The following is a 144,179-nucleotide window of genomic DNA, read 5'->3' as shown; positions in this document are numbered from 1 at the left end:
TAAAAATCTGTTATAATTATATAAAGGTTATGTAATTACATATTTCAAAGAGTTATACAACTCTAATAAAGCTAATCCAAGCAGAGAGAAATCTAATAAGAAAAAAATAAAGAGAAATCAGAATATGTAGTATGCTCGAAGTATAATTTAACCATTCTGAGTACCATTACTTTAAAGATCAGTTATGTCCATTATGTATGGGCTGTAAATTGCATTTTGGAACTAAGCTATATTTTCAACATAAACACATATTTCGTAAAGGCTTTTTTGTTGTTGAAACTGACTTATTAATTAAATAATTCACAAATATTTGTGATTTTTCTAATTATTTTGAATTTTGAGAAAAATTCTTTGGCTCTTTGATTTTAAATCTTTAAATCTTTTTAATTTTAAATCACTAATAGCTTGCAAAAAGGTTGTGAAGAGTTTGCGAGTTTTTTTGTTTGGCTTTTTTTTTTAAAGAATTTTAGCAGTAGTGTGAAATTTTAGATGAGCCTTCTGTTTACATCATAAAAGTGATCAAAATGATCAGACCCAAAAGAGGAATAATTTCAGCATGCTTCATGCCTCTTTTTGTCAAATAATATCCCTCTTGTAAAAGTAAGGTGAATTTAATTCTAACATATATCATAAAAAGGAGGTTCTAGGGAGTCTCAATCAAACCACATCTTGTTTTAGCACTGTGTTCAAGGTGATTAAATTTCCCATTTTCTGTTCTTGATGGGAGTTGAAAAGGAGAGTTATTTTTATTCCTGGTTCCATCCCATACTCATAAAATTATAGATTGCAAATTTTCAAAGAAAGTAAATAGTCAACTCCCATATGCACTCACTTATTCTCAGGAAGGAAAAGAAAAATAAAAAAGTTATTAAAAATGTCATTGCTGTCTTCTTTCAATTGTGATTGTCCAGAGGAAAGAAAAGGAAGAGGGCTAAGATCAGCAGAAAATCTACTAGGAAAATTCTTATAATATGATCCAGTGCAAAATCTATTGGTATGCAACAAAATCCAATACAGTAAGTTGGTATGAAAAAAAGTAATATTTTGGCAGCTTCACAAGGCTCAAACTGGCAATTGAAGAAACTGGCAAATCTTTCATAGTGAGTATAAAGATATGTTTCAGAGCATAACACTGACATCTGTAAGAGGCTATAATAGTTAACAAGATTAGATAACACTCAGTATTTAGTTCCCATTATGGAAGTCTGGGGAAAAAAGAAACTTCTGGGCTTTTCTTGACAATGATATTGATATTAACCAGTCCAAACAAGCTAAACAATCTAGGTCTGACACTCAATGAGTTTGTATGTATAATGGAAGGAGGAGGAGAGGAATTGTCCTGACTTTATTTTTGAGTACTCTTGATACATGAAAATCTGAGCTAGCTTTTAAAATACTAAATATCTTTAAATGGCAAAGGTGCCATTTCTTGTCTCGTGCTTTGATATATACCCATGAATGCATGAGGCATTATGGAGTTCAACATGATGTTTCTTTTCTCTTCTGTACAGCAGAGTTCTGCATTTTTTTAATCTTATTTAAGTTGCTGAAATAAGTAACTATATCAATTCAGTAAAATTTAAGAACAAGAAAAGGCATAGCAGAAAAAACATTTACTTCTTTATTTCAGTTTTAGGAATGTAGTATCTAGAAAGTTGATCTACAGGAAGAAATCAATAGGTAGCCAGATAGATAAAGCATTTGTGTCAAACTTGAATGAAATTAATTATACAGAATTGTCTGAATGAGGTTTGGGATAAAACAGGGGCAAATATTTTATAATCAGTACTGAATGGTACTATTTGCTTATGCAAAATGTAGTATTTTAAAAGGACTGAAAAAAAAAGAAAATATACCTCTAGTAAACTTCATTTGAAATATTGTTTTTAGGGTGATTTGTATTTAGTTTTTTCCAAAAGAAAAAAACCCACCAAACAAACCATCAAAAAGACAACTCAGACAGATAAAAACATTTTGATTTCAGAAGCAATATTCAATGAAACATTTAACATAGTGGAATTCAACAAAAAAATGCTTGCTTTACTAGTTGTGCAATTCCAGTTTTGCTGGTAGTAGATGCACTTAAACACTCAAATTGTAACTTCAGACCCTTATTATGAGATTGGATGATAGCAGATTCAAGTGCAAAGCATGAATTTCTTTGTAATTTGTTTCTTTTTGCTTCTTGTCTCAAATTAGGAGCATTGAATAATTTCAAAGTTTTAAAATAACTGTATTCTGTTTCATTCTCCATGTCTTTGAGGTTCAATAAGGCCAAGTGCCAGGTTCTACACTTTGGCCACAACAACCCCAGGCAATACTACAGGCTTGGGGACGAGTGGCTGGAAAGCTGCCCTGCAGAAAAGGACCTGGGGGTGTTGATTGACAGCCGGCTGAAGATGAGCCAGCAGTGTGCCCAGGTGGCCAAGAAGGCCAACGGCATCCTGGCCTGTATCAGAAATAGTGTGGCCAGCAGGAGCAGGGAGGTGATCGTGCCCCTGTACTCGGCTCTGGTGAGGCCGCACCTCAAATCCTGTGTTCAGTTTTGGGCCCCTCACTACAAGAAGAACATTGAGGTGCTGGAGTGTGTCCAGAGAAGGGCGACGAAGCTGGTGAGGGGTCTGGAACACAAGTCTTATGAGGAGCGGCTGAGGGAGCTGGGGTTGTTTAGCCTGGAGAAGAGGAGGCTGAGGGGAGACCTTATCGCTCTCTACAACTACCTGAAAGGGGGTTGCAGAGAGGTGGATGTTGGCCTCTTCTCCAAAGTGACTAGTGACAGGACTAGAGGAAATGGCTTCAAGTTGTGCCAGGGGAGGTTCAGGTTGGATATTAGGAAAAAGTTCTTTACTGAGAGAGTAGTCAAACATTGGAACAGGCTGCCCAGGGAGGTGGTAGAGTCACCCTCTCTGGAGGTATTCAAGGAGCGTGTGGATGTGGCATTGTGTGATGTGGCTTGATGGGCATGGTGGTGTGTGGTGTGGGTGGGTTGTTTTTGGTGTGGGTTGTGGTGTATTTTGTGGTTTGTGGGTGGTTTTTTTTTTTTTTATGGTTGGACTTGAAGATCTTACAGGTCTTTTCCAACCTTAGTGATTCTGTGATTCTGAGATTCTGTGATTCTGTCTTTATATAGACCTAAATTTCCATTACTAAACTAAGCCAGCCAGCTTCTCCAGGAGAATACTGTGGGAGACAGTGTCGAAGGCTTTACTAAAGTCCAGGTAGACAACGTCAACAGCCTTTCCCTCATCCACTAGGCGGGTCACCTGGTCATAGAAGGAGATCAAGGTGGTCAGGCAGGACCTGCCTTTCATGAAGCTGTGCTGGCTGGGCCTGATCCCTTGGTTGTCCTGCATGTGCCCTGTGACTGCCCTCAAGATGAACCTCTACACCATTTTCCTTGGTCCCGAGGTCAGGCTGACAGGCCTGTAGTTCCCTGGACCCTCATTCTCGCCCTTCTTGTAGATGGACATCACGTTGGCAAGCCTCCCGTCATCCGGGACCTTGCCTGTTAACCAGGACTGTTAACAAATGATGGAGAGCGGCTTGGCAAGCTTCGCCACCAGCTCCCTCAGTACCCTTGGGTGGGTGCCATCAGGTCCCATGGACTTGTGCGTGTCCAGGTGGTATAGCAGGTTGTTAATTGTTTCCTGCTGGATCATTGGGTGTTTATTTTGCTCTCCATCCCTGTCATCCAGCTCAGGGAGCTGAATACCCTGAGGATACCTGGTGTGACTGTTAAAGACTGAGGCAAAGAAGGCATTAATTACCTCAGCCTTTTCCTCATCCTTGGTGACGATGTTCCCCCCCCGCATCCACTAAAGGATGGAGATTCTCCTTGGCTCTGTTTTTGTTGTTAATATATTTGTAAAAACATTTGTTGTTATCCCTTACAACCGTGGCCAGATTGAGCTGTAGCTGGGCTTTTGCCTTTCCAATTCCTTCTCTGCATGACCTAATGAGATCCTTGTACTCTTCTTCAGTTGCCTTCCCCTTCTTGCAAAGGTGATAAACTCTTCTTTTTTTCCTGAGTCCCAGCAAAAGCTCCTTTTTCAGCCAGGCTAGTCGTCTTCCCCGCCATCTCTTCTCATGGCACATGGGGACTGCCTGCTCCCGCGCCTTTAAGATTTCCTTCTTGAATAACGTCCAGCTTTCCTGGACCCCTTTGCCCTTCAGGACCTTCTCCCAAGGGACCCTCTCAACCAGTGTCCTGAACAGGTTGAAGTCTGCCCTCCAGAAGTCCATCGTACTGGTATTGCTGACCCCCTCCTTACTTTGCCAAGAATTGAGAATTCAATCATCTCATGGTCGCTAAGCCCAAGACGGCCTCCAACCATCACTTCTCCCACCAGACCCTCTCTGTTTGTAAACAGCAGGTCAAGCAGGGCACCTCCCCTGGTAGGCTCCCTTACCAGCTGTGTCAGGAAGTTACTAGCTGTGTCAGTAAAGTTTCATTGTCTACTTCTACATATGAGGAGAATTAGGCATTTCCATGTTCTGGCACAGTCCATGCTAAGATAAACCTCTAAGGCAGATGGGTTGAATTGCATTCTAAGGTACCTATCTCTGCACGAAAACCAGACAGAAAATAGCTGCTTCCAGTAAAAAACTTGTCATTAAAAGTCACTGTAACAGAATTCATGCTAGTTATATTTTCTATAACAAAATCAAAAGCTGCACAAATATTTTGCTAGTGTAAAAGATGTTCACATATTATGGAAAAAGAACACGAAAGATTCTAGGATATGCTTACACTGCTGTCTGGAGGGCAGGGCCTGAGCACTGATAAAATGGGTATAGCATTACTGAGTCTAAAACTTCCTTGCTGCTCTGGGTAAGCCACCAGAAGTCTGGCTTATATTGGACTCCTTGTTGCTAGCAGTTATCAGTGCTGCATGTTGTATTTTATCCGTTAGGAATTAACTTTTTTTAAACTATCTAAGAGAAAGGATCATTCTGCCTTGTGGATAGAAACATCATGTGTAATATGAATAAATCTGATAAAGAAGAGATTTATCCTGTTGCACATGAAAAGTATAAGATAAGTCTATTTGTGCATGTGCAGAGTAGTGATAGCACTGGGAAAGAAAGGCTAAAAAGTGTAACTTAATAGACTTCTGTGTCAATGGCAAGAATGATTTTATTACTTTATCCTCAAGTTTAGAAATAGCAGCGAACTAAGGCAGCTAATTAGCATACAGCCTCAGGTTCCCACCATTGATCAGTGGGCCACTTAGGTGTTTGGGTTTTTTTTTTTCCTTCTTTCTGATTTTCTCTCTCTCTTATTTTAAAATGAAATTGATTCTCTTCCTCAAGGCCAGAATCCTGTCTCTGGCCTGTAAAACATAAATTTAAAAGATGGTCTTCTTTCTTATTGAAGGGTTCATTATCTGTTTGATTCACACACATTAGTTCTGTTAATTACAGTAGATGTTGTGGGCAGGAGTATATGTTACATAATACTTAAAAATAAGAGTGCTGTCAAATTTAAGCTAAGCTTGACTTTCCTCATAATGAGGAAAGATGCTGTTTATCTCTCCACAGGATTCAGGAGAAATTATATGCATTTTATAGGGTAAGTGGGCACAGCCAAATTATTGTGGTATATATATTCTTATTTGATATGTGAATTTAATTCTGCATTCAAATAGATTAGGGTTGATTGATTTTGAGCAGTAAAGGACTCAGGTGATTGACTGCAGTCTTAGAAGTAATTGTAGAACAAAGCTGGATGACAAAGTTGCTTTTTAACAGTGAAATCACATATTAGAATCTTTCTAACAATGAAACTACATTTTAGGACCCACTAAAGACAAACTCAAGACACTTCTTCATACACTGAATTAGCTGTATCACAGATGAAGCAAAGGTGTTTTCATTTTATCTTGGGATGTTTCTTAGTTGCTTGCAATATGCTTATATATGGAGACTGGACTGCTACTTTGAAAAAAAATTTTAGAGAAAATGGAGTGAACTTGTAAAATTCTGTCACTAATGGAATCTATTTACTTAAACTAGTAAAAAGCCTCTATCCCAATACTTCGAATGAGGATAAAAATATTAGCGTAATGCTTAGCATTCCTCATTGTTGTAATTGTCATCTTTGTTGTTGTGGAAGCATCTAGATGCCAGTTGAGCTATGAACGAAAAGTGCTATATGTTGTGCACACATATAATCCCATCCCAGGACATTCAGCTGGGAATGGTTTCCTGAGTTTATAAGCTCTTTAGGTTACCACTGAATAAAATGAGACATGGTGCAAAGAAGCGGGAATCAGAACCAAAGCTACCCATTGACCCTCTTACAGCATTAAGTCCTTCTTCCTTCACAGTATCCATGATTCCTGAATGCTTTACTGTGCCGTGTCTTGGCTCCAACAGGTTCACAGGGCAATATTTATTCCTGAAACTTCATTCCATGTCTAACAGTGATATAAACTGTGAAGCCTACACCTTGCTATCTTATCCAAAATCCTAGATTCAGAAAGGAGGCTCCATGTGTAGTCCTGAGAAAGATGTTAAAATCCATGCAGGAAACAGAGCTCTGATCAGTACACGAGTTGTTACAGATCCTAAAGTTTGCCTCTAACTTTCTCTCTTTTCAGAAAATGCAGTGTGTGAACTTAGAAACCTAAGTCAGCCTTGGAAATTCCTCTTCCACCTAACTTCTGAGTTCTGCAGGCAACACAAATCAAACCACTCTTTGATGCTTTTAACATTTTCAGATTCATGAAAGGTAAAAAATATCTTAAGACTACAAACAAGTAGCTGATAAGCACTTTTCAACATACATTTAGGAGAAACCAAGGACTAGTATTCTCAAGCATGTTTGAATGGGCACAACAAGATTACCTCAGCAAACTACATAGATATAGATATATAGATATAGATAGACAGAAAACTTAGTTCTATATAATTAAATTTCAAGCAGCATTTTTTTTCCTAACAAATTTTACTTCAGTCAAAACAAAAAGGTATGTGACTCTGTATAAAATTTAAATAATGAGCCTGCTGTCTGTGAAAATGCTAGATTTTTTGCAACTGTTTCTGTACTCAGCAATAAGTGTAGTTTATTTATAGCTTGAACTATAAATAGTCACATGCAATCAGACTTTAGTGAGGGACCTGACGTTACTAACTACTTAAAAATATCAGCATATTATTACTACAATGGAAATTCAAGAATCAGCAGAGACATTGGTGTTATTCCAATGATTTTGTAAAGGAGAGGAAGATTAACTGATTTGGGTATAACACATCTGAAGTTCACTTCTTTAGCAAATTAAAACATTTTGGCATGAATCATCAAAGCAGTACAGTTTCTATGAAATTTAGTTGCAAGTTATATTTATAGTGGTCACTTTTTTATTTTTAGAATTAATATTTGATGATTAATGGCTTGACTAGCTATATCTGCAATACAACTGGTCCAATTTTTCTTTATCAGGATAAAGCTGAAGATTTATTATTTTTTTTTCCTCCTTCTTCTTATTTTTGTAACATTTACAGTACTTTTTATTAGCTTGTCTATTATTAACATTTATGCTATTATCTCTATTTTCATATGACTTCCATTTACAGAGATGAAATGTAGATTCTACCAATGTAAAATCTGAATTCCTTTCTCTGTTTTCACAAGCAAGTAAGCAATTGCAATTTATGAGAGACCCAGAACACTTAATTAAAGCATCTAACTTTTGTCTAATGTTAGGATTTTAGAGACTCAGTCTTCATAAAGCTAATTCACCAGACAGAGAAGGTGTCTTTGAATGCCTCCAGAAAAGGAAAAAAAGAAAGAAAAAAAACAAGAAAAAAAAAATCAAATCCACCTGCTTTAATGTAACATCTAAGCTAGATTCTTAAATTCAGCAAACTAGATCCTGGGGAGGGGGCGGAAATAAAAAGTTTGATAGTAAGGCTGATGATAGAAACTGTGATGACTTTAACTAGAAATCTAATACAGTATGACACCCAGGAAAATCTTGCTAACCTGTACAATTATAGGAAGGTAGGTAACATATTCAAATGAACTAGGCTTTCAACAAGATCATCCTAAAATAAAAGAGAGAGACTTAGCATAAATTTCATTGGGTTATGGATCAGACTGCTATTGTGTCTTATTTAGACCTAGCTAAACAAATCCATTCAAGTATTTATATTTTCACTAGCCAGAATTAAATGCATTCAAACCTGGAGTAAAGGTGAAAAAGACCCCCAAAAATCAAGCTACTTAAAGCCATTAGAAGTAATTAAAAATTAATAATGTATTTCAAACAAATCTATAGTGCTTTGGACCAGATTCTGACCTAGTATAATTGATCAGCTGCTATACAAAGAATAGGTGTATTTTTCTGTTGACTCATATCAATTGTTCTGCACTTCATTTTTGTTTAGTTACATTGATTGTGGCATTATGTTGTCAGGTTCCAAGATCCCACAGGTTGCAGTATGCAGTGTTTCTTAACTACATGCTGAAGGATAAATTCAATTTACTAGGATTGACAAAAAAACTGCCAAAGCCATAAATCCTCTGTGACTTAATACTTGGAATGGTTTTGGATTTGTTTTTTTAATCCCATGTATATAGACTATCTAAAATTTGTGAACTTTCCATTTTTTCCTCCAGCATTGATAATGTAATCCCAATGAGCTTTCATGTTATGAAATGAAATTATAAATTCATATAGTTTTCTTCATATGAATGACAGTTCTTTCTCTAACCAAATACATTCATAAAGTCCTGTACCAGCCTTGTGCCTGCCACAGTTTCCTAAAAAAATTGGTCCAAACTTACGAAGAACCTAGGATTTGCTGTACTGCATGCTATAACACCTGTCTTTTAAACACATTTCTGCTGACATACCTTTGTCCCTCTTTCTCCTTCATCTTTTTCCTAAGTTAGGAATCTTTACTTTACAAACATATGAAGTTTAAACAATAAAGAGATTAAACATGTCTGAAATGGACATGAGCCCTTGACAACAGGAAATACTGACAAGAAGATAGAAATATCTGAAGTTTAAGGGTCTTCTTCGTAACAAGAATATGTTTATCATTAGAGAATGATACACATGGATACTCAGGATTCACAGTCATTGTTCAAGAGAAAAACTCTTTCTTTCAAAAGACAAACATGATGAGAACTTAAATCTCCATGACAAATTTAGTTGTTCCACGAGAAACTTTAATGTAGGTAATTTCTCTTCAACTGCTTTTGACAAGGGAAAATCTTGATGACAGCCCCAAAGATGATCAAAGTGTCATCCTCATCTCTGATGTAGGTAGAGTTTTATCTAACAGAAAAAAATGTTGCACAGGGAAGGGTTGAAAGAGATGTGATCTTTGTTCCCAAGCAGACAGACAAGTGCAAACTTTTCCAAGCAATATAGAGTATGCATTTGATTCTTATTCATCAGTTCCTACCTCCATTTAGGGGCTGCATGTCTATCTAGTTCACTTTTTAAATCTTATGATGGCTGGAACTTTTTTCTAAACTGTTTGGAATTTGGTATTAGATAAGATTAGATAAGATTTCTGGCAGGTGTAGATAAACCCACCAGAAAGAATTTGGATTTATTACAAAGAATTCCATCAGGTGTGAGATGACTCTGTCACTCAAATTAAATACCTCTCAAACAGTTTTAGGTTTTAGGGGGCTGTCAATAAGTAGTACAAACTGTTATTTTGACAAGAAACTTTCAAGTCCTCCTTTTTTTTTTTTTTTTTGGCTTTTTCTTTTGGCTCTACTTCCCAAGTTTCTTCTTCTTTATGATTATAACTGGTAAAAAAGACACCACAGCGTAAGTACACTTTTAACAATATATTACAGAAAAAGACCCCCAGGTGGTAGGGTGATTTATAAAAACATTCTCTGTTTTCTAAGTTTCTGTGAATCTGTGAAATATTTTATTATGAAAGCAACAGGAAGAATTTGTAATTCAAATTCAAAATCATGCTAACTCTACCTTTTTTAATTTTTAAGCAACCCATATTACATTTAGCTAAAAGATATGCAGCAGCTAGTGTAGTTTCCTTGGAAACTAATGGATCTGGGAAAAAAAATATAAGAAAGTACGAAACATTATTTTATAGATCAAAGCCTCTGGTTTTTGTTTATTGGCTAATTCTGTAGGCCCCTGAAAATGATCTCAAGGACCTTTACCTTCAAGAAATACCTAGGATAAAAACTTTCTCAGACTTCAATCCTAGTACAAAGATTTGGAAGTGTTTATGGAACCTTTTTATTCTATTGCCATACCTGCTGATGTAAGTATAAAGGTTGCAAATCCCTTAACCCTAACCATGCAGGAGTGAAAAAGTATGTACTAGAACAAGCAAGCAAACAAACAAACAAAACATAGATGGTAGGAAGAAATTATTGATTAGTGTGGTAAAAATATTCAGAGAAAGACATGTATATGCAGATATTCTCAGCTACTGCAATTTCTATCTATTGAGATATTTTGCCAAGTATGTGGAAATTTTCTGATGCTAATTCTTCAGTTTGAAGTAGCTTTGGATAATTTGCTTGAATATTTTAAAAAGTATTTCAAAATTAAACAGTAAATGAATTTTTTCACTTAGACCCTCATATCAAAATCCATTTTAATTTTCTGCAGTCTTCAATGCAATTTGTCTGAAGTCTTCAGTGGCAGCTTCTCACACCACAGACACAGTGAGAATGGAACAGACATGAATATTGAGTAGGCAGACACTGTGTCTGCATGGGCAGGTGCAGCGTGGCATGAGCTTGCTCTGCCCACAAACCAATCTGGCACGGCATATGCTGGCCATAACCCAGGAGCCACGTGGTGGCATTAACGCAGCACTGTGCCTCCTGAGAGGAGGGGTTTATGAGACAAATGCTATGACAATAGTACTGTGAAGTTTCTGGATTGGCACTGGCATATATACAGCCAGTTAATATGACAGGCAAAGGAAACTTTGTTTGCCTACACTCATCTATATAAATGTGTCTTTCTTGCTCTGTGATATTTTATATCTCATCATATTTATGCATTGATTGGAGTTCTGCATTTTGGGACTTTTTGGGAAGCTTGCTATCTGAATGAAGTTAAATTTCAAAGCAAATACATTGAAAATCCAGTATGGAGGTGTTGTTAAGAGCTATTAGTGAGCTAGAGAGGTCATTACACAATTTATTTCTGAAAAAACTTTTCTATATACTTATATATACTCATCAGACTCACAGACAATACGAGCTTAAAAGTTTTAAAACTTTTTCAACAAAGAAAGAAGAAAAAAACCTCAAAGCAGCAAACTCACTGGTGTTTTTCATTCAGATTTTCTGGTTTTGCTGCTGCTGCATTTTTAACAGTGCATTTTCAATGCAACATATACATTTCTGTACTTTAATTACATGCAGAAAGATCCTTTTCTTATCATCTAATCAGGATGATCTCAATTTCTTTTGTAGCCTCAGAATGTATGTATGCATGTCATCCAGCTTCTGAGGAGCCCTAAGAAAAAGGCAGACTTTCAGTTTTTTACTAAGTGACTCAGAATTTCATTAGTAAAAGAAAGTTAGAAGATCCTAATAGCTAGTAGCAGTTCTAGACCTCAGGCTAATAATGACTTTTTCCCAGTTTCTATTGTAATGTGGAATCTGTAACCTGTATGCAAAGGAGAGTGAATATTTGGGACACAATCCTCAGAGCAGGTACATCTCCAGGTAATTCTTTGATTGAGCTACATGCACTCAGGTACCTATCCCACCAAAACATATGTAACCCTCATCTCATGACCTTCTTCTGGCTCATTGTATGGGATCTACAAAAATACTTGTTCTGAAAAGAAACTCTGTGTAATTTTAAGGCATTTTGTGAATATCTAGTAATTATTACCCCTGGGTTTTTAAGCTACATCTAGACCATTCAGCCTAAGTTACTCTTTCCTGTTCTTTCTTCATGTTTGCATGGGCTTAGAGTACTTGATTACCATTTATGGACTTTAGAGAAAAATAAAGAAATAAATAATAATTAAAAAAACCCTACAATTGTACAAGAAATGTACATTCTCTGTAAGAATGTGCTTTTATTGTAGTATTGCATTGGTTAGTTTTGTACGTTATATTTGCCAATTTTTGTATTACGATCACTTTATAAATTCCATTGCTAGTATGTTTTGTATGTATGTAGTATGTACATACTTTGTACATATGTAGTATGTTTTGTCTGTGGTGCTGGTGAGGGACTTCTCCAGCACACACAGGTTCAGATTCAAACTCAGTTTTATTCCTATTTTATTAAATACACATAAAGAATTACAAAGTTTGTTGAATGAGCCAAATATTTTTTGCAGTCTTATTTTCCATAGTGCAAGAATTTATTTGCGAGGACACATGCTAGTGTGTGCTAAAAACATTGTACAAGAAGAAGTATCCGTGTTTTTTTTTTTTTTTACCACATTCACAGGCACTGGACATTGAATATGCTTCCAAATAAGTCCTTTTTTCTTCTACTTTCAAAGCTTTTATTAACTGTTTCTTGACAAATTATTTAGTTCAGTGTAAACAAACTTGTCTACCTGCCCAACTGTTGATGATCCTCTTGTGTACATGCATAAGTCACCATGTGATTTTTTTAAAAATAAAGAATAGAAAGGCATGAATTTAAACATGAATTTAGTCTATCAATGATCATTGATAGACTAAATAAAACAATAAGAACTAATAACAATTACCATTGAAATAATTCTTTTAAATAATTTTTTTTTTTTGATGGATCTGTGCATGGGTGATGAAATTTATTTATAGAAATAAAATTATACTTTGGAAATGAAGCTGTCTATTAAATTTAACTTGCTTTTTGTCCAGCATACAATAAGCAATTTACTACTCAGGAATAGATACATTTATATAAATACTGCTAATCTAACAGTTCTAAACTAGACAGCACCCCCCCCCCCCCCAAGTCTCGTAAAGATGTCTCGTAAATAAGAAAATGCAGGTGGAAAACAGCAAAGACAAAGATCCATATTTAGTAAGCCTAAGTAGCAAAAAAGATGTATAAATAAGGAGGGGAAAACCCCCCCAACCTTGATTATGATACAACCAATTCTTCTGTTTAAATAAGAGGCCTTGTAAGTAGAAAGATGAGATGTATATGATAGTAAAAGAATTCTAAACACAAAAAGAAAAATTCTAACATTAAAAATTCTGGAGGATTATGATACTATCCAAACTGAATTTCTTGAGTCTTGGAAAAGGCACTATATTGTACTCAATGCACAGCATGTATACTTTGCCTAGATAGTTTCATGAAAATACACAAGTAAATGTTATACTATTAGGTAAAACCAAATGAAAGATTCCTGTCTGTTCATAAAGCTTCTTTGAAATTAGAGGAAAAATAGTTCATATTAGGCATCTGGCTAAAGAAGGGGGTTTTTGTTTGGGGGGAAGTGGGGGTGGGTTCATTGTTTTTCTTTGTTATTTGTTTTTTTAGTTTTGCTTTTTCCCCACAAAAGACAACCAAAATCTCCTTGGAATAGCAAACAGCCTAAAAATTACAACTTTCACTGAAGAGAAGCAGGTTCACTTCAAGAGATGTTTCTCTCTCACCATCCCAAAGTCCAAGTGCCTGACAAACTACTGATAAAAACTTTTACCCAGAACATAAAGCATACAGGAAAGAGCCTGGTTTGTTTACATCATTTTTTCTCAGTACAGTTTTTAAGAAATCAAAATACATATATTTTTAAGCTTCTCAAAGACTTTAAGCACTGAAGAACTTTTACATCAATAAACGTACCCCTGTACAGTTCATAGACACTTTATTATATTTCTTTTATTTAGCTATCCTTTATAGTTTACACTTCTAGAATTAAGTTTTCTTAGGTCTATACTTTTAATTCATTATAGGTAGATATTTAAATAATTACCATATTTTTACAGAGTGTAGTCTTGCAAATTATTGTAGTGATACTCCAGACTTCATGTCAAAGTGTCCTTAATTTTCTTTAACAATGTTTCCTGCTTATCTCGGTAATGCAAATACATCTCACAAAAGAGAACTTCCTGTAGACGTTTGAAACAATTAAATGATCATAACTATTCACCTGTCAGTTAAGAATGGCTTTTTAACCTTTTCTCTCATAATAATTCATTGGGTAAAATATTTTTATATGATTTTCTATAGAAGAAAATATTTCTTTCCCTTTCATTCCCTCAAGGCTGATTTTCTCAGTGTTACTATTTCAAATTAGGGATCAATGTCATATTAATACCACAGCTATATCACACACACCAGAGTAACGTTTGGATGAGAAAAAAAAAAGGAATTAAACTTATGAAACTGCTGGGCCATAGTTTGTAGGCTTCCTTATCTCTTTCATGGGCAACTTTATTTGAAATAAATCCTCATATTGGTACATACACTTACTGCCTCTTAATCATTCTTTGGTACCTTTCCTGCCTCCTTATTACCCTGCAGTTTTTGAGGAATAATATAAATTACTTAATGATGAGATGTGCAGCCCAAAGTAAAATTTGCTGGCCATTCCTTGTCTCCTACCCCAATGAGCAGTAGTGTTGCTAATGAGCGCTCCCCGAGTTTGAAACACTGGCACACACTCAGAGATGCTGAAAAGAAACCCATGGGAGGAACTATCATCTGTAGCTCAGTTGGGAAGGGAAGGGAAGGGAAAGGAAGGGAAGGGAAGGGAAGGGAAGGGAAGGGAAGGGAAGGGAAGGGAAGGGAAGGGAAGGGAAGGGAAGGGAAGGGAAGGGAAGGGAAGGGAAGGGAAGGGAAGGGAAGGGAAGGGAAGGGAAGGGAAGGGAAGGGAAGGGAAAAAATAATATAATTATATAGCAGCAGTTACCATTGTTCATTTACAGTAGTCACATTTGGCATTGGTATTTTCTTCATGTTAGAGGTGAAAGATATCTTGTTACAGGGCCAAGGGATGTTAGGAATACACAGGTTTTAAGACACATGAATTGTAAGGTGTGAAAACAAGTGTTTATTTACTTTAAATGGTTAAAACAATTTTAGATTATCTATGCATGCATATATTGTTTGACGTGCATGAAGCAAAGCAGGAAAAATATTCAAGCTCTCATGAATTTTAACTTCTCTTATTGTATGTATATAGGTATGTAAACAAGATATTAAATTAGAGTTGAAACTACGGCTTATATGGATTTACAAGAAAGAGAAGACAAACCTTCATTTATATGTGAAAAATAACCTCTCTTCTATCATATTTGCAAGGCTGTTGTGTTGGTTTTCTGGGATTGTTAGTACCTGTTTCATTAATACAGATATTTATAAAAAGAAGACAAGTACAATTACGGGGTTTTTTCCCGGAAAATTCACATTAGCAAAATGGAATTTTGAATTCTAAATTTATTTGTTAAACTCATGACTGTTTTGAGTCACAAAATAAAATGTCCAGCGTGAACACAGAAACTAAGTAGAATTGTGTGGAGAAAGTATCAACTAATTTAATTCAATTTGTTTTTCTTCTCAGTCATTGGTAGTATAGTATGAATTCTATTATTTTTTTTCCTCAGTCATCGGTAGCATAGTATTGATTCTATTTTTTTTAAATGATTTTTTTTTAATCTAAAGAACACATAAAAAGGTGTGTAATAAATTCAGTTTAATGAAACAGAGAAAAATATATGAATTAGGTAAAAAATAATTGTTAACTGTAAACATCAATCTCAAATCAGCTACAAAGTAAAGGACTCTATTATCTTGAAAAACTATAAGGAATCTTTCAAAAAGGAAAGAGTTGAAATACTTGTAAATCAGCTTTATTTATCCCCCATGAATGAGGACTCTCAGCACCAAAAACAACTGTCAAACACACTGTATTTTTGTGGTGCAGCTTTATTTATACATTTGTATATTCATCATAATCCTTCTACTATCTTTGTTCTTTTTTTGATTGTCATTGTTGTATTACAGCTGACATTCTGACCACCACATGTAAAACATACATTTTCCAAGCATGTAAGTGGAAATCAGATCCACCAAGTGCCAGTGATGATTGCCTTACCTGCAACTGTGACTTACAAGATCACAGTTCAAACCGAGTGGAAAAGATTTGTGGGTCCTCCAATACCGGCACAGGACCAAATAAATTCTTGAGCTACTTCACACTGTGTATTGGTACAAAAATGAAACACATAATTTTTCTCCTAACGTCACTCCTGACAATAGTCTAAACTTGAGTTCTAGAAAATTCTTCATTTATTTGTAATTCATGGAATATGCTGTTTTGCTTCTCAGACTTCTCTTTCTCTTACATGGACTTATGACTGAAAAATTATAGCTTGGTTAGAAATGATGTGTGGATGGAGCAGAAAGCAAAATATGAAGCATGAAATGGAAATGTCAGCTAGAAGCTACCAACCATCTCTTAGCATTGCTTGTGTTTAACTAGAACGAGATATTTAGCAATTCGCACGTCACAGCCTGTCATTTTATTTGTGGCTCCATAACTCTACTTTCTGTCTTCACAGTAGAAGTTGCTCATTCTCTTTTACTTTATATGCCATAGCAGTATGGATACATCACTGCCTAGAGCTCTGTTTACATTGGATGTAGTTTATTATTCTGTCAAAGTATTGGCATGCAAATTGGTGAGAATTGATGTGTGATCATTTCAAATGGATTATAAAACATATCACACTAATCTCACTTTAAAAAATGACAGAAATAAGAGTTCAAATCCATGCTAATCATTTTTATCCACATGGCTGTCAGTTTGTGAATATTAAAGGTTTCTGCAAAACACTGTGACTATATACAGAATCTTCCAGAAAACACTTGGTTTAAAAAAAAATCATATTTGCATTTTTTCAGTCACTTACAAAATAATAATGTTATGTTTTGCATCATTAAAATATAAATAAGATATGTAATGGTAGAGATAGCGTACTTTTCTGATGAGAGAAGAAGCAGCAAATCTTACCAGTTATTTTCACAGGTACAAGAGCAGTACGTGGATCTATACTTTATCTGATCCAAGAGACAAGAGGGAAGGAAAGAATGGAGAAAAATGGAAAAGGAAGGGAAGGGAAGGGAAGGGAAGGGAAGGGAAGGGAAGGGAAGGGAAGGGAAGGGAAGGGAAGGGAAGGGAAGGGAAGGGAAGGGAAGGGAAGGGAAGGGAAGGGAAGGGAAGGGAAGGGAAGGGAAGGGAAGGGAAGACTTCGAAAGTCCCATTTCTGAGCAGAAGATCTAATACAAATCCTGATGTAAAGTGTGCAGTCAGAACTATCACGTATTGCTCCAAGTGAAAACAGTAGTCATTTTTGTGCCAAACGTCAGGATAGGAAGTACTGTCATCCTATTCTTAGCATAATTCTTACTACTTTTAAGTTTTGCATATTTGAAGAGCAGTGGTTAATTAAACAGTCTGGGTTAGGGGAGTTTAGGATTCAGATTCTTTTCCAGTCAAACTTTTTCCATGACCCTGGGAATTTATTTCAGAGGGAGATACACAGAAAGACTTCAAAACTTAACTACAGCTCTAGGCATCTAGGACCAAAATGTAAAACCTCAGTTAGTAACCAATATTGAGGGTATCTGAATTTCAGTAGTAGCATATCTCCCTGAACTGAGTGTTGAGAGTCTAGAGGCAGGATTCCTCACAATGAAGTTTAGCCATCTAAAAGTTAATTCCCTCTGCAGTCAGCAGAGGCCTCCAGGTGAGAAGAATTCAAACTGTGCAGGTGCCTGTTTTGATATCTATTTTAGGGTGGCATTTTTATTAATTTTGGAGATGCATTATCTCTTTTTCTTATACTGAAAATAAAGAGAACTTAAATAACTCGTTGAAAGTAGGACAAATCCCACTTCTGTTGCTTAGATCCATGTAACAGTTACCAAATATACCCTGATATGTTAATATATATACACACAAACACACTATATATAACCCTGAAATGTATCAAGGATATATTGAAAACAAAATGCGTCTGGGAAAAAAAAAAGAAAAAGAAAAAAAAAAGATACTAAATTTTCACTAAATATCCGGTAGCTTGCTTAGCAAATTTAGGGAGAAATCTTTTCTCTCCTTGAATGGTTTTCAACCTATTTTTCCTCTCTGTTAGAACAGTGCAATAATCACTACCTTTCACTGTGATAGGGCTATCAGGCTGACCAATAAAGCCATTCAGCTCATATAACTAATTGAACATTTTTCATGTTTCTTACTAGATTTAGCCAACAGCCTAATTGTTATGTGTATTTGCATATTACGAGATTGTGGAAACCCTGTGTTTGTTTAGTGGAGTTACAGCAAGGTAGTCGGTCTTTCCTCATTCATTTGAAAATTCAGGTATCCAAAAATCTAACAAGAACTTACCACAAGAGAGATCTTTATAGCTCTATTGTACCAGAACAGGAAAAGAGCTCTTAATGCATTCTCTTTCTCCTTTTTCATGCATCCATATTGCCTTTTTTATCACCTGAAGATTTTGCTGTGAGTCTCCATAGGGTATCCTGAATGTCAGTGCTCTCAAATCTTAGATGTCCACTATCAAAATCCTCCTATACTGTCAAAGATTTCCTACATGACTTCTTTTTTTCATATGTGACTTTAAGAAAAGGTAAGAGACACAATGGAAACTTGCAGGCAGCACAGTGCTGTGCAATAGATCTATCCTAAACAAATATAGAAGCAAATTATTTTCCAAATTCATGAAGATTACCTAAACAGAAGTCTGATTATGGATGGGTGTATATCAGCAGAGGCGTAAGATAAACTTACAAACAAGCATAAGCACAGTTTTGATAAACATTACGGACTTATCTCACCCCAAAACTCCCTTCAGCTTTCAAGCATATGGACTGCCTTTGTTTTTCTTCAGTTATTTTTCATTTATTTTTGAAGGTGGTCATGCATTTTTATTATTTATTTTTTAATTTCTAATGGAATACCACAAGTATGAGTTTAAATACTTTACAGCCTTAAGTCAAATATTATTTTATATATATATATATATATCATCCACTGGTGTGTATACAGAAACACTGTTGCAAAGCTAAAATTAGAGTCTAGCTAATTGTTAGGGAAACTTGAGCTACACAAAAAAATTTTCATGTGTAGCCAGACAGCATTTGATAATGTTATGGTTTCCAAAAGTGCCAGATATTGAGCTCAGCTCAAGAGGTTCAATATGAACAATAGAAAGGATTCTGCTACTTCAAAATACAGGTCAGTAGTGAAACTCTAGACCTGACGGGTGTAACAATTATATAATAAAAAATATGTACATGTCAATATATCATTATTGCAAATAACACAGCATTGTAGCACAATAAAATCACTGTATCACTGAAGGAATCAGTCTGCAAAGCTGTATCAGACAGCAATGCTTGGAGGCAAGTGGTTATTACTGCACACAGTCTCTCTTGAATTCAGAATTTAGCCACTAACACTCATTACTTTTCATTTTGGATCGTATATACCACTTCAAATACCCAACAAGAAAACTGGTTAAATACAAGATTTAAAAAAAAAAAAAAAACACTTTAGCTAAATTTAGCGTAGATTTTTATTTCTTTTTTTTCCTAGGACATGACTAAATTATATCTCTGACAAACAAAACTGTCCTCCCTATGATTTAGAAAGCCAATGAAGATAACATAAATATGTATATGCCACAGCAAAGGAGGAAAAAAAAATCCACTATTTAACTGAACTGTAAATATTTATGCCTTTGCAAGCAATTTGTGCATATACCAGCAAGCAATATCTTCTAGTAACTGTGTCAAAGAAAATGAAAATATATGTCCTAGTTTTGCTGACATTTGATCAGATTAAATGAATTAGTTGTGTATCCACCTAACTGTATTTTGCACACATACATAGAAAAACTATTAAACCCAATGGAAAATGCTTTGCCCCCTTTTATTCTTTGGATTATTAACATCTAGCTAAACAAGAGGAAATGCTTGATTTTTGAACTTTATTTACATTTAAGGTGTATAAATTATTTTGGGCTTCCCATTGATGTAACGTTAGGATAAATATATATGACACAGTTAAACACTGTGATTTTTCAAGTTCTTTATTAGGAATTATTTTCTGAAGTGTGAAGAAGATTTCCTGTGAAACAGCAGAAATTATGGTAACTCTCTTGTAGGCCTGAGATATCACAGTGAATTAGTATCCTCCTTTGGTGCTAAATATGAACTTGAGAAGAGTAAACTATTACAGCCAGGTAGAAATATTCTTCTTAGCTTATGGCTTTGCTGCTGTTGACTTAATTCTTTGAAGGCATTTATGCTAGTGTTTCCTTTTCATTTCTTTGAGTTTTGTGCTCTTGGAAATGATAAGATCACCTAGTCAGGCTGGAGAGCATATGCTATTCACAAATTAATAATTCTGAATAAATTTATAAATGTATTATTTTTAGATTTTTCTATTTAAAGCCAGATTATTTTAAAATAAATGTTATTTCTTACAGCTGGAATCATGGAAGTTCATTTATATTCATTGTGTATTAAAACATAAGCCTCTCAAGAGTTATTTTAAATAAAAGGCAGTATCTTATCACAATACTACAGAAATAAAATCATCAGTACATAAAGTCTAGTGTAGCTATAATAGTGTTTAATTATAACAGCTTCATGCAAAAAGTATTAGTTATGAAAAAGAAATTGCTTAGTGTTCTTGGTCAACTACATTCTATTAATATTTCAAGTGGTGCACATGTACCACTTCTAGAGCCATTATACTTCATAAAATTATCATAAACTCCACACAAGGAGAAACCAAGTTTTTATTTTGCAAACAGAACAGAATACACTCCATCATCATAGATAAAGTATAGTTACTTGCTTCGGGAACTCCTGACATGGCTGTTCTTTTATTTTTTTTTTTATTAAAAAAGGTGGAAGAATGTACTTGTCAACTGTGATATGAAATCAATAATGTTATTGAAATAAATACTAGAAGAGAATCTGTCAGCAAATAGATAAAATAAGGAAAACATTGTAGGAATCTTCCCACCAGTTAATAACTTTCAGTGTAAATACATATGAAAGACAGCATTAGGTTTGTCAAATTTCGGATCCTGCTTGATTCTTCTGGATATAGATGTATATCAATAATCCAAAAGCAGAATTTGTATGGAGATATACCATGACATTTTGTATTGGCTTTGCATGGCAAGGTTTTTGTAGCGGGGGGGCCACAGGGGTGGCTTCTCTGAGAAGCTGCTAGAAGCTTCCCCGATGTCCAATAGAGCCAATGCCAGCTGGCTCCAAGAACGACCCACCACTGGTCAAGGCTGAGTCAATCAGTGACCATGGTAGCGCCTCTGGGATAACATAGTTAAGAAAGGTGAAAAACAACTGTGCAACAGCAGCCAGGGAAGAGAGGAGAGAGAATATGTGAGAGAAACAACTCTGCAGACACCAAGGTCAGTGAAGAAGGAGGGGGAGGAGGTACTCCAGGTGCTGGAGCAGAGATTCCCCTGCAGCCCGTGGTGAAGACCATGGTGAGGCAGGCTGTCCCCCTGCAGCCCATGGAGGTTAACAGTGGAGCAGATATCCATCTGCAGCCTGTGGAGGACCCCACACCAGAGCAGGTGGATACATCCGAAGGAGGCGGTGACCCTGTGGGAAGCCCATGCTGGAGCAGGCTCCTGGCAGGACCGTGGACCCATGGAGAGAGGAGCCCACGCTGGAGCAGGTTTGCTGACAGGATTTGTGACCCCACGGGGGACCCATGCTGGAGCAGTCTGCTCCTGAAGGACTGCACCCCGTGGTAAGGACCCATGCTGGAGCAGTTAGTGAAGAACTGCAGCCCGTGGGAAGGACCCATGTTGGAGAAGTCTGTGGAGAACTGTCTCCTGTGGGAGGGACCCCATGCTGGAGCAGGGGAAGAGTGTGAGGAGTCCTCCCCTTGAGGAGGAAGGAGCAGCAGAAACGACGTGTGATGAACTAACTGCAACCCCTATTCCCCATCCCCGTGTGCCACTCAGGGGAAGCAGGTAGAAAATTTGGGCTTAAAGTTAAGCCCAGGAAGAAGTGAGGGGTGTGGGGAAGATGTTTTTAAGATTTGGTTTTATTTCTCATTATCCTACTCTGTTTCGATTGGTAATAAATTAAACTGATTTCCCCAAGTCGAGTCTGTTTTGCCCATGATGGTAATGGTGAGTGTTCTCCCTGTCCTTATCTCAACCCATGAACCTTTCATTATATTTTCTCTCCCCTGTCCAGCTGAGGAAGGGGAGTGATAGAGTGGCTTTGGTGAGCACCTGGCATCCAGCCAGGGTCATCCCACCACACCTGTCCACAAACTGCTTTATATAATTTAGATTATACTTGTATAATCCAGCATCTGAAATACTTCACTATGACTAATTAGCAGATATTTGTTTGTTTGTATTAAAGTACGAAAAAAAGAGGAATTTGTGCTCTACTGTTTAGCTTAGAGAACTCGCCCATGATCTATGCAAAAAGACCTTTTCAGACTCATTTCTTCTAGCTCACAAGAAAACAGTCTAACCTCCAGAATCCAGGGAGGAGAGGAGGAAGAAGAAGCAGCACATTCCACCCATCTGCTATAAAGATGATCAAAGAATGGAGACTGAATAAAATTCATGGAGACTGAATAAAATTAAGGAAGACATTATCTTCTCTCTTAGTGGCTATCAACTTACAGGAAAGAATTTCAGACTTGTATGACTTTTTGTTCATTTTAATTTTGGTAGAAAACAAAACCCCTAATTTTTGCAGGTATGAATTTTAATTAATCTTAAATGTTATGTTATGAACTTATTCCTCCTCCCTCCAGCTGCAGCCTTAAGTAACATAAATGTTACTATAAAGTTCTGTATTCTTATATTAAACATCTGGGGACAAGACCAGTGTTGCAACAGAAGGTAGTATTTTGGAACACTGGATCAGGTACACAAACTTTAAAACTGAGTGTTAAATTGTTTGAAATCATGGTAATTTGGATTTGTGCAAGACATTACTTCAACTGACTTCATGTGTCATTCTAAACCTTGCAAAATCAATGGTTTTCCAGCTGAGTTCAAAGACATTAGGATTTCATCTTGGAACTTCATAGAGTTTGAAGTGTCATAGCCCCAAGCAAAGAAGTATTACTAAGAAATATTAATAGTGTGATTATATATATAAAATGCCATGTCATGTTAGCATACTTAAAACAGAGTGAATAAAGTACCGCTGTTACTTCAGCTGCATTGTAAGTTAACTAACATGGAACCAGAGCACTTTATCTGGATCAGGGAAGTCACCAGAAATCTGACCAGCTCAGTACAGCCTTCAAATTATTATCCACTCCTACTCTTTCACATGGGTATGAAGAATGTTGCAGCAAGAAGTCCAAGGTCAATCAAAAGAGATCTCAGGGCCCTGGGAAGAATACAAAAGTATTCAGGAGCACAGGTAGTGTATTCTTCATTCCTCCAAGTAATGGGGGGAGACTGTGGTAGAAACAGGCAGGCCCAGGACATCAACACCTGGCTCCAAGACTGGTGCCTCCACCAGAATTTAGGGTTTTATAATCATGGAAGAGTCTTCAAGACACAAGGTATGCTGGGACATGACAGGACCTACCTGTCCTGACAGGGGGAAATGCTTCCTTGCTTGTAAGCTGGTAGGACTGATAGAGAAGGCTTTAAACTAGGATCAGCGGGAGAATGGGATACCACCAGAAGAGCTGAAGGTAAGCCAAGGGTAGGCATAGCACCGCCTGAGGGTGGCAATACTAATGGGAGCATTTACGCTGCTCCAGGGAGCACATGGAGGTGGCCTGCAGTGAACAGGATGTGTGTGTGTGAAGGTGTTGAGTACCATGGTCTCATCTATTTAGCTTTCAAGTTAACTTCTGTATCACAGAATCACAGAATCACAGAATCAGTACGGTTGGAAAAGACCTGTAAGATCATCGAGTCCAACCTGGGGGCGGGGGGGGGGGGGGGGGGGGGGGAACCCACAACACACAACATCAAAAAACCCACAAAAAAAAAAAAAAAAAAAAAAAAAAAAAAACCACAACACAACCACAAAACCCACGCCACACAACAACAATAACAAGCCACAACCCACCCAACACCACACAGCACCATGTCCATCAAGCTACATCCCACAATGCCACATCCACACGCTCCTTGAATACCTCCAGGGAGGGTGACTCTACCACCTCCCTGGGCAGCCTATTCCAGTGTTTCACCACTCTCTCAGTGAAGAACTTTTTCCTAATATCTAGCCTGAACCTCCCCTGTCGCAACTTGAGGCCATTTCCTCTAGTCCTGTCACTATTCACTTGGGAGAAGAGACCAACACCCACCTCTCTGCAACCCCCTTTCAGGTAGTTGTAGAGAGCGATGAGGTCTCCCCTCAGCCTCCTCTTCTCCAGGCTAAACAACCCCAGCTCGCTCAGCCGCTCCTCATAAGACTTGTGTTCCAGACCCCTCACCAGCTTCGTCGCCCTTCTCTGGACACGCTCCAGCACCTCAATGTCCTTCTTGTAGTGAGGGGCCCAAAACTGAACACAGTATTCGAGGTGCGGTCTCACCAGAGCCGAGTACAGAGGCATGATCACCTCCCTGCTCCTGCTGGCCACACCATTTCTGATGCAAGCCAGGATGCCGTTGGCCTTCTTGGCCACCTGGGCACACTGCTGGCTCATATTCAGCCGAGTGTCGATCAACACCCCCAGGTCCTTTTCTGCAGGGGAACTTTCCAGCCACTCATCCCCAAGCCTGTAGCGTTGCCTGGGGTTGTTGTGGCCGAAGTGTAGAACCCGGCACTTGGCCTTATTGAACTTCATCCGGTTGGCCTCAGCCCATCGATCCAGCCTGTCCAGATCCCTCTGCAGAGCCTTCCTACCCTCAAGCAGATCAACACTCCCTCCCAACTTGGTGTCATCTGCAAACTTGCTGAGGGAGCACTCTATCCCCTCATCCAGATCATCAATGAAGATATTAAACAAGACCGGTCCCAAAACCGAGCCCTGGGGGACTCCGCTTGTGACCGGCCGCCAGCTGGATTTCACCCCATTCACCACAACCCTCTGGGCTCGGCCATCCAGCCAGTTTTTTACCCAGCGAAGAGTGTACCTGTCTAAACCACAGGCCGCCAGCTTCTCTAGGAGAATACTGTGGGGAACAGTGTCAAAGGCTTTGCTGAAGTCCAGGTAGACAACATCAACAGCCTTCCCCTCATCCACTAGGCGGGTCACCTGGTCATAGAAGGAGATCAGGTTGGTCAAGCAGGACCTGCCTTTCATGAACCCGTGCTGGCTTGGCCTGATCCCTTGGGTAACCTGCACGTGTCCCGTGAGCGCCCTCAAGATGAGCCTCTCCATAACCTTCCCCGGCACCGAGGTCAGGCTGACAGGCCTGTAGTTCCCCGGATCCTCCTTCCGACCCTTCTTGTAGATGGGCGTCACGTTGGCAAGCCTCCAGTCATCCGGGACCTCCCCCGTTGACCAGGACTGTTGATAAATGATGGAGAGCGGCTTGGCAAGCTCTTCCGCCAGTTCCCTCAGCACCCTTGGGTGGATGCCATCAGGCCCCATAGACTTATGAGTGTCCAGGTGGCATAGCAGGTCGTTAACTGCTTCCTCCTGGATCATGGGGAGCCTATTTTGCCCTCCATCCCTGTCATCCAGCTCAGGGGGACGGATACCCTGAGGATACCCGGTGTGGCTGTTAAAGACTGAGGCAAAGAAGGCATTAAGTACCTCAGCCTTTTCCTCATCCTTCGTGACAAGGTTCCCCGCCGCATCCAGTAGAGGATGGAGATCCTCCTTGGCCCTCTTTTTGCTGTTAATGTATTTATAGAAGCTTTTTTTGTTGTCCCTCACGACCGTGGCCAGGTTGAGCTCTAGCTGGGCTTTCGCCTTCCTAATTCCCTCCCTGCATGACCTAACGAGGTCCTTGTACTCTTCTTCACTTGCCTGCCCCTTTTTCCAGAGGTGGTAAGTTCTCTTTTTTTCCCCGAGCCTCAGCATAAGCTCCTTGTTCAGCCAGGCCGGCCGTCTTCCCCGCCGGCTCTTCTTACGGCACACGGGCACTGCCTGCTCCTGCGCCTTCAAGATTTCCTTCTTGAAGAACATCCATCCTTCCTGGGCCCCTTTGCCCTTCAGGACCGTCTCCCAAGGGACCCTCCCGACCAGTGTCCTGAACAGGGCAAAGTCTGCCCTCCGGAAGTCCATGGTAACGGTGTTGCTCACCCGCCTCCTTACTTGGCTAAATATTGAAAACTCTATCATATCATGGTCGCTAAGCCCAAGACGGCCTCCGACCTTCACTTCACCCACCAGACCCTCTCTGTTCGTAAACAGCAGGTCAAGCAGGGCACCTTCCCTTGTAGGCTCGCTTACCAGCTGCGTCAGGAAGTTATCTTCGACACACTCGAGGAACCTCCGGGACTGTTTCCTCTTAGCTGTGTTGTACTTCCAGCAGACATCCGGTAAGTTGAAGTCCCCCACAAGAACAAGGGCTTGCGACTGCGAGACTTCTGCCAGTCGCTTGAAGAACACTTCATCAGCTTCTACGCCCTGGTCGGGTGGTCTATAACAGACCCCCAGCAGGATATCCGGCTTGTTGGCCTTCCCCCTCATCCTTGCCCATAAGCATTCAACCCCGTCGTGACAATCATCCAGCTCTATACAATCAAAGCACTCCTTGACGTACAGAGCCACCCCACCGCCTCTCCTTCCTTGCCTGTCCCTCCTGAAGAGCTTATAGCCCTCCATTGCAGCACTCCAGCCATGCGAGTCGTCCCACCATGTTTCTGTGATGGCGACCACGTCATAGCTGCCCCGCCGCACGATGGCTTCCAGCTCCTCCTGTTTGCCGCCCATGCTGCGTGCATTGGAGTAGATGCACTTGAGCTGGGCTATCGGTCTTGCCCCCGGCAATGGCATGCCACCCCTAGGCTCACCTCTGGGTAGCCTGGCTTCATCCCCTTCCCCCTTCGAGTCTAGTTTAAAGCCCTCCTGATGAGGTTTGCCAACTTACGGGCAAGGATTCTTTTCCCCCTTGGGGACAGCTGGACACCACCTGCACTCAGCAGGCCCGGTGCCACGGAGACCACCCCATGGTCAAAGAATCCAAAATTCCTCTGGTGGCACCAGTCTCTGAGCCACGCGTTGACCATGTTTGCTTTCTTATTCCTTTCAGTGTTCCTCCCCGCCACTGAAGGGATTGCAGAAAACACCACCTGCGCACCCGATCCATCAATCAGTCTCCCCAGCGCCTTAAAGTCCTTCTTCATCCCTTTCACGCTTCTTTGCTCTATCTCCTCGCTGCCAACCTGCAAAACTACCAGCGGGTAGTAATCGGTGGGCCGTATCAGACTGGGGAGTTTCCTCATGACCTCCCTCACCCGGGCCCCAGGGAGGCAGCAGACCTCCCTGTGGGTCGGGTCAGGCCGGCATATTGGGCCCTCCGTTCCCCTCAGGAGGGAATCACCTACAACAACCACCCTCCTTTATTTCTGATCAAGCACATTTCATAAATACTAGTTCAAGGCTGCTCCTTGTAGAGAACTGACTAGTTTTCTCCCACAACAAAATGTTGCTGTGCTTCTGGGAACAGTTTACTTCAAGTATACAGTATAGGCAGGTCTGTATAAGGACTGGTTCCTTCCATTCTACATAGTCATCCACCACCGTTCTGGCTCTATCAAATACACGTGCTCTAACAGTACATGCAGAAACAAAAGCTATAGCCTTGCATAAAATAAGGATTTATTTTTTAGGATACCAGAGAACTCACTTTAATTTCTGTGTCATAAGGATATGATCATTCTATGGTTCGTATGAACTATAGTCTAAGCAGTGTGGAGATTAGCACCTCTGCACCACTTGGCCTGGGGAAAAGGGATCTCTCTCAGAAGCACAAATGTAGCCAGTGTTACTCAAACTTTGGATCATGCCTTTGTTGTGCCAGGGCAGAAGAGATGATAAATGTAAAGTATCTTTCAGAAGTAGGATGGAAATTTGGTCCTACTAACCAAACAACTTTGGATCTTTAGATGAAAATTTAGAATAGCCAGACCAAGGAGAAAAATTCTGCAAATATAAACATCATTTTACTATATTTACAGAATGACAGAGATTTTTTCATCACACCAGAAACAACACATTTTTATAAATCTCTCACCACCTCTACTTACTGTGCAACATGCAGTGCTCCAAGAGGCATTGTTGTTTCTATTCCCACTCAGGCTGGGTATTTAGAAGAGATTTAAAACTTCAAAGACTTGTTCTTTTAAAGTGCAAAAATATAACACTACAGGCAAAATTATGTTGGTGGGATTTGTTTGATCAAAAGTAGTGCTAATCAACCAGAATCCCCTAACAATCAATGAGGAGAAATAAGTGCTTGAGGGACAATATAGCTGCCAAAATAGAGGTTATTAGAGTCATTTAGAGACCCCAGCATTTCCCACCTGTCCTCAAACTTTACTTCTGAAGCACATGGGTCTCCCATATGTTCCATACACTATTTTAATAGGATGTAGCCCTATCTAGATGTCATTGATACCATAGGCTATCTCAAATGACACTAAACACATATGTTTGGGCAACGAGAAAGATCAAGGTGCCTATGAATGTCTATATTTAGACAACTGAATCATATGATTGCATACCAACTGATGTCAGCTCCACACTCAGTGACATGGCCAGCCAACTGAGGGAATATTTTCAGTTCACTCACTAGTCGGGCCTTTGAAGAGGCAGACAAGGGAACCCTTACAGAAACAGTGTCTTTATTATCAACAAGTACAGTGTACATCAGATCACCCCATCTTTACTAGGAAGAAGGAAAGCTATGGCTGAGTGACATTTGACCAGATCTGTGTGTTGCTGTAGGGGAGTCTCAGTACTGATCTTTGGTGAGGTCAAGCTGGAACTTTCTTTTATAATGTTTTCTTCTCTCCTTTCCCCTACCTCATCAGTCACTATAAAAACCCCTATGTGCTATGCAGACCTGATTTCACTTTCCATTACCCCTTGCTTCTTGTCGTCTTCAGAACCGCTTGTTTCCCTTACTACTAAACTAGGTTAGCTGTTTAAATAAATTAAATAGTTATTTAAATAGACTATATTCATTGTTCACATCTTTGTTGTGGAGGTTAGTTTAGCTGGGAGTAGGGACTGTTCAGGGATATCCAGGGTAAGAACAAAAAAAATTAAAGAAATCTTCTGTTTAGACATCTGTATCAGAGCCAGTCAATCACAGAGGATCCATTTGTACTTAGTAAAGTGAAATGGATACTGCTAGAGGAGGATTTATCTTATCCTAAAGTAGCCATCTAAAATAGGTCAGAAGAATCACATCCTAAAAGTGACTTTTTTGATGATTAGGAAATCCAGCTCAGATTCGTATGTCTATAGTGTAGACTTATAAAGTTAGTTGAAATATATGTTTAGAGCTAGAAGTATTAGTTACTATAAAGGGCAAGACTGCTCAGAATCATATCCTCTGTAGTTTGAAATGCAAAAAAGACCTATAACTCCTTTGTGTTTTTAAACTTCCGTGCATTTTTAAAATATCGAATGCCATCTTTGCTATCAAGAAATAGTTGAAGTAGTTGTTTTTCACTCCAGAAATGCTCAACTGTATGGGGGGGAATACCCAAAGCTGCCTGAGAGACTTTTTTGTCCCCAAACTGATGGCACTGCAGGGAAATTTATGACAATAAACTTTTCTTAAATGACCATCAGCTGCATTAAGCAGTAACCAGGAGTTTGTCAGGAGAAAAGAGGGAGTCAGCTTGAAAGGAAGTTTGAAAGAAGCATGACAATGTGTTGCAGGGACAGCGTTTGGAATGAGAAGAGGGTGCCTGAGCAGCAGTCAAACTTGGTTTGACACTGCCAGAAGTGACCCCATGGCACTTCAACCCCTGCCCAGGTTGGGCACAGCAGCCTCCCTGTAAGCTGCCATGAGCAGCTGCACTCCAACTAGTGGGGTGACACATGGGGACCCACACCTCAGGTGTACGTGTGTGACATCACGCACTGGTGAGTGCATTAGTGACGTGTAAGGATCATCAGGGATGCACAAAAAACTACAGCACCCACATCTACCCTGGGGAGGGGGAGGAGTTGTTGTGTGATTCTGGGGGAGGGATTAGGAATTCCTGCAATGAGTTGTAGAAAGTTTTTTAGGATATTGGTCCTGAATGTGTAGTTCATTGACTGCTAGTTAATTACATGTTGTTAATAAATCAATAAACCCCTTCTATCCTGATTTCTTTCAAGCTAAGTGAATTGAGCAGTTTTTTCCATGCAACATATGAGCTACATTATTAATGAGTATTTTAATTAATAATGCAGATCTCTGATATCCACAATAAAAGTAAAATCATTTCAGCCAAAAGAAGAGTCTGACAGACAGAACATGTCTCTGTTTGAAAACAGAAGCAAGCAGAAATTAAGAAATTAAAGACTGTATGAAATTTTATAAAATATATGTGAATCTATAAAATGGGACTGCTTTAAGTTACCTGTTCTATGCAGTTAAAAACAAAGTAAATTAAAAAGCTGTTTAATTATAAAAGCCTAACTACACAGATGTTTAGCTACTTGCAGGTGCTACATTTCACAACATTTTTCTCATGTCATTAACAACATTTTTCTCATGTCATTAACAACTTATTCACAATTATCTATTTTTATAACAATATCTGTACCAGGGATGGGAAGTATGCTAAACAGGCAACTCGCAGGCACATTTGGGAATTAGACCATCCCAAAAGTTGTTCTCAACAAGTAGTTTTCATACTGCTACTCTGTTTTGAAGACAAAAATAATTTACTGGCATAAGAATTGACAATGTTGTGCCAGCTAGCCTCACTTCCTGAGAACCTGCCCTGTAGGAACTTTGTTAGTATAGATCACAACCTCACAGCAGAAGATGTGAGGGAGCTTTCAGGATACCATATAAGTAGAATAGCATAGCATAGAATAGCATAGAATATTTCAGTTGGAAGGGACCTACAACCATCATCTTGTCCAACTGCCTGTTCACTTCATGGTTGAGCAAAAGCTAAAGCACGTTATTGAAGGCATTGTCCAAATGCCTCTTAAACACTGACAGGCTTGGGGCATCGACCACCTCTCTAGGAAGCCTGTTCCAGTGTTTGACCACCCTCTCAGTACATAAATGTTTCCTAACATCTAGTCTGAACCTCCCCTGATGCAGCTTTGAGCCGTTCCCACGTGTCCTGTCACTGGATACAAGGGAGAAGAGATCAGCACCTCTGTCTCCAATTGTCCTCAGGAAGCTGTACAGAGCAGTGAGGTCACCCCATAGTCTCCTTCTCTACAAACTAGACAAACCCAGAGTCCTTAGCCACTCCTCATAGGACATACCTTCCAGCCCTTTCACCAACTTTGTTGACCTCCTCCGGATGTGTTCAAGGACCTTCACATCATTCTTAAATGGTGGGGCCCAGAACCTCCAACGGCACTCAAGGTGAGGCCACACCAACTCTGAATACAGTGGGATAATCACCTCTTGACCAGCTGGTTATACTGTGTTTGATGCACCCCAGGATGTGGTTTGCCCTCTTGGCTGCCAGGGCACACTGCTGACTCATGTTGAGCTTGCTGTCGACCAGGACCCCCAGGCCCCTTTCTGCAGGGCTGCTCTCCAGCCACTCCTCTCCCAATTTAGACTTGTGCCTGGCATTACTCCATCCCAGGTGCAGAATCTGGCATTTGTTCTTGTTAAATTTTATGCCATTGATGATTGACCAATACTCCAATCTATCCAGGTCCCACTGCAAGGTCTCTCGTCCCTCGAGACAGTCAACAGCACCTCCTAGTTTGGTATCATCAGCAAACTTGTTAATGGTGCATTCAACTCCTGCATCCAGATCATTGATAAATATATTGAACAGAACCAGCCCTAGAATTGAGCCCTGAGGAACACTGTTGGTGACTGGTCTCCAGCCAGATGTAGCCCCATTCACTACAACCCTTTGAGCCATGCTGTTCCACCAGTCCTTCACCCTGCGCACCATGTACCTGCTCATCTCACAGTCGGACACCTTGTCCAGAAGGCTACTGTGAGGGACAGTATCAAAAGCCTTACTAAACTCCAGAACAACTACATCCCCTGCCTTCCCGTCATCCACTAGGCGGGTGATGTTATTGTAGAAGGATATTGAATTAGTTAGACAGGAGTTTCCCTTCGTGAACCCATGTTGACTGTGCCTGATGATTGCATTGTTCTTGAAATGCCTTTCAATAGCATCCACGATGATCTTCTCCATAACTTTTACAGAAACTGAGGTTAGACTAGGAGGGCCGTAATTTCCTGGATCTTCCGTCATGCCCTTCTGATAAACTGGAATGACGCTGGCTAGCTTCCAGTCAGCGAGGACCTCCCCAGACTCCTAAGACCTTTGGTAGTTGATTGAGAGGGATCCTGCTGTAACATCTGCTAACTCCTTCAGGATTCTGGGATGAATCCCATCAGGCGCCATGGACTTCACAGAATCACAGAATCACAAAATCACTTGTGAACATTCAGCTGATACAGCTGCTCCCTTACAATTTCAGTGTCCACAAATAGAAAGCCGTTGCTCCTGCATCTGACTCACGAGACCACGCAGCCCAAGGTCTATAATTAGGATTAAAGACTGAGGCAAAAAAAGCATTAAAGACCTCTGTCTCCTTCGTTCCAATTTGTCAGGTCAATACTTTCAATAGACGCCCTCATGTTATTAGCATACTTAAAAAAGTCTTTCTTGGTTGCCTGACACAACACTGTCCAGTTTCAAGTGTAGTTGAGCTTTGGCCTTTCGTGTTTTCTCCGTACGTATGTAAACCACCGCTCTGTAATCTTCCTGCGAAGCCTGACCTTGCTTCCAGAGATCGTATAATTTCTTTTTCCTCTTGAGCTCCATGAGGAGGTCCCTGTTCAGCCAAGCCGGTCTTCTCCCCTGCTGGCTTGACTTTTGGCACAATGGGATTCCCTGCTCTTGTGTTTTTAAAAGGTGGTTCTTAAAAACTGACCAGCACTCATGGACTCTTAAGCTCACAAAAGCAGATTCCCAGGGGACATTGCTAAGTAGCTCCCTGAATAGCTTAAAATTTGCTGTCTTGAAATCCAGGGTAGCAACTCTGCTGACCTTTTTTCTCACTACACTGAAAATTTTAAACTCCACCATTTCATGATCACTGTGGCCAAGACAGCCACCTACCATCGCATTTCCCATGAGTCCTTCTCTATTCAAAATCAACAAGTCTAGGAGGACACCTTTCCTAGTTGGCTCACTGAGTCCTTGTGACAAGAAATTATCTTCAATATACTTAGATATATACTTCAATATCCAAGACCTGCTTGTCACAGCAGTATGATAATCCCAGTTGATGTCTGGGAAGTTGAAATCTCCCATAAGGACAAGGACTACTGATCCAGAGATTTCTCTTAATTGCCTACAAAATAACTTAACAGTGCTTACATCCTGGCTGGGTGATCAATAGTAGAGACACACAATGACATCTGCTTTGTTTTCCATCCCCCTAATCCTCACCCAGAGGCTCTCAACCATGTAATCACTAACTGTAAGGGCTGTACAGTCAAACCTCTCCCTTACATACAGTGCAACTCCTCCACCTCACCTGCCCTGCCTATCCCTCCTGAACAGTCTGCAGCCCTCTATCCCAGCACTCATTCCACCAAGTCTCACTAATACCAATGATACTGTAGCTCTGGGAGCTGACCAATGCTTTCAGGTCATCCTGTTTGTTTCTCATACTCTGTGCATTGGTGTACAAGCATTTCAGATACACTTCTGAGCCCCAACAAACAAAAAGGTATCTTACAATTGTAAGATTTCTGTCACAGAAGGAAACCCAGGACCAATGGGCACATGGTATGATCACAGACAATTTTCTTCAGGGAAGCCTATATTTGAACAGAGTGGAGTGAAGCCAGCCCTAGGTTTTATGTCCATGCGCTTTTTTATTATTACTATTAAGCAGTATCAGCACAACCATTCTGATAAAGTATAATTCTGGAAAACAACCAGGAACACGCCAGGACCTTTGCTGGAGCTTAGCTGCCTTTATTGAAGGCCAGCTCATATCAGATATCTGTGCAGCCCTGGATCAGACACAAAAAGAGCTGTGTGAGAAGGAGCTGTGAGAAGGATCTGTGAGAATCTCATCATTGAACCCCCTTCTTTCAGAAGTTTTTTTAAGGTTAGGCACTCACTCTTGGTTCTTACTGGAGCTATATTGCAACCATGCCGGTGCTTGGCCTTGTAGCTGACTGACTTAGATCCTTACAGGGATCCTTACAAGTACCTTAGACCTGGTACAGATTGGCCTGACAACCTGTTGTCAGCTGTTGATTGACCCTGGTTACCAGCACCAGATCTGCTCTGCTCTTTTTGTTCAGATGCTGTGGATCTGTGTCCCTGTCACTGAGGACACTGCCCTGCCTGTCACCCTTGGCTCCTGGCTCTCCATCCCTTCTGGAGCAGCCCACTGTTGCTGCTCCCTGACAGCCTGCAACAAAAGGATTTGCAAGTTTGAAGGTTGCACAGTGAAGACACAGATCACAACCAGTGTTTATTAGAACATCTTTTATTAATTAAGTTGTTATTAAGTTTATCAAGCTGCTATTAATTATAGCAATAACTATTAACATAGTACATCCAACTACTCCTTCACACAACTCACACACTCACTCATAGTAATGTGTCTGGAGCATTAGTTGAGAGGCCAACCCCAGTAGTTTACTCAGGTGCCAAGGGTCACACCAGTGTGCCACTGTTTTCTTGATAAGTGGTTGGAAAGTCACTCTATGGATCCTATGTTTTATCAGGCATATATAGAGGAACTGTAGTCTCTGTCTACATAGAGCAGCCCCTTCCTCTTGGATGTGGTCAGAGCTACAGACATTTTGTTGTGGTGAGTGTATGCTGGTGGCTTTGGACACATTCAGCTGCTTATTGGCGTACTGACTTTGTCAGTTCTTGCAGTTTCAAAAGGACTGCCAGTTTCTGGAGCTAACTGGTTCCTGGGAGACTTTCACATGTGACCCTTCAGCACACATTTTTTCTCTCTTCAGCCTGTTCTTTTTTGGTAACTGTTTCTCCATCAGCACCCATAAGCATATGCAAGCACACCCATAAACACCTTCAAACACAGAAAATGAACAGCTTTTCATCCAATGGACCTAGCTAACAAAAGGTTTCTCTGGTACGTGGAGAAGTGATTGCAATGCCTGTGCAACAGAACATCATGAAAAAAACAGGAAATGGAAACAAAAGCTAAACAGCTTTATCTTGGACATGTCTGATGATCAAAGAAGTCATCTCTGTATCTAATATACTGAAAATTTTTTTCAGGCACTGTGAATGAAAGATAATATTATTTTTATAAAGCTAGAAAGTTCAAAGAGAAACCTGCTGCTTGAATGCTGCCCTGACAAATATAACATCCTCAGGGCAAGAGTTTAACTTTTGGAAAATACTTGCATTCTTTTATTTGTAAAATCACCATTCTTTGTACAGTGTGTTTGTGGTCCATCCCCTTCATCTCACTGTTGGTCAACCTTTTTTGCTAAGCTGCTCTTTTACTCCCCATTTTCAGCCCAGCCATGAGAAGTAATAGATTAGACAAAGCTTTCAATGTAGGAACTTGAATATTACTTGTATTCACAACTTTGTTGTCATGCTTAGCTGAGCTACTGTTTTGACTTCATTAACACTGAATGTAAATAGATATATGATACTGTAAAGAATAAATGAACAAGTTTCTTCTTGCAAGATTTTAAACTGTACCATAGCATATATTTTAAAAGTGTCTGCATTACTTAAGACATGCTCTTCTTTGGAACATTTATAGAAGTAGTATTTATTGAAGAGGGAGTATCTGCAGGATCTGAATCAAAATGAAATCAACTCCTCCAAAAATGATTAAACAGACTGAGCAAATATCCCCCCACCCCCTGAAAAGAAAGGGGTTTCTTTTTGTTATCATTCTTCCTTTTAGTGCTCACGTTATTACCATTCTTGTTTCTTGTGTGTATCATGAGAAAGACGACCGTATGAATAAGGTAAGAGCGGTGTCCTATGTACTTCAGAAACACTATTTTCTTCATATATACCATAAAACAGCAAATTCACTGTTTAACCACAAATACAGCATGCAGAAAATAGAGCTACTGTTAATAATCCTATTCTATTCATATCATTTTTTTAGTTCTTTTTCTTGGTTATTTCCGTAGGTCAGAGTCAGCCCCCACCTATTACTTTGCAACACCCACAAACAATATTTTTATTACAACAGGTTTCCTAATAGACATAGTTAAGCATTTTCTAGACTGTTTTTCATCCCAGATAATTTGATCACTGTAGGGCATGTCTAAGTTGTGCATAATTTTACAAGTTTTGAACAAGGAAATTTACATGATGGAAAGCAATTTTGCCTTAAAAAAACTGTTAAGAAGAAATAAGACACAGTAACAAAACATTCCGTGATTGTTTATTAAAGGATAGTGAAGCAAATTGAAAAAGGAACCATTTACACACTTTGGTGTACATTCCTTTCTCAGGTACTTTTAGTCACACTGAAGTGAGACTGAGTCAGTGCCCACTGCTTATTCAGTTTCGTGTGTCAGGTAGAACACAGCAGGGGGTGAAATGAATTCGTCTTTCTGTCTTGAAGTGAACTAAAAGCAATTTTAGTCTTCCCATGTGGTCACTTGAGGTGCTTGTCATGTTCAAGCTAATGATATCAGGCACCCTCAGGTTGTTTAAGTATTCATGAAGTAATTAAATTCTCATTAACATATAAATAAAAGAAAACTGAAAACAAGTTTAGGAGGCACCTAACATCTGTTCTAATGCTTTTAAGTATTAAAATGTGCCACATACAGAAGGAAAAGTGCATTCTGTTCAGGGAAGTATTTTGCATAGATTATTTATAGAAACTGTAATTAAACTGATTTGGCATATTAAGTAAAGTTTACAGCAAAGCATTATTTAGGTAGTTCATGTGTCTCTGCCTCCTAAATAAGGAATTAAAAATAGGAAAGGGAGAAGTAAAATTAATTTTTGTTTGTTCTGAGATCCAGATAAAATTACAAGAACAATTGAAAAATTACTCCTTTAGAATTAGAGAAATGTAAAATCTCACACTGCATGCATACTTGCAGCTTCTCATTCAAAATGCATTGATTTTTTTAATAATAAAATATTACTGACATTTGAAAAAAAATCCAATAGTTCTACGCAATGACTCATAAGTTAACCATTACATGTCTTTAAATTGAGTTTAATGAACAATTCTATTATGACTTGAGACTTTAGTTCAGACACAACCTTACACTCTAAAATGAATTTGTCCTTCTAACATTGAATGATTTACTCCTTTACATATGGTTTTTTTTTCCTAAAAAATATTAGAACAAATATATTTTACCTATGAGCAGCATGTGTGCCCACTGTTCCATACCATGCCACTGCAGTTTTCTGTATGACAGAAATAGCCAAATAAACTTTAATAATCTTGAACTATAGTTCGAGATTGATAGGCTGGAAAATGGCAAAGGAGATAGAAGAATCTTTGATAGAAGAATCTTCAGAATAAGTTAAAATAACCATTTCATAAAACAGAGGCAGCTGTGGAAGAATGCATTTCTGAGAAGTAAATCTTTCAAATATATCTTTCAAGTGCAATATACAGAATTGATTGTGTTCTTTTCTCTTTGTAACAACCTCTGTCTTGCTTTTTTGTAACCTATATTAAAATGTATTCTGTAGTGGTATTAATCCATTATGCTCTTACTGACATATAGTAAAAAGTAAAGTACATAAGATACATGCTTCTATTGCCCTTACTCTTAATAGAGTGGAATCTATAACCTAAGAAATTTAACATTTTTTACTGTTTATTTTATACCATTCATTTAAAAAAGCAGGATTTCATGACTTATTCAAATTCTGCATGCCTACCATAGTTTCTCCTTGCTGTGATGCCTACTGAGAAAAACATATGCCAATTATGCAATGTGTTTGGTGCATGCTGAAAAGGATGTATTGCAAAAAAAAGCACACAGACCTACCTGAAAGAAAAAGATAAACCTATTTTTTCTGTTTTTAACTGTGGCAGACAAAAGACAAGTAATTTAAAAATAGCTGCAGTCAGTTATCATTATACACATAAGCCGCTATTATTCTTTTATGAAGAGTGATATTCACCGCTAGTAACAACAGTTACAAGCAACAAGTGAAAGTATTTTCCTCTTTATTTGGTTTAAAACCTGTTGGTCAACTCGTATCAGTACCAGACAACTGTAATGATTAGCAGAGAAGAATATTTTCTTAGGCATTATAACTGCGAAAAGAAACCATGTGTTAATACAACATAGGAAAAAATTATATACTCCTATTTGCCCAAACCCCAAACCCCATACTGCAATGAAGACAGTAACTGAAGCCTGGGTAATTGCAATCTTATACCGGTAAAAACTCATGAAAAATTAATTTGGTAACTTGTGAAACAAGAACTAAGGAACTAAGGAACTAAGGAACTAAGACTCAGTTCCTACTTGCCTACAGAACAAGGAAATTAAACATTACAAAGCTTGCTTCAGAGAATGTCTGCCCCAGAGCAATTATCTGTGCTTATCTAGGTATCCCTACTGATCTTATATTATCTCACAAAACACATGAGAGAAATACTGCCTAAACAAACTCTAATCTTTTTAGGAACCTGAAGATGGGGAACAAACTGACAAAGTCCAAGTCTGTATGAATATAAAGCACCAATATTGATATAATCTCTTTCATGTGGGGATGGGTAGTGAGCATGCTGTTGCATTTAGTACTGGTTCTAAATCACAGCTTATATTTTATTAATATCAGTCAAAACACTATTTTAGCAATCTTCATTAATAGGCTTTCATTCAAAACTAAGGAGTGGTGGTTCCAAGGTTGAGTTTTGATGGAGAAAAGATGGTAGATTCAATACTTGTTGACCACATTGGATATGTTTCCTAAAAATGCTACCAGTAATGTTAAAAAAAGACATATTGGTACATATAAAAAAAAACAGTTTAGCCATACTGCTGTCTGGAAACTAAGCAGAGTCTAGACAATTTACAACTCTCTTGCCAAATATGTTGTCAACTGAGTTTGCTATTAAAGACTCATCTGTCTCTTTAGCGCATCTTCCACTGCCAGACACAGTTACATTGAACTTTACACTGACCAAAAGGGAAGTCATCAGTAAATCAAACTGATTATTCAATTGTACATGTACTCTGATAAATAAAAAAAAGCCAGACCTCAAAGACTCACTTGACCATCTACGCCATACTTGTAAGCTCACACCCTGGCTGTGTATGAGACAGCTCCAAATTTCTGTGAGGTATACGTTTTCCAGAGTGAAGTAGCTTTATGCATGTGAAGGAAGCTACTACACACCACATGTCTTCAAGGTCATGACTTATATTTTTTATTGCTGAAATTATACAGCTGTTTCATTCTGAAATGGAAGAAGCTGTGGCATGGTATACAAATCTTTCAACATTTCTCCATGAGAGGCATCCTTGGACCAATTTTAAGGACATCACATTCTCATAAACAATAGTCTTTATTTTTTCAAGCAGAAAACATGCAGGTATCAAATGTTTCATTTCATTTTTGCTGTCGTTTTAAATGTTTGGTCTAACTTTAGATTCAAAACATATTCAATTTTCATGAACTCTCATGAACCAAAAAGTAAAAAGATTATTCATTGTGTAACTGAACAGTAGAAGCACTTAGCTCCATACAGTTTTGTAAATATTTCCAGTTCTTTATGTTAAAAAAATTGAAAGGGAAGGAAAATTAGGTTATGACTTTTGAACCTCAAATCCATGGTACCAATTATTGATGAAACAACCATTGTTTTAGAGATATTCAGAAGCAGTACACTAATTTGCTTTCCTACTGTCTAGTGGAGCTACAGAGTAAATTAAAATGAGCAGGAAAAAATGTACAGAAGGCAATGACGGATGACATTTGCATTATAATCAAGCACAGGATCTATCCAGATACTAGTAATGACAATCATTTTATTTTGACAACTTTCACAGAATTCCCCTGGCCTTGTGGAAGACAGAATAAGACAATACAATACAAAACAATTTTTCCTGCCTTCAGCAATAATAATATTTTCTAAGGAAAACAGGGAATATGAAAGAGACATAGCTTGCATGCTTTTTACCCTGAGTGTCTTAGTTATTAACCACATGTCAAACTACCATTTATTTAGTATTTGCAAATAGTACAACAGAATTAACAATTTTAGGAAGGTGTTGCGTTAAAAAGAATGCTGTTTTGAAATTTGTCTGTCGGAGTCCCAGGGCTTTCACTGATTCATTTATCACAGCCCCAGCAAAAGGACTTGCACTGAGCAGATGCACAAAAATCGAAATTAGTTATTTTATTGAAAGTGACAGATACAGATTCGAGATTGCCGTTGGTAAATTCACTAACTACAATAGTGCTACTAATTAAGGTTAATATTGCTAGCAAAATTGATAGTAATACAAGAACCCGGGGATAACTTTCACTCAGAGGGTGAGAGGCACAGCGCTTACCCAGAGAGGCGTCCCTGCCTGGGGTGGAGGAAGAGAACACAGCCCGTTGACTGGTCCGTCAGGTATCGAGGTTCTTCTCTCCCACCTTAACAATAATTTTCTCCGTCTTTTATCCCCAAAACTACGAGGTTCCCCCCCATATGTGACGTGTAGCATGATTTGGGTGGAGAGACGAGTGCTATAGTCATATATGTTTAGCATGATCTCTATAATCTTCATTAGCATATGCAGGGGTGTGAGTTGTAATACGAATTTCACAGGTAATGAGGCAAAGGTCAGTTATTGGACACAAAGCCTTTTCAAAGAAACAAAGGACCCTTCAGATTCCTGTTATTTTACTGTCTTTGCTGACCACAAGCAGGGCTGTCCTGCCTCCACAGGGCCCCCTCCTTATCTGCACCCTGCGTTGGCCAGGCGAGTCTCCATTCCCCCGGGTCGCACAAGAGATAGCAAGGGAAGTCTTAACGGTTCTTTGTGCACAGGAATCCCACCTCATTATCCAAATTCTACAGAAGGTTATTGAAATATCACTGTGGGTTTTTATAAAAGACTGGGAGTGATCAGGTGTACTTATGCTCCTTGTGAGAACAATAACTTAACTAGTTATGATTAAAATAGGGCATATATTTTTATCCTTTTTGCAATAGTATTCTTTTCACCATAGTGTTCTTTTCTGAACTTGAATAAATCACAAAGAACAAAGCATTCAAAGTTCTTAAAATTAAGTACCTACATTCACATTTGATCCGATGGAAGACTGTTGTCTGCAGCATGTGATTTGTTTCAAATGTCCAATGTAGAGAATGATGGGGCAGTCAATCTTCTTCTCTGTATCTGAAAAAGATTGCTACCTGAAATACTAACAATACAAGTCCCATATGATTCTTGCATTTTTTTCATATTTATCACCTATATATTCACACATTTTGGATGTGTGGAAAGGAAAAAGAACACTGGGAGGGACAGTCTTGATAAAGCTATTCCTCTGCTTGCTTATTTTCTCAGTTTGGATCATGATGTTTCAAGTTACTCATATTAACAATCCTATTACATGACCAACCTGTGCTGGCTACATACTTGATCTCCACATCTTGGCTTTCCATAGCTAGATTATTGTCCAGTTGAAAGGAAAAAAAAAAAAAAGATAATTAAACAAGATTATAATCCATTAATTACACTTGTGCATCACTGCCTAACTTCAGGTGCTGAAAGAACTTTGAGAATAGTAGTTTTACTCAATGAGTTAAGATGCCAGAAACTGAGGCAGAGTTGGAGCTCAATAATCTGGATTGCTGCTTACAACCCTGGTGAAATTAAGCTTCTGAGTCTCGATTTGACCAGACCTTGAGAACATTTGCCAGGGTCCTGAGTGCTCCCCCTCCTTCTAGGCCTTTGGCTGGCTGAGCTCAAGGTCAGTTTCTTTGCGGATAAGAGCTGTTGTGAAAAAAACCCACCAGAAAACCAAATAAAGTTAGAAGTGTGGTCTTGCCTCTCCTTCTGGAGCTGCTTGAAGCTGAGGCTCTCTTTCTTGGCCCCACTTGTGAAACATTGCAGGTGAGTCACAGGTGTGTCAATGACTGGTCTTGTACCCTCTCGACCCTGACCCTCATCCTGACCTTCTGACATGGCTTCCTGGTTTGCCAGGTGATCCTTGGTCTGTACCAGACCCTGAACTCTGTCTCTGGACCTGATCCTGACCTGGATTTGCTGACTTGCCCTCTTGACTCCTTATCAGTGAGACCACTGTTCTCCCCATCCCTTTTCACCTTCAGCTCCCTGCTGCCTTCCCTCACAGAGCAGCCTGCCCTTGCTGCTTCCTCACAGGACTAGGCTCTTCTCACTGTGTTCAACCCATAACAAGGGTTATTGTTTTGCCCAGTTTATTTGGTGGTAGGGAGCAGACTTTTTTCTTCCACTAAATCAGAGACTCTTATGTTCTCTCTTCTTTCTTATCACAAGCCTAGCAGTCCCTTGAAACCCACAGGAGAGTGCCAAAACCAAATCCTGACTATGACTGTATTTATTTAGACAATAAAGTTCTCAGCTTCCCTAAAAATACCTTCACTTGCTTTGTGTCCATATGTAAAAGTCCCTCTTTCAGGTAAACCTCAGTTTTGGAGTGGTTGCTCCAGGCTGTCAGGCCATTCCAGTAGGAGCTGAAGCCTTGGCAAACAGGGGCACATGTGGGAGAGGAGTTACACATCACCTCTTCCTCCAAACTCACCTTCAGTTTCAAATACAGCATTGGAATCCACTCTGGGATCAAATGGATATAAACTTATACAATGACAAAACAAAGCACATAAATTCCTTAGAGTTTTGGAGTGATAGTATTTTAAAAACAAAACAAAGCAAACAAAAAACCCCCAAACTTACCAGCAAGATAATTCTTCCCAAAAAGAGTTATTTTTTTGCTTATAGAATATTTAAGTCAATCAGTCAAAACCAAATACAGGTAGCTCAGTTGTCCACATTAGTGACAACAAAATGGCTAACATTCAAGATAAATGTGAGATAATAGACCATCAGTAGAGCAGATTCACAAAAATTGTTTTATTCTATTTTAAGTAATGAATGAATTTTTCACCAATTGCCAAAGGGATATCCTGTATTGAAAACTTAAGTCAAGACTGGGTGCATTCTTGAAAGGGATTTTAAACTTAAACACAAAGTATGGGGATAAATATTAGAGCAATTCTATAACCTACGCTATATAGGCAGTCAGAATAAATGATTTAATATTCCCTTCTGGCCTTAGAAGTGTCATAATCTGTAAAAACCAGTTACTTGATAAATTATTTCCAAATTTTAAGAAAGCACTAGATAATTAAATAAGTGCATAGGATAATTAAACAGTATCAGGTAATCTGATCAGGTCTTCTCTCCATTTCACTGACAAAGATTTAGGATATTAGACCTTCTCACAGTTTCAAATATACTGTTTCTTCTTCTCTGATCATGAAAGAGAGGAAAAAGACCATATATTCAATATTTTTACAAGAGATTAATGGATTCCACTACTGGAACACTTCTTATCTTAAATGTCTTCCTCATTAACAAGTCATGACAGAATAAAACAAACCAATCGTTCATTCTTACAGAAGCGTGTTTAATTTCCCCCTGTTTCTCCAGGACTCTAGATAGTATTAAAGTACCTTAGCAGTTAGAGAGTTGTGTATTAGTGGATACTGTAAAGATTTAAACCCCGAACAGCCCATGAAGCATAGCATAAAATCAGAGAGAAATATAATAAGAACATTACTTAAATGATGAGGAATAATAGTACTTTGTTCGGATTTTTTTAAAGAAAGTTATTTACCTTTTATCAGAAAAGTTGAAGGAAAAAACGATAAAGTAGAATCAGTGAGGACAAAGATATCTTTATCTATAAGTTGTTTATATTTCTTTGAGATATTCTATGAATAGATTTATTGACCTTCATCCCCAAGTGCCTAGCAGTATACAGACTAGTCCTAAGGAATGAGGTAACCAAAGGTAAGACAAGCATGAGAGGAGTGCAAATTTCCTTGTGATGCATATAATTCTCAAAGCAATCAACCAAAAAATGCCAAGAGTGGTACAGAATTCGACAGAAATTCATACATCCTGTTCACTCTTAGTAATGGAATTGGTAGAATGCACATAAATGGAGGAAAAAGGTTAAATGTAAAATTGTATTTGGTTAAGGTCACAGAAGCAAAATCATCCTTAAAGCATGGTGCTTCTTATTGTTGATTACTTCCAGTGTGGCAAAGGAGTGGCCAATAATTTTTCTACCAGGAATTTGGCAATTTTTAGTTTTTATCTCAGGTCACTTAAGATGGTCTTTATTATTCCTTTTTCTGTTGGAGTTGAATAATGTGTTTTTTCCTTTTACTTTTTTTTTTCCTATTTGTTTAAGACTTAGCTGGGGATATTCTAGAAATATTCTTTTTAACCTTTAAATAAATGCTTTATTGATTTAATTACTATGAGATAAAATATATCTCTTACATTTTAAAGTTGTGTTCACACATGCCATGTACCACAGTATTCTCAAACCACCCTTGTTTTTTATATGATTTCTTGATTTTATATAAAGGAAGTAAAATAAAAAATAAACACTACTTAAATTATCTAGTCTCTTAATGTATTAATGAAGAAAAATGTCTCATTATTGGTGCTATATAACCTTAGCTGAACCTATAACACATGCAGTGAGATAAAATTATGCTAGAATCATAGCTGGAAAGGGCCTTGCAATGTCATCTGTACTGTAACTATATCTAAATATATGTTTGCTTGGCTTTTTCACCTATACTCTCTTAAAATGTTGTATTAATCAAAATCAAATTACACATAAAACATACTATCGATCTGAATGATTTAAAAGGGGAATTAGAGACATATTATGCCTAAGTATCTGAATAAATGTATGGAAGTTTTAGAATTTTTTAAAAGTATAAGTTATATTTGTTAGAGTAAGGACCAAACATCAGTTTCCTCACTTTTCTTAGGATGAATAGGATGACTATTCTTATTTAACTGAAGTCCTTTTGTGTTACACAACAAAAACTTTCCATGGACAACACATACAGTCAAAAGGAAAAATACTGTCATTGCCGTTTGCTCAGTTTATGAGTTTACGTAGGTAAAAAGAATCTACTAAAAGCAGACAAAACAGTTCTATAACTTTTCACTGATCTGTGCTTCTGGATGATTCTGGGAGGGAGTATGGTTTTTTGGCTCTAAAACAGAATTTGTGTATATATATGAATTTGATCTAAATCCCCTGGTATGGCTTTTAGAGACAACTGAATTGATCTTCTTTATTAAGGATGACTTTGATACACTTTTATTATGGTATTTTATTTACACCTTATGTTACTATTTTCATATGAATACTGCAGCTATTTATGCTACAGGGATATACATTATCATCTAACAGTCTACTAGCATATGTCAATGTTTCTTGCAAAGAGATTTCTTGCTCCCAAATGCAGTAAGGCTAATTTCACATTTTGCTTATGTTTTAGGCCAGACCACTACCTAAAGTTAGGAATCCCTCATTTCATTGACACAAGCAGTTCCTTTTCTATAAACACTTACTTTCTAAAACTTATTGTCAAATTTATTATTCAGAATTCTGAAATTATTGAGTTTACTGACACATAGATTCAACTTTCTATTAAAAAAAACTTTCTTGAAACCACAGCCACAAAGAGCTACTGAGTGCTTTGACAGTAACAGAAGAGGAAATATAAAACTAATTTTCCCATTATGCTCGAGGATATTTTTAGTTGCACAAACAAGCAGCTTTACTGTCAGTCTCTTCTATAGAGTTAGAACAAAATGTTAGAATGTATTTATCAATCATACACTAGGTACATTTCTAGTGGACCAAAGGAAGGACTAAAAGGAAGCTGAAGGGTGTTAATCCACATAAGGTAAGAATGAGGTCATTTTCCTAACAAGGTACTATGAAATAAAGGTTTCAAAAAATTTGTGCCAAGATAAAAATCACTGCAGTCACAACTGGTATGTTTATTTTAGCAATTGTGAATGGCAAAGACCACAATATCAGTTCAGTCCCTAAAAAAATAAAAAATTTACTCTCAACTTGTACCTCTATTCATACCATTCCCAGGATTTCATTCTACCAGTACCTCAAAAGCAGCCAACCTTTTAAGTGTTGCTAGACTTTATTATTTCAATAAACCACATGCATTTTGGATGCCTGATTTTTTTTTCTTCTTACTCCTTATGTACTACATCTGGCAAATATTCCATAGCACAGGACGATCGTTTAAGAGATTAAGAATAATGGTAGTAGGTAAATACTTTGAAATACAAAACCTCGGTAGGTTTTTTCTTTAGGATCTATATAACAACACTGAAAGGAAGATTTGTTTCCTACTCTGATACAATTACATTCTTCTTCACTCATAGATTATGCCAGTATTCTTACATCTTTTACATTTTGTACAGAACACGGCATGTATTTATTGAATAAATGAAGCTGTATTTTCATGGCATGACTCTTCCCTGACATTCCGGAGAGCAAAAAAATTGGCTATATACGATAATATTAATGATTCAACAAAAAGAAGTATAAATGAATGGAGCAGCTACAATTATTTCATCAGCTAATAAAACATTGTTTTTTAATGAGTTCATTTTTGCAAAAGGGTTGTAACAGTCCCTCAGTCTTTAAAAGGGCTTTTGTGCTCTCTCTCCTCTTTTTCCAAGAAAAATTTAAATCTCTTATGTTTGCAGAAGGTCCTTAGTATTATATAAAATTAAACCCCTCAGGCTGTAGGAATATCTTTTTCTTTTTTTTTTGCCCTGTGAAATGGCATTCATATTTTGCTGAGATGTAAAACATGAAAAAAAATTGAGACAGTAACTAGGCTGTAATCAAATTTAATCACAATAGTACCAGAAAGGCATAAACTAATTGTCACTTACGTTCCTCAAGAAAAAGATTGTCAGATAGCCAAACAACAGCAGCAGAAAGCTTTGAGTATTAGGATTTATGTGACCTAAATAATTTGTCTAACAGTTAGGCACACCTAGTTATAAATTCTACTCAAGAAGAGGTAGTCTACCTCAAGAAGAGGTACCTCAATCAGGATGTGGTTGGCCTTCTTTGTTGCAGGGGCACACTGCTGACATGTTCAGCTAGGTCCACCAAGGCCACCATTTGCTCCCCTGAAAAGCCATTTATTGTTGCAAGGGTTTATTCCTCCCCACGTGTAGGACATTGCATTTGCTTTTGCTGAACTTCATGAGATTTCTGTTAGGTGTCTCTTAGTAGCAGTCCTGCCCTTCAGTATATGGACCATTCTGATGAATTTGCTTTCATACTCAAACGTGCTAAGAGTACACTCCATCTCACAGTTCAGGTTGTTATTAAAGACATTAAACAATATTGAACTCAGTATTGACCCATAAGAAAGATTAATTGATTTCTTACTCACCAGCCCCCCCAAAGCCTGTTTCCCAGACAATTTTCTGTGCATCTTATTTCACCACTTCAGCTATAAAGATACTATTGGAGACCCTGTTGAAGGCCTTGCTAAGTCAGAGTACACAACATCCACTCCTCTGCTTTTGTACACAAAACTAGTTGACTTGTCACTGAAAGCTATCATGTTTGTCACACGTGATTTTGCTTTGCTTAATCCAGTCTTATTGTCCTTGAATTTCTTCAGGTCCTTGAAAATGGCTTCCAATATATCTGCTATACGATTTTCCTATGGACTGAGGTTAGGCTGTCCAGGTTGTAGCTTCTCATATCATTGTCCTATTTAAGATAGGTATGATACTTGCATATTTCTAATCACCAGGAACCTCCTCCAGGCTCCATGACCAAAAGATGATACGGCACTTTTTCTTTCAATGGCATTTTCCAGCTTCCTCACCACCCTGGAATGTACCCCATCTTGTTCCAAGGACTTTTGTATGTCCAGTTCAATTCAGTGGTCCCTGACTGAATCCTCCTCTACCATAGGTAAGGTTTCACTCCCCTAGAATCTGTCACTAGGATCAATGACCGTCGGGGTCTGAGGACAAAACAGTAAAGATCAAGGCAAAATCTTAGCCTTTTTTATATGCTTTGTTGCTAGTCCTTTGACCTATTACTGCTGCTGCCAACACCGCCATCAGTCTTCATACACTGAACAAATTATACTTATTTATGAGTAACAGCTGCAGCTTAACAGCTTCCCTAGCTGGCTCATCAGTCAGCTGCATCAACAAATTTTCTTTGATGTTCTCAAGAGATCCCCCTGCCATGTTACCCTTCTAGCAGATGTCAGGATGATTACAGTTCCTTATGAGAACCAAGACCTGAAAATGTGATGCTGCTTCCAGTTTTTGAAAGAAGTTTTCATCATTTTTTCTTGACCATGTGGTCTGTTCCAAATACCCACCATTATGTCACTTGTGTTAGTCTTTTCTGGTCTTTCTGCTCCACCCTTCTGATGTCCCTCTGGGTCCTAAGGTTGACAGTGTATCTTCCTCAAGCAGAGAGGTAGTGATGTCCCTGGTATCCCAAATTCTTTGCTGGCAGGAATTGAATGCTGGTGGCTGAGGATTTCTTTCTCCTCAGTCTTGGGGTCTGCTTGGGGTTATTTTTGTACATCTTATCACAGACTGATTCTTTTTCACAGGTTCCCAGCTAAAGCTTGGAAGTTGCACAGTAGCCTTCCCCTGCCTCAGATGATAAGGGCTATCATTTGTTATGCTGTGACAACACTAGGATTTCACACCATATGTGGTATTCCCAGGACTTATGACACAAAATGTCAGGCAATAGTCACATACAAAGCTTAATGTGCATGCGTAGTGGAGAAAAAATAATATTTTCTAGGCTGAAATGGCCATGTCTATGTTAAAGTAAGAAAAAAATAAAATCCCCAACCAAGGCTACCATCTTTAGGCTTCTTCCAAAAACTTAGGTGTTGCAGGGTTCAAATTTTGAACTCTAGCTTCCAAAAAATCACAGCTGAGATTCAGGATTTATTTCTTTATTAGTTGTTTGGTTTTGGGTTTGTTTTTTTTTTTTAATCAATATAGATTAGAATCAATTGTTCCTGATGGTTTTGTCTGGGGTTTTTGGTTAGGGATTTTTTTAGGTTGATTTTAGTTTTTTGTTTGTTTGTTTGGTTGGTTTTTTTGGTTGTTGTTGTTTTTCTTTTAAGGTAAGGAGGAGGAAATAAAGAAAGGGTTTTTTTGGTTTGTTTGTTTGTTTCCTTCTTTTGCTTTAAAACTTCCAAAGAGGAATGGGGGGAAGGAGGAAAAGAAAGAAAGGGGAAAGTAAGGAAGGAGGGAGACAGGGACGGAGGGAGGGAATCTGTCAAGTAAGCAGGGACAGAGGAATAGAGAGAATTTACTGACGGATTGGACAAATGCTATATTTATCCCAGTGTCCTACTACCTATATTTACCAGTAGGATTTTCTGAACAGCATGTTAGCAGTGTGGAATCATCTGCTCATACACTTGGCAACATGCATTAATTGTTTTTCTTGCATTTTGTTTTATTTAAGGGAAAATGGTTGGGAGGGGGAATTAATATTTTGAGAAAAGAGGAGGAAAGTTGATACAACCTATTATAATTGTGGATGCTTCTGCTGTCACACAAACAAGAGCCTTCCAGGCTTTTGCATTTAAAATACATAGGAAATACAGTGTCTGATTAACTTTGCATATGTTGTAAACATTTCACATTATCTCCCTTCCTCTCTTCTGGGAAATGCCCAAGACCTGGAGAGAAATCCTGAATTCTAAATTAGTAATTTCAGCGGAATCATAAAATCAGATCCTAATATAATTTGGTTTATAAGTTCTAAAATGTTTCATTTGATAATAATTAAAAAATAGTTTTTTTCGTTTGTGTCCATCTATTTTCACATACCACAGTGAGACATTATTCATTGTCTAGAAATGAAAGCTGCAAAGAACTAACAAGCCAAGCACACAGAGGCCAAAGAGTCATTTCCCTGGCAAGGGAGATCAAGCAAGAACATTTGGAATAGATCCTTCTTCCTGCTCATGTTTCTCTTTATTGTTTAATGGTTTTTCCAGTCAAAGAACTGAATGATAAGTAGCTGGCTTGCATTTTAATAAGAGCTCTATGACAGTAACACTGAAAGCTTCATTGCTGTGTGACCATAATCACAAAAAGCCCTTCAGTGTTTGGACTGTCATAGAAATAATTATTGCTACAAGATATTTTAAACCCACTGTTACTAAATACACAGTTTAGAAATTTTAGTAGAAGAAATACCATAGGATTGGACTCAGAATTTTCAGTTCTGGCATTGAAACAAACTGGCAGGGGCTGTGCTGTTCTAGTTTCATACTGCTTTCACCAAAGTGGTCTGAGTATTTTGTATGTCCTTGCAAATTACATTGATACAAATAGTCAAATCCAGTAAAGGATTTAAACAGAATTTTTGTTCCTAGGTCCAATATTGTGACTGGAAAACCCATGGTCAGTCACTACCTAACCCTAGGGGTACTTACATTCCTTTGTATTTACTCTTGATGGAATTAAACTTCTGCAAATGTCCACAGTAGGGTTTAATCTTGATAGGTATCAAACTTAGGCTCTGTCGTGCAGCTGAAACTGATCAGGGCCAAAATTATCAAAAAGGTCCATTTCACCTTCAAAGATCATCTAGTTCCACCCCCCCTATCATGGGCAGGGACATCTTCCACTAGATCAGGTTGGTCAAAGCCCCATCTAACCTGGCCTTGAACACTTCCAATGATGGGGCACTGACAACTTCTCTGGGTAATTTATTCCAGCATCTGACCACCCTCATTGTAATAAATTTCTTCCTTGTGTCCAATCTAAACCTACCCTCTTTCACTTTAAAACCGCTGCCCCTTGTTCTGTCACTGCAGGCCCTGGTAAAAAGTCTCACTCCATCCTTCTTATAAGGCCCCTTCATATATTGAAAGTCCACAATAAGATCCCCCCAGAGTCTTCTCTTCTCCAGGCTGAAGAACCCCAACTCTCAGCCTTTCTTCAAAGGAGAGGTGTTCCAGCTTGTTGTGGTTTAACCCCATCCAGCAACTAAGCCTCACACAACTGCTTGCTTACTTCCCCCTGGTGGGATGGGGGAGAGAATTGGAAGGGTAAAATTGAGAAAACTCGTGGGTATATAAAGACAGTTAGACAGTGGGTAGATAAAGACAGTTTAGTAAGTAAAGCAAAAGCCACGCACGCAAGCAAAGCAAAACAAGGAATTCGTTCACTCTTTCCCATCAGCAGGCAGATGTTCAGCCATTTCCAGGAAAGCAGGGCTCCATCACGCATAACAGTTACTTGGGAAGACAAATGCCATCACTCTGAACATCCCCCCACTTTCCTCCTTCTTCACCCAGCTTTATATGCTGAGCATGACGTCATATGGTATGGGATATCCCTTTGGTCAGTTGGGGTCAGCTGTCCCAGCTGTGTCCCCTCCCAACTTCTTGTGCAGACCCAGCCTACTCGCTGGTGGGGTGGTGTGAGAAGCAGAAAAGGCCTTGACCGTGTGTAAGCACAGCTCAGCAGTAACTAAAACACAAATCCAAAACATAGCGTCATATGAGCTACTATAAAGAAAATTAACTCTAACCCAGCCAAAACTAACATACAGCCCTCTGGTCATTTTTGTGGCCCTCCTCTGGACCTGCTCCAACAGGTCCATGTCTTTCTTATACTGGGGACCCCAGAGTTTGATGCAGTACTCCCTGTGGGGTGTCACCAGAGCGGAGTAGAGGGGAAGAATCACCTCCCTCAACCTGCTAGCAACATTTCTTTTTATGCAGTCCAGGATATGGTTGGCTTTCTGGGCTGCAAGCGCATATTGCCAGCTCACGTCTAATTTTTCATCCAGCAGTATCCCCAAGTCCTTCTCCACAGGGCTGCTCTCAAACCATTCAACCCCCAGCCTTTATGATACTGGGGATTGCCCCGACCCAGGTGTACGACCTTGTACTTGGCCTTGTTGAACTTCACGAGGTTCCCATGGTCCCACTTCTCAAGCCTCTCAGGGTCCCTCTGGATCGCATCCCTTCCCTCTAGTGCACCACTCAGCTTGGTGTCATCCACAAACTTGCTGAGAACGGACTCAATCCCACTGTCTATGTCCCTGATGAAGATATTAAATAGTATTAGTCCCAGTATGGACTCTTAAGGGACACCACTCATTCCTGGTTTCCATGTGGACATTGAGCCATTGACTATAACTCCTTGGATGTGGCCATCCAGCCAATTCCTTATCTGTCTATTAGTCTATCCATCAAATCCATGTCTCCAATTTAGAGGCAAGAGTATTGGGGGGGACCTCAACAAAGCTATCCAGCAGTCTGGGTAGATGACATCTGTAGCTATTCCCTTGTCCACTGTTGCAGTTGCTCCATTGTAGAAGGCCACTAGATAAATGAAGCACAATTTGCCCTTGGTGAAGCCATGTTGACTACCTCTAATCACCTCCCTGTTTTCCAAATGCCATGACATAATTTCCAGTAGGATATCTTCCATGATCTTACCGGGCTCTAAGGTGAGGCTGACTGGTCAGTAGTTCTGGGGGGGCTCCTTATTACCCTTTTTAAAAATGGGTATGGTATGCCCTTTTCTCCAGTCACTGGGGACTTCTCCATGACTTTTCAAATATGATGGAGAGTGCGTTAGCATCTACATCTGCCAATTCAGTCATGATCCTGGGATGGATCTCATAACCCTGGGATGAATCTTGTCGACTCTGGAATGCATCTTGTCTAAGAGCTAGCTCAAGTAATGGATTTAGGATTTGCTTAGATTGGTGGGTGAAGCTGAAGGTAATTCATGTCCAGGCTGAGCACTCAGGCTTTTGACCTGGAGACTTCTTTGCCCAGCTTATCCTGAGCAGGATGTCAGAGGAAGGGTGCTGTGTCTGCCATATACAGCTTATATCCAAAACCTTAGGGACTAACAATGAAGAATCTGCCTATAACCTGGATGCTGCCTACCATCTGAGATCTTTGCCTTGCTGTTTGAGGTATTTTTCTTCTGGTCTACTGTAATTTAAAGTCAAACAAGCTAGCTTAAATCACAGGTATTGTAAGTTAGTGTAGATAAATGACTATCACACAGATAGCCTAGCTTTCAGCATAACTGTACAGAAAAGAAGTGTCTTGAGCTGGATGACTAGATACTCTTCACAAAACATGTTGTACAGGGGTGTACACTCAGTACATATGGGAACATTAAGGTGCTTCACAAGAGGATCTACAAGCGGTAATAAAGATCTGGAGTTATCCAAAATAAAATACTGAGGACAGATCTACATTTTAATCTTCAGTACTTTGTTGCTCAAATTTCAGGTTCAGCATGTCACCTCTATTAACTGATATATACAGTTTTTAAAACAGAAATGCTAACATCCACAAAGAGGAGAAAAGAGATTACTTTTTTAGAAACAGTCTTCCCAACCTTTTAGGAAATAATTTATTGGTATAACATAGTGTGAACCCAATTGTGATCACAGCTTGACAGACGTTAACTCCCATTTCTGTTTTTCAAGAAAGTTATATTTACCTCTTACCACAGTACTTTAGGTTAGGATGGAACAGGTGTACCTGAAATCACTTCTGCTAAAGCTGTGTGCCTACACAAAAAGAACAATTCAAGATTCGCTGTTTTAGGAAGAAAGAATCTTAATTACTGAATCTCCATGCATAGAAAATGGAAATACTCAGTTTCAGTCTTGGAACCTGAAGCATATTTGTGTTTTATCCAGTGACTGTGTCATGCAGAATGTGTGGACTTACATTGAAGCCTCTGCCCTTCAGCTGAATAGCTTCTTTCCCCTTCTCTTTTTTCCCATCCTGGGAGAATCTTGTTTTGTTTTATTTGTCCCCATGGCAAGGCTTCAAGAAGAGAGATAAAGAACAGTCTCGAATGGTTACAAACACATCCTGCAATGTAATTCTGAGGTTGAAAACAGAATTTTAAACTTTTCAGATAGCAACCTCATATCCAGGGTGAATGAACTAAACACTAGAAACCATCACTCTTATCTTAAAAGAAACATGAAGTCTGTATTTAGGATAGCACTTGCAGCTGTGAAGGCCAGTTAACTGAAGTTACCACCCTACACATCTCAGGATGAGTCAATATAGAGCATGATAGTTCTTGCTTTATAGCTGTAAAGCAGTACAGTTCACCATATCACTTGGTGGAATCTCATTCTGAGATTTCATTCTGAGGTGTTGACCTCTTGCCAGACTTAATATAAGAAGCCCATACACCTAACATAGGGCTCTATAATCCATTTGAAGTGGTAAACATTAAAAAATTATATGCTTGCAATCTCAGGATGTGAGCGTGCTTATCTTCTACTAAGTCTAGCCCAAAGTAATTTACTTACTTAACCTCATAATGACAAGCTTATCCTTTTGTCCTTTTGTCTTTTGTCTGTCCCATCATAGGCAAATTTTTCTTCCATGCAGACACCTCATGTTCAGGATGGTAAAGATAATTACGCTGCAATTATTTCAGGTAGGCAGAGACTAACAACCCTAATTATTATTGTAGGACCAGTTGGCAGAAATAGAGCATGAGGCCATTAAAAAAGGAGAGAGAACAATAGCTCTCCAGGAAAAGCTCTCAGGTAAAAGGTGCTGTACACTCTACGGTGTACAGAGATCTTGATGTTTATTTTGCTGTTGTTTTCTACTTGGTATTCTGTATCAGGTATACTTGGAGTACAGCCCTTCTTTAGGGATATAGAATAAATTATCTATTAAGTATCCTAAGGAAAGGAAAAAATAAACAACTGTTTTTTGAACAAACTAGATCCACTGTTCTGTAAAAGCCAAACAGGAATTATATAGTAGAGAAATGGTTTCATATTTCCTGAACTCTTTTTTTTTCCTAATTTTACAATAAAATTATACTTTATAATCAAAATACAATTAGTATGTTTCAAACATTTTTTTTTCCTCTGTGACAGTATCAGACATCACTGGGTTATTTATTAACACTGTTGGGGAAGAGCCTGTATCATTGCATCACTCTTTAAACCTGTGTGTTTGTTCATTTGGGTGAATGAAATTTTCCTTTAAGCTAGAGTTCAAATTGCATTCTGATGCACCCTCTGGAATAAAATCTGTCTGTTATAATAAAAAATTATTTTATATTAATCAAATGAACAAATAAAATGCAAAATAATAATAAGATACTAATATGATACTAAACAGATAGCATCTTATTTTCTGCTCATATATTTCCAACCTGTTTTAGTCAAGCTTGGTTACCAAGTCAATGCAACTACTCTGCAGTAGTTTAAGTGGTGCTGCACATAGGCTTTTGAAAACACACGCATCTCATCAGATAGGAAATAGTAAGAATTTGGATATGTTTAAAATTGCACATTTCCAGAACCAAAGCTTCTGAATGTGTAGAAAATATGTCTATTCAGGGAGAAAAACTCATGTTCTGCTTCTTCTGGTTGTTGTTTGCATATTTTTTTTAAAGAAATAAACAGCAATTTATTTTAAAGTACAACTGGAGGAGATGCTCACATGCAACATATTCAGCATATTGTCACTTCTGCATTATCGATGATCTGGATGAGGGGATTGAGTGCACCCTCAGCAAGTTTGCAGATGAAACCAAGTTGGGCAGGAGTGTTGATCTGCTTGAGGGTAGGAAGGCTCTGCAGAGGGATCTGGACAGGTTGGATCAATGGGCCGAGGCCAATTGTATGAGGTTCAACAAGGCCAAGTTCCGGGTCCTGCACTTGGGTCACAACAACCCCATACAACGCTACAGGCTTGGGGATGAGTGGCTGGAAAGCTGCCTGGCAGAAAAGGACCTGGGGGTGTTTGTTGACAGCTGGCTGAAGATGAGCCAGCAGTGTGCCCAGGTGGCCAAGAAGGCCAACGGCATCCTGGCTTGTATCAGAAATGGTGTGGCCAGCAGGAGCAGGGAGGTGATTGTGCCCCTGTACTCGGCACTGGTGAGGCCGCACCTCGAATCCTGTGTTCAGTTTTGGGCCCCTCACTACAAGAAGGACATTGAGGTGCTGGAGCGTGTCCAGAGAAGGGCGACAAAGCTGGTGAGGGGTCTGGAGCACAAGCCTTATGAGGAGCGGCTGAGGGAACTGGGGTTGTTTAGCCTGGAGAAGAGGAGGCTGAGGGGAGACCTCATTGCTCTCTACAATTCCCTGAAAGGGGGTTGCAGAGAGGTGGGTGTTGGTCGCTTCTCCCAAGTGACTAGTGACAGGAGAAGAGGAAATGGCCTCAAGTTGTGCCAGGGGAGGTTTAGACTGGATATTAGGAAAAATTTCTTTACTGAGGGAGTGGTGAAACACTGGAATAAGCTGCCCAGGGAAGTGGTGGAGTCACCCTCACTGGAGGTGTTCAAGGAACGTGTGGACGAGGCATTGTGGGACATGGTTTAATGGGAATGGTGGTGTTAGTTGACGGTTGGACTTGATGATCTTACAGGTCTTTTCCAACCTTAGTGATTCTGCGATTCTGTGGTTCTGGTCATGAGTGACCCCTAACTAAGAGGTGGGATGAGGGCACTGTTAATATGTTCTATTGAAGCTGTGCCACCAAAGAGAACATAGAATTCGTCTTGTTTAGATGTGCATGAGAGATATACTAGCCAATCTTAGCCTAGAGAACATGCAGTAGAAAATTTGTATTTGGATCTTCTAAAGCACTGAACCTAAAATCTCCAAGTGTTGCAGTTAGTAGACTATGTTTTCAGGGCAGCTGTAATAAGTAGATGATGTATAAACTCAGAAACAACTACCTCCATATCTTCAAATGGTATTTTAAAAAGACAGGTGCTAAAGCTGAATTTTATAACGGCTTGATTCTGTTTATGAATATGGACCACGCTTTGCATCTAATAGACTTTCTATCCCAGAGACAGTTCGTACTGCACCATTTAATTTCTGGATCTTAGCAGAGCTTGGGCACAAGATTCTGGACAGTTGAGCTTAGGAAAAGGAAGTGAAAGCAGATTCTCTTGAATTTATGGAAAATGCACAGGCTTTTATTCAATCCGTTGAATTTTAGTGCCTTCCAGGTCAGCCAACTCTGGACATAGTTTCTGGTTTTCAATTCTGTTGTTTCTATATTATATTTCTTTAAAATAAGGAGTGTAAAATAGGACACCAGCAGAGAAGGGGATATAGCACCAGAGGGACTGACTTTAGTCAGGCTTTTAACATTGTATCCCATAACATCCTCATTGACAAACTGATGAAGTATGGACCAGATAAGCGGACAGTAAGGTGGATTTAGAACTGGTTGAACTGCCAGGCTTAAAGAATTATAATCAGCACCACAAAATATAGCTGGAGGCAAGTCACCAGCAGTGTGCCCTAGGGGTCAACACTAGCTCCAAAACTGTTTAACAGCTTCATTAATGATGTCAGTGATTGAGCAGAATGCAGCCTCAGTAAGTTTGCCGACAATACAACACTAGGAGGAGTTACTGACAGACCGGATGATTGTTCTTCCATTCAGAGGGATCTTGACAGGTTGGAGAAATGGTCAGAGGACAATGTCATTGTGTTCAACAAAGGGAAATCGCTGGAGCTTTTCAAGATGCAATTGGACAGGGTGCTAGATAATCTCATCTAGGCTCTCTTTCCTGCAAAAGGTTGGACCAGATGATTTTTCAAGGTCCCTTCCAGCCCAGGCCATTCTATGATTCTATGACATGCAACATTCTGCACCTGATCAGGAATACTGCCATGCACACGTGCTCTGTTACACACCGAGCTAAGCATGAGCCACCTATGCGCCCTTGCATCAGAGAAGGCAAACAGCCTCCTGGGCTGCATTAGGAGAAAGGTTGTCAGCACCTCATGGGAGGTGATCCTTCCTCTCTGCTCAGCGCTGGTGAGACACATCTGGACTGTTGGGTATAGTTCTGGTCTTCCCAGTACGAAAGAGACACGGACCTACTGGAGCAAGTAAATGATGGGCCACAAAGATGATTAAGGTTTTGGAGCATGTGACATATAAGGATAGGCTGAGAAAGCTGGGACTATTCAGCTGGGGAAGAGAAGTTTTAGGGGGATCTTATCAGTGTTTATAAATATCTGATGGTTAGGAAAAAAGAAGAGGAAGTCAAACTCTTTTGAGTGGTACTTAGTGAAAAGACAAAGGCAATGTGTACAAATGGAAATACAGGAAATTCCATTTAAACTTTGCTCAGGGAAGTTGTGGAGTCTCCATTCCTGGAGATATGCAAAATCCAACCGGACACAGGCATAAACCATCTACTCTAGTTGATTGTGCTTTGAGGAGAGGTATTGGACTAGATGATCTCCAGAGGTGCCTTCTAACCTCAAAGTTTCTGTGATTTTGTGAATATATAACATTCTGACATTAGATTTAACATTAGTTAATCCATTAAACAACCTCCCTGACTAGTTTCAGTAATTATTGCTATATTCTATTTACAAGCAGGCAACTATCTGTTAGAAATGGGATGACTTCCCAATTTTTTTCCCCCAAAATTAAATCTTGCAGATGGTTTGCTTTTCCATGCTGTTTTTCCAACAGTGAACTCTAACCCAGACTACCTGCTTCAATCACTAGACATCAAATCTTTTAAAATACTAATTCCTCATGAAGTTTGACTCCGTCACCTCCTGATCATATCGCAATAACTGAAGAAGTCTAACGAATGAAAGGGAATACTCAGAGTGTAAAGATTTTTTTCATTATAAACAAAAATGGCACTCTGTCCCCACCACCAAAACTATGCTTTTACTACATTTTTTCAGGTGATGTGCCATAAAATAAATGGTTAAATGAAATTTTACATTCATAAAGTATTTTAACACAGAATATAGTGTACATAAAACCCCATGTATAACCTATGTGCATTCTGATGGCCTGTTCTTGTAAAGTGTACAGCAGAAATTGTTAGTACATGTAATGGCTTAGTATTTTCTGTTTTCTGCACATAATAGAAACTTGTTTAATGTGGCATGACAGCTGAGCTTTCTTGCAAGTATGTATATTGAAGAATGAGATGGTCTCTGCTCCTTTGCCCCTCACTTTGAATTCATCCCAAATTCAACTTCTCTTCAGGAATAAGAACTAATTACTATGATGGTATGTTTTCAGTTTCCTGAGCATCTGTCTGGTCCTCTTAAAATATCCCAAAGGTATTTACCACTTCCAAATCTTGCATCATTTCCTCTATTCCTGGCAGGACTTTCTTTAAAATTTAGCCCCTAAACACTACTTGGTAATGTTTCATGAGTTTTTCATTTGCTCTTTGGCATGTGAAGACCTTAATTATATCCCTATGAACTTCTGGCATAGGTCCAGATGTTGAGAAAAGAAACAGCAGCAAGTTCACTTAAACAACACCTCTAATTGAGAAGCAGCAGTATGAAAAGTGGTAGCTACCTTTTGCCTAGTAATTCTCTATTAGGAAACCATAGTGAGATGAATTCTGTTCACAGTTATGGCATTGCAGCCCTAATGAGAAGTGAATTTGATCCAACAATATTTGGATAAGAGAGAGTGTGTTTACAGTCTTCTCAACTTGTGCATCTGATAATAGAGTAATAATTAGGTAAAGAATACAATGGTGACGTTAAAATATGTTGTACAAGAGTCTAATAATACATACATTCTGCTCATACATCTAAACAAAGGAATTTTGGCTGGGTGCTGTGTGCATATGTAGGAGAAGTGAAATGACCTTGTGAAAGAAAATGCTGCAAATTTTTAAGTGACCCAGGCTACAATAATTCCTCTTATGCGACTTCAGGTAGGTCCACCTACCTACCGTGGATCACCTTGGGCTACAGGGGGACAACCTGTGTCACCATGGCCTTCACCACAGGCTGCAGGGGAATCTCTGCTCCCCTGCCTGAAGCTCTTCCTCCCACTCCTTTTTCACTGACCTTGGTATCTGCAGAGTTGTTTCTCTCACAGTTTCTCACTGCTCCCTCACAGCTGCTGTGCAGCATTTTTTAGCCTTTCTTAAATAAGTCCTCACAGAGGTGCTACTAATGTCACTGATGGGCTCAGCTTTGGCCAGTGGCGAGTCCCTAGAGCTGGTTGGAACTGGCTTTGTCTGACATGGGGGCAGCTTCCGGCATCTTCTTACAGAAGCCACCTCTGCAGCCTCCCCACTACCAAAACTTTGGCAGTGAACCCAATACAGGGTATTTGAATTATGTAGTTTTCAGGAAATCAGAAACAAAGAGAAGACTTTGCTGATGACGGCTATGATCTGTGAATTGCCTGTGATAATAAACTGATGTAAAAATCAGTTTCCATATAATTATTGTTCACCTGCAAGTCAACTTTTAGCTCAGTAGGAAGCACTAGAAATACACAAGTAAGTATCACACCACACATCACACCACACATCACTTCTTGTTTCTCATATGCGCTAGTGTGGGAGAAATTAAGTTTCAGGTTAGGATTTCTAAGAAAATATGATGAGCCTTTGCAGTAAAGCTTGCCTTTTTTTTTTTTAAACGTAGACCATCTCAGGAGCTGAAATAATGCATACATCCAGACTTGCAGCTAATGTCCAAAGCAGAGATGCATTATTCAGAAAATGGTTTGAATTTTCACTGCAATATCCAAACACAATAGTTTTGTTGTCAGACTTCCATGGAGAAGGCTACAGCTGTTATCTCTAGTAGTAATTATATGAATATTACATATTATGCATTTTGACATAACTATATGAAAGATTGACCTACATAAAAATCACACAGGAATTGGTGTAAGGCTATTCTAAGCACCTGTACAGCCTAAATAAAGACATTTGTAAAAGCAGTCATTAAATCCACCCCTACATCTAGCCCCCCTGCAAATGGTTAATTTGTGCAATTTTATTCATCTAATATAGCATATTTGAAAACACATTTTCTTTGTAAAACAGAGTATAAACTCCATTTTCAAGGAATATTTTGTGTCTTCTAGAAGAAATTCCTACAAGCACTCAGACGATCTCATAACAGTGAACAAATTAGTAGAAAGTGAGACTCACTACTTTTGAAGTATAGCACCATGCAGTATGCTGACTTCCTAGATCTCTTTCATGTCTGTGACTGCTGTGTGAATATCATGCAGAACAACATCAAATTCCTACCACTGCATATTAATGATAACCTGTAATCACAGATAAATGCAGAAAATAAATAAAAACAACTATATTATATTTTAGTACTGCTATTAAATTTCAGTGAATATGTTGCTGAAGATGATATACCAAATAAATACCTCAAAATTTCTGTTTATTAACTATTTTCTGAAATTCTATTTTATCTTAAATATTTAATTATACCAGTCTACTAGCAGTTGGATTGGACCCACTGATGTTTTGATATCTGAAAAAAAAAGATGCTTCTACCTGAGATATTATCTAAAGTCTCTTCACAGTCAATGAAGAAAAAAACAAAAGCTCTTAGGGCATATATGGCTTCTTTTAGATCTTTACTTTAGAAAAAGATTTTTTTTTTAATTCCAGATATTGAAAATTATGTCAGACAAATGGTATTTCATTTATAACAGTATTTAATCTATAATTCCTTACACTCATCATTTCAAATACATGCTTGTGTTTAACTTTAATAAAAAAAGCACAAAACAACAAAATCAAATTAAACAGTTATGTTTCCCTAAAAATGTATAATCCAGTCAATTAAAGATTATCAATGATATTTTAAAGTAAGTTAGAACCATATCTTTTGGACATGGAACACCCATTTCAACAGATTCTGCTAGGGCACTAATCAGTCATTAACTTAGTAAGCAGAAGAGTTAAGTGTTTGTGGATGTGGAAGAGACCTTTACTCTAACAAGAGTTTACGTTAATAGTTTTGTGTCTTTCTCCCATTAGAATTCATGAGCTCAAGTGGATAGCTGGAAAGACTTGGCTGTCTAAGAACAGCATAAACTGAAGCCAGTAAACTCCAGAAGCTACCCTAGCTGTTTGAAAACTATAAGGGAAGCTGCGGGTGCTCTTAAAATAGAAATTAAAATTAGGTGATTAAGATTTCATGAAAAGGTATCTATGTCAATTCTGATTTACCACTGTGTAATCTCATCAGGTTAGACTCTTCACTCTGGTAAGCCATCTACTGCCTTATTCTTTAGTTGAAAGCACAGTATTTAACATGCTGATGAAGTTAAATCAAAGGAATAAGTAATTTTTAAAAAATCTCTTTTCTAAGTGGTGTGTGAGCCCAGATGCATACTATACCACAGCAAAATCAATGGATCATGATTGAGAGGTTTAATTTTGTGAGACATTTAATATATAGGACATGCTCTGAGAATGGGAGGGGCCTTGTCAAGAGATTGAAATTTATTTGAAGGTTCAGGTTGTAGACCTTGAGAGAGGGACCCACAGGAATGGGACCGCTTCACAAAATGAATGTGAACCCAGCACAGGCCATGCGACCAACAGGATGCAGTCCCACAGGATCTGTGCAGGGCAACACTGGTGACAGGGTCCATACAAGACAAAGTAATAAGTCAAGTCTTGTGTCCATGCAGGATGTCCAGTCAACAAGCAAGGACAGCAGGAAACAGGCATGAAAGCAGGACTACCTATGATGTCTATCTAAGGCTCATCCAGAAAGCAGAACTTGAGACAAGGATACCTGTAAAGTAAATCCCAAGGTCTGTTCTGGAGACAGGGCTGAAGACAATGTGACATACAATGTAGGGTTGGTTCCATCCAAGAATACCACTCAAGACAGCAGAAGACAGGGCACAGCACACCTAAAGCATAGTTCAGGTCACATCTGAGGGCCTGATCCTGAGCTTAAAAGGCACTCCTGGGCCCACAGCTAAGAGAATGGGGGCAGGGGACCCAGCTGAATCTTGTCAGGACACTGAAAGCCTATAATGACCTAAGGGTTTTGAAAAGATACTGCCAAAGCCTGTATTAGCTTCCAGGGAGTAACTACTGAAGTCATAATAGAGCTTTATCCCAAAAGACATAGGTAGAGAAGCAAAACGTTCCCCTTTTACTCAAATGCTTAGAGCACAAAAATGTATATAGAACAACCTCATTTGCAACATGTTTCTGCTATAGGCATGTTAAAGCTATATTTCCTCCACAATAAGAAATCTCCTAGTCACAAAGATATGGTCAGCTTTGAAGGCGCTTTGGAGGATGTGAAGATGTATATGTTATTTATTTTCCTGAAATTTCTTTTCAGTATTATTTACTCACATATGCTTCTGAGCAAAAACTAGACTTCTTATCTATGAATGCATTACCTAACAATTAGGGCAGAACCATTCTTATACTTTTCCTCTCTCCATTATATCTCTCTGCCTAGTCAAAACTTAATTATTCATGCAAATAGAAAGAATGAATATTTTCCAACATATGATTATAGTTGTTTTCACTGCAAAAATTTCTGAGAGCATTTTTGGTGTGCATTGCAAGAAAAGAAATGAGTCTGAATGTATGCTAAGTGCACTTCTTTAAAAATTCAGATGAACATTCATAGAGATTGCTTTGCAAGGGATTCTCTAGAGAAGCTGATTTCAAAGCACATTGAACACAATGGAAAAATAAAGGCATTTTGGATCAGGCCCTACATTCTTTATTTGTTCATAATGCATTGTTTTCGTTACTGCAAAGAAGTCATAGAGCAGACAAAGCTAGTCTGTTGTTCACAGACAAGATTTATATTAACAGATGCTACCAGCAAGCAGAAGGTCCAAGTGGAATTTGGGACAGGTTAACATATAATGTTATGAAGCAATAAAACAAGCTAAGGAAGATTTTGCTTTATCTTGCTCTCCTTCTATTTTATTAAAATATGCAAATGAAGTGTCAAAAGAGTCCTAAAAAAGCTTATGCTTAATTGCATGAGTATGCACTCTTGCTTGGAAAAGTGTCACACTCATTTTCCTCAGCTGTCCACCCTAAAAACACATGACAGCATGCTTTTAAAATCTCAGGTTGAGATGTGTTTGAATTATGAGCTCGGATTATTAGTTGAAATCTTCTCTTTTTTCTTTTTACCTTCCAAGTCTTAATTAAAAAGAACTTTCCAAAAAACAGATTCAGGATCTGGTGGTGTCCCTGGCATTCACAAGACTTCCCTTTTTCTGTGTCTCATCCTGAATTTTTAAGCTGAAGACTAAATTGGAGAGTTGTTTCTCTTAGCATCACTGGGATTTAATCAAAGTGCACATATTGATTTTGCTTTGTACTCACACCCAAAATATCTTGCAAAGCCTGGCGAGATCCCAAGAAGGGGATGCAGCTGTCATTATACGATCTGTCCTGTATTTTTTTTTGACAAAATCATCTATATATTTTCACAATATCCTGTTTTTGCTTTCAAGAACCTGAAACAAACTATTCTTTTCCTACTAAAATAATGTTAGAACAATTTCTGAAGAATTCAGCTTGGATTGCTATAAAGACATGTAAATACTAATGTACAGTTCTTTCCAGAAGATCTTCTATTGCTATGACACCTCTGGGAAAGAGTTGTTCCAGCCTTGAAAAAAAAGGTGACTATTCAAAAAGTGTGCATATTACTTAAATTGGATATGGTCACTTCAATATTTGTCCCTAGTCACTTCTTCCTCTTCTGTTGGTCATTTCACTGTAAGTTAAAGAAGGGGAGTTCCTTGGGTGACTGGACTGAAAGAAGGTTACAAATAAATCTATTGCTTCTTGAGACTGAAAAAGGACCCATAATCCTCCACATCTAGTGCACGCAATAGGTTTCTCCTTTCATTCTTGAATTAATGTTGGACTGGATGCTTAAGCTTGTATGTTAGAGCCACGAAAAGCTTTTTTAAAAAATTGTGAATGAAATGAGCACTACTTTTGCTCTTGTCTACTTCTCTCTCAGAAACTTATATTGGACAGCTTACAGTGTTTAAACTATATTTAACAAAACGCTATTCCTGTTGGCACATGTCCAGTACTGTTAATTGGATAAAGATGTGTCTAATTTTCTAATGCACTATATTTGAAAGCAGACTAGATTTCTTTTTCTACTGAAGGGCATGGACAATAGGTCTGGAACACCTAAAATTTGATGCAGCAAAGGAAAAATTCATAGTATCCATTTCCATTATCTTTCCATTAAGGTATGTTACAAATATGAGTGTTGAAACAGAGGCGGCAAAGGACTGAGAGCAGCCACACAACTGGGATCACCTACCAGCAAAGAGAACCTACAGTGGATGTACTACAGCTGGGCAGTTTCCATCTGTGGTGCCTAATAAAGGTAAATGGTAGTCAAAGGGCATCCTTGTACTGTTGTCACTTATTATCTGGATTAAAGATGAACATAATATGGATTCGGGTATAGAAATATAAAATATTTTCATATTGTTAAACATTTCCTTATTCTTTGCCTTATTTCCTTTTCAAATATAGTGTGTTAGTCAAGAGTATTCCATTAATAGCCCTGTTCATGAAGGTATTTCTCCATTAATTTATTTAGTCAAATTAGTATGCCTATGTATCTATAAACTTTCTTTGGATTCAGGATACATGATACCAACAGAAATGTGTAATGCTGGCTCTGAGGCTTCCTATAAAGAATGTAAGGAATAACCTATAAGGCTGTCAATAACTGTTGAATTACATATCAGTCTAATTCTACTAGAAAAGAATCTTTGCTCCTTACTAAACAAAGCCTTTTCCAGACTTTTTTTTTTAATTATAAATGTATAGGTATTAAAACCTTATGTATTACCAATCCATGAAGGAGCTCGTAGATATGGCAGTTCAGCACAAATGAATGTGTTATTGCAAGCTGCTTTTAAAAACAAATTAACAGGAAAAGGAATACATATGTATAAATGTATGGGGAGAACAGCAAATATTGTATATAATAGGACTGAGTGAAAAAAGAGCTTCTCCAGTTTACTTCTGACAAGGAATTAGCCCAACATTTTCTACAAAAATGTAGGTTGTCTTTCTATGGTACTTGTTTGTGATTCCTACTTAATACAGAACAGGATTAACTTTCTCATGAGTATAATCACCTGGCAACACATGCTTCATGGCCTGCAGCAAAAGCAGAAAAAACTTTTCCACAATAATTTGTATGGTTCTAGTTGTTTTGTCTTACTTCGGTTTTGTATAATTTTATATTAAAATTGCTTATACTTCTTCACCCAATAGAGGTACATATAGCACCATCTAGAGATACAAAAGCAAATTTTTAAAATGAAGCACTACCAGGCAACCAGTATACAAGATGACTTTGCAATTTACAATTACTGTTTAAACTATATTTTCAAATGATGGGCTATAAAAAAATCACACATTTCTAATTGAAAGCAAATACTTGTTTAATGTTGATTCCCTGCATGACTTTTCTGGAAATAAACTAATTGAGCAGCTTCTGACTATAATTTGCATTCTATGGCAAATTATTAAGATAATTAGTAGATTACACAGTATTTAATTACATTCTTAAAAACCCCTCATGTTGAGTAGAAATATTAAATATCCCTTAAATAATATGTAGGATAAAGACAGAAAATCAGGCTTGTAAGAATTAAGATGTAGTGTTATTTCACTTAAGAAAGCTCTCATTTAAACACTGCTACTAAGATCTGTAAACATGCACACAGGCACAGTGGCATTAAAAGTATTTCAGATGCCTGGAATATTTTGATGCTTCCATTTTCTGAAAAAATGATGTGGTTGAAGACTGGACAACTTACATGACAAGCAAGATTCACAGTCCTCTAATTTTGTTCAGTGAAGGAATCAATCACTTGCATCTTTGTAAATCATGTCTATAACTACTGTACAGTATTAGTAATTTTGACTCTGTAAGAAGTCTGTTTGCTTTATCTTTTACTATAGTCATGGATGACAGGAAAAGGTAAAGATGAGAATATGGATTTTCAAGATTTTTTTAATATGTCAGTGAAGGAGTGAGCTCAGATGAAGAGTCTATTACTTTCTTTTCCTCCCTTTAAGTGCTTATTTTCTTAAATGATGAGCTACTTCAGCCAGGACGTTTCAGAGCAACTCTTCACCTGAAAGAAATGTAGAACAGCTTATAAAAAAAAGACAAACAGCATATATAATTATAAAATTTTGCCTTTAGCCTAAGGTGATATTTGAAAAGTTGCTGCTGTGCCAAGATGTTTTTAGCTGTGTTAAATCAGAAAACAAATCTAAAATAAATTAATTTCTAATATCGTAGTACAATAGTCTCCAAGTCCTTTCATACTGGTATACAAACAAAACTAAATGCAATAAAATCAGTGACATTATAGGAGTGTAAAATGAACACACTGAAAGCAGCATTATACCATAAGTATTTACAGGAAGAAAGTCTATATTAAAATTTGAATAATAATAAAATCTATTAAAATGATTCAATATATTGTAATAATACTGATAAGAGTTGATGACCATATTTCTCCAAGTCTACAACTATGTCCTGTAAGCAATAAATAAAAAAACAATTTTACCAGAAGAGCTGAAAAGTGATAATTGAATTGTATATGAAGGTCAGATACAGATTACGGATGTTTTAAAATTCATTGCTTCAAGACTCTTCTTTTTGTAAAATATGATGGTCTCAGTAATATGTTATTGACACAGAAACACACAGCACAGCACTGGCAGTCAGTGAAGAACAGTGTTTTAGAATTAAAGTTGTTATCATCTTCACTTGATTACATGCAATATTACTTCAGGCTACATACTTGAAAGTAATTTATTTTCCAATATTTTAATCTTTGACCCTAATTTAATGAGATTACTGGGATTCCCAGGGATAGCTTCCAATCATTAATATGATCATGGAATTGATTTGGAAAAGCTTGTGAAACATTAAATGTAAAATTTTACTTATCTAGAACTAGATTCTCTGGTCTTGGTTCAAGTAGTTTGGGACATATCTTTGAGGTATTAGGCTTTTCTCCTAGGTGAAAACAACTCCAAAGAGTGATTCAGATTTTTTTTTAAGCTGGGTAGGATGAATAATCTTCTAGAAGAGTCAGTCAGTTCCTCTGTCTTACATTTCCTCTGCTCTGCTCCCTCTGTCAAGGAATGTAGATCACATTTATATTACATACCCTGACTGAGATCAAGTCAATTGCACTTATTACCAGACTCACGATTTTTCATGACTGTTTTACCTTGTTTTTCATGAAGTCACCAAAACATGAAGTTGTACTTGATTAGGATCCACTAGATTTAATGAAAATTATCTGGTATCTGCATTAAGGAAAAATACAGAATCCTGAGGGGTGGTGAGGGGAAATATTCACTAGTGCCCTGAAACAAAAAAATGAGGTAGAGTATTAATTATGTACCTATCTTTAATATCTAAAAGCTAACAGAAGTAAAATATTAGCTTTACTAAAACAACTTGAAGACATGCATAGCAAAAACACCTTTACCTTTGATTCTAAGGTGAATTTTAAATAGAAGGAAAAAACCATCTTGGAATAGTACTATTTCTTTTTAAAAAACGCAAGCTGAACAACACTGAAAAATGGACTGCCTTTTTTGAACTCCGCAGGCTGATCACATGCAGTAAACATTGGTAAGTCTAATTAAAAGGTGCAAAAAGTATTTTTTCTAATAATCTGTCTTATGATTTTCAACAATCAAATACAACAAATACTCTAAATAAAAGTTACTCTTCAACCTCCCTTTGGAGCGCAGAAGTGTTGTGTACAGAACATATCAGTATGCAGCTACAGCAGGCCTCATTAGTTTGCCATCTGCCATGGCGGATAGATGCTAAAATGTTGTTATTGCAAGGTTCATTGAGCAGTAAAATTATAATATTTTAAAAAAATGTATTTTAAGTAAAAATCCCTTGAAAGAAAACAGCTGCCAAATGATGACTGAGGCTGTGATCCCATTAAAAAGAAAAGACATCAAACAAATAGAAGAAATTTAAAAACAGTCATATCAGCCTTAGCTCCTCGCTCCTGTAAGAACGCTAAGTGGATATAGAGATGAATGAGGTAACCTTTTCAATAAGGTGATATTTTCTACAAAGCAATATTTAAATGACACACAAGATAGTATGTTTTAGCCTAATTATTTCTGTTCTAGCACATCTTCATTGGCTAAGAGCTAAATTATTGGAACTGTCAGAGAAGTTGTGGTCATGTTTCATTAAAGAAACTTTTCTGGACTACTTCTATTTATCATCAGTTCAAGTAGTTTCCACATGAAGAAAGGAGAACTAATAACTGCAGGGAGTTTTGTGAGTTTGGATAGTTGTCCAAAAACTGTAAGGGTAAAACTGTAAGGGTAGTTTTGGAAACTTTTAAAAATATAAAATATAAATCACATTTTTCAGTAACAGGCTATATCTTTATTAGTATGTAAATTATTCACACCCTCTGAGACCATCTTATCTTTCAAACCAAAGATAAAACATTGTCCTTCTAAATGGAAGTTCCAGCTATACAACTGGGTTTTGTTGATTTGCCACAAAGAGACGAATTATATGCTGTGGCCACTGAAATGTCATAAATGTTGACACATAATCATCAAATTTTCTCAGGCAATCTATCATGAGCATGGATTGGGATAACCCTCAGAAATTTTAGAAGTGGGTTGAAGAGAGAATCTCTTATTATGTTTATGAGAAACCTACTTGGACAACCTTCCAAAGAGAAGATCCAAGGAAGAAGACAGAAATAAATTTCTCCCGTGCCCTGAAAAATATAGCTAGAAAAAATTATTCTGCTTAATAAGCAGGCTTCATGGTGCAGAATGGAAAATAGACTGTGCTGTTTCCCAACTCAAGGATCTAGAGTTGTTTTGGTTTTTTTCTTCCAGAGAAGAAGGCATAGATTTATTTTGAGCCCACGTTAACAGAAACAGCATTTTGTGTTGTGATTACATTATCTCTGTATTTCTCTAAAAGACAAAAATGCTATCATCTGCCTGACCCTGTGCACAAAGAAGATCAAGGTCTTCATAAAAAATAAAACAAAAAAGTTAAAAATTAGAGTCTGAGAATGACAAGTGATACTCTTGGATAGAAAATACTTAAGATAATTAATGGTCACCACATAAGTGCCACAGTATTAATTTATTTAGAATTTTAAAATGGTATCTTTTAACTGTGCATGGCTAGGATCACAAAGGGATATGTTTACAATTAATAGAAAGAACAAAACTAGATCTCTTTACCTCAGATGTTAGAACACTCACCAGTGCCCAGAAACATTCTTGGCCACTGGAATACTATCAGCTATGCAGTTAACTTCTGGTTCTCTCTCACAGATTATTTTCAAGGAAACCTTTTCTTTATTGGACTCCTTTGTCTTTTTTTGATTACATGGTCACATTAACTATTTTACACACACACAAAAAGAAACCAGCTCAATTTTATTCTGCCCTATAACACAGGTAGTTTCTCCTCCCATTTCAGAGTAATATGCAGTTCCCTAGAGTTTCTTTGATAAAATAAAATGTAATCATATTAAATAAATATAATAAAAATACGAATGCTATGGAGTTAACAGAACACCTTTTGATACTGTTTTTTCCTGTATGGTATTTTCAGTAAACTGCTTTTGCCAAATTACAAACATCAGTGAAATTAATGTAATAAATTTTTAGTAAAAGTATGCATTTTTTTCTGCCTGTCTCTTTCTGTCTTTGATATTTATCTCTTAATAAAAATAAAAAACAATATTCAAATCTTCTCTGCTTGCCTCCTTTCCTCCTCCTGTAAACATATGCTGTTAGTCAGTCTTCTCTACTATGTTCCTACAAGATAAAACTACATAAATAGTTTTAGAGGTCTACTAACTTTCTCAGGTGGTTAATGTCTATGCTTGAGGACACCATAGTATTATCAGAATATGGTAGAAGCTATTCTAACACCGTGCAGATTTTTTAAGTAGCTTTTGACAAATCTCGTACATACCATACATGATATTGATGTAATCATAAGCATGAAATCTAAACTTTGATTGTGACTGTTACAAAATTTATTCACCTTCATAGAATAGAATACACTTAATTGCTGAGAAGAGCAGGTGGCACTATATATAACTGATGGAGAAGACAGAATATTGCTATTGACTTCAGTAAGACTAGTTCTTTTCTACCAGTGTTACATATTAACTTAAAAGATTAATATTTTCCTCTAGACACTCATCACTGAGCAACAAGATGGGCTCAGGGTTACTAGCAGAACTCATCAATCCTAAGAAAGAAAATTGAACATGAGTATGATATGACCCTAGAGTTGATCTATTCCTGATTTTACAGATACTCCATTTCATGTGCATCATCTGGAAATGGATAAAATAGTAGTTTTTATGATGACTTATATGGAACCTACTAACTATCGTTTTGTGTAACATAACGGTTATTTATTAGCTAGGTAATTTGCAAGACAATGCAATCTTAATAGCATAGATCTTATGAGTTACTGTGACAACGTGTCATTGTCAACACCAAAAGTAGTGACTTGATGTACTTAAACTCACCATAACTGCACATGGATAATAGGATGAGATCTTTTAAAAGTAGAATAAATAACAACATGTGTCAAAGTGTACTTCATACTTCTAATGTAGCAACACCTTAGGAATTTAACTATTTTAGTTAAAAGGTGTGTGTAATATAAAACTGAAATGAAATACACAGCAAGCTAAAATATGTAATAATTTAAATGAAAATAATAATATCCTAAAGTACAACCCTCATCACAATTAGAAAGTCACCATAATGTCACCATAGCATTCACAGAAAATAAAGGTCTATCCTAAATCCTATAATGTGATACTGACTAAGAATAGCAAATGTTGTTTCAGTGATTATTTACTGTATGATTGTGGTATTTCCTAAAAAGTAGGACATTGTTGCTCTAGACACTTAACAAACTTAACAAATACAAAACAAATTGTGGTAGCTGTCTCAAAGAGCTTACATTGGAATTTAAAATTTAAGAAGCATGTTCAAGAGATGAAAGACAGAGGTGGAAAAATGAGAGAGCTAAAGCAGACCAACTGCTGATTCTCATTAGTGTCATGAATTCCCACTAAGTTTGGAATAGAAGCAATCTGTGATAAAGGTATGGTAACTGTCAAGTCAGTCTGTACCTTCTACATTATCATCCATTCTCAATGCACTGCAAGGTAAAGTTCTTTTGTCATCATGCTGAAGTTTTGTTGCCAGCAGAATCTTTCCACGGTTGGCTAGTGTTGCTCAGGGGGAGTATGATTAACAAGTTTAATGAAGTATTTAGAAAAACTGATCTGTCTTGTAAGCAGCCAGAGTCTAAGAAAGGCAATCTTTCTCTAAAGTATCGCTGCATTTTTTTAAACTACATATATACTTGATGGCAGAATGGATTTACAGCAGCACTTCCTACATTGTGCAGATCACTTGCCAAGTCAGGTCTTCAGAGATGAGCAGCCATCATTTCCACAGTGTAACAGAATTCATCCCTTATCACTGTCCAAGGTACAAGATATAAATGCATGTGTGCATAAAGAGTAGACTATTCTCAAACTCCTATCAAGGATATCAGCTTTTAAAAAAGTTGTCTGTCCATCCTCTTTGCAGTCCATCATAGCATCATACTGAATGAAACTAGACAAAAAATTACACTCGACTACAGCAAACACAAGATACACAATAAACTCTGCACAGTTTCAAAAACATGGAGAAGAAAATCCATATTGCTATACTTGAACAAACCAACACGCTTCATAAAGCTGTTTTATCACTAATGATGAAGAAGTGACAGGAAAGTTAATCCCTATAGCAAAACCAGTTTCTTACAACAACATGTAATTTTGCTCAGTTTAGTTTCTGCACAAGTGTCAACAGGCACTTTAATCTTAGCTTGTCCTATTCCCTTTTTAAACCCTGATACCTGCTTCGGTATCTTTCTGCTTCACTGGAAGAAGAGTTTCAAATGGGTATTCTCAGTTTTTCCAGTCTTGCAGCTCTAGAGAGCCTTTCTAATTTACATTGTTACTGTAAGGTAAATATACCTCCTTCTGTGTGGTGGCAGGGGAGGAGGGCAAGGAAAAAGGGAGAAGGGATGGGGTGGAAGCTTCTTAATTGCAAACTCTGCCAACAAATGTTTTATCTTTGACTGAATGGTAAATTTATAATAGTAGCAAGGCAAAACTGGAAAGGAAAGGTCATATCTTTCATTAGTCTAACTGACATAGCTTCAAAAAAACAGCTAGGCTTCCCAGCCTACTAGCTCTTCCAGGTCTGATATAGAGGCCACAGTCTTTAAACCAAATACTGGGGAAAAAAAACCTGTATATTATTATTGTCTTCCTGATTCATGGGGCTATATGAAATTTTCCTTTTATGCCTCAGCAGTTTTTAATTTTGCTCTTTCAAGTTCCTAAATTGTGTTTAATCTCACCATGCTGCATGTTGTTTACTGTGCATATTCCCTCTGTTAACTATTCAGTTTTGTAATTTGTTCTTGTTTTTCATGATTCCTATTTGGCTTGTGGTAACCTTGGAAAAGTCATGGCACTTCCTGAGGTTCTGTCACTGTGAGTAATGGGTTGCTTTTGTCATTATCACTTCCAAAATTTAGAAATTACTTTGAAATACATGGTGCTGTGTTTCTCATATAGATATCTAGCATGTTTCTATGATATTCTTTATTGAAAATCTGATGCTTTAGGAGGCATGTGCCAAAGATAACACTAAGTGAGTATCATAATACCAGAATTCAAACCCAGAAGCAGAAGTTTCTGTCACAGCCCATACATTAAGTAGTAGAACCTGTTGCAAAATACTGTGGCATTACCAGGCCATATTCCTCTACCTTTGGGTTCCAGAAACAACTTTTTGTACTGAATGTGTTTAGTTCATTTTACACCACTGTTCTTTTTCTTTTTTAACACAACTTTGGGTTTTTTTGTGGTTATCAAAGAAATGTTCTTGATAAAAGACCAAAAAAATAGTCTGGTAGTTATGTTGTCCATTAAAGAATACATGTATCACATGAGATTAAAAACAAAGAGTTCCCATAAGGAAATTCAGATTTTGATATAAACATAAAGAGGAAGAGGAATAGATAAGGTAATCTTTTTTTCTGACACCATTTTAGCAAACTAAAAATTTAGAGACATGGTGGGCTAAGATGAATTTTTTTTTTTAAAATGTTGATCCCTAAACAACAGAAATGCTGTACTTAAAGGAAAATAATACAATAAAATTAAGCAAACTGAGCTATAAGGTGCTCAAAGGAAAAAAATAAAAAAGAACATCTCAAGTGCCTCTGCAGGTTTGTTTTATGTACTTTGTGCCGAGCTTTTAATTGTGGCCACTGTACAGACATAAATGGGTGAAACAAAGCTAACTAGTTAACACACAGAATCCCACTGCAGCAGAAAATAAATATATCTGTATGGTTTATAATTAAAATAAAGAAAAAAAAATGAGATCGTCAAAGTGAAAAATTCCACCAAATAAATGATTTCAGTGAAATTAGAGGCTGAAACACCTGCAAATTAGAAATTAACTAACCAGGATATAATGAGTAGCAGTTGGCCTTGTACCCAAATGTAAGTATACTAAAATAGTGTAACTAACAATAGTACATAGGTATTTTGCAATACTGTGAATAGCATAGGCAGACACAATCTAAACACATTTTATATGAGTATGTAAGAAAGCTGTGAAAAGGCATGTGCAGCTGCACACAGAAGGTATCCAAGTGACAGAAAACCAGGAAGTTGCCAGACAGAAGACAGGATAAGCGCAGAGGAATGTAAATATGCAGAACATGACTGGCAAAACCAACAGCAAGGTAAGCAGTGTCAGAAGGAAAGGAGAACCCTTCTTTTTGGGAGAGGGAAAATAACATAAAAACATCAAGCATATACCAAAAAAATTGGACAAGAAAGGTGGCAAGCTTGCTTCAATTCCAACTTCTTGTGTCAAAGAGCTTTCAAGCCCGATCACTTTGACCTCTGCAACTCAGAATCACCTTGAACCAGAGCCATTAGTACTTACTATACAGCTATACAGAAGTGTGATTTTAATGAATGAATTTAGTAAAGTTTTGTTTTAAAGTTTAAAACTGGCCTGATACGTCGGTCTTCTAAACACTCCCATCACAGTCATCTCTAATGCCTTAATTGTAATTTTTATATATATATATAGAACGAGACACATATTCAGTTATAGCACATTGATACAGAAAACCTAATTTAGCTCTTTGGACCTAATTTGCCAAAGGTAGTCACCTAAGTCTGTATTATGAACTGCAATAGACATAATTTTTCAAAGCTCCCACTAACTTCAGTGAGGGGTTTCTATATTCTGTTTCTCCGAAAAGTCTGGTGCTACCATTTGGCAATCAAATTTTAAAATACTGGGTTTTGTTTCTGTTTATGCAACTAAGAACTTCAGGTTCCATGCCAAAGGACATACAGTTTTTTCTTAAGATGGTTTAAGGAGGTGCATCCATATACAACCACAACTATCTGTTTGGTAGCAGACTGAATAGTCCATTGATGCTGAAGTCTCCATCTCTTCCTGTTCAGGCTTTCTGTCAATAGTTGTCCCAAATCCACATCAAAGCCAGTACCCACGTTACATTCAGTCCACTGCCTTTTTTTCCACAACTCCATGAAAATCCCTGAACCAGGACTTAGCTATTAGTAGCAAGTGACTTAAAGACCTTCAGTATTTTGTTCTACAAGGCTTGAAATTTGTCTATATGCCACTTGGTTCACATTAAGTGGAAGTTCCACAAATGAAACAAATGTAAAATGAGAAATTAACCTCTGGAGGTAGAAGTTCTACAACATGCAGAGATGGCAATTTGTTGCAACTGCAACATTTTAATGCAAGGGTAAGCAAAGTCAGGATAAGAAGTTATAAAAAAATAATGTGGATAAGCAAACTTCAGTAGTAATATATTTTTGTGATAGATAAGGAAACAAAAACAATTATTTAGATACTTCAGAGAAAAAGGGAAGATAAAAGGAAAGGTAAGGGCTCTAATTATCAGAAAGGAAATACGCTGGAGGGGGAAAAAGTAGAATTTCTAAGTACTTGCTCTGCTTCAGTTCGCTCAAAAAGACTCTTGTGTGAAATGATTAATTATGCTGGGAGTAGATGAAAAACATAAAAGAACAGACATCAACACTGTTAAAGGGCAAATGAGAAAATACCTGGACCAAATTAATGTTTTGAATCAGCAGGGCCAGATTAAATCCATCAGAGAGTGCTAAAGGAATTAGCCAGTGAACTTTCATAGCCAATGGCAAATGATTTTACCGAACTCCAAGGAGATCCTAGAACTGCAGATTAGTAACTTGACATCAATTATAGGAAAAATATCAGCTGAACAGAGATGTAACATGAATAAAAGTAACTGTTATAAGTGCTAGAATGATGTTTAAGGCACAGAGCAAAACAAATATTGGAGTTTATAAAAAGCTTATATATTAGACAGAAGAAATGTCATAAATATGATCTCTCTTGCCTAATAAACTTATTTAGTAGAATAATTCAGGATATTGTTGTAAAATACAACCAACGGAAAAGAAAAATCTATATTCCCACAGCCCATTAAAACCAGATAGCATCTATATCAAATATTACCAAAATAGTTCAGAAAGCATAAAAAAAGATGATCGCTCATTAAGTATTCTAAATGTGTCATAGTTCTAATAATCCTTAATAAACCAACACTCAGTCCTCAATCCATTGGTCTAGCTTTAATTCCTCTTACCTAATAAATAATAAGCGTTAAACTGTAACATTTATATCTTACAATCAGAGGTTAAACTAGAAAACTGATATGAGCATGACTTATTTCTGAGTATAAATACTTTTAAGTTCATACTGTTGGACTCATCTGCAGCCTCTTGAGCATTAGATATGGCTAAACCACCCATGGGGCATAGCAAAAATACATACTATGTCACTCTCAACAGAAATCAGTTAATGGTGACAGATAAGTATTGCCATCTACAAAAGACTTTCACCTCCAGTGTTCCCCCAGATCATTCTCTGTTTCTCTTCCAAATTTATCAGTTCACTGATAGCAAGTAGCCCTGTTCTTTGTTTCCAATATTAGACCAAAGGCGTTTAATGATAGAAAATTCTCAGCTGGTGTAAACAAAATATCTAATACAAAAAACTTTGATCTGCATAGTCAGTCTACTGCATACATAGAAGAACATTTTCTTTTCAAATAAATTACTGTGTGTTAATAAGGATTGAACTGGAGGATAACAGCATTGGAGAGAGAATCAAATGAATGGGAAGGAAAACATTGACTGAATAACAAACATAACCTGTAACTTCATTTGTAAAGCCAGTCTTTAATTTTCCCAAACTTTCTCTCCAGCAGAAACTGAAAAAATACCTAATCTTGTTTCTTACAAAAACAGTAAGTGAATATCATGTGATTAAGATGGCAAATAGTGCTACCAACAATTAAAGAATTAATGCAAAAAAATTCTGAACTAACTTATTGTCTAATCTGCTGTGCAATAAAGGGCTTCACATACTTATTCAAAAAGATCTTTATCTTTGGCTGCATTCAATCTTTCAGTTAGCAGGACTGCTTGCATTATGAATGATTTAACAAGAAGATCACAAGCTGGCCTACAGTATCTACTGTATAATTTCCAGTGCTAAATAAGTTTTTAGAGCATATAATTTTTTAACTTTCACAGTCAGAAAAAAAAATGTGAAGTATATTTAAACAAATACTTTGTTATAAAGAACTCAGTCATTCCCAGTAAAAATACAACAACTATTGTTAGAATGGAAAAGAATAACACTGCAAGGCACTTGACCTCCAGATCACAGAGGAAGTCACAGACCTCCTTCTCTTAGAACAGGAATATCTAAGGAAATAGTTAACCAAGGAATTATGTAGACTATGTAGGTATATTGTAGTGTATTCTAATACATTACTGTAACAAATCACATGTATATAGACCCCAAGACCTCTGCACTCACAATGTACTGCCTTTGTGGGTGTGTGTACATTTCAGTGTGTGTGTGAACTTTTAATACTTCTTCTTCATGATTTCTTCTGACACAAGAATCATGTTTTATTATAAATTTTATTAATGAGCAGTCTGAGCTAGGTGAACATTAATCATTATACTTTTACGTAAGAATGAATTATATTTAAAAACACTTTTTCCCCCTCATTTGCAATTCTTCCATGCAGATAAAGTGTTGGCAGTTAGTTATGGTATAGGAAATTATAGATGAACTCTAATATTTCATAGAATCATAGAATCATGGAACGGTTTGGGTTGGAAGGGACCTTAAAAAACATGTAATTCCAACCCCCCTGCCATGGGCAGAGACATCTTCCATGAGACCAGGTTGCTCAAAGCCCCATCCAACCTGGCCTTGAACACTTCCAGGGATGGGGCATCCGCAACTTCTCTGGGCAACCTGTTCCAGTGCCTCATCACCCTCATAGTGAAAAATTCCTTCCTTATATCGAATCTAAATCTGCTCTCTTTCAGTTTAAAGCCATTACCCCTTGTCCTATCACTACAGGCCCTTCTAAAAAGTCCCTCTCCAGCTTTCTCATAGGCCCCCTTCAGGTACTGGAAAGCTGCTATAAGGTCTCCCTGAAGCCTTCTCTTCTCCAAGCTGAACAACCCCAACTCTCTCAGCCTCTCTTCATAGAAGAGGTGCTCCAGCCCTCTGATCATCTTTGTGGCCCTCCTCTGGACTCACTCCAACAGGTCCATGTCCTTCTTATGTTGGGGGCCTCAGAGCTGAACCCAGTATTCCAGGTGGGGTCTCACGAGAACAGAGTAGAGGGGCAGAATCACCTCTCTCAACCTGCTGGCCTCGCTTCTTTTGATGCAGCCCACAATACAGCTGTTTTTTTGGGCTGCAAACGTGCACTGCCGGGTCATGTTGAGTTTCTCGTCAACCAACACCCCCAAGTCCTTCTCCTCAGGGCTGCTATCAATCCATTCTCCGCCAAGCCTGTATTTGTGCTCGGGATTGCCCCAACCCGCGTGCAGGACCTTGCACTTGGCCTTGTTGAAATTCATGAGGTTTGCACAGGCCCACCTCTCAAGCCTGTCAAGGTCCCTCTGGATGACATTCATTCCCTCCAGCGTGTCGACCACACCACGCAGCTTGGTATTGTCGGCAAACTTGCTGAGAGTGCACTCAATCCCACTGTCCACGTCACCGACAAAGATGTTAAATAGCACCTGTCCCAATACTGGTCCCTGCGGAACGCCACTCATCACTGGTCACCACTCGGACATCAAGCTGCTGACCACAACACTTTGAGTGCAACCATCCAGCCAATTCCTTATCCATCTAGTGTTCCATCCCCGAAATCCATGTCTCTCCAATTCAGAGACAAGGATGGCATGCGGGACAGTGTCAAATGTTTTGCACAAGTCCATGTGGATGACGTCAGTTGCTCTTCCTTTATCCACCAACACTGTGACCCCGTCGTAGAAGGCCACCAAATCTGTCAGGCATGACTTGCCCTTAGTGAAGCCATATTGGCTGTCACCAACCACCTTCTTATGTTCCATTTGTCTTAGCATAGTTTCCAGAAAGAAGGATGTACTCCATGATCTTACCGGGCACAGAGGTGAGACTGACTGGCCTGTAGTTCCCCGGGTCTTCCTTTTATCCCTTTTTAAAAATGGGGGTTATGTTTCCCCTTTTCCAGTCAGTAGGAACTTCACCGGACTGCCACAACTTCTCAAATATGATGGATAGGGGCTTAGCAACTTCATCCACCATTTCCCTCAGGGCCTGCGGATGCATCTCATCAGGTCCCATGGACTTGTGCACCTTCAGGTTCCTTAGATGGTGTCGAACCTGATCTTCTCCTACAGTGTGCAGTTCTTCATTCTCCCAGTCCCTGCCTTTCTCTTCTGAGACTTGGGCGGTATGGTTTGAGCACTTGCCGGTGAAGACTGAGGCAAAAAAATTGTTGAGTACCTCAGCCTTCTCCATATCCCAGGTAACCGAATCTCCCACTCCCTTGCCTTTGAAGTCCCTGGGTAGATTCAATTCTATCAGGGCTTTAGCTTTCCTAACCTGGTCCCTGGTGACTCGGACAATTTCCACCCTCTGTAGGCTTCCTTTTTGTGTTTGAGTTTGTCCAGGGGCTCCTTGTTCATCCATGCAGGCCTCCTGGTGTTTTTGCCTGACTTCCTCTTTGTTGCAACACATTGCTCCTGAGCTTGGAGGAGGTGATCCTGGACTACTAACCAGCTTTCTTGGGCCCCTCTTCCCTCAGGGCCCTTATCCCATGGTATGCTACCAAGCAGACCCCTGAAGAGGCCAAAGTCTGCTCTCCTGAAGGCCAGGGCAGTGAGCTTGCTGTGCGCTCTCCTTGTTGCTCTAAGGATCTTGAATTCTACCATTTCATGGTCACTGCAGCCAAGGCTTGAGCTTCACATTCCCCACCAGCCCCTCACTGTTAGTGAGATCAAGGTCCAGCATAGCACCTCTCCTCGTTGGCTCCTCTATCACTTGGAGAAGGAAGTTATCATCGAGACATTCCAGAAGCCTCTCGGATTGCTTCTGCCCTGCTGTGTTGTCCCTCCAACAGATATCAGGGTGGTTGAAATTCCCCATGAGGACCAGGACTTGTGACCGTGAGGCTGCTCCTGTCTGTCTGTAGAGGGCCTCATCCTCTCAGTCTTCCTGAGTGGGTGTCCTGTAGCAGACCCCCACTATAATGTCACCTGTCTCTGCCCTCCCTTTGATCCTCACCCATAAGCTCTTGGTCAGCTCCTCCTCCATCCCCAGATGGAGTTCCATGCACTCCAGCTGGTCATTGACATAGAGGGTGACACCCCCTCCCCATCTCCCCTGCATGTCCTTCCTAAAGAGCCTGTATCCTTCCATTCCAACATTCCAGTCATAGGAGCCATCCCTCCATGTCTCCGTGATGCCAATAAGATCACAGTTCCACAGGCATGCGCACGTCTCTAACTCCTCTTGTTTATTCCCCATGCTATGTGCATTTACATAGAGGCATTTAAGTTGGGTCCCCGACGAAGCTGACTTACTGGCTGGAGCGGCTGGAATTCCTTTGTGCTGCTCTTCAGGTGCTCTCCTGCTGACCTGTGATCCTTCTCCAGGCTCTGGGCATCTATTGCTGGCACTGGCATCAAACTGGTAGGAGTGGGATGGATTGAGGTTCCCCTTCCCCGGTGACTTTAGTTTAAAGCCCTCTTCACCAGCTTGGCTAGCCTATGACTGGAGATGGCCTTCCCCTTCTCTGACAGATGGACCCCATCAGCCCTTAGCAGACCAGGTTTCTCAAAGCGAGTCCCATGGTCTAAGCAGCTGAACCCCTGGCTGTGGCACCAGTCTTGTAACCATTTGTTGACTCACCAGATTTGACTGGCCCTTTCAAACTCCTTCCCTTTGACCGGGAGGATTGATGAAAAAGCTACCTGCACTCCAGAGTCCCTTACCACCTCTCCCAGGGCTCTGTAATCCTTCTTGATACTCCTCAGACTGCTCCTGGCTATATCACTAGTGCCCACATGAAACAACAGCAGCAGATAATAGTCAGTGGACTGTACGAGGCTTGGTGGTTTCTCGGTGACATCCATACGAGCCCCCAGTAAGCAGCGCACCTCTCTAGAAAGTGGGTCAGGTTGGCAAGTGGGTGCCTCCGTACCTCTCAGAGGAGAGTTGCTTACTACTATAACCCTTTGCCTTTTCATAGCTGTGCTGGTTTTTATACGGGGAGCAGATTGGGCTGCCTTAGTCTGCTGCAGTGTCTCTCCTGGACTATTTGCATAGTCCATTTTGTTTTTGCAGTAACCATTTTTCATTTTTACAGATAGAAAAAGTACTTTTAGAACAAATTGAGAATCTTCAATATTTCTCACTTTTTCTTGGAAATGCCTAACTAAAAACTGCTAGAATTGTCACAGCTAAGAATAAAGATATGTGTCATTGAACTAGCACAGATCACATCCTGACCAGTTTAAAATCTACTAAAATTGTTATGTACTATATCTATTGGCTCAAGCGGTAAGAGGTATTTCCCGCATTGTAAGGAAGCGACAGGCAAGGGAGGTATGTTCATAGTACGTTTTAAAAGTACTTCATTAAAATCTTTAAAAAGGTGCAAAGGTACTCCAAGTAGTAAATTTTCTAACCCGAAAGCTTCATTTGTTAAGGTGTTCCTGCTCCTTTGCATGTAGACACAATCTAAATTGCTTTTCCCCGCCTTTTTTTCTAACTCAGCCCTTTATAACATAACTTTTTATCCTCATCAGCTTTTGCCCAATCTTAGTGTTGATCAGTATTATAAAATTTATTGTATGGACAAAGAAACAATGTAGAAAACTGAGAAACAAAACAAAGACCTACATGGGCTTATGGCTGAAAGGATAGATGACAAACAGGTTCCATCTGCTTCTCAACAGTATTAGACATTCTGAGACGATGTGAACATCCAAAGTAGTATCACATAGTTGAATTGCTGAATCACTGAGAACAGAAATATTAGAGACTTTTTAGCTTATAGTAGCATGCACTGTGAAGGCCAAGTAATAGTTCTTTCTGGCCAACAAGATCCAAGCTCTCCAGTGCCTGAAGGTCAGTGCTAATGGGAACAATTAGGTTTTGGCACTGCTTATGCTTCTTTCACCGTCAAGTACAAGGCAGCTTCTAGAATAAGTAGTATATTGATTAGAATTTTGGGATTTTGCAGGGGATTGATCTTCTAAACAGTTTATCAGGAAATAGATTTTAGCACATACATGGGACTTTTGCTTGGATGGCATATATGAAGGGCATAGATAGAACCTGCAGGATTCTGCCAGAGAACAAAGGCAGATGTGTGAAAAAGCATGTAGCAATATTTGAATGCAAATAAGAAGGTTGGAAGATTACCTATCAAAAAGTGTTGCACTGGGTATTTAGGACTGATAGTAGAGAACAGATGGATTTTGACAAAGGAGCAGACGGATTTTTGGTTGATGTGAGAGGAGAGCTGTCAAAGTACCAGCTGTGGTTGAGAAGGAAGGATAACCAATTAATTGTCTGTGCCCTTTTTTGGCAGATGTCAAGTTCTGCTATCTTTTATTTACAGAGGTTTGATTCCTTGAGAAGCCACAGAGGAAGGCATTCTTTAAAAAACGTTGGGGTATTCTACATCTGGTACAACAAGAAAGCTTTCTTTCCCAAATAGGTGGAGACAAATAGAGAATGAATGGTGAGCTGGACTATATGAATCTTTGCTGGGTATTTCCCACAGGAGATCAGATAATTAAGCTGCAGTTTAATTAAGGTACATTCTTCATATCTTGCCTTTTTTTTCTGAATTTGCAGGTTGCGCATGTTTTTCAGTAGACCATGAGACAAAATACTAGCAGGCACTTTTATAACAAACTACACAAACGATGTCATTATTGTCTGGAAATTAGACAAATTGTCTAATAATGTATTAGAACCATCACCAGAAGGCAGCAAGTTATTTCAGTGTGATGATTCACCACACAACATAGTTCAGGACAATAGACACCTGTTTTCTTGGGCAGATGGTGTTTAAGGAGTGGAGAAGTGTAATAGAATAATGAGTGCAAAGTGGAATAGAATAATACCACATTTTCAACATTCTAGAGCCAATTATATAGTTCAGTGAAGAAACTATTAAATACCTAAGAATCTATTCAGGAAAATACATAGGACACCATTCATAAATGGAGAATAACTCTACAAAAAGGCTTAAAAATAACTTTAGTTCAATCCTTATGTCGAGATTCAAATAGAACTTTTTCCCTTACATTCAGCCTTTCTGTAAGCGTGGAAAGGTGATAACTAAAGTTTCATATAAAGGCCAAACACTACTATAAGTGTGAGCCAAAGTCCTCTCAAAATTCCTAATTCCTAATTCCTTCTTTGTACATCTGCTATACAAATGAGACAGATACAATGCTGTAACTGTAAACATCCCTCTCTAAGACCATGCTAAGCAGGACACGAAGTGCATAGCTGCATAGTGTTTTAGTTCAGATAAAGAGTGTGCTTTTCAAACAAATCTCCCAGGAGACCCCATGTATAAAATACCTATGTTAGCAAACAGTGTGGGGCACCTAGGAGTCAGTCTGTAGAGCAGAACAGTTGCAGCTGAGGATCTAACGTAAATACTACAAATGTTTTTGAAATTTTTACTTCATGAAGGTTGTTGAAGGTCATGGAGGTTTTTAATTTAATTCTAGTCTTGCCCTGTGAACTGAATGTCTGTTAACAGTACACTTTCAATACAAAGGAACCAGACTGTAATTTCTAAGACTTTCCATGATGCAAATCAAAGCTCAGTGAGTGGACAACTGGAAAAACTGTTTCAAAAATGCATTGCTGATTCAAATTAAAAAGATAATGGCCATGTACTTTCAGTGCACTTTGTTTTGCAACAAGGGGCTGTCTCAGAACAAATGAAATTAATTTGTTTTCAAATTAAACTGAAGGTGTTCTCCAGCAGCCTACTGCATGCACTCCAGCTGCAATCAATACATAGGACAAGAATAAAGCAATATCCAAAGCAAAACCCAAAGTAAAAAAGAAATCAAAACAAAGAAAACCCCCGAAAAATACCAGAACCCTGAGTATAATATGGATATCAAACCTTGCCTCCAATTCCTCACTTTGCAGATCTTGTATTACTTTTCAGTACTTGCTGAAGTAAGGATGTTTGGCCAATCTGTAAACAACAGATATTGTAAAACACCAAAAGATATTTTAAAATAATATCCTACCATAAGAAGCAAATAAAAGCAATTGTTACACCATGTAAGAAAAACTTTCTTGCTAATTACAGCATAGTCACAGAGTAACAGGGCATATGGGTGATTTAAGGTTCAAGGAAAACAGTACACATACTTTGCCTTTACTGATAAACAAAGGTGCACTAGGGATATCTCCTTGGCCCCAGAAGCAGGTGACCATTATTGGCTTGTAGTCAAATCACTGACAGCTAGATTCCTTTCTGATAGGTTGCCTTCTCCACAGGTACTTGGAGCCAAGATATGACATAAGCCAGATGACACTTCAGCAGAGTAGATGGTTTAAGATTCAGTGCTCATGTGCTGCCATCTTTTTTTAAACTGTATAGCTTTACCTTGAGGAAGAGATGCTGAGAATTGATTTCAAGGTCCAGATTCCCCTCTTCTGGTTGTAGCCTAGTAAATGTGATTTTTCCCATTACTAGTAAAAGGTCATGAGCTTTGTACTGACCTAATAGTGCAAAGTCTTGACTAGATGTGCTTGCACCTTGTTGGTTTTAGCTTGTTTTAACAACTCCTTAGCGATGAAGTGACTATTGCCTATTTGTTTTAAATTAAACTCTGTGAATACCATCTATATTGAAAAAAGAGGAGACATTATCCTTACTTAATGAAAAAGGGGGGAGAAGTGACAGACACCACAGGGAAGATGAAATTACTTGGATAGAATTCCCCAATTCTTTTCTAATGCTGGACTTGTAATGACTATTATTCTTGTGCTGGCTGATGGAAATGTTGGCTACTCTAACACAAAGTATATGTAGAAATGATAATAAGCAATGAATGACTGAGGACACAAACATTTCAACAGTAGGAGAAAATACCTTTGTTGCCGAAAAAAGGAAGGAGTATGATGCTACGTGCATTACAGGAAAGTACATATGTGAATAAATATGCAAAATATGGTACACACATTTAATTGTTGATTTTTAAATAAATGTAAAAAAAGATATTTTTCTGGTATGTGACCCAACAACAATTTTAAGTATAGGAGTTCAGAAAAATTTACCTATAAGAAAAGCTGTATAAAAACCATCATTACTTATAAAAAACAAGAGAGTTGGGTTTTTTTTTCATTTTAGGCCTTTCAAATTAATTCTGGTTTATAACTATAATGCATGGAAATACATATTTTAAGACAGGGAATAAATCTTTATTCATATATGACTTTAACCCCCATTTTTCTCAAAACTTTTCAGCGGAGTAGGGGGATGGGTAAGAAGCACAGGAAGATATTTGAACAGGTCAAAATACTGGTGAATGTTCTTCTTAGGTAGTTTAGGGAAATCTCTGATCATTGTAACCCATCATTAATTGTGTTCTGACTCATATAGTTATCCTTATCTATCACAGTGAGGAAAAATTTAATACTGAATGTAAGGTTCCACTTAAGAGGAACAAATACAGGAACTACAGCATCTGGAACTCAGCTAAGCACCAAGCTGCAAGACTAGATTCAATCAGCAGGTACTCTAAACAGCTTAAGAAAAACACTGGCAGGAGAACATGGAAATTGGAAAGGGAATTTATCTAGCCAGGGATGAAACTGGAATCCCTCTTTTCTTTGCTGATGAACTAATGAAGCAATTCATAGAGTTCTCCCAAAAACTGGTTGTGTTTTATTGTTCTCTTCATTTTTTTCCTTTGTGTATCTGGTACAAGATTGTCATGCCTGCAACAGAATAATTTTATGAATTTCCTACATTTGTGCATGGTTAAAATGCCTTTTTAATTCATTTTTGTTTTAGAATCTTTCAATTGTTTATGTTGCTGCATCTGACACAGATAACTGCTGTATGCTTTTTTAATGTAAATTGTTAAAATTTAAAACAATTTGTTTATAAAAAACCAAAATAATTATTTTTTTCTAGTTTATATAGATTATAGCATCAATTTCTGTCTGTAATAAAATTAAAGGAAGAAGTTCATTACTTGTTTCTGCTGCATAGTTAGTTAGTATTTTTTCCACATACCTGATTTCTCCTAAAGAACATTGTTAGGTTGCACACTTGCACACACAAAAAAGGAGCACAATGGCACAGTGGAAGGTGAGGGAACCCCAGGATCTGTAGCAGGAAAAGGAACCCCTGCCCAGCCCCTCCCAGGGTTGTCCCAGGAGAACCTCAGCCCCAGGTGACACTCATCTCGTGAGTCAAAGGGAGTCATCTCCCCTCATTTTACAGAACAAAGGGGAGTCACTGCCTAGTGGATTTGGGACACATTATGTAGGGACACATGCAGGGGAAGAAAATTTGGGGATTGTACAAGACTTATCATGGGATGTTTAGAAGAGGGAAAAAAAGGAAGGGAAAGGGATGGATCCAGGTGGTTTAGGGAAGAACAAATGTGGGAAAACAGAGGATTAAGAGTATAAAAGGGGGTGGCTCTATGTAAGCATGTTGCTGGTCATACATTTGTCTGGCCACACCCCACACCTGATCAGCACAGTCTGTCCCATCTTCTTATTAAATTCCATACCTGATTATTTTCCTGGTGAAAGGCCTCTCTCTTCTGTGTGCACATGTATGTAAGGTGGTCTGAGTGCCACCAACTGGAGTCAGACCAGTGGTCAGAGGCCTGCGTGTTGGTGGTGCCAGTACCTGGAGCAAGTGCAGGTGTGCAAGCAAGTGTGTGGACACTAGCGAAGATCAAGCTGGACTAGCCAGCAAGTAGGTGAGATGGCCTGAGAGCCAGGGGAAGTGTGTTTTTCTCTAAGGCCGAGACCACAGGAGAGGCTGGTTATCGGAGGCATGAAGGGAGTCCCGTCCAGCTGCTGGAGAGACTGTGGGGTCTGGGGGTTGATTGAGAGATCTGCTTGCATGTGTGTGTGCATGTGTGTGTGTGTACGTCTCTAGATGTGAAATACCTGGGAAGAGCAAGGATCTGGGATGGGCTTCTGGATGGACTGCATACCCAAGGCCAGCTACTGGGAGATCCACCATGTGTGTGTGCGTGTATCTGTGCATAAACCTCTGGCCCTGGGGGTTTGTATGTGCAGGTGCTAGCAACTGGGGAGACTGGGATAAAAGGAGTAGATACTGGTTTGACTGGATGTCTGAGCCCAGCTGCTGGAGGGTTCCACATTGTACATATGCGTATTTACATGTGTATGTGTATTTATATGTTTATACTTACACAAAAATATATGTATACATGTCGATATATATGTTTCCACTAACAGACCTTCACTGACTTCAGCCAGAGATGGGATCGGGATGAGGCCATTGCTGCTGTTTGTGTTTGTGTGAAAGATGAGTGTGTCTGTGTTGATCAGTGTGGCTGGTGTGTGGCTGTGTATATATGTATATATGCACTGAACATGTGTGTATGGTGTGTGCATGCATACTGGGAATACGTGCTCAGCCTTGCTACTGGTATGACCTGTGGGTATGGAGCTGCAGCAGTTTTACTTCTGTCAGGGTGCTGAATTTGGACTCCCACTAATAAACATCTGTTTTTCTGACAACAAATATGGTCCAGGATTTGCAAGAAGAGGTCAATAGGGACATCAGTGCACTGTGGTTAATTGATTTTCCAAGTTCAGCTCTTATAATTCACCAATTGTCCATAAAGAGACTGTGATTTTTGCAAATTGTTTCACATTTGAAAAATACTTAAACTTTTAAATGAACAAACTTCAGACTTTGAGGCTTACATTATAACGTTTGTAATTTGGTTTATGCTCTTTAATTTCTTGAGAAGATAAATAAACATTTTTACATTTCTGATTCAGATCTAAGGGTGCTGTCAGACACACAACTTTGTGGTTGTTTTCTGTTAAGAACCTTGAGTCTTTTCACTAGACCTAACAAACTGACCATAACAAGTGTCTGATATATCTGATTCATCATATAAGACTTGTTATATTTTTCTCTGCTTCTTCATAGGAAAATATAGCCTTCAAAAACTGTCACTGAACCTCCTTACAATAAAATTAATTTTGTCACAGAAATATTTTGTTGCATCATAGAATAAATCTGAGGACATGAAATTAATTTTCTACTGAGATTCACACCATCAAAATATTTTCATAAATGAGAATAAAATTAGATAGTGTGGATACAGTCAAAGGGAATTAATAAGTGATTAAACTATGACAGCCCTTTAAGCATATTTTTCTCTCTACTCACTCGATACAACTACAATAATACTTATTGTTAAAATAATATTTCAATTCATTTTCTTGTTCTAAAGGCCATTGCTCTGATTGTATATGACTTCTAAGTGACTCCAGTAATACAACTCATGTTTAAAGTGCTTTCTTTTAGTTATATTACTAAGAATACAAAGTGCTATCAGTTCTACCATCGGTTAAATTTTCTACCTGGGCAAATCTACCTGAGTGAGCCGAGTGGCTTTGGTGGGGTGGCGTTAGTAAAGTTATTCCATAGTAGCTGAAGTTTGCTCCAGAACTGTAACTGGCTTCTTGACTATACTTAGTGTCATTCACAGTTTCATTGAGCAGGATTTAGAAGTTCCATTCTTGTTTGTTTATGTCTTTTTTTTTAACCATCAATTTGAAGTCTTGGTGTTAAACAACACAACAGAAAAAGCACAACAGAAAAAAAAAAACCAAAATTGAACACAAAACAAAACCAAAAACACACACACAAAAAACTCCACCCAGTTTTACAATTACAACCTGGATTGGCTGTTAGGGTAAATAACAGAATACCAATTGATTTTTTTTAAGCCATCTACAGTGTATTACCTGAATTAGTAAGAGCTTTGGCATTTTGTCCAAAGGTGATGAGGATTTTCACATTATTGTGATGAAAAGGAAGAAATATTTTTACTTCCAGTTCAGTTGATGTTGCCAGGGAGCAGCAGGAGTGGGCTGATGCAGGAGGGATGGGGAGCCAGGAGCCAAGAGTGACAGCAAGGCAAGCAGGGCAGTGTCCTCAGCAGCAGCGACACAGACCCACAGCACTTGAACAAGAACAGCAGGGCAGGTCTGGTGATGGCAACCAGGGTCAGCCAATAGCTCTCCGATTCCCAGAGAAGACCACAGCAATGAGGTCCGAGGTCAAAACAGGTAGTTAAGTCAGCAAGTCAGGATCACCACTCAAGCTGTCCTGTAGGGGAGGGGGAGGACAAGATCCACACAGAGCTTCTCATAGCACATTCTCACACATCTCCTTTCACAGAAATTTGATCCAAATTTACACAAGTGTGTCATACCATAGTCAGCCTTGAGCACCAGCAGCTAAATCCCTGTGGGAAAGGAGGCTGCAGAGCCTGTTGTTGCACTCAAGGTCCTGGCAGACATTTTGAAGAGAAAATAAGTGTAAACGGAATAGCGCCATCCACCCAGAAACGGTCATCAAGGAAAATACAAACCCAAAGAAATGTAGGAACTCATAATTTCTGCTTTCTCAAATTCTAGGAATCAGTTAAAGCCATGATACAGCAATGTACCAAAAGTTATTGGTGAGAGGAAAAGTCCTGCAAGTTCCTTTGCAAATGCTGAAATAGTTCATTTGCATTGGAAAGAAATCAAAGGGCCTCTAGGTAGCCCTTGGATGGCTGTAATGAGAGTTGCCCTCATTGGGAGCTTCAATCAAAACATTGTTGCTTATTTCCCCAGATCCACTGGGGAAATCTTTTCTTCACATCAGCATGGCTTGGAGATAGGAGAGAGGCTCCTGGGAAGGTGGGAATGATTGATGCTGTTAAGCATTTATGTAGACCTATATTTTATTATTGCATTTTTCTTACTAACTTTGTTACCAACTTTCAAATAAAAACTAATCTTTTCTTTTGCTATTTTCACCCTAAAAATGCCGGATAGGAGTCCAGCTAATCTGAGGAATGTGTATCTTTGGAGTAATACCTCTGATTACAGCAGTGGGCATACAGATAATAGCCTGAAGATTCAGCCATCTGATTCTAATTTGGGGAAGTGAGGAGCTGAGGTGCCAAGAGCACTGTGAAGCCTTTGGTTCATGAAGTGGTGTGTTCTTGGGGAATTATTTACCATGTTGCATGTTTTCTCACATAGTGATCAAGAACAAACCAATCCTAGTGCTGTGGAAGAAGGAAGCAAAGAGGCAACTCATCTCTTTGGACAATGCCCAAGACTTTTTCAGGTATTATTTATTATGAGTAAAAAGGGAAAACTCACCACTGATAGTTAATTCCTTTATGTTTAAACCAACCATTTAAAATGTGTACTGAAACTAGTAAGTAATACTTTTCTTACATATTTGAAAAGGAAAAGAAACTGACTGAAAAGAAAGCTATTTATGAAATCTTGATCTACTTGCTTAAGCCCAATTTAACTCACATCTTGCTTTATTTACTCTGATGCATAATATTTATTCATTTTAATTAAGGGAAAATATTCTGAATAGAAATTTGCCTGAACATGAACAAATGCCTAGTTATGGCAATGTCCAATTTAAATCAGTTCTAACCAGTCTGCAGTTAAATATGGCTCGTAATTTTTTTTATAACAATAAATTGCATTTTTTAAATTTTTAAGCTCTAAAAAGAATAAAGCGTTTATGCTGAGATTGTCTCAATATTTAATGAAATATAGCACAAACTTCAACAAGCTAACAAAACTCCTAGAACTACAAGAGCTTTGAAGACATGGTTACTGATTCATATACCCTACTATATAAACAAAAACCTGCCACTTTAATCTATCGTTTTGTTACAATCCAACTATGCTGCTCAAATAAATACACGAGTAAATTAATAACCTTTATAAACTCTTGGAAGCTGTAACCAGCCCCCTTTAAAATACAATTCTAACACAATTTTGCTATAAACATACTCATTTGTTCAGAAATTCCACTCCTAATTCTATGGTATGAACTATAAATCTAAACAGTAATGCAAATATGATGAAAGAATGTTTCTGCTCTTTAGGTGTGTTCTTCATTACAATTAATTAAAACAGGAATTAGGCAAATCCACCAAGACATAAATATGTCTTCACATACATGCATAATTGGAATGTTGAATTAGATTCTGATTTTTTCCTCTTATAAGATGAAACATAAGTAAATATATAGAGTATACTACCTTATACATAGTATAATAATAATTACAACAATAACAACAAAAACAAACCAAAAAAATAATACTATAAGGAAAATACTTACTGTTTCCAAGGAATAAAGAAAAAAATAGTATGAAACTTCCAAAGTCAAGAAAGAGGATTCCGAAAGTAATTATTAGCTGTCTTAAACCATTTGCATCTGTCCTAATTTGATGGATATTTTTATCTTTTTATCTTTCCAGGCACTTTGTTTGCAACAGTAATTGAAAGAAATATTTGAAGCAAATATCATTTAGTCATTTTAGGGTACTTATATACAATGAACTCAGTACCAACTTTATAAGCATTTGTAGTTATAAGAGTTTATTCTAACACACTGCAAAATATTTAGAATGTAATTCTCAGCTACCTTAAATGACCGTCTTTGTTAACCATTGCATTTTAATCAGTTCTGCACAGAGTAACGTAAAGCAAGTTATGCTATCTATAATTTTCTTTGAATAATTTCTTATTATATAAAGCAAATATTTTAGTATGTAAATACTCATAAACATGAAGGTATCTGTCAACCCACGTGGAAGAGTTTTCCGTGAACATAGGAGTGTAATAGTATATCGTAAGAACCCAATAATAGGCAATGAGGGATGGATGTGGTTGGAAAATAAGTAGTTTTCTGGTCTTGATGTCATACATGTCTTTAAATATAATAGTCAATGATGAGAGAGGAGCAGACAGTTTAGTTCTCAGGCCTGAGATACTAATTCTCCTGTAACATTACATGAAGCTGCATGAAACTTTTAAAAGTTAATTAAATTCCACTGTTTAATTTATATCAACTGTTTATTGTTCACTAAATACATAACCTTTTCAATAAGATTTAATAAAGTTAAAAAGTAATATCAACCTGATCCAGTTGCCTTATAATTAACCCAACCATGCCAGCAATAAATGTGCTTTTGCTCTGTAACTGATGAACTAAACTTACAAAGAGCTTTAGGTTTTAACTGGTGTTTAAAAAAATAACTGTAGTGGGTTGATTGGATATCAATTAATTGCAAAAATTAGCATGTTAATTGACATTTATTTTAGTATAGTGGTAGTTATCTAGTCAATTGCTAATTAAAATACTTAAACATTGCTTTCAATTTATAAGAAAGAAATTATACTTTTATTACCTACTTCATTTTTAGGTAATGATACAGCAAGTAAATTGAAGTCCCTTATTTATTGAACCTTAGTAGTAACAACTGATTAGCAGTGAGATAACCTTTTATCACGAGCACATTAATGATGTGCATTTGGCATCAGATGTACTCTAAAACTTAGAAAAGTCCGTGTTTGCACGTGTCGGTGGTGATCAGTGTCTCCTCTTTGTCATGTTTTTCTTTTCTCTTCCTTCCATTTGATGTTTCTTTTCTTTTCTTTTCTGGAAACCCTGCCAACATGTATGCAACAACAGGATGCCACAGCAGGTATATATATCATGGGGGAAGGTGGGGGGAGTGACCCACCACCCCCCCAGGCCCTGGGAGCTGCTGTTGGCTGTGGCTCACCAGGGCCTGGCCCCAGCTCCAGACCTGCCACCTCACAGCCCTGCCTGTGAGTCCAGGTGTGGGTCCAATGGCCCAGTCCAATGGCCCATCCCCATCCCCGTGGTGGCAGCCAATGCTTGGTGCTGGGGCTGCCCCAGTGCCTCCCAGCTGCCCTGCTCCTAGCTGGGATGGTGGGACAGGTCCTGGCTGCCAGGCTGTGCCCTGATGGACCCTGGCTCTTGGTCTCTGGCCTGCATGGTGCTACCGGCCCATGTCATGCCCTGATGTATATCAACATTTAAGTTCCCTGATGATATCTTTGTTGCTTTTGATGTTAAAAACCCAAACCAAACCAATACAGAGCAGGTAGCATGCCGTAATTTTATTTGAAGTGGGAAAATGTATCTTGGTCTGCAAACTAATGTTAAAAGCTCTTCCTCTGATACAAATCTCTCAAACCCTGCTACAACATTATACCCAAACCTGAACAAAAAATCTGTTGAACAAGTTGTGTTATCTCAGAGAAGGACAATTAAAAATTGTTCTCATCACAGATCTTCCTTTGTCTCTCCCTTGATTTTATTCACCTGAAATACCTGCAAATTACTACCCAGTCTCTGACAGACAAGATTCTTCCTGTTACTCACCCCACCCTCTTCTCATTTTAGTCACTTTTCCAGGCAGATATTAGGCATGATTATTTTTTCTTCAGTTTATTAAAAGCCTGTAGATTTTTAACTTCAGCAAAGATTTCAGCGTCCTAAATATTTGGCATCATCTCCTTGCAATTCCGGGTGAGCAGCAATGCGGTATTTCCATTACGTGTGTGGGCAGGAATTAACATTCATGTCTGTCCCAAAGAATTTCTTAAGTGTCTCTCTCTAGGCACACTGACTTTTAATGCCTTTCTGTGTAGGATGTTTTCTCTTTGAGAAGCCATTTCCACAGTCTCTCTCTGTGCTTACAAGGTTGTGTATTACACTTCAGTAGCCATATTACATGCACAAAAGTGCATGACTGTTATGGAAAATGCATTATGCTTCTCTATGTCACCTCTATAATTAAATATTTTTTTATTTTTCCATACATATTACTGTGTTTATGCAATGTGTCCATAATCATAATAATTCAACATACTCCTGAGCATTTCTTATTGAATTTGCTATCTCTCCCCATTCTTGTAGCACTTTGGAGTGGGCAGGTAAAGGATAGTGAATGATGAAAGGAAAGGAAATGGTTTTACTTCCTGTCTTTTTATATCTTTTTTTAAAGTACATATAATAAAATATAAATATGTTATTCTGAAGGAATAAATATATTAATTATGGTAAGTATTACTGTTTAATATTTCTTTAGAAATGTCTCTCTTAATCATTTAAAAACCTTAATTTTACAAAATGTTAGGTTTCTCAGCAATGTCAAGATGTAGTACAATATGTAATCAAACTGTAGAACTGAGTAGGAAAGAGGAAGTTATATAGTACCTTAATTTCCAGAATTATTAAGTTCTATATCCTATATTGTAGAGGATATCAAACTAGAAAACAGTTCTTACCACTTACAGGTCTGTCTTTTTATAATTTTTATAAATCTGCTTGCTCATGCCTGACATAGTTCTCCTGTACAGTACTATACGCTAGCAACTTCAGTGTCAAAAGATTGTTCCCCCTGCCATAGAAGAAATAATTATTTTCCTTTTCTACTCTATGCACATCAATCTTAATTGTAAATGAGCAACAAAAACATCATATTAAAATTGTGAAAAAGTTATTAAACCATGTAAGTTTTGGAAGACAACTGATACTGTGTATAGGATTTTGTTAGAATATTAGAATAATTTCAATTTAATAGTGGCCATAAATAAACACATTTAAAAACTATGAGTTGAACCACGATATCCTGTTTGTCTAAAAAACCTGTGAATCAGCCTCCATGTTTTGAGACATAGTAAGATGTTTGGTTATTACAGAGATTTGATCCCATTATCCCAATTTATCTTACTTTATCTTAAAATTTTCTTAAAGATGGTACTTTTACTCTGTCAGTGTTGAAGTGATTTTACGATGGTGTAATTTACTCATTGAAGGGGAAGAAAAATGGGTAAGGAGCTGTGAAGTGAGCTAGCCCTTTCCATGTTTATCTCTTATGACAGGAAATGGCAAATACAGCATCTGTTCAACTTGGAGATGGTGAGTATAAAAATATTCTTCAGGCTTTGAAGAGAGGGGCCAATCTGAAGATAATAAAAGAGAAGACGCCTTAATGCAAATTTGTACATCAGTTCCAAATTTAGCCTGTTAGTTTTTAGGTGGAAAACTGACACATGACACACCTTTTCTTTTTTTTATCTAGAGACATTTTTCCATAGGCTTGATATCAGTATAAATAATATAAACAAATCACATGCATATTCACTGTCAATAGCTTCATTGATGATGCTTAGAGTTTTTTTTTTTTTTTTTACATTTGATGAAGCACCTAGTCTAGATCAGGAAAGAAATGACCTTTGATTGATTAGCAGTTAATTGCTTTTGGTCTTTCTAACAAATTTTCAAAACTGGTGACCTTTTGGAATTAGTGCCAAGCATACTCCAGAAATATCTTCAGGCAAACACTTAAAAAAGTGGTATCTGAGAATTTCTTCATTCACATTGTCAAGAAAGGTACAGAGAAAAGCATATAATTAACAAATAGGCTGCTTTATTAATTATATGACTTCAACTCTTGAATGTTTGTCATGCTCACATTTGTAGAGGCGTAAATCTTTTTGCCTGTTATTTACTTGTGCCTTGGCTGCACATACTGTTTCTAAGTCACTGTGCTGCTTGGACCTTGTTTGGACTCATAGTTCCCTCCAAGAACAGAAATCAGATACAGTTCTGCAGGGCACTCCATTTCAGAGATTGCTTATAGACAGGACAGATAAATTTGGATCGTTTATCCTACAGAGTACTCTACTATTGTCACAGTGGGCTTTGGCCTAGTATCTATTGCCAGTAGGCAATATATTCACATGCTCTCATGCCAAAGAAGGCATGCTAAGGACATGAGACATCTGTCCTAAATGTATTTAAAAGCACCACTACCACATTTTTAAGGATCTTGTAACTGTATCCTTCCCCTCACACCCACACATCTCTCATATATACATAGAAAAAAAAGATTTTTAGAATCAAGGATGGCTGCAAAAGCTTTATTAGGAGCTACAAAATTTAAGAATGGCCAATTCACCCTGTAGTACTTGGCCTGGGAGCCATGATTGTTCCTCAGGACAAATGCCTTCACGAAGGTAGATGAGGAATTGGCAGCACAATATCTAAGTGCCAAGGGAACTTACAAGTTAGATGGGTCTACTATGTCATCTAAAGACGTTCACCTCCAGGCATTAGAAGAAATAGATAGTCTTTATGGAGTATGAGTATTTTCTCATGGAATTTTAATCTGGAGCTTAAGGACAGTAATTTTGAATTTAGACACAATTTGCTTTGAAATCCCATTTAAATTTTTAACTCTTGTAATTTTTTTTTGAACCTCAGCATTTTCTAACTTAGATTTTGTGTATTTTTCCACTTCATATGTTCTGCCTTTTAGTTTGAATACTTATTTCTAATGCTTATTTCCATTTCAGTGTGTAAAAATGCATACTTTAGGGAAGACTGCAGATCTACTGTAGTTCACATTATTTCTTTATCTAAATTCTCTTAGATCATTCCCTCTTCATCAAATTTTAGTGCATTTTGAAAATGGCTTAATGCCAAGAATATGGAGGTCAGAGGGATTCTTTCTACTGATTTAAAAGGAATTTTAATCAGCTCTGTAGATAAATGAACAAAGAACCTGCATGTTACGATTCATAAGAATCACTGACTAGCAGGTTTATAAGTAATGCATTTTTATTTTTCCACAAAGAAGAGCATGCAAAACCATGGAGTTGGAAGGAACTTTAGGAAATACTCCAATCCATTCTATTGTAAACATCTATTTACAAAGCCTTTGCCTAGACTTTTCCTCAAGACCTACAGTAATGGAGACTACCACCTCTTCAGGATAACTTGTCCATATAAAGCAAATATTTTTTTGTTGTTGCTGTTAATAGACAACTGGAACTTGACTTCTCAAAATAAACCCTTTATTTCATGTTCTAGCCACTAAAATACACACACAAAAAAAGATGATATAGCATCTTTCTGTATGTGTAGAGACTCATTAGTAACATTAACAACAGTAACATTTGGCTTTACATACTAGTATCACATAATTGCTTATTTGTAGCAGAATTGAGCTAGTAAGCAGTAATGGCAGATTTGGGGGGGAAAAAAAAAAAAGGAAACATCTCTATACAGTTTTACCTTGACTCAGAATATTGTCTAAAGAGTTGTTTAAAGAATAAGTGAAAATTTAGATGAAAACTCAGTATCTACTCTACTTCATCAGTGATTCTCTCATTTAAATAGCTAATTGGTTTATATTGAAATAAATCAGTCATCAGTAAAATAAAAGTATTTATAAATAATAATGCAAAACTTGCAAAAAATCAATGGGAAGCAACAGATTTTCATTACTTTTGAGACTGTATCATTAAAATGAGGAAGGCAATTTAAGTACCATTACAAAAAAAGTATTGCTAGGACCCCCTGTTAGCAGAACTGTCCCAGTCTTTATTTAAATAATTTAGCAGTCCCTTGGAGGCTTTATAACAAAAATCTGTAAGCCAAAATGTTATTGACACTTAGAGCTCAAAAATTGTCATCTTTATTTATGTGTTGGCTGATATCTCTAGATGCCTGAATTTCTGCATGTTCAGGTAATGTCTCTCAGAGATCAAGAGAGCAGCTTGATATTGACCTTGGGAATGCATTTGAGTCTATCATTGAATTGTGGTGTCTACGTGCTTCTTGGGCTACTTAGGATTTCCTGAATACCAATTCCCTTCCTGTATTTGTGCATACTGACTTAAATCATTACGTCATAAATAAGTTCCTGAGCAGATGTGCTAGTTTTGGCTGGGATAGAGTTAATTTTCTTCATAGCAGCTAGTATGGGGCTGTGTTTTGGATTTGTACTGGAAACAGTGTTGATAAAGCAGGGATGTTTTAGTTACTGCTGAGCAGTGCTTACACAGAATCAAGGCTCTTTCTGCTTCTCACACCGCCCCACCAGCGAGTAGGCTGGGGGTGCACAAGAAGTTGGGAGGCGACATAGCTGAGACAGCTGACCCCAACTGACCAAAGGGATATCCCATACCATATGACGTCATGCTCAGCACGTAAAGCTGGGGGAAGAAGGAAGGGGGGGACATTCAGAGTGATGGCGTTTGTCTTCCCAAGTAACCGTTATGTGTGATGGAGCCCTGCTTTCCTGGAGATGGCTGAACACCTGCCTGCCGATGGGAAGTGGTGAATGAATTCCTTGTTTTGCTTTGCTTGCCTGCGCGGCTTTTGCTTTACCTATTAAACTGTCTTTATCTCAACCCATGAGATTTTGCACTTTTACTCTTCTGATTCTCTCCCCCATCCCACCTGGGGGGAGTGAGTGAGCGGCTGTGTGGTGCTCAGTTACCAGCTAGGGTTAAACCACAACAGTAGGTCACTAATAAGGTCTAAGCTCTTGTTTAGAAAAGTGGAATATTTTACATTAATATTGCTTGGATATTAGAGCTAACCATTTATCAGAAGAACTGTCTCTCTTTTTCCTTCTTAAATAAGGAGCGTTAGATCATATTTTAAAAACAAACAAATAATTGGTATTCCTGTTCAGCACTAGATAAATATTAACTCAGAAATTTATGCATAAATAAGTTATGGGATAACTATAGTATATACTATTTTATTTCTTATGTTCAATGCAATTTTTTTTTTTGTCAGGAGAGAAAATCTGTCATTAAAGGCAGTATCTCTTTACAGCACTGACTGGAAACTGGACTGAAAAAAATCAGCCAAGCTTTTGAGCATGCAAGCCCTTCTTAAGGTTGAAATAGAGGCAGTAAATTTAAAAGTGAAATACAGAGTGCTAACAACAGCTCAGAGTTTGTTTAGATATCAGTTAGGCAATCTTTGAAAGAAAAGACAGTTTATGTGGAAAAGAGATGAGAGGACAAGAGAGGAAAGCAAAGCAAAGCCAAAGAGAAATTAGAAAGAAGGTAATTATCTTCTTGGGCAGAGGAGAGTTTGAAACAGAGGTAGTCTGAAACACGGCTAGATTAGGGAGAGACGAAAAGTTAATATATAATCAGCTGTAAAACAAATCTGTAGGAGGTTCCCATATTTTGTGCTTAGAAAATCTGAATCTTTGAGGGGGAGAGGCTTTTTTTTTCTTTTCTTTTTCTTCTAAGATTGAGAGATCAGAGATGGCTTGACTGATTCTTTGAGAAACATTTATGCCTTGACAGTGAAATAAGTCTTTAATAGCCAGCAAAAAAAAAGTGCTCTTTGGGTAAAAACAGCTTTTGAGATGGTTTTGATAAAATCAAATAAGTCTTTAATGACAGTCTCATGACAGTCTCATGACTGGCTATTGTAGGTCTCTCAGAAGCCTATCTTGGCTGTGGAACTTGAAAGTTGGCAATAGTTTCTTGTAGTGAGAGACTACATCAATCAGGTTTTCCTGAAACTTGGTGGGGAAGTGATCTGATGTTCTCTTTGAATTGTGACATGCAAAGTTTATTTGCAGTCTGTTTTGCTTTATGGTGGATGGCATTAGAAACTAAAAGCTAGAAGAAACTGCCCTTGCTTTTAATCAACGGAAGTAGGATCTGGGCTCAAAACTTGTTTTTGCTGACATAAATATCCATCATAGATGCTGAAAATTTGATGCTAAATAAGGTTACAGAAAATTTACACATAAGTAAATGGGGAAGGGGTTTGGGTGGTTAGAATGTCAAATGAGGCATTTTATGATTTTCTTCTGTTGCTTAATTTACATGGTCAGATTGCTAATCATGTAGTAAAAAAGATCTGGAAACAGTGTTAATATGTTAGCAAAGGGGGTCAGTGTGTAAATCCACATACTGAGGGTTATAAAAAAAGAAGCTCATGCTAAGATCTGGATTCACTGAAGTGAAGGAAGAAGGAACTTAAAAAACAAAGAAATTTTGTGACCCTGAGTACCAAGGACACACTGGTAATCTGATCTAGAGACCTGCTGATCAATAGTCTAATTATTTGAGTAATGATGGTATTGGCTGCTCCGATCTCATATCTGTTTTGGTAAATAAACCTCTGCCTTGACAGACAAGCTGTAGTTTTGATTTTTGTGAAACAGGCAGTTGTGGGGCTTTTGTTTGTTTGGGTTTTTTTTGTTTTTTAGATAGAAAGGTCATCTCAGAAGTCCTAACTGGAGATAACAAGGATAAAAATGTACCAAGGGATAGAAAGTAAAAGAAAGACCAATGATTTTAGGAAAAGAAGAGCCTCTTTTTTGGGGATACTTTAGGGTTTCTTTGAGCTGACATTTTAATTTATGAAAGGTCAATTTAAGATTATGGCTAGGTGCAAAATACAAATTTAATGTCCACTAGTCTTATGCGTATTGGTATTACTATTGCACGCATACATTTGTCCATTCATCTTACCAACTGAAGAAACTGAAAAGAGATCACGATTTTAACTTGTTTAATGTATAAAGCTAATAACAATAATAAGTAAGAAAAAACAATTAATCATGAAACTGCATTTATCATATAATATAAAAAGAATGATTTGGATTCTGTTCTTTTTACCTTAAGATAAAATAGGGAGCTTTCCATGAGGTTTTTTATGTTGAGTCTTGATAAGGTTACAGTAATGATTACAAGATCTGGCACAAAGGCAATACATTTACATTGAAGAGTATTATGGTCTAATTTTCAGCATGTATATGCAAACATATCTGTGAACATGAAACTGTAATTTGTCATGGTGCATGTTATATGCATGTTGAAAATCTATATTCATTGTTAAATAGACCATTCAAAGCAGATCAAGGGAAAATCGTTCAGCAACATGTGGCTGAATGGTGTATAAATAGCATTACCATAATGTTTTATGTCCTCACATGTGTTTGAAGTGGATGTACAGTCTTTGTTTATATGCTCCTCTACAAGATGCAGCATCTTGGGAAGAAAGAATTTCACTGCTTAGTCAAGTACCATTGTCAGCAAAGGGCTAAAAGCAAACAGTATAGTAATTTGTGGATTACTCAGGTTCTTTTTTGGTAATTGTCAGTAATAGAACAGCTGTTCCCTATGCACACTAAAGTTCAGCCAAAAGGATTTGTCAAGCAAATCAGACGACAGAGTATTTCAGTAGCTGATTCTCAAGGCAAAAAACCCACAAGTGAACTGTGGTGGATGCTAAATGTTAATGAAAATATTGGAATAATCTTATTATTATGCAAATTGGAGAGAAAACCCCTGATACAGTAAGAGCCAAGTTTTGAATGAAGGTCAAATGGCTTCTTTTCCTGTCAAGCTTTTTCATCATGTTTTTTATGGCTTTCAGGAAAAAATATGTGTACTGTTAATGAACAGTAAAAAAATACTTCTAAGCTCTTGAGGAGCCAACAATACCAATTCTTGAAAATCTATATTTACCTAGAAAAATTTTGTTGTGTTTATAGTTTTATGTGCAGTAAATAAGACCCACTTCTGCAACAGCAGAATTGATACTGGTCTTAGGAGCAAAATATAAATCTGAGTGACATCAGTATGTAACTGGAGTTACAATGCAATAACTTTGTTTAAATGTCTATTACTATTCCAAAATATGAAAGATACCTCTCAGTTAAGTGTAATTATCAACCAAGAAATGAAGCACAAACAATCACAAATACATTAGAAATTAAAGGTCAAATCCCAAACTACATACTAGCATTAAGATTTCTGGTGGACCACGGATAGAGGGAATTTAACAATTAAAAGGCAACAGAATCAATAGTTCAATAAAATGGACATGAAAGTGAAGGCACAGATTCATCTCAGTCTTCTGAAATGTATGGTAAGGCTGTGGAGTGGTAAAATAAAATAATTACTGCCCTGAGAATTTTATATGGTATAGTCACATGAAGAGGCTGGATTGGCTCTGTAGCTAAAGAAATTAACGTGAAGTGAAATAGCTATCAAGCTATGCACAAAGGAAAATAGAGATGGAGTTTATTAGAGAAGTTGCTTGTAATTATTATTTATGTGACACCACAGGGATGCAGTAGTTACAACAGATGCCAGATTAAGTCCCCAGATTAAACGTGGGAACTAATTTGTAACCCAAGTTTTACTTCCAATAATAACAGTTGCAGAAAAAACCTTCTGTTTTACCAGAAGGTCAAGGGAGTAATAAACTGAGCTTTATTGCCTATGGCTTGTTTTCTTTTTCTTTTTCTGGCAGCATTTTTTCTTCTGATTCCTATTTGCTCTGTTCTGAGGGTTTTTTTTTGTTTGGTCGGTTGGTTGGTTGGTTTTTTTAACCTTTTATTCATGTTTGCCAAGACACACAACAGCAGCATTCATTTGAACAGCATTATCCCACCCATGCCCTGGATTTTGCTTTTTACTCTATTGTTTGGATGAGAGCTACATCTATAAATATTCAAAATTAATGCACTCAATGCATTAAATTACAACACCTGTGTAAAACTTGCCTAATAATAGCTGATGATTTTCTTGTAGGTATTAAATATTCAGAAATTAATCTGATTAAACATATTTGCTTTGTTATTTGGAGCAAATAAATAAACAAATAAAATTATATGACTACAGATAAAGCAAACATGTTTAAAAATTCAAACAAATCATTGCTTTTCTTTTACTTAATTTGTGTTGTGTGATTAAAAACACATCTATGATAATAAAATACTGTCTAGGTCAAAATAATATCTTTAATCAAATATATCCCACAAAATTATAATCCAGAAGTAACATTTCAAAAATAACTCTGGAAAAGACTTCAGATTATTTTAAGTCTGAATCTAATATTCATTAGCTCTGAAGGATCTACTTGTGCAATTACATGACTATTCTTCAAGCTAAGACCTCATTTGTCCAGCTTTCACTTGTAATTTAGGGACAGAGAGGCACCTTCAAGGGGTAAGGCAGACCTTCTAAAATTTAGGATAAATAGATTCCTCTGACATGCCAATTAAAGGTAGCTTACTAAAATAACTGGACAGGATCTCTCTTTGGAGTCTTTCAAGGCATATATATATACCTTCAGTACATACATAAGGAATTTGGACATTTTTCTGAGATCTGGGTCTGTAGGCTGATACACATCCAAACTAAATACCAAAAATAGATTTAAGTAGTTAATGTTCATTATTTATTTATTTTCTTATTCCAATCCTGTAAAATTTTTACTTTTCTGTATAAATATTTATACATTCAAATAAATTGTGTATTTACCTTCCTTATGGAAATAGCCCTACAGTAACAACTAATTTGTGCATAGCATAGTATCTTAGAATACTAGTATAATAATTTATACTGCAAGTTTAATGTTATAAAATATTGCTTGTATTTTTGAACATATTACAAAGAGCTATTTGATTTAATTTCAAGACTGAAAAGAGAGATATCCATTAAAATTGTATGCAGTGTCTTAGATCAATCCAACGGTTACAGTTAAACAGTTATATCTCCAGTATTTTCATTAAAATTGATTTCTATCTTTAGTCCTAATCCAAATCCTAGCGATGTCTACTGACTTCGGTTGTTTTTGAATCAAAATAAGAAGTCTTACTTCACCTATCATTAACTGTAACCAACGTCTTCTGTAAAGACTGATGGGAGGATTTACACACTTCTCTACCAATTGTTTCAAATACACAAGTTTTCTGTAGATATACCAATTATTTGCTCTGATGTTAGTGCCTTTGTGGCAAGTTAAGATACCTGGAGGGATAATCAAAAATCCAAATCACTAAACTGTTGGAAGCAGAGTTCACAGATCTTTACTGTGCCTTGGAAATGTCATCTGCCTTCTAATATTCTAGAGTAAGCATTGCATGTGAAATCTAACACCTACTTAACAGCTCAGAACATATTTTCTAGTAGTGATGGGAAAAATGTAATTCAGCACTGACTGAAACATTATTGAATCACAGAATCACAGAATCATTAAGGTTGGAAAAGACCTGTAAGATCATCAAGTCCAACCATCAACTAACACCACCATGCCCATTAAACCATGTCCCACAATGCCACATCCACACACTCCTTGAATACCTCCAGTGAGGGTGACTCCACCACTTCCCTGGGCAGCTTATTCCAGTGTCTCGCCACTCTTTCAGTAAAGAAATTTTTCCTAATATCCAGTCTAAACTTCCCCTGGTGCAACTTGAGGCCATTTCCTCTTGTCCTGTCGCTAGTCACTTGGGAGAAAAAGCTGGTGAGGGGTCTGGAGCACAAGTCTTCTGAGGAGCGGCTGAGGGAACTGGGGTTGTTCAGTCTGCAGAAGAGGAGGCTGAGGGGAGACCTTATCGCTCTCTACAATTACCTGAAAGGGGGTTGCAGAGAGGTGGGTGTTGGTCTCTTCTCCCAAGTGACTAGTGACAGGACAAGAGGAAATGGCCTCAAGTTGCGCCAGGGGACATTCAGACTGGATATTAGGAAAAAGTTCTTTACTGAGGGATTGGTAACACAGTGGAATAGACTGCCCAGGGAGGTAGTGGAGTCACCCTCCCTGGAGGTATTCAAGGAGCGTGTGGATGTGGCATTTTGGGACGTGCCTTAATGGGCATGGTGTGGTGTGGGTGTGTTTGTTTGTTTTTTTTTTTTTTTTTTTTTTTAATGGTTGGACTTGATGATCTTAGAGGTCTTTTCCAACCTTAGTGATTCTGTGATTCTGTGTGATTCTGTGAAGAGGCCAGCACCCACCTCTCTGCAACTCCCTTTCAGGGGGAGTCTCCCCTCAGCCTCCTTTTCTCCAGGCTGAACAACCCCAGTTCCCTCAGCCACTCCTCATAAGACTTGTGCTCCAGACACCTCACCAGCTTTGTCGCCCTTCTCTGGACACCCTCCAGCCCCTCCATGTCCTTCTTGTAGTGAGGGGCCCAAAACTGAACACAGGATTTGAGGTGCAGCCTCACCAGTGCCAAGTACAGGGGCACGATCACCTCCCTGCTCCTGCTGGCCACACTATTTCTGATACAGGCCAGGATGCCATTGGCCTTCTTGGCCACCTGGGCACACTGCTGGCTCATATTCAGACGGCTGTCTATCAACAGCTCCAGGTCCTTTTCTGCCAGGCAGCTTTCCAGCCACTCGTCCCCAAACCTGTAGCGTTCGTTGCACGGGGTTGTTGTGACCCAAGTGCAGGACCCAGCACTTGGCCTTGTTGAACCTCATACAATTGGCCTCGGCCTATTGATCCAGCCTGTCCAGATCCCTCTCCAGAGCCTTCCTACCCTCGAGAAGATCAACGCTTCCGCCCACAAATAATAAAAAAGTCACAATAGTAAGGGCTGTTTCTAAGAATTTAACATTAGTATTTTGCTAGACCTCTAAACACCTGCACAGACATATAGCACTGACTTTCAACAATATTTGGTGTTCTAAACTTGGATTCATTTTAGTATTTGAAAATTATGTCTACAGTCACTAACCTCAGTTTTGTCGTCACACACATAGGTACATAATAACATGAGAAACCCTACAGTATCTTGGTCTGTAATGACTAGTAGATATGAAATATTCACAGAGGACTTGGGCATGTTAGGACTAACAGATAAAGCAAGATAACCTAGGTCATCTCAAATGATGCTAGATATTTTATACTGAGGCAGTTGAACTGACTTGTAGAGCTCAAGCTATGCAGACTGGTTTTTGTATGTTGAAAAAAGAGTGAAATCATTTATACAACCAACACTCACAACTAAAATATTCAGCACTTTTGGACCATTTGGCTAGATCTTTATTTTTATAAATGAAAACAGATTTCTGCCAGTACTTCATTCTTATTATCCTCAGTATGATCTTTCTGTGGACATCCTTTTTTAGGTTTGTTTGAATACCTGAGCTTAAATAAACACATTACAAATGACAGGAGTAAGGGGAAGAGGAGGATATAGTGAGGGGTAAGGATATGAAGTTGTCTGTAAATATTTACAGTATATGCTTTTAGAAAGTGCATACATTCTCAAAGTAGATCCTAGAGGCATCATTAAAAAATAGGATAAAAATGAACAGTGAAAAAAGTGAATATTAAGGTAAAGCCTCCAAGACAGCTACGCTCTATCAGTGTGTTGAACAACAGAATAAATTCTCTAGAAGTGGAGAAATTTTGCAACACCTGAATCAGTTAAAGTGAGACTGGAGAAAATACGCTATAATTTGGTGAAGGAACTTACTAGTTGACCTAATAAATCTTTCCCCATTTCTAATCATTGTCTCCATGGAAGGGTAATTATCGTGAATTCCTATATATCATTGTAATTATATTACTCTCAATTGATGTAAGAATGCATTATTAAGTGACTAATTTTATGTACATGCTTTCCTTCACTCTATTAAATAATACGTATTTAATTTAAGCATAAAGTATGTTTTTCCTAACACTCTTAGCAATATTCTGTTGTATCTGCATTTATGTTCTATTTGATTATGCAAGATGGAGAGACTCCTTGACCCAAAGAAGTTAGGAGGGTAATAACAAAGGCATATGCATCAGTCAAGATTGTATGGGAATTAAATATTCTGTTAGTCAACAGGCAAAACGCTATAAAGTACTGTAGGATTAAACAACTATTATTTTTATTCTCAGCATCACTGTTCATTATTCTAATGTGAAAAACAGATAAGAAGTTCAAATTACAGTGCAAATTATTATATCTAGAAAAATATTACAGATCTATGTTTAACACATGTTTAATACATATTAATTTTTGCAAAGCTGGTGCATGCATATTTGTGCCCAATTTCAGTTTTGAATATACAGGTAATTATTTCCATAGCCTCATTTCGGTACTAATGAGATTATTTGTTTCTATCTTATCAGAATTAAATTTTAAGGCCTTCTTTCAAAGATTACGTTGAAAGGCAATGACCTGGAGCTAAACAAATGATTCTTATATTTCTGAAATAGTTGTGAAGTCTGAGTATCACGTAGTACAACATCTGGTACCTCATCACGCAGGACTGCATATGATTTTCCTGCTTTTCTAACACAACCCCTTTTTTGCATAGAATATTTGTTTTAAAAATAACAACAAAAGTGTGGTTTTATTTCCTTTCTGGTTCCCACTTTTTTCCTTTAAGCCTGAAATTTCTATATAGTTATAATCTGGAAAATAGTCTGAAATGTCATAGCACACGGTTTTGATTAATCAAGTTGTTTCTCTTAGCTATTTATAAGGGTCAGATTGCAAACTGTTTATTTACAGTAATACGTACATACTGACTTGAATATTTCTATAAGAGTATAGTGGGTCCCTTGAGGTGAAGAACAGTGTAGCACTGGGAGGGACCTGTGGAGATCATCTGGTCCAACTCCCCTGCTCAAGTAAGGCCACCTAGAGCCAGTTGCCCAGGATCATGCCCAGATGTCTTTTGAATATTTCCACGGATGGAGACCAGCTTCTCTGGGCAACCTGTGCCAGTGCTCAGTCATTCCCACAGTAAAAAAGTGTTTCCTGATGTTCAGATGGAACCTCCCATGTTTCAGTTTGTGCCTATTGCCTCTGGTCCTGTCACTGAAAAGAGCCTGGCCACGTGTTTTCTGCACCCTTCCTTCAAGTATTTATATACATTCATAAGATACACCCTGAGCCTTCTTTTCCCTAGGCTAAACAGTCTCAGCTCTCTCAGCCTTTCCTCATATGTGAGGTGCTCCAGTCCCTCAATCATCCTTGTCATCCTTTGCTGGACTCTCTTCAGTATGTCCGTGCCTCTTTTGTGGTGAGGAGTCCAGAACTGGAAACAACACTCCAGGAGTGGCCTCACCAGTACTGAATAAAAAGAGAAGGATCACCTCCCTCAGCCTGCTGGCAATACTTTGCTTAAGTCAGCTGAGGTTACCATTAGCCTTCCTTGCTGGCTCAGGCTCAACTTTGTGTCCACCAGGACCACCATGTCCTTTTCTGCCAAGCTGCTTTCCAGCTGGATGGTGCCCAGTGTATATTGGTGCATGGGGTTGTTCTTCTCCAGGTGCCAGGACTTTGTACTTCTTGTTGAACTTCATGAGGTTCCTGTTGGAACACACTTATTCCCTCTAATCATTCTTGTTTCTGCTTTCTTATGACATTTTCCATTGTTGCAAGTCATACACAAGTGGAAAAGATAAAAACAAGCAAACAGTACTGAAAAATTATAAATTAAGCTCTATCACAGGGAACCTAGAAGGTGAACAGTGTAAGTAGAGGCAGATATAGGTAAAGACGAAGCATGATGTTGTTAAAAGCCCTTAGAGAATTCTGAAAACTGAAAGAATCAGTGAAAGTTGTACTAAAATTGTGGAAAAGATAAAGGAAGTTAATAATTGGGTATTGTTCTGTGGGAAAAGATGACAGTCTATTCTGACTGTTCAGTGAATGACAGCTTGCTCCATCTTCCTTTATCAGTAGTACTCAGGTTTTTTCAGTAGGACAATTTATATGCAAAAGTAGAAGACATGTCTCAGCAAACGGGCTTTTTCTCATCATCACTGTATTGCACCTTTGAGTAAATAACAAAGGAAATACTATAAGGAACAGGATTATACTGTTCTAAATTCTAATATCATATAGATATGAACATATGTATAAAAAAGTCAATGCATACAAATACTTTCATAATATTTAGGAGAGATGGTTATATGTTGAGTCTACTCTCTTTCTTTCAGACTTTGTGGCCTACCTCAAAATTCGAATGAATAGTTTCAAATGCAATGGTTGGTCTATTAAATCCTAATATGCTCCAAAGCATTAAGTATATAAAATGTGTTGCTAAATCCTGAATCACTGCTTCTTTAATCTCTGAGATTATTTTGATAGAAGTGGGTTTTGGATGGCTTTTCACATTCTCTGCTGCAGGTACAATTATATTTTAGCTCATATAAAATATTTAAGGAATTCTTCTGTTGAAATATTGACAAGATAAAGGAGAATTTTATTTAAAATTATTGTCTTTAAAATCACAATATATCCTGGTGGATATAAAAATACGATGAGGAAAACCTGATGAAAAAATTTACTTGATGATTAAACATAATGGAAGGCTATTAATGAAAGAAGTAATGACAGAACCTAAGTAATTATGGATCAAGTCTTAATTAATTGTGGATTTTCTACTTAGTCTGAGTGGTAGACCAAGGCAGATGACAAGAAGTTGTAAAGCTTCAAAGGGTCATGAAGCCATTCCATGAATGGCTACTGGACCTTCAGTCTGGAATGGCCTCACTGGATACCTGTATTAGTTTAGTCATCAGGGCTAGGCTCAGGTTTAAGCACTAGCACATAATCGTTTCTTTTACCATTTTTAATTTTGGCTCAGGCCTACTATCACTCTCCCAGATAATGTTTAAGACGGTTTGGGGACATTGTCTGCCAGGAACTGTTTCCAATCAGGCTGTTTCCTGATAAGGTTGTTTTACTGGAGGTGTAATCATGGCACGTGTACACAGGTTGTAGCATGCCGCTTGGCCTTCAGACAGATAACGGTTTGTAGATTGCTTAGTTTGTTAATATAGGTTTAGATTCTAGAAGCCCACAAAAAGAAATTTTGTAGCAAGTTCCAAATAATAAACATGAATATGACACAGCCAACTCTTTAACTGGGGTGAGATCTGGAACAGAGAAAGAATTGGTCCAGGCTATGCAAAGTAAGTAGTCATTCATAGAACCTTCCTGTACCTTTGTCTCTTGTGGCCAGGGCACTCACAAGCTAAATGCAAGTATGCTAATTTTGATAGCATGGAAAAGAAGACAGAATGTGACATACCATTAGAGCAGATGACTCTCTCTCTTCCATTTACAAGAATGAAATAGGCATTTTGGGTTTTTGTGTTTTTTTGGGGGGTTTGTATCTTTGCAAAATAAAATGTGATTGAAGTTCAATATTTAAAAGGGAAGCACAGAATGAATGGTAAAATGATTTATAAGAAAGTTTCTTCTTAATATCTTTACCTGCTCTCATCTCAGAAGGACTAGTCAAAATAAGAATTTAGTATCATTTTGACTAGGATCTTGTCTTCCAACCTGCATGTATCCAGAAATTTTATGGTAAGTCTCTGAAATGTTAACCAACAGTCTGAAATTGAAATCTGAGAATACACTTTTCTAACTTGATATGACAATGAATGCTTAACAGTTTTAATGTAATCTGTGCTTAAAACAATGTTTACTGTGCTTCTTTTAAGATACACAAGTATAGAAAGTAACTTGTACTAACTTAAAAAACTTAAATAGATACTTTCTGATTTTTCTATAGTTTACTTTTAACATTGTTTGTTGATTAGGACCAGCCAGCATGGGTTCATGAAAGGCAGGTCCTGCTTGACCAGCCTAATCTATGACCAGGTGACCCACCTAGTGGATGAGGGAAAGGCTGTTGATGTTGTCTACCTGGACTTCAGTAAAGCCTTTGACACCGTCTCCCATAGTATTCTCCTGCAGAAGCTGGCAGCTCGTGGCTTAGACAGGTGCACGCTTTGCTGGGTAAAAATCTGGTTGGAGAGATGAGCCCAGAGAGTCGTGGTGAATGGAGTGAAATTCAATTGGTGGCCGGTCACAAGCGGAGTCCCCCAGGGCTCAGTTTTGGGGCCAGTCTTGTTGAATATCTTTATCAATGACCTGGAAAAGGGGATAGAGTGCACCCTCAGCAAGTTTGCAGACAACACCAAGTTGGGCGGGAAGGGGGGTAGGAAGGCTCTGGAGAGGGATCTGGACAGGCTGGATCAATGGACCGAGGCCAATTGTATGAGGTTCAACAAGGCCAAGTGCTGGGTCCTGCACTTGGGTCACAACAACCCCACGCAACGAACGCTACAGGCTTGGGGACAAGTGGCTGGAAAGCTTCCCCGCAGAAAAGGACCTGGGGGTGTTGATTGACAGCCGGCTGAAGATGCGCCAGCAGTGTGCTCAGGTGGCCAAGAAGGCCAATGGCATCCTGGCTTGTATCAGAAATGGTGTGGCCAGCAGGAGCAGGGAGGTGATCATGACTCTGTACTCGGTGCTGGTGAGGCCGCACCTCGAATCCTGTGTTCAGTTTTGGGGTCCTCACTACAAGAAGGACATGGAGGGGCTGGAGCGTGTCCAGAGAAAGGCAACGAAGCTGGTGAGGTGTCTGGAGCACAAGTCTTATGAGGAGCGGCTGAGGGAACTGGGGTTGTTCAGCCTGGATAAGAGGAGGCTGAGGGGAGACCTTATCGCTCTCTACAACTACCTGAAAAGAGGTTGCAGAGAGGTGGGTGTTGGTCTCTTCTCCCAAGTGACTAGCGACAGGACAAGAGGAAATGGCCTCAAGTTGTGCCAGGGGAGGTTCAGGCTGGATATTAGGAAAAATTTATTTACGGAGAGAGTGGTGAAGCATTGGAATAAGCTGCCCAGGGAAGTGGTGGAGTCACCCTCACTGGAAGTGTTCAAGGAACATGTGGACGAGGCATTGTGGGACATGGTTTAATGGGCATGGTGGTGTTGGTTGATGGTTGGACTTGATGATCTTACAGGTCTTTTCCAACCTTAGTGATTCTGTGATTCTATGAAAATTAGCAATTCTAAGTGACAATGGATCGATAGTACCAGAAATATGTTGTAGTCCACAGATAAGCTCCTGAAGTGGAAAAAATATGGAATTTCCAGAACTGTTCAGCTAATCCACTTTTACAACAACCTAGACAGACCAGCATTCCTTCATAGAATAACTCAGTATCTCTGAGAGTGTTGCTCTAAAGATTATATATAAAAATCATATGTAATATTTATGCAGTGTACCACCATCATAAAGGACTGTTTCCAAAAAGAAAAGAGTTAAGACAAGGAAGCTGGTTTTATTTACAGGCTAAACCATAATTTTTCATTATACAAGCAGCATCTTTCAATTTATCAGAATATTTGTCTCACATTTAGTATTTTAATGATTTCATATATTTAGCAGTATTATATATGTACACGGGCAACACCTATGAAAGGTCCAAGGAGCTGTAAAATCGGTCTTTTGCTATGGTGAGCTCTTCAAAGAAAAAGAAAAGAAAGAAATTACAAAACCCACTCTTGTTCTGTTTTGCAAATAAGAAATTAACTATTCTCTTTTATTCTTCAGCAGTATTTGTTGCTTTCACTTTCAAATTCTCCATATACCAGCAAATATAATTTCTTCATTCATACTCTAATTATCAACAAAGTCCCAGCAGAGAGAAAAATAAAATATGATGGTAGTGCTTTTCATTGTATTTGAATATATGGCATGAAAAGATGAGAGTGATAACGAGATAAGAGAAGCCTGTATGAGTTCTGCATTATAAGAACTGGGAAACTTAAAGCGGGAAGTGCTTCAGGAATTATTCCCATGTAACAGCACATCTCAGCAAACATGACTGAGCAGCACAAGAATACAGGAAAGTGAACTTATATTGTCTGAAAATGTTTCACGTAAAATCTCATAGTCATTTTTAAAATAGATCTCCAGACTAAAAAGGAAAATTGTGCATCATATGAAAAGAAATCAGATGTGAAAATTGATGACAATTCAACTCAGTTTCAAGAAATCAGAAATCTTTCTGCACTAAAATCAAGCATGCCACATTGTTTGCGTCAACTAAGAACCAGCAGCACCAAGGGTTTTTTGATGTTTTTTCTTACAATAGGGACATAATGGGACAAATGCAATAGACTTCACAGGGGTTATTACAGAAGTGAAACAACTCAAAACGTCTATCACTCGTTAATTCAGGAATAATTCTTACTATTACCTGCACTTGAATTATCTGAAGTGCTGAAAACTGTTCTGACTATATGTCTGAAAGGCAGCTGAGAAGGATTTTGAGACACCAAGTTTTGAAATGAAGTATGAAAATCCAATCTATAATGTGTGATTCAGATTTTTCTGGAATTTGAGCTGGAATGTTACAGCTCAAATCTATATTGAAAATAATGCAAAACTGAAGCAATATAATTTCCTGGAGAAGTTCTGGTGTCCTCTCTCACATAGAACACATAACATCCTATCTTATCTGTTACTAAGATTTTTTTTTAATAAATCTCCTTTTCAGTAAAAATCTAAGTACCAGTTTGAAACAATTTTAAGGGTGTTGCTTTTGTTTTTCTTAACTAATATGATGCGAGGTTAGAAGACAACATGGAAACAGACATTTGGTATAATAAAATAGAATTCATAATGTATTTATATACTAATATAAAACCTAGGAAACTCTTTTGAAATATGGAACAATGAGAAGAAACAGCATATAAGACAAGATAAATTTTAAAATTTTCCTATATTTCTCAGGCTGTTTTTGTGGAGAAAAGATATCAAAGTTATTTACTAGAACACTATTGGTAGGAAAGGAATATTGGAAGATAAAAATATTTTTTTTAAAGTTCATAATTATTTAATTTAATACCCATTTTAGTATGTTTACACCATTATTTCATAATGATATCCTTGGTTTTCTTGCTTTTAAAATGTCTTGCATTTCACGCACTTTACGTTCTTTTCTTTCAGGGCCATCTCACCTCAAGGCACTGACATAGATGTCTAGACATTTCAGGTTATCTAAATCAGCAGCTCTGGTAATGGCAGATCGCAATGTTGCCAGCAAACAAATGGCCATAAATAATGCATAAAGGATGAAAGCCTTCCTCTCTTATTGCTATAGCCTGCAGTACATCTCCAGGCCATCCATCCATTTACCAACTAGAAAGTACATTTCGGTTCTCCCACTTTAACCTGAAGAACAGAAAACTCATCTGAGAAATTCTCAAGCTTCATTCTAGACAGCAAGTCAACAAATTCTCCATTGGCCATGAGAAATCAATTATTAATGTTTCCATGCATGAAAGAAAAATAAAAATCTCAGTTTTTATTAAAATATTTGGGATAGGGGAAAGGATTGTAAAAAAAAAAATAAATTAAAATTCCCATGGCATGACATAAAAGCTATGTTTGTCTATGAAGCATTTATTTAACAAAAATGCCCAAATTTTTTAAATAATCAACATTAAATGCTATGAATTTGTGATGAAATAGAGAAGAAGACACTGTCCTTACCATGCCAAAAATGATATGACAAATCAGCATAGTCAGCTTTAACATGAAGCATAAGTTTTGATGCTGTCTCAATGCTACCAGGCAGTCCATAGAGGAGTAACCCTATAGCTTGGACTTTTCAGCATCTTAAATTTTCCTAGTTTTGAGGCTGTATTAATATATGTCATATACACTTACAGCATTATAGAAAAGTACATCTGTTATGCACTGACACTCAAAGCTGGTTAACTAATTTATTGAATAAAGGGTGGAAATTATAGAAAAGGTTAAAATAATCTTATGTCCTTTCTGATGCTGGGAACCCTGGCTGTTGCAACATCAGACAAGCCCTTCCTCATGGATAATGCCACGCTCTGCAGAGTTCCTATCTGGGGTGAGTTTCACCAGCTCTAAGTTCACTAGTACTCTTACAGGGTCATGCTCACAAAACAAATTCATGTCACTGATAGGAGTCACGAGTGCAATGTGGACTTAGCTTTGAATAGTCCTTGAACAATGCATCCCAATACCGTTATCTTCATAAAGATGTAATTCCCAAATGGGTGCATATATTTCAGGTGGAGAAGACAATGCACTATGCATATAGTTATGACTGAATATTCATGGGTGATGTGTTGACCTTGGCAGCTTCCAGCTGCTCACCTAGTCATTCTCTCACTCCCCCTCCTCAACAGGACAGGGGAAGAAAATAAGCTGAAAGAGCTCTTGGGTTGAGACAAAGACAGGGAGATCACTTACCAGTTACTGTCACAGGCAAAAGAGACTCTACCTGGGGAAGGTTAATTTAATTTATTGCCAATTAAAATAGATTTGGTTACTGAGAAACAAAGAGAAAACCTAAAATACCTCCCCCCTACTCCTGCTTTTTCCCTAGCTCAACTTCACTCCCTCATTCCCCACTCGTCTACCTCCACCTTACCCTGAGAGGTGCAGGGGTGAATGGCAAACGGTGGGTTGCAGTCAGTCCATAACAGCTCCTCTCTGCTACTCTTTCCTCCTCATGCTTTTCCCCTGTTCCAGTGTGTGTCCTCTCCGTGGGCTGCAGTCCTTCAGGAAAAACCTGCTCCTGGGTGGGGTCCTCCATGGTCCACCGTTCCTTCTGGGAATACGTTGCAGAGAGGTGGGTGTTGGCCTCTTCTCCCAAGTGACTAGTGACAGGACAAGAGGAAATGGCCTCAGGTTGCACCAGGGGAGGTTCAGGCTGGATATTAGGAAAAATTTCTTTACTGAAAGAGTGGTGAGACACTGGAACAAGCTGCCCAGGGAAGTGGTGGAGTCACCCTCAATGGAAGTGTTCAAGGAATGTGTGGACGAGGCATTGTGGGACATGGTTTAATGGGCATGGTGGTGTTAGTTGATGGTTGGACTTGATGATCTTACAGGTCTTTTCCAACCTTAGTGATTCTGTGATTCTGTGATTTGATCCACCTGCTCTGGTGTGGTCCTTTCCACAGGCTGCATTGTGGATATCTGTTCTACCGTGGTTCTCTGTACAGGCTGAAGGGAAATATCTGTTCCACTGTGGTTTCTTCCAGGGGTTGAAGGAGAATCCCTGCTGTGGTACCTGGAGCATCATCTCCAGCTCCTACTTCTCTCACCTTGGTATTTGCAGGGTTGTTCTTTCCACTTTTTTTTCTTCACTCCTCACTTGCCTATGCATCATTTTGCCCTTTCTTCAACGTTCTCCCCAAGGTGCCATCATCTCAGCTGGCATGGCTATGTCCCGTCCCAGCTTCTTGTGCTGCCCCAGCCTACTTGCTGGTGGCGCAGTGTGAGAAGCAGAAAAGGCCTTGACCCTGTGAGCACTGTTCAGCAATAACTAAAACATCCATGCTTTATCAACACTGTTCTCAGGACAAATCCAAAACATATCATCATACAAGCTGCTATGAAGAAAATTAACTCTATATCCCAACAAAAACCCTGGGCCCTAAAGCCAGAGCACGTGAGGCAGCCTATCTAGCTTGTGCAAAAGTTGCTTTTTTTCCTTTTTCCCCAATTTGAAGTGGGCCTTTTTCCTGTGTGTTTGATACAACTGCCACAAGATCTGTGTGAGATGTCGGAAAAATTGTCTCCAATAATCCAGGATTCCCACAAAGTTCTTTACCTCAGTTTTACTTTGGCGGTTCAGCCATATGTGAGATAGTTTGTATGGCCACTTCAGGCATGTGATGTGGTTCCTGCCATACATTCTGTAGTGGGCCCTTGTATCTTTTATGGATTGATGTCCCATCTATGTTTTTGCATATTCTCTACAATAAGAGTTTCTCCCACTTCCTGCTCAGTGGGCCCAGTAATGATGGTAACATCCATGTAATGGAAAAATTTACAAGCCAGAGAGATGTTATTGTCCTCCAGATGTTGTGGCTCTAGCTTGTGGCAGATAGTAAGGCTATGCAAATACCCTGAGGCAGGACAGTGAAAGTATAATGTAATCCTTCCCAAGAAAAGACAAATTGTCCCTGGGATTCTGCAGTAATGGATATGCTAAAGAAAGCATGAGCCATATCAGTCACAGCATGCCATGTTCCAGCTTCTAACTCAATGCATTTGAATAGTGTCATGACGTTTGGGACAATTGCAGCCATGGGAGAGGCTGCTTTATTTATTAGCTGGTAATCTACCGTCATGCATCGAGAACAATCTGGCTCCTTTATGGGCCAAACAGGACTATTAAACGGAGAGTTGTATGCCAGATAATACCCATCTCCAACAATAGTTTAACTATCTGAGTGATTTCAGCATGCCTTCCTGGGTAACTGATACCATTTCGAGGCTACTGGGTTTGGAGGTGGCAGTAAAACAACTGGTGCAGTAAAGCGCTTAACCCACCAAAGTAGCCTGAATTCCTAAAGAATATTTTCCACCTGGGGTAAAGAAGGTTTTACCCATCCAATTGTTATCCTCTATTATTTGTCTGGGAACTTGAGTCACGCCTACTTGGGCAATAAATATTAGATATTTTCCCAGTTGTAAGATGAGGTAGGCTTCATGGCTCTTCAGAACCACCAAATGAGTGTATACCTGTAAGGTAACTGTGTGGGTAATGGGAAGGATCACTGTGAATCTCAGTTACTTCAGGCCCTTTATGTAGGACACATCCATTGCCAGGTTTTTTTTCCCATCCTGATAGATAACTAGTGCGATTTATGATCGATGAGCCTCCTGTCACACTCCAGCCACCTGGCGCACCCGTAGGTTTGCCAAGCCTAATCAATCCTGATGTTGGTTTGGATATAGTTTTCAAAGCATAATGGAGATTAGGTCCAGAGAGATGTTAGACCGGGTAGTTTCTTTCACCTCCTCCCCCTGACTGGCAAGAGGACCCAATGGTGTTATTAGATCACTACTACACATCTTTTGATGGCTTCTTTTTCAACTGCTTGTATAGGTCCCAACAGAAGGGATTTGCCTTTCCATCAGTTTCCTTTTTAGGTGTACCTGCCTGGAGGAGTGCTAAGAACATTTCCCTATAAGTCACTTTCCTTTTAGGTTTCTGTGCATCTATAATGTGCATTCTGAGACTTTCCTTTTTGGATTGGTGTTTATACAGTTGTCCCCACAGGAAGATGACATCTGCAACAGGTTTTTCCTGGGCAGTCCCCAACAATAAAAAATGGTGCCCTTTAGTATGAAGAGGATGCCTGCAAACAAATGAGACTGCATACCAGAGGTGAATAATTTGGTAACTGGTCTCACAAAGCTCTGGGAATCTATTCCCTGCTTCACAGCCAGCTCCCAAAGGTATGCCCAGACTCCTCTGCGTGCTTCCATGTAACTGATTAATCATCCCAATCAAAAAGGGAGGGGTACTGTGCTTTGACAGTTGAATCATAGAATCATTTATGTTGGAAAAGATCTTTAAGATCACTGAGTGCAACCGTAAACCTAACACTGACAAATCCACCACTAAACCATGTCCCTAACTGCCACATCTATACATCTCTTAAGTACCTCCAGGGATGGTGACTCAACTACTTCCCTGGGCAGCCTGTTCCAATGCTTGATAACCCTTTCGGTAAAGAAATTTTTCCTAACATCCAATCTAAACCTCTCCGGCACAACTTGAGGCTGTTTTCTTTTCTCCTATAACTTGCTACTTGGGAAAAAAGACTGACACCCACCTTTCACTACAACCTCCTTTCAGGTAACTGTAGAGAGCAATAAGGTCTCCCCTCAGCCTCCTCTTCTCCAGGCTGAACAACCCCAGTTCCCTCAGCCGCTCCTCATAAGACTTGTGTTCCAGACCCCTCACCAGCTTCGTTGCCCTTCTTTGGATGTGATCCAGCACCTCAATGTCCTTCTTGTAGTAAGGGGCCCAAAACTGAACACAGGATTCGAGGTGCAGCCTCACCAGGAGTACAGGGGCACGATCACCTCCCTACTCCTGCTGGCCACACTATTTCTGATACAGGCCAGGACGCCATTGGCCTTCTTGGCCACCTGGGCACACTGCTGGCTCATCTTCAGATGGCTGTCAATCAACACCCCCAGGTCCTTTTCTGCCAGGTAGCTTTCCAGCCACACTTCCCCAATCCTGTAGCATTGTATGGGGTTGTTGTGACCCAAGTGCAGGACCCAGCACTTGGCCTTGTTGAACCTCATACAATTGGCCTCAGCCCATCTATCCAGCCTGTCCAGATCCCTCTGCAGAGCCTTCCTACCCTCAAGAGGATCAACACTCCTACCCAATTTGGTGTCATCTGCAAACTTACTGAGGGTGCACTCAATGCCCTCATCCAGATCATTGATAAAGGCATTAAACAGAACTGGCCCCAGTAGTGAGCCCTGGGGAACACCACTCGTGACCAGCCACCAACTGAAGTTAACTCCATTCACCACAACCCATTAGGTCCGGCCATCCAACCAATTTTTTATCCAGTGAAGATTACACCTACCCAGGCCATGAGCAGCCAATTCCTTCAGGAGAATGCTGTGGGAAACTGTGTCAAAGGCTTTATTAAAGTCCAGGTAAACAATATCCATAGCTTTTCCCTCATCCACTAAGTGGGTCACATTGTCATAGGAGATGAGGTTAGACAAGATGATCTGCTCCATAACCGTCCCCAGCACCGAGGTCAGGCTGACAGGCCTGTAGTTCCCTGGATCCTCCTTCCAGCCCTTCTTGTACATGGGCATCACATTGACAAGACTCCAGTCATCTGGGACCTCCCCTGTTAACCAGGACTGTTGATAAATGATGGAGAGTGGCTTGGCAAGCTCCTCCACCAGCTCCCTCAGTACCCTTGGGTGGATGCCATCAGGCCCCATAGACTTGTGAGTGTCCAGGTGGCATAGCAGGTCATTAACTGCTTCCTCCTGGATCAGGGGGAGTTTATTTTGCTCTCCATCCTTGTCTTCCAGCTGAATACCCTGAGGATACCTGGTCTGGCTATTAAAGACTGAGGCAAAGAAGGCATTAAGTACCTCAGCTTTTTCCTCATCCTTCGTGGTGATGTTCCCCCCCGCATCCAGTAAAGGATGGAGATTCTCCTTGGCTCTCTTTTTGTTGTAAATGTGTGGAATTATTGCTGGGGGTGACTTAGAAATTAAATCTATATTTGCATTTTTAGGAAGGTACAGCATTGAAGAAAATTTCAGGGTGGAGTGTGGCGGTCATGCAAGAGCTACATCCCACTAAAGTTCCCTAGGCAACCTTATGTGTTGGCAGTGCCAGGGGATCTTGGTCTGCTGACTGTAAGAGAAACTGTATGGAGGGTGGAGAGGAGTGGAGACACCACGGCCAGGCTCTGTGATAAGATGGGAACTGGAAGGCACTATGGAACAATGAGATGGAGACTCACCTTGATAATTAGGATATGTACCTGGTCAAAGACAATGCTATTGTACAAAGATACAATAACCTATTTAGTGTGTGTAACGGTGCGTAGTGGAGTACCTGGGAATGGGCCCACAGTCTGTCACCTTTTGAGAAAATACTCATTATAATCTCATTATAATACTAAAAAACACACCTCCATCCCATAGCTACCTACCTCCAAGGTGCGACCACCCCTCACTGAGCCTGCATTCTGAATTTTTCTTGGTCTATACCTTTAAAAGCAAAGCGAGAAACTTTTACACCGATTACAACAAAGAAATACATGACTAGAGTCACTCAAGCTCCACCTGTAAAGTAAAAATAATATAAAAAGGCTTAAGAGAGGAGGGATGCCAGGGAAGATACCATCACAGACTTGCTCTGACATCTGGGATCAGTCAACAGGCTGAACCTCTCTTCCCCCCCAACAGGGACACCTTTGGGTAAGATTCAGACACCTGTCTATACCAAGTGTCCCCCCTGGGAGATTCAGCAACCTCTATAGGGTTGTTTTGTGATTTAATGCGCTTGTAGCTAGCTATATTCCTCATATTATCACTTGGCTATACCAAGTGTTTCCCCGGGAGATTTAGCAACCTCTATAGGGTTGTTTTATGATTTTATGTGCTTGTAGCCAGCTATATTTCTCACATTAACACTTGGCTATACCAAGTGTTTCCCTGGGAGATTTAGAAATCTCTATAGAGTTGTTTTGTGATGTAGCACGCTTGTATCCAGGCTATATTATTCATATTCTTACTATTTGTATCATCTTGATATTTGTACCATCTTTGAGGGCAGTAGTTCTATCACCGGCAATCCAAAAGAACTTGTGCATCTGTCGCTTTAATAAACTAAACTATTCACTAATCTAGCTGTAAGAGTTCTCATTGAACGTGACCAAATTCCTTAAGGGTGGCCGTGATAGTTCATGCAACGTGGCTGGACTGAAAGTGTATGGAGTTACAAGTGCATCTGTAATTGTTAGGATTCTATTTATGTACATATATATACACATATGTGTGTATATGTATATATATTGAACACGATCGGACTTGTAATACAGGAAATTGGGCATCACTCAGAATCTAAGCCTATCCGCCCCCAGCCCCTCTGATATCTGAGGAAAAGCTGGAATGCAAGTGGTTTATTTTCTGCCAAATTGCTCGGTCCTTTAACGCGACAGAAAATTGGTGTCATGGACAGGATTGTCAGGGATGAATTACTGCAAAAATATAAATGTACCCCTTCCCAGGCTGGGAAGGAGTGGGCTCAAAAGTTTTGGTAGGATGAAGAGAAAGTGGTAGAATGCATTAAGCAGTGTCAGGCTGCGCAAAAGATTAGAATGAGATAAGGTAAAGGTGTCATCTGTGCAGTTTTAGGAGCCTGTTTATCTTGTGCTCAGCAAGAAGCTAAGGAAACCCCTGTTCCCACCTTAATTTCTGATGTAGAATATACAACTTTGAAGTCGGAAAATGAGGTGTTGATGTCATCATTGGCCTTTGAGAGGGAGACAGGAAAAACCCTCATGAGTGAGAATAAAAACCTTATGAGTGAGAACAAAAAGCTTGTAAATGAGAACAATCTTCTTAGATAATTATTGGAAAGGGTGACTCAGGTGTTGGATAAAGTGCAACCTTCTGCCCCAGTTAAGCAAATGTGTAGATTAATGTGTAGTGCAAGCCCTGAAATTTGGGATGGTGACATTTGTTTGACAGTGATGATGATGAGGTTGAAGAGACCCCTGATTCCAAACCTCAGCTGACCCCCTTACGACCCTTGGTTAAAACTGAGACTGCTGTTAATGATGATGACGAGGTCCACACTACAGTGCATACAATTCTGTGGTCACCAGCAGAGTTGATAAAAATACAGGAGAAATATTCAAGGCGGCCAGGAAAATCAGAGGTTGAGTATGTGTGGTGAGTTTCTCTTGAGGGGGGAGACCAAATTATGCTAAGTCTTATCCCTTACAATCATGGCCAGATTGAGCTCTAGCTGCGCTTTTGCCTTTCTAATTCCCTCTCTGCATGACCTAATGAGATCCTTGTACTCTTCTTCAGTTGCCGGCCTGTCATGGTTTAGTCCCAGCCTGACTAATCACCACACAGCCGCTCACTCACTCCGCCTCCTCAGCTGGACAGGAGAGAGAAAATATGACGAAAGGCTCGTAGGTCGAGATAAGGACATAGGGAAATCACTCACCAACTACCATCATGGGCAAAATAGACTTGATGTGGGGAAATTAGTTTAATTTATTGCCAATCAAAATCAGAGTAGGATAATGAGAAATAAACCCAAATCTTAAAAAACCAACACCTTCCCCCCACCCCTCCCTTCTTCCCAGGCTCAACTTCACTCCCGATTTTCTCTACCTCTTCCCCCCGAGCGGCGCAGGGGGACGGGGAACGGGGGTTGAGGTCAGTTCATCACACGTTATTTCTGCCACTCCTTCCTCCTCACACTCTTCCCCTGCTCCAGCGTGGGGTCCCTCCCACGGGAGACAGTTCTCCACAAACTTCTCCAATGTGGGTCCTTCCCATGGGCTGCAGTTCTTCACAAACTGCTCCAGCATGGGTCCTTTCCATGGGGTGCAGTCCTTCAGGAGCAGACTGCTCCAGCGTGGGTCCCCCGTGGGGTCACAAGTCCTGCCAGCAAACCTGCTCCAGCGTGGGCTCCTCTCTCCACGGCTCCACAGGTCCTGCCAGGAGCCTGCTCCAGCGTGGGCTTCCCACAGGATCACAGCCTCCTTCGGGCATCCACCTGCTCCAGCGTGGGGTCCTCCACGGGCTGCAGGTGGATATGTGCTCCACCATGGACCTCCATGGGCTGCAGGGGGACAGCCTGCCTCACCATGGTCTTCACCACAGGCTGCAGGAGAATCTCTGCTCCAGCGCCTGGAGCACCTCCTCTCCCTCCTTCTTCACTGACCTTGGTGTCTGCAGAGTTGATTCTCTCACATATTCTCACTCCTCTCTTCTCCGGCTGCCGTTTTTCAGTTTTCCCCCCCCCCTTCTTAAATATGTTATCACAGAGGTGCTACCACTGTTGCTGATCAGCTTGGCCTTAGCCAGTGGCAGGTCCGTCTCGGAGCCGGCTGGCATTGGCTCTATCGGACATAGGGGAAGTTTCTAACAGCTTCTCACAGAAGCCACCCCTGTAGCCCCCCCGGTACCAAAATGCTGCCACGCGAACCCAATACACTGCCCCTTCTTCCAAAGGTGAGAAACTCTCCTTTTTTTCCTGAGTCCCAGCAAAAGCTCCCCCTTCAGCCAGGACGGTCATCTTTCCTGCCTTCTCTTCTTAGGGCACATGGGGACTGTCTGCCTCTGCACCTTCAAGATTTCCTTCCTGAAAAACATCCAGCCTTCCTGGACCCCTTTGCCCTTCAGAACCGTCTCCCAAGGGACCCTCTCAAACAGTGTCCTGAACAGGCCAAAGTCTGCCCTCTGGAAGTCCATCGTAGTGGTTTTGCTGACCCCCCTCCTTACTTGGCCAAGAATTGAGAACTCTATCATTTCATGGTCGCTAAGCCCAAGACGGCCTCTGACCTTCACTTCTCCCACCAGTCCTTCTATGTTTGTAAACAGCAGGTCAAGCAGGGCACCTCCCCTGGTAGGCTCCCTTACCAGCTGTGTCAGAAAGTCATCATCTTCCTCACACTCCAGAAACCTCAGGGACTGTTTCCTCTTGGCTGTGTTATATTTCCAGCAGACATCCGGTAAGTTGAAGTCCCCTACAAGAACAAGGGCTTATGACTGTGAGACTTCTGCCAGTTGCTTGTAGAATGCTTCGTCTGCCTCTTCGTCCTGGTTGGGTGGTCTATAACAGACACCCAGCAGGATATCTGCCTTGTTTGCCTTTCCCTTCATCCTTACCCATAAGCACTCGACCTTGTCATCACAATCGTTGAGCTCTATACAATCAAAACACTCCCTAACATACAGAGCCACCCCAACACCTCCCCTTCCTTGCCTATCCCTTCTGAAGAGCTTATAGCCATCCATTGCAGCACTCCAGTCATGTGAGTCGTCCCACCATGTTTCTGTGATGGCAACTATGTCATAGCTGTCCTGCTGCACAATGGTTTCCAGCTCGTCCTGTTTGCTGCCCATGTTGCGTGCATTGGAGTAGATGCAGTTGATCTGGGCTATCGATTTTGCCAGTTTTTGTAGCATTGGATAAGCCCCTCCTTGATTACTATCACATTTTCTGTAATTGCCATCCTTTTCTCAATATATTAGACAGGCAGCTTTGAGCGATGGTATCTTACTGAAATCCCAAAAGAACTGGTACCTCCTGAGTTAAAAACATTTGCTATAGTTGTCAGTATGGTCAATAATCTTTCTCTTATATGTTCAACACTTAAGTGAATATATAAATTATTTAAGGATAATAATTTTGTCCTCTTTCACATTTGGAAACTATATAAGTCATCGTAGGTAAGAATCAGTAACATCGGCATCTAATACCACTCTATACTCCCTATGGTATCTTTACATCTTCATTAGCTTTTTAGTTTGATCACAAACATGTTTTTTTAGTAAATTGCTTAATTTTTATCCTCTTTTAGTACTGTGATTCTTGTCATGAAGTAGTTTTGATGTATGCAAAGTAGATTCTTTTGGAAGAAACTAAATGTCACATTCACTCAATATTTTTTTCCAAACCCTTGAAATAAGATTACATAGTCAGAGTATAGGGAACCCCTCTATACAATCAGGAATTTCTCCTCCTTCTATGGCTAGCTGTTACACTCTTGGAAGCCATTTCTTCTTTTCAAGAACAAGGTAGGGTTTCTTCACACTGTAAAAATGAAAGCCAGCAGAGGTGTAAAATGTCAAATTTTTGCATTATGATTAAAAACGTAGTTTTAATAGGCAGGAAGGTGGGGTTTTAGCAAGTTCTGAGTTCACTCTGAATGGCAATACTAAACTTCAGATGACAGGTTTCAAAACCAATATCTTTCATATTTTAAATACTTTGTACATTGTTTTGTATTCTGTTGCAAAAGTGGTAGGGGATGGTTGAGTTTTTTTCCACTCACTTCGGGTGCCTCATCCAAAAGATAAAAAAGAAAATTAGCTGAGAGATTATCAGTTTTTTAGTGTCTGTTCTTGATGACTATGTTGACCATGAAAAAAAATATATTTCTGAAACAGAAAATTCACTAAAGAAAGGGGAATTCTGTTTTAAGTTAGTGCAAAAGTTTTAAATGTATATTCACTTAACCAAAAACATTACTGTAGAAGCTTATGCACTAGCACAGCTGCCAACAATAGGAAGACCTTTTGTCAGTAACACTTAGTATGGATCTCTTTGTTATGCAAGTCACCTTGAAGAAAATCCATTGTTTATTTTGTGCTAGTCTACTAATTCCCATTGATTTGTCACCACTCTTTCAACTGCAGTTGTAGGTGACTGTTTTTTAAGCAGACTTCTCTTTATAATAAGGTTATTACTGAAGGCATAGAAATAGTTTAAGCCATTTATTTAATTGAAAATGAAAGATTTAGCAACACAAAGAAATCTGGCTTTTTGCTCTTGCATTTCAACGATTATTTATGGATACCTATAAGGCCCTGATCAAAAAAGTCTTTCAATGAATTTCAAACCTCAAAAGAAGAATCTTTGAACAGATCTGCTTGCCTTACTGTAAACAAAGTAGCAGCCTTGTCAAACCAAGCTTGCCAATTGACTTGGAAGGGCAATGTCTGAGGTAAAATAGTGTTTTGTAATTTCTTTAGATTCTGAGTATGCCAACCAGGGTACAAGTAGAAACCAAATTCAGATTTTAATTCAATTTCTTAAAAAAAATATAATAAGTGTAATTAATATTTCACCTCCAAGAAATACTTTGCAAGTGTCAAATGAATTTCATGGAAGTTATTGAACAATTATCAGGAACAATTTTTACTCATCACCAAGCCGTGGTAGGGGTGAAATGAAATGTCTGTATGAAATTTAAGGCTTTCAGCTATTTTTCAAAAAGCAGAAGCAAACAAAGTTTCAAATATGAATGGGATAAAAAAGAACAAGAAATTTGGAACTCAGGAAAAGAAAATCATAGTTAGGTAATTATTTCCTTCGTTAGCTTTACAGAAAATAAATTGTCATTCAAATAAAAGGCACAAGAAATAACCATAGCTCTGTTCACAGAAAAATAAAATAGTCTGGAAGACCTTAAGTGGAAAGTGCAGGTACCTTTTTGCTGAGGAATTGAACTCTGGATGGCTGTGGAACATGGGAGGCTTGAAGAATATTTGAGTCTCCCACAAGGCTGTACAGGAAAAGCAGGAAACATAAGGTGTCAAAAGTTATGCCAGAAATGTTCTTCATATTACCAAACATATTTATGTCCAACAAAGGCAAGCTTGAAATTTATTTATTTATTTATTCATTTTAAATTTTATTATTAACTTAAAAGGATTTGTTTCTGGATTGCCTGAGCTGTTCATCATCTTCTAATGCTAATATCAACTTTGTTTCTGAAGTTTGATTTAAGAAAGTATCATTTTGAAACCATTATATACTCTTGTCAATTGTTCTTTGACTATCATACTGGCAAAATAGTGTTTACTAAATGAATGCCAAAGAAGATGTATTCCCCATCTGGGATCTCTTTCAAGGTGCTATTCATTACCTCTAAACCCCTTAGGCTGAAATAAAATCCCTAAACATACACTTTTTAATGTATATTTTTTGTCCTGTATAATTTTATTCCTAATAAAAACTATCATATATTATTGCCTATTTGTAAATACTAATATTTAAATTAATGTATTTTAAAATGGATAACAGGAACTTGGACATTTATAATATAATCAGAAGGAATTCTCTTGGTAGACATGTTCTCTTCAATCTTTCTCCTGAAATAAACTCAACGTATTGAACACTGCACAACAATTTATGAATAGGAATCGTCAAAATTGTGGCTGACCACTGGGGACTTGCAATGCAATATGAACTATGTCTCCTGACTGGCAAACTCCATTTAATTTCTCTCCTCTTCCCTAGGAATAAACGTTCCAATAGTTCTAACTTGTGACCTTAGGGAGTAACTTACCTGAAAGTCAAAGTTAAAGGAGGTAGCAATTTAAGAGAGCTTAGTTACTGCAGCAGATTTGTAGTCCAATGTGATGGGCAAAAAAATGGATTTAGGTGTAATTAGGAAAATGAGATAGTGAAACCTCTAGCAGAAGAAAACTGAGAATCACGCATAGAAAAAAATAGATATAGCAATTTAAAAGTTATTGAAACCATATTCTGTATTAGCTATTCTGATCTGGGAGCACATTTCTCAGTTTCCCCTGGCAAAACTGTTCTTTTTTGTATAAATAATAAATATTCATTGGAGCACCAACTTGAAACCATTTTATTAAACTGATGTTCAGCACTTCATTCTTCAACTCACATTTTACTATATGCTGGGTTTCTGTGATATGTTGGACATGTGTAAAAAACTGGAAAAAACAATATGTCCATACCTTTCACAGTTATTAAATGTGATTGGGAGCTATTGTAAACAAAATTATTTTGCTCTTATAGATAAACTGAAATGATTGTTAACTAATATTAAAAAAACCCCACCCACAAAACAACAACAACAAAAAACAAAACCCCAAACCAACCACAAAAAAAAGGACTTATTTTGCTTCTGAAATATGTAGGAAAAAACCCTCAAGGATTAACCTATATTAAACCATACTCAAATAGCAAAGACGATTCCTACAAGAATACAAGATCTGGTTATTTCATCAATTCTCTTTTGTATTCATTTTCAGTAACTCTTCATGTCTTCAAATTTCAGTGGTAAACTTCCTGTGTTTCAGTCACTGTTGGTGAAGAATTCACATGTTACAAAAACAATTACAAACCTTAGGAGAGAAGGAAATTATGCAATCCAACAATTATTATGGACAATTTCACAAGAAATGACAGATGAGCTGATATGCCAGGTGCTATATTCTTGGTAGTAGATGACCACAGGAAACATTAAACTAGTTGGCAACCTTATAACCTTAGGTTAATGCATTACTTGGAGAACAGAGGACACCTCTACCTTGGTATGTACTTCTACACATTTACTATGGTTTCCGTACACTGTCTTCACAACTTTCCATTGTAAAAGTGAAAGGCAAAGCTCATTTCTATGATGCTTTATTCTCCATGGTGTTAGCCACTTCAGGCTGTGATTGAGATGACGACAGCTGATCTATTTCATCTCTCTATCCTGAGTGAGAAAACATGTACCCTACAAGTACTCTAATGACCACACCACAGCTACAGCAGGGAGATCATGCTCCTATGCACCTATGACAACATGATCTGGGGGACAGCACTCAGGTTTTCTCAGGTCATTTATGAGGACTGGTCCAAGTCAGAGCACAATATGTTGTGCCCCTGTTCCAGTGAAGAGGACAAGGCTGCGGTGTTTCTTCTGCAATGCTCCTCTGCTTCTGCAAGGCAGTAGGGCCTTTTGATGGCTGTTGTTCTGATGTTTTTGCACAATGTCCCAAAAGTTTGTTTTACTGCACTGCATTTATATGACCACTCTCCTGGTCTGGGCATTGCCTGGGTCAACCAATCGAATGTTCCTTATTTGACCATTAACGATTTAATCAATTATTATCCCTTCCATCTGCCGTTGCTGGTTACTTCTTCACATTACTTTTGGGTACTAATTTGCAGGCAGAATAGTTTAATTCTTCATGTTACTTTCAGGTCACTGAAGTCACTAATCTCCAGGCAAATGTTGTTTACATCCATTCACCAATCATGTTTGAGGTCAGTTTTAGGGAGTCTATTCCAAATTAGAAATCTAGCTAGTAGACCTAGGTAGCTTCAGTGAGAAATTCACACTTTAAGTAAAGCGAAAAGTGTTCTGGAAGAGCTTATGCCCTCTCATCAGCTGTAGAGGAAATTTGGAAGATCATTAAAATAAATTTAGGCTCCCAACTTAGAGATCATTGAGGTATCCAAAGGTATTTGGGATGAATCCAAGCCTTTATGAATACAGACAAAAAATCTTGAGACTCTGGACCCTAGGCTAGGCTAAGCAAAGTGATAAGCAAATGAAAAATGTGGTGTCAAGTCACTCTTCAGAGAATTTCAGGCTCATGATATATCTGTGAGATATTTTCTACAGTCAGCTGATTTGCAACATCTCATCTTTTTGTCTGTATCTGTATTAATGAACCTGAGAAAACTTCCAGGTTCATAGAGCATGATATATGTGCCAGTCATGTCCCAGCTCCATAACAGAACAGGGCTCAGGAAACTAACAGTTCCTTTCTTCTACTTACTGATTTCTACTGAAGAGACTCCGGACTTTCAGACTGAAAGAGCATCATGCTATGTTACCCTTTTTTGAATATCAATATCTCTCTTCTCCCTTCTCTTTCAAAAAGTAGGTAATAGGAGCATATTTTTTAGTAGTGAATATAAGTTTCCTGTCTCCAAATCCATGACAATCTGGTTTAGAATGTTCTCATCATTTTCTTTCTGCATTTTTCTATTACTTCTACAATCTGAGGAGGATAAAGACTTAATCTCAATCCCTTCTTTGCAGAACATTGCTACATTTAAATTCCATTGTGGATCTAGTCTGCAAACATTTAATACTCCAACAGATAAATGAAATATGCAAAATACACTATTTTAAAATGTAAATAATACTGGTATCCAACTATATACTGGGAGGAAGGTTAAAATCATAATTTAATACTAGCAGAAGATAAAACTCAGAATCACAGAATCATTAAGGTTGGAAAAGACCTGTAAGATCATCAAGTCCAACCATCAGCCCAACACCACCACGCCCACTAAACCATGTCCCACAATGCCACATCCACACGTTCCTTGAACACCTCCAGTGATGGTGAATCCAACACCTCCCTGGACAGCTTATTCCAGTGCTTTACCACTCTTTCAGTAAATAAATTTTTCCTAATATCCAGCCTGAACCTCCCCTGGCGCAACTTGAGGCCATTTCTTCCCATTCTATAGCTAGTTACATGGGAGAAGAGACCAACACCCACCTCTCTGCAACCCCCTTTCAGGTAGTTGTAGAGAGCGATAAGGTTTCACCTCAGCCTCCTTTTCTCCAGGCTGAACAACGCCAGTTCCTTCAGCTGCTCCTCATAAGACTTGTGCTCCAGACCCCTCACCAGCTTTGTTGCCCTTCTCTGGATGCCCTCCAGCACGTCAATGTCCTTCTTGTAGTAAGGGGCCCAAAACTGAACACAGGATTTGAGGTGCGGCCTCACCAGTGCCGAGTACAGGGGCACGATCACTTCCCTACTCCTGCTGACCACACTATTTCTTATACAGGCCAGGATGTCGTTGGCCTTCTTGGCCACCTGGGCACACTGCTGGCTCGTATTCAGCCGGCTGTCAATCAACACCCCCAGGTCCTTTTCTGCAGGGCAGCTTTCCAGCCACTCGTCCCCAAGCCTGTAGCATTGCATGGGGTTGTTGTGACCCAAGTGCAGAACCCAGCACTTGGCCTTGTTGAACCTCATACTATTGGCCTGGGCCCACCTATCCAGCCTGTCCAGATCCCTCTGCAGAGCCTTATGACCCTCGAGAAGATCAACACTCCCGCCCAACTTGGTGTCATCTGCAAACTTGCTGAGGGAGCACTCAATCCCCTCAACCAGATCCTCGATAAATACATTGAACAAGACTGGTCCCAAAACTGGGCCCTGGAGGACTCCGCTTGTGACCGGCCACCAATTGGATTTCGCTCCATTCACCACAACACTCTGGCCTCGGCCATCCTGCCAGTTTTTAAGTCAGTGAAAATAACACCTGTCTAAGCCACGATTCACCAGCTTCTCCAGGAGAATACTATGGGAGACAGTGTCGAAGGCTTTACTAAAGTCCAGGTAGACAACATCGACAGCCTTTCCCTCACCCACTAGGCGGGTCACCTGGTCATAGAAGGAGATCAGGTTGGTCAAGCAGGACCTGCCTTTCATGAACCCGTGCTGGCTGGGCCTGATCCCTTGGTTGTCCTGCATGTGTCCTGTGACTGCCCTCAAGATGAACCTCTCCATAACCTTCCCCGTCACCGAGGTCAGTCTGACAGGCCTGTAGTTCCCTGGATCCTCCTTCCAGCCCTTCTTGTACATGGGCATCACATTGACAAGACTCCAGTCATCTGGGACCTCCCCTGTTAACCAGGACTGTTGATAAATGATGGAGAGTGGCTTGGCAAGCTCCTCCGCCAGCTCCCTCAGTACCCTTGGGTGGATGCCATCAGGCCCCATAGACTTGTGAGTGTCCAGGTGGCATAGCAGGTCATTAACTGCTTCCTCCTGGATCATTGGGTGTTTATTTTGCTGTCCATCCTTCTCTTCCAGCTCAGGGAGCTGAATGCCCTGAGGATACCTAGTCTAGCTATTAAAGTCTGAGGCAAAGAAGGCATTAAGTACCTCAGCCTTTTCCCATCCTTCGTGGTGATGTTCCCTCACGCATCCAGTAAAGGATGGAGATTCTCCTTGGACTCTCTTTTTGTTGTTAGTATATTTGTAAAAAAATTTTTTGCTATCCCTTATGACCATCGACCATCGTCAGACTGAGCTCTGGCTGGGCTTTTGCCTTTCTAATTCCCTCTCTGCATGACCTAACAAGAACCTTGTACTCTTCTTCAGTTGCCTGCCCCTTCTTCCAAAGGTGATAAACTCTCCTTTTTTTCCTGAGTCTCAGCAAAAGTTCCCTGTTCAGCCAGGCTGGTCATCTTCCCTGCTAAGTCTTCTTACGGCACATGGGGACTGCCTGCTCCTGTGCCTTTAAGATTTCCTTCTTGAAGAAGGTCCAGCCTTCCTAGACTCCTTTGCCCTTCTGGACCGTCTTATCTTCCACATACTCCAGGAACCTCCGGGAGTGTTCCCTCTTGGCTGTGTTATATTTCCAGCAGACATCCGGTAAGTTGAAGTCTCCCACAAGAACAAGACTTATGACTGTGAGACTTCTGCCAGTCGCTTGTAGAACACTTTGTTGGCTTCTTCATCCTGGTTGGGTGGTCTATAACAGACACCCAGCAGGATATCTGCCTTGTTTGCCTTTCCCTTCATCCTTACCCATAAGCACTCGACCTTGTCATCACAATCGTTGAGCTCTATACAATCAAAACACTCCCTAACATACAGAGCCACCCCAACACCTCTCCTTCCTTGCCTATCCCTTCTGAAGAGCTTATAGCCATCCATTGCAGCACTCCAGTCATGCGAGTCGTCCCACCATGTTTCTGTGATGGTGACTACGTCATAGCTCTCCTGCTGCACAATGGCTTCCAGCTCGTCCTGTTTGCTGCCCATGCTGCGTGCATTGGAGTAGATGTAGTTGAGCTGGGCTATCGATTTTGCCCCCAACATCGGCATGCCACCCCTAGGCTCATCTCTAGGGTACTTGGTTTCACCCCCATCCCCTTTTGAATCTAGTTTAAAGCCCTCTTAATGAGGCCTGCCAACTCATAAGCGAGAATCCTTGTCCCCCTTGGGGACAGTTGAACTCCATCTGCTGCCAGAAGTCCCGGTGCCGTGTAAACTGCCTCATGGTCAAAAAAAACAATATTCTGCCGATGGCACCAGCTTCTGAGCCACGTGTTTATCAGGTGTGTTTTCCTGTTCCTTTCAGTGTTCTTCTCTTGCCACTGAAGGGATTGAGGAAACACTACCTGTGCTCCTGATCCTTCAACCTGTCGCTCCAATGCTCTGAAGTCCCTTTCAATCGCTTTTAGTCTCCTTTGCGCAACCTCGTCACTGCAAACCTGCGTAACCAACAGCAGGTTAACATACACAATCATACATAATCATACATAAGCTTTCCTCTGTTCATTGAGAAGATTCTAATCAAAAACAAAAGTAAATGTAGAAACATGAGAAAAAACCCAAATTTCCCTATTTCTTTCTAGTAGGGTGCTCCATTTAAGAACAGATTTACCCTGCTACGCAGAATATTTTTTTTTCCACCGGTGAAATGGGACTAATATTTGGTAATGACTAAATATTAAATGTTTCAAGTTATTATCTATTATGAAAAAATGTATAAATTATACTTAATTATGTCTGAGGTGAAAAATAGGCTATCTTGTCTTCCTTAAATTTTTTATATTCTCTGGTACAATATTCTCTTGCTAGTCAGTGTTTGTTAACCATTATGTTGTTTCCAAGAAAGTGAAAAGCAAACAAACAATAGCCGTAATTTATGTATGTATCTATTACATTTTTGCCCAATTGCTGTAGAGATGCATAATTTCTGTTCTCTATGCTGGCAAGTTTTCCTAAAAAACCTTTTTTTTGGAGCTCTGTTGATGGCGCATAATTGCATCATTGATGAGACTGGCATAGAATAAGAGAAAACTGTGTTGGCTTGTGCCCTGAAGAGAGTAAAGAATTAAAAAATAGAAGGAGAGGGAAAACAAAAATCAATGTTACTCAAGAGGAAAAAACAAGATGCCCTTTGAATGTGAAGCCAGTTTCCAGCTTCCAAGACGTTATTGTAAAAAGTGAACAGAAGAACATTAATACTCTTGTAAAAAAAACCCAAACAAAAAACAACAGTAAAAATCTACAAAACAGCCCCCCCCCCCCCCCCCCAAAACAAACCCAAACAAACAAACCACCAGAAGAAACAAAAAAACAACAACAGCAAAACTGCAAATAGTTAAACAGCAGATTCCTATTTCTTCTATGGAGTACCATTTAACTTTTTTCATACAGCTTTTCATTTCTCCTTCATTCCATCTTCTCGATGTTTCTCTCTTCCGCCTGCAATATTAGAGCTATAATTCTGCACTGAGACTTATTTAAAAAACTCACATCTTATCTCTTTATATCTCTCTTTACCTGCATTCCTTTTAACTCCCCTTCTTCATCCCATGCCATCTTTCTGTCATTAACCATTTTTTTGACCTCAAATACTATTTTCACATGTGCTTTGGCTTCCCCAAACTTAAATAATAATCTTAATCACCTAACCTCACCACCACTTAATTTCTCCTTGGTATCATACTTTTCTCTGCTTTAATTTTGCTCTAATTGACTTTAGCATAGATAACTCCTTTGGGTAAATTTAATTGTGAATTTTTAGCTTTCTTTCTTTTTGACCTATCTTTTCTCTTTAAGATTATTGACACACTCTACTCTTCTGGAAGATACTAAATTTTCTTGGTTCTCCTTTTACCTGTTCAGGTACATAAAATAGCTCCCTTCTGAAAATATATTTTCATAGCCCTCCAAAAAGCTTCTAAAAAGACAGACTGCTTCAATGTATCACAAGATACACTGGATTTTTTTTTTCTCTGGCTTTATAATGTAGAGCTTAAATGATCATGTTTTTTTTCCTTTAGCAGTTAATTGTGGTCATTTATAAAACCCCATATGATTATTAAAAACCTGGCTAGGAAGGAAATTTTTTTGTTTCTCATTTTTAACAATGCAACACAATTGTTGAAAAAATTTCATGCAAGCAATATCAAATCATATTAAGCTTTGGTAACAGCATATGTGCAACCTGTTAATTTTACAATTAAATATAGATTGTAGTGTCATAGAATGTGAAAAAAATATGCAGAGATTCACAGATATCTCCTGCTCTGATATTTGGAAAAAAGCAACAAAAAAAGGGAATATGTTTTATTCTCTCTTTGAAAGTCATTCCCAATGGCAGAGAGTGATCTCCTTTAGAATGACACTCTCTTAGCTGTTACTCACAGAGTCAGTTGTTTATACATTTGACAGTCAGTTATGGAAGCATATTTGTACTCCCTGTTTTTTGTTATTTCTGGCACAGATCTGGATGCTGTGGATGGGCTCAGTGTCTGTCTTGAGAATATCAGACCCACTGTCTAAATAGTTAGGTAAATATTTGCCCACATCGGAAGTGAAAGGTCCAACCAAAAGGAAGTGGAAAACACAGAAAAGGGGTCTTCTTATCAACAATAAAATTATTCTCAGCCAGGGCATATATATATATGTATATATATCCATATCCTTTAAGTTTCTCTCATTTTCCAAGCTTATATGAGTTTTTAATGCTTAAAAAAAATTTCACTGCAGCTGAGAATATCTCAGACCCAAACTGTAATGGCTAGTACATGGAAACTGGAAAAATAAACCCACAAAGAAAGCGGAAAAAAAACAATTCATGCAGCATTTTGTTATTCTGACATAAATTTCACTACTTTGCATTTTATGTATGTTAACAACAGGTAAAGAGTTGATGGATATAATCAGCAAGTAAGAGTTCAATACTTCATTGGTACTTTTATTACTTAACTACAAAAGGCAGATCTTTAAAAAGGATTGTTCACTTGCAATCTAATCAGGAAGACATCTTTGGGTGTGCCTACATTTAATGTACAGGAAGGGTTGTTATCAGTGAAAAAAAAAAAATTGTCTAAATCTGAAGCCATGTGATATTCTTCTGAGTGCAAGAGGAATGTGCTAGCACCAAGACTGAAGTCTAGGAGCAATGTCTACAACACAGGGTGGACACAAGGTCCTACAGCAATGTGCACCCCTGTCCACACACTGGCACTGATTTCTTCAGCAGTAGAAACACAGTGTGTATGTACAGTGCTGGAACTACCATGGCCCACAGCAGATTGAACCCCACTCCTTCCCTTTGTGCCACATCACTTGCTAATGAGGTTTTATTTCCTGTCTTTAATACAAAATGACGTGTGCCCTTAAAGCTGAGCCTTGCTTTAGGATATGCCAACCACATTCTCAGACTTAATGGTTTTGAGCAATAGGGTATTTTACTCATGAGGAACTGCTGTTAAAATACACATCTATAATCTGTGATACTATCCATAATACATGATAGTTCACCTTAATGTGAGACTTGCTTTGATAGGCATTCTCTGAGTCTATATAGTGGATTTAGCTTTGCAAAAGACCATAAAACAATTACTCTAGCTGCTTGTCTCCAAAGGTAAAGCATTTATAGAGATACCATAATTTATATCCAGAGGCCAGAACTGAAAACCCTCATCAGTTTTAAAGAAAATTCACCTTCTAGCTGATTGTCCCAAACATCATGCTTTGTTTTTTTTTTCTGGTTCTCTTTTTTTTTTCCCTCCCCCTCCATTAAATCTGTTATATTTTCATGGACTAATTAACAACTATTTTACAAAACAAGACTGTGCAGCAGTGAAGCATGCCTTGTTAATAGGGAGAACAAATAATTTGTCACAGGTAATAGTTCAAAAGCAAACTCTAACTCTAGACAGCAAAGGAAAAACCTTCAGAAAAGTTTCTTCCACTATTGGATTTTGGGACTTGCTTGGTTTTTTTTCAGTGCTGCTAATATGGCTTGTTGTTAAATGTTGCACTATTGGGACAAAGCTCATTTTCTGATGTAATATTTAGTAGCATTCTGGGCCAATGGTTATGAGGATCTGGGGGTTTTGATAGGATGGAAAAGGAATTGAAAAAAAGGGTACTACAGAAAAGGAATTGGAAAAAAGCATGCTCTCTTGAAGATTACATTAATCAACCAAACAAGGCAAAAAGAACCCCACCCTTTTCATCCTCCCTACACTTACGAGAATCTGCACTCAAAATGTGAGTATTTGACAAACATGAAAAATGTTAGCAAATACCCATAATATCATCACTAAGTTAACAGATAATGTCATTATTCCTTTGTCCTCATGCTTCCCAAAAGAAGGAAAAAACACCCTCTATTCTTTCCTGATTTTGACTGTCAAATTAGTGACAATCAATGAAAATAAAAGATGTCCTTTTGGTTTCCAGCTGAGGTGGGGCTTCTCTTTTTTTTCCTTTTGGACAGGGGATAAAGAAGTTCCATCAGTCTGTTGTGGTTTATTCATTCCAGGAGGAAGTATATATTTATAAAGGATACACTTGAAATGTATACCTGCACAAAAACCAAAATGTCTCATTATTACTATCATGCTGCAATTATCAATTAATTAGAATATGCAGGAAAGGCAAAGGTCTTAAATTTAAATATTAAAAAAAAAAAGGGAAAATAACACACTAGCAACAGCTCTACTGACACGACCATTTAAAAATCAAAATTTCAACTGCTATCAATTTCCTTTCTGCATTCTTTGGCTTGAATTTTTTCTTGCATGGATGTTCTTGCTTTTTGCTAGTATAAATTTGATTGTGAATGCAATTAGATTTGAACATGATTGCAGGAATTCCTGTCATTCCTGATTATTTGTGATTACTAATTGCATAGTATGTGGGATATATTAATATTATTTTCATTTTAGTTCTCTTTATCAGAGCTAGTTATCCTAGAATCTTTTCATATCTCTCAGGAGTATTTTGATCACATAAATAAAAGACAAGCTCATGACCTGGCTCTTTGTGATAAAGGACTATGATATTATGGCTGGAGAACTCTCTGGTTTTGGCTGAATATGTACAAACACTCTAATGACCTAACAGTTGTATCTTGACCTTAAGTGATATTGGAAGTGTGATCATTTGGAGAAGTTTTGGGCACAGCCACACAGTTATTTTATTAATTATCCAGGCAATAGACCAGTAGAGTTGGGAGAAAGAACAATGAATATTGATAGCATCTTATTTTCCTGTGAAAGCACAGTGGCATATGGCATAGATTTTATTCCAGAATGATGAACAGCACTGATGAGCTTGTCAAAACAAATTCTTAGAATCCAGTCTATGAATATTGCCTTCTGATCACATACCCTTAATGGATGCTTGATACATATCACAGAGTTCTGACTTTGGTGCTTATTTTCCCATGCAATAGACTGATTATAGAGTTATAAAAGATTTAGTTCTTGTGTTACTTTACTCATAGATTCCATTTCATTGTCATTCTGTGACATGGCAGGACACTAAAAAGGAAGGTATAGTCCTAGATAATTTTTGTGCTTCACTTAGATGCAAGAAATCAGAGGACACAGATTGAACTGCTTCTAGTGCACTGTTTTGCACTCCAAATTGTCTTAATCCAAAGACTGCTTATCAAAATAATCAAATTGCTGTAGAAATGAGTAAACATCACTTACACAAGATCATACTTTTCTGGCTTTGCACACAATAAGCTAGGACATCTCCACAGCCTCTTTTTTTGTAGTTGTGCATTACATTTTAAATTGGTTTCATAATATAGTCAGAAGTTACTTGTTCTGTAGCCATATATGTTCCCTTGACAATGCGCTGTGTATAGAGTATGTTGATACAGCATATGATAGGCGCTTTCTTAAATTGTGACTTCTTCATCAATTTCAATATCACAGCAGAATAAAATTCCTTCACTGGAATGTTATTACTTAAAAAAAAATTACAACCTTTTTGCATATCTAAAGAACCTATGACATGTGTAGAAGGTAGAATGTCCTCAAGAATTGCTTTGTCAGCAAATAATTTTCGATCTGGACTTTAATTTAGGATGTTGGTTTCTTTACTTTTTTCTTTTTTTCTTTTAAATATTACCAACAGTAACATAATGCTCTTCTTTTATAATTATGCAATTTGCTCACTTAACATACTTTTTTCTAAAGTATTTCTCTGAACCTATTTTACAAAACTTTAATCAATCTTCAGCAATAATTGGTTAAGGGATGAGTAAACAATATTGAATAACTTTCTTTTGACTCTTCTCTCTTGAATGTTTTACAAACAACTGTAGCTGCAAGAATTAAAACATCTTTTTAGTCTATTTGTCCTCCATGTGACTTACAAATATAAAACACGAGCTTTTTTGTCTCTATTTTAATTAATCTTTATGTCCTGATATAAGACAACTGGTAATGTTATCAACTGATTAATTATTGTATTAAATATTGTTTAGGTAATCAAGTAATGTAACAGACTATATTACTACGTTTCACAGTATATGTACAATAATAATGCTAGCCAATATATGAAAAATCTAAACATTTAAATATTTTTTTTAGTGACAAAATGAAGCAGGCAAAGTCAAATTACATAATAGAATGTTGCTTTCTAAAAGTTGCAGAAGCTTTTGTGAGTTTACAAATGGAATGATTTGAACTGGCCATTTTATGAAATGATCAGTTTGTGTGACAATAATGTGTATAAATACAAGTTTAAGGTACCATGGAAACATTTTTTTTTCTTTTATTATAAATGCCTAAAAATATTGTCATACTAGCACAAACCTAACAAAAAACCCAAATATTGCCATACTAAAGAAAAAATGAAACAAGAACCTGCTGCTTTAGTATAAAACATAGCAGAATTCTTTAAGTAATTCTTCTCTAAGAGTCTCAGTTTTCTGTCTGTCAAGACCTACGTATTTGGCCTTCATTATTAGCCAGCTTAATATATGGGTCTCATCCAGAACACAGCAGGTTATCTTGGATGTAAGTCAAGACAGCTTTTCATCTATGCATTAAGAGTGCAGAAATAATCATCCTGGAGTGATGGACACAAAGGAGACTTAACCAAGAGAGTATGTATGCATCTGGCTGTGTGATGTTTTACTCAATTCAATCTGACAAGAAAAATCTTTAAAAACTGAAAAAAGTCACTTTTTTCTGCAGAGAAAAGGTCTTTATAAAGGAATAAACAAGTGAAATTTCCTTATAAAAAGTTTGCTGTCATCCATTCATTATGCTAACACAGTACACCTTCATTGCAAGGCTGGAGAAAAAAATTGGGCTAGCATATGATTCTTGCACTACATCTGCATTGGGAATAGAAGCAGAGCTATATAATGACCTCATGACAATTGCTGGCTTTTTCTGTGTAACATAAGAAGCTAAAAGATAAAACCATACCAAAAGAAACACAAAGGGAGATTGGACTAGATGATCTTGAGAGGTCTTTTCCAACTTTAATCAGGTAAAATCATTTTCTAGGTTTTACGGGAGCATCACCAGAAATAAAACAACTGCCTCGAAATATATAACATACAGTCTCTCTCTTGCTCGTAACTTCTAATTCTAGCAATTATAGAAGTCTGACAAGTCACACTCCTAATAACATATGGGCAAAACTAATTTAGAACAGAACTGAAGTGCCAGAATGAAGTGCCTGTAATACATAAAAGTGATAAATAACAGAATAGCTCATCTGATAGGTAGAGAAGGGTCTGGTTCAGTGTTCCAGGCCATTTCATCACACAGTAAGAGCTGTAGTTGGGTATAAATTCACTCTGAAGAAACACAGATGGAAATTAGACCACATACCGAAATATATGTGAGGGAGAATTCAAAGATGTATAATAAGGATTAAAAAAAAAAAAAAAAAAACCCAACAAAAAAAAGACCCAATTTTTACTATAGATCTTGATATATTCATGAATGTTACCTTGAACTACAAGGGAGTAGGCAATTACCCCAAACATACCTTCTAGTCATATGGTCTTATTATCCTTTGTAGGGGATGGAATACTTTAAAAGCTACTCCTATGGGCCAGAAGAATGATCATCTACATTGTTTTATATTTTAAACATTATTTTATGTCTATAGAGGAATTTTTTGCTTGCATATGCGCTTATATTGGGATCCCTAAAGAGCATTACCTTTCCTTTGAACATTTGAGGAAGAAAATATCATGAATTTTGCATTTTTGCTCTGAATCTATGCTGGAAAGGAACAGTTTGCTCTACAAACACTGGTTGGGTTGTTTTGTTTCTCACTTTCTTATTTCTTTTGTCCTGTTCCCTTCCCCGACTTTTACTTTTGACCCATAGCCAGAAAAATAAGTCAGACCGCCACTGAGATCCCATTTCTACTTGTAGATCTAACTGACTTTTAAAATTAAAAAATGATCCAGAACACAGTTGTGCACCTGTAGGGACTGGGGCTAGTGGACTGTTGCAATAACTTTATTAAAGTTGGCATGTAGAGATAGCTGCTTCTCTAAAACTATTGTCATCTTAAATTTTCAAGCTTTCATATTAGCATATTGGGCTATAAATTCTAAGTACCCCTACTTTCTATTTTCTTATACTGAAATAGACACTATTTCATTTTCATATACAGTATACTGTACCCCAATTAAGAAAGTTGCTACATATACTTCTCAGGGAGACTGTTAAAAAACCTGCCGAATGACAAACTGAAGTTAGGTAAAGAAAACAAATTATGTGAAGCTACATAAATGGGTTTTTTTGGGTTTTTTTTTGCAATTTTTTTCTTAAAAAAAACCAACAACCAACTAAAATATGATATTTTTACATTATCTGAACTTGTAAATGTATATACAGATGACAGAAGAAATGTTTTTTGTCCAAAGACCCAGAAGAGTACAAAAGAGATTTGTTGCTATGATATCCCTTATGGACTGTACTGAGGTTCTTCCCCCCCCCCGCCCCTGCCTTCCACATTTTTCTGTATTGTTTGAGCCCTTCATCTCCACAGCAAGAAAATCCTCTCTTTCCAAGCGGTAAGATATCCAGGCATCATGGAAGATGTTCTCTGGAATGGGACATCATTCAGTTGAGCAGAAAATTGTGAAACTAAAATTCAGCTCTTATGAGGTACAGTAACAGAATTTCTAAGTGGAAATTTGCACATTTCATGTTGCCTCTTCTAATTTAAAAATCAGTTTCCATTTTACTATAAATCTCAGGAATGACAATCTCTCCCTTATTTTCATTGACAGATCTTCAGGTGAAGTAATGGCAAACAGGTTTACCTTTTCTCAATTTCCCAGATTTGATGTTATAAGGTATAAAAAGGAAAGGAAAAGTAAATTTTTAAAAATTACTATTCCCCCCCTCAACTTATCTGTATAGGTTGTCCTTACAATTAGATACTGACACATTTTTATATAACTGCCCCTGTAAAGTGTAACCTTCCAAAATTTTTTTCCCTCTCCAGTATGACTTCATTATGTTGATGAAAGCATGTGAACATTCTGGTTTTAGATATATATGCTTCTTTTATGCTATCAGATACAGCATTTAAATGAATAACATATACTTATCAGTATGTGTATTGCATTTACGAAATTCAAGTAAAAAGTAAATTCAAGTATAATTACAGTGCATTGACTTAGTTGTTAAAATTAACATTTTATGATTAAATGAATTAGTACCCATTATTAAACTGTGTAATTTAAACATTTTCTAAGAAATTAGCAGACAATTATGCTTTATAAAATGATATATGACTAAGGAGACATTATACTGAAACATCATTAAAACCCAAACCAAACAATAAATAAATAAAGAAAAGATTGGGATAAGTATCATAAAATGCTTTAATTTTATACATTTGTCTTAATGATTTTATACTGCTGTTTCTCTTCATGTTATCCAGGCCATTCATTATCAACTCAAAATTCATAAGAGAAGACTGTAAACAAGGAAATCACAAAATTTACCATATTTGTATTTGTAGTTAAAACTCATAATTGCATTTTGCAAAATTCTGGTTTTTAAAAATCTGTCTTCAGTACAGAAAGGAATTAAAAGATTTTCTTGAAATTTTAATCATAGAATCATTTAGGTAGGAAAAGACCTTTAAGATCATCAAGTCCAACCGTAAACCTAACACTGCCAAGTCCACCAATAAACCATGTCCCTAAGCACCTCATCTATACGTCCTTTAAAAACCTCCAGGGGTGGTGACTCCACCAGTTCCCTGGGCAGCCTGTTCCAATGTCTGACAACACTTTCAGTAAAGAAATTTTTCCTAATATCCAGCCTGAACATCCCCTGGCGCAACTTGAGGCCATTTCCTCTTGTCCTGTCCCCTAGTCACTTTGGAGAAGAGACCAACACCCACCTCTCTGCAACCCCCTTTCAGGTAATTGTAGAGAGAGATGACGTCTCCCCTCAGCCTCCTCTTCTCCAGGCTAAACAACCCCAGTTCCCTCAGCCGCTCCTCATAAGGCTTGTGCTCCAGACCCCTCACCAGCTTCGTTGCCCTTCTCTGGACACACTCCAGCACCTCAATGTCTTTCTTGTAGTGAGGGGCCCAAAACTGAACACAGGATTCGAGGTGCGGCCTCACCAGTGCCGAGTACAGGGGCACGATCACTTCCCTGCTCCTGCTGGCCACACTGTTTCTGATACAGGCCAGGATGCCATTGGCCTTCTTGGCCACCTGGGCACACTGCTGGCTCATCTTCAGCCGGCTACCAATCAACACCCCAAAGGTCCTTTTCTGTGGGGGAGCTTTCCAGCCACTCTTCCCCCAGCCTGTAGCATTGCATGGGGTTGTTGTGACCAAAGTGTAGCACTCAGCACTTGGCCTTGTTGAATATCACACAACTGGCCTCGACCCATCGTTCCAGCCTGTCCAGATCCCTTTGCAGACCTTTTTTACCCTCAAGCAGATAAACACACCTGCCCAACTTGCTGTCATCTGCAGACTGACTGAGGGTGCACTCAATCCCCTCATCCACATTACTGATAAAGATATTAAACAAAACTGGCCCCAAAACTGAGCCCTGGGGAATACCACTTGTGACTGGCCGCCAACTGGATTTAACTCCATTCACCACAACCCTTTGGGCCTGGCCATCCAGCCAGTTTTTTACCCAGCAAATAATGTGCCCGTCCAAGCAACAAACAGTCAGTTTCTCCAGGAGAATGCTGTGGGAAATGGTGTCAAAGGCTTTACTAAATTCTATATCCACAGCCTTTCCCTCATCCACTAAGCAGGTCACCTTGTCGTAGAAGGACATGAGGTTAGTCAGGCAGGACCTGTCTTTCATAAACACATGTTGACTGGGCCTTATCGCCTGGTTGTCCTGTACGTGTCACGTGATGTCACTCAAGATGATCTGCTCCATCATCATCCCCAGTCCCGAGGTCAGGCTGACAGGCCTGTAGTTCCCAGATCCTCCTTCTGGCCCTTCTTGAAGATGGGTGTCACATTTGTTAACCTCCAGTCCACT

This window comes from Gavia stellata, chromosome 1 (genome assembly GCF_030936135.1).
Source record: "Gavia stellata isolate bGavSte3 chromosome 1, bGavSte3.hap2, whole genome shotgun sequence".
Classification (NCBI taxonomy): Eukaryota; Metazoa; Chordata; class Aves; order Gaviiformes; family Gaviidae; genus Gavia; species Gavia stellata.
Note: the sequence above shows the minus strand (reverse complement) of the source record.